At 42.7% G+C, this 134,911-nt stretch overlaps 2 protein-coding genes across 4 annotated transcripts in view; both read left to right on the top strand.

The window, feature by feature from the left end:
* COL15A1 (collagen type XV alpha 1 chain) overlaps positions 1-9,733 on the top strand; it is a 101,669-nt gene extending 91,936 nt beyond the window's left edge. For both annotated transcript variants that reach the window (XM_073876669.1, XM_073876668.1), the window contains exons 36-42: positions 594-658; positions 2,014-2,142; positions 2,292-2,351; positions 3,087-3,146; positions 6,900-7,085; positions 8,337-8,452; positions 9,434-9,733. In XM_073876669.1, coding sequence (XP_073732770.1) covers positions 594-658; positions 2,014-2,142; positions 2,292-2,351; positions 3,087-3,146; positions 6,900-7,085; positions 8,337-8,452; positions 9,434-9,647 — 830 coding nt within the window. In that variant the 3' untranslated portion in view covers positions 9,648-9,733. The remainder of the gene's footprint in view (positions 1-593; positions 659-2,013; positions 2,143-2,291; positions 2,352-3,086; positions 3,147-6,899; positions 7,086-8,336; positions 8,453-9,433) is intronic.
* Positions 9,734-40,578: 30,845 nt separating this feature from the next.
* TGFBR1 (transforming growth factor beta receptor 1) lies at positions 40,579-95,723 on the top strand. 2 transcript variants are annotated; one of them, XM_025888215.2, is made up of 9 exons: positions 40,579-40,757; positions 68,826-69,071; positions 71,674-71,904; positions 76,160-76,390; positions 80,268-80,435; positions 82,132-82,288; positions 83,945-84,069; positions 85,091-85,221; positions 91,152-95,723. In XM_025888215.2, exons 1-9 carry the CDS (start codon positions 40,673-40,675, stop codon positions 91,275-91,277), a joined length of 1,500 nt encoding a protein of 499 aa, XP_025744000.1. In that variant the 5' UTR covers positions 40,579-40,672; the 3' UTR covers positions 91,278-95,723. The 2 variants fall into 2 exon arrangements, with proteins under 2 accessions (XP_025744000.1, XP_025743999.1); XM_025888214.2 differs by having other exon boundaries at positions 71,662-71,904.
* Positions 95,724-134,911: the final 39,188 nt, after the last annotated feature.

Below are 134,911 nucleotides of genomic sequence, written 5' to 3'. Positions count from 1 at the left end.
AAGATTTTATTTATTTATTTGAGAGAGAGAATGAGAGAGAGAGAGAGAGAGAGCACATGAGAGGGGGGGAGGGTCGGAGGGAGAAGCAGACTCCCCGCCGAGCAGGGAGCCCGATGCAGGACTCAATCCCGGGACTCCAGGATCATGACCTGAGCCGAAGGCAGTCGCTCAACCAACTGAGCCACCCAGGCGCCCTCTCTTCCTCTTTCTGAGCCTGCTTCCTCTGTTCAGCAGTTCCCTGCTTGTCTCTAGGCTGAGGTAACTTGCATGAGTCAGGACATTTTTGGAAACTCCACTCAGACTGACCTGTACAAACAACAAAAACAACAGGAATTCATTCACTTACAAAACTGAAAAGTCCTAGTGTGGTTTCATCCAGGGCTACGGTCAAGAATCCCTGCTCTTTCCCAAACCTGTCACTGTGGCTGAGTCCCGGGCTGGGCCCACAGCCCCCCAGGTACACTTTGCAAGGCGCAATGCTCTGCGGCGCTCTGAATGGGGCTGTGAGTGCTCCCCTCTGTGGCCAGCCGACACTGGAGCCATTTTCCAGAGAGGGTGCCTTTTTGTAACTCCTCTTTTCTGCTTTGTCTTAGCTGTGGCCCTTCCGGGCCCACCCGGCCCTCCAGGACAGCCAGGGCTTCCCGGATCCAGAAATCTGGTCAGTGTTATTATCAGTGCGTGTTCCTCCTTCTGCTCTGGGTGGGTTTCCTTAGAACTTCAGCTATAAGTGTGTAGGGGCTGGCACACCATTTAGGTAAGAATTAGGCCTCCATGGCCATAGAATTGGAACAATTCCACACACAGGGAATATATATGATCTCTTTAGGTGACTTACCAAGTACAAAGATACGGAATACAAACTCAGTTATGACTTCGGTTCCACCCTTCTAATCCTTAATTGACTAAGCTGTCGCAAGAACCAATTCGATTACATCCGAAACCATAGGCACCAGAGTATCAACAGGATCCCAGAAGGCCCCATTGCTGGTCAGATCTCCCCTGGGTCATTCCGCCTTCTTGCTCCTTCCCCAGGGATATTTCCCGTACCTTTGTTACCCTGCACACCGTGGGTGCAGAGTGTAGCACTCTGAGATTATTACTATGCACAGGAAGAGGGACAAACACCTCACACAGATGTCAGGAGTCCTGGGAATGCTCTGGGATCTTGGCTGGATTTTAGTTGGAAAATGTGGCTGCCAAAGAAAAAAACCAGCTAGCGGCTGACAGAATGTTGCTATCTGGTACCTTTGGGGGATGTCTAAGCCATTTCAATGCACAAAGTCATTATTTTCAAGGCTAGGTGAAAATTAACTTTTTATGATCTTTCTCAGTTGAGATGAAAAATAAAAGCTCTCTTGGCCAATATTTCTCAGAGGTGTGATGCTTTTCAGCAGATTTTGGTAGCTTTTGTGGCTGCTCTTGGATTTGCCAAGATGGGTAGCTAATCTTTGTCCATTTTCTAGACGGAGAAATTACAGACCCCCTCTGCCTCTCGTATGTATTTAATATTACAACTACCCAGCTGGGCAAAAAAGATTCAAAACCTAAGCAGAATTGCTCACCGGCTTGCATTTCTTATTCCAAATTAAAACAAACTCGAAACTCTTTAAGGACAAGCAGGAGTTAAACACATTTAACAACGTCATGGCCACCGAGTGGCTCACACAGATGCAAGTGGGAAAATGTACCCATGGTTTTGCTAATACCAAGACCCAAGAAAGACAACTCTGTGTACAGTTTCTAACTGTCTTTGTGCTCCTAGAATATCATCTTCCTGTTTTCATTGATTTATTACAGTTCAGATTTGTGCTCCAAACCAATTGGTGTTTTTGTTTCCTCCTAAAGAATGTCCTTTGGCTATGAATGAAGTTACATATGTCTCTAAGGCACAAAGAGCCTTTTCAGTGGCTGTCAGGGGATGACTCCTGTTTGAATTTGCGACAGCCGGTTTTTCAAATCGTGCCACCGCTCTAACGATAATGACACTGTTGGGAATGGAAAATTTTCTGACAGGTCACGGCATTTAGCACCATGGATGACATGCTGCAGAAAGCACATTTGGTCATTGAAGGGACGTTCATCTACCTGAGAGACAGCACTGAGTTCTTCATTCGGGTCCGAGATGGTTGGAAGAAATTACAGGTTAATTCTTGAGCTTCTTTTTAACAAACTGCCTCCACATACCCTCTAAAAATAATAAACCGCCCCTGGAAATGCCATTTTTCCTGTTTTGAAAATAGGCTAACAATCTCTAGTGGATGTTTCATTTTTAATGTACTGTTTTCTTGAAGCTAGGAGAACTGATCCCCATTCCCGCTGACAGCCCACCACCCCCTGCGCTCTCCAGCAATGTGAGTAGTCATCCTGCCTTACTTCTCGCTCCTTCGCTCATCAGCATCCATGAAATCCCCCTTGGTGTCCAGAACCAAGCTCTGCAAACTCTGGCCAGCCACCTCTGCATGGTTTAGGATTTGACAGAAGGCCAGAAATTACCAAGTGCCAACAGAATGTTCTCACAGGAGAGCAGAGCAGGAACTGGACCCAGAGGCTGGAGACCTGCTATTTCTGTGTCGTAGCTGAATCCTCTTGGGCAATGGGCTTCCAACCCTTCTCGGCCTCAGTTTATTCCCCTGTGAAATCATGGTTGGCATACGCGATCTAGAAGAGCCCTTTATTTTTTGCACTCTGAGACTTCTTTGCCTGATAAGAACATTGGCAACGTCCATTGTCCATTTTTTGGCCCTACAGCAACCCTTTGAGGCAGGTCTTGCTATCCCCACCCTGCCGTTCAGGAAACTGAGGCTCTGAGTTGCTGACTGCTCTATGAAATGGATGAGTTGGCTCTAAGACACAGGTCTTCGGCTTCCTCGGTTCAGTGCTCTCTGTAAAAGATTGGAGAATATCCCCTCCCTTCCTGAGGATCATGTCTTCATGGGGGGTGGGGGGGGCATGAAACTCCCGGCAGTTAAGAGTGGCCTGAAGACAATGACAGACTATGTGAAGTATCACACTTGCACCTCGGTGCACTCTGAAGAACAGATTGGATGCTTATTCAGGACCGTTTGTTTTCCTCTTTTATGTAACAGCCACATCAGCCACCACCTCCGCTGATGCCGCTTTCAAGTGTCGGCTACGAGAGGCCTGCAGTAAGTACAGTTCATGCATTTTCCCAGCAAATGCTGCATGCGTGTCTAGTGTGTCCTTGCTGCGTGCTTAGAGCATGGGCCCTCCCCTCAGGATGCATAGAGACTAGCAAGAGGGGCAAACAGGTAGTTACAGTAGTTGGTAGTTACACTAGGTCAGTGAGGCGAGGTGCACACAGGGTGCTGGTGGTACGAGGAATGTCAAAGAATTCTGCCTTCTTTAGAGGAGGGAGCCTCTAAACTAAGACCTAAAGGAAAGTTGAGAGCAGGAGAAAGCCAGCTGGGAGGGAGAGAGTGGGCATGTTCAAGGCAGAGGGGATTTAGAACAGCGGGGGTCAAGGGGGAGTGCTGGGCATGGGCATTCGCGTAACTGTAATGGCAGGTACTTCAGTCTGGCTGAAGAGGCAGGTTTTAAGGCAGAGAAGGGAGAAGTTTAGTCTGCAGAGGACAAGGGCTTGTCATCAAGGGCCTGTAAGCCAAGCTAAGGGCTTTGACCTGTTGCAGCAGACAATGGGGAGCTACTGAAGGGTCTTAAACAAGGACAGGGTCTCTTAAGATTGGCATTTCAGAAATTACCTTGGTTACAGTGTACAAATGGATCGGCAGGGACAGGCCCAGGGGCCCAAAGACAGGTGGCTGTTGTATTCTTTGAACCAGGATCACAGCAGTGAACATGTAGAAAAATAAGACTGGAGAGAAAATAAAAAGGCAGAAGTGACAGATTTGGTCCCTGGTATGGATATGGGGCCGTGAGGATGAGGGAGGTCAGGAATGATGCCCAAGTTTCTGCTTGGATAATGGAGTGGTGCTGGTTTCCTTCCCAAGGATCATTTTGTTGCCAGAATTAAAACTCTGACTCTTTTCCTTTACTAGCTTAAGAGAAGATCTTGTTCAGATAATTGCAGGAACCTCCTGACACTTAACGGCAGGAAGTACAACTGGGCCTGTGGAACTCCTGTCCCTGCTGTTAGTCTGCTCCAGTACAGAGCAGTTTCTGCAAGGCTTTTTCTTCCTGCCTTCTCTCCTCCCCCATCCCAACGCAGAGACATAGGTCACCTCCACAAAGCTTGCATGCCACGTTGAGTTGCCGTGGCACTGATCATGGCCTCAGCTCCCGGTGATCTTACAGCTGCAGAGCCCGGTACTGCCTGACTCGGTTCAGGGTCTGGGGAGAGGTTGTCCACCTAGGTCATCTCGGCCTCATTGCCCACTCCCCACCAAATCAAACGTAGCCAAGAGAATGAGATTGAATGGCCTAAGGCCACTCTTCTGAGCGAGCGTTGAGGGGGGCATTTTCAAAGAACAAGGCCTGGGCTCGCACCAGAAATGTGTTTCCTGTGGTGTTGCCACTCATCAGGCAGGACCTCATCGGGGCACAGTGAGTCTGAGGTCCCCATCGGATATGTGAGTGGAGGCCGCCCAGAGGGAGTCGGATCAGGGGGCCTGGTCTGGAGATAAAAGACCTAGGAGGCTTCCTCCAAGCCATGGCAAGGGTGAGGGGGTGGTAGGATTCCCAAAAGAGTGTCTGCACATTGAGCAGACATTGGAGTGTGAGGAGCAAAAGCAAAAAGGAACCGATGGAAGAACCATGGGGACAAATAGAAGCCATAGCCCCCGAGAGGAAGAAAGAACGCCAAACAAGGTAGAAGCCAGCAGCGTCAGGTGCTGCCAAGAGGCCCATCAAAAGAACAAAACGGTGTCTTCCAAATTTAGAAACAGAGAAGAGCATATCTGGGGCATGGGGAGATGCCAGCAAGATTCCAGCTGCTTGAGGAATAAATGGGAGGTGAGATAAGGAAAGAGGGAAGCGTGTGGAGGTAACCCTTCCAAAAGCTCAGCCGTGAAGGGGAGAAGTTAGGGCAGCAGCTGAAGGATTTTTTTAAATAGTATTTTATAAATTATAAAATCATATGTATTGTGCTCGCTTCGGCAGCACATATACTAAAATCATATGTATTTTGTAGAAAATTTGGACAATAAATAAAAAGAATGGAGAAGGAAACAGCAAATCCCCAATAACTTTACCAAAACTACACCCGTCCCCCAGATCAACCTTTTAACACTCGATTGTTGAAACAGTATTGTCTTCATAAAAACGATAGCATATTTGTTATTAAAAATGTCCCAGCCCTTAGAGAAATACAGACATGAGGGCACAAAAGCCCCTAGTCTCGCCATTTGGAAACACCCATCATTCCAGACAGTTCTTTATGTTTCTTTGTAAAAAAGGAGAGGTGGAGATGGGTAGGATTGGAGGCATGGCAGGGAAGCTCTGCACGTACCTCTGTACCTTCCCTAGGTGTCCCCTGCTATGGGCACACCATCTTCTGCTGACCACCCTTGGGTCTAGCCAGCAGAAGCGTGCTGGTTGGAGGGTGATGAGACCATAGGGCCTCATCGCTGGGGTGCTGGTCTGCAGATCCGTGGGAGGGAGGAAGACAGAGCTTGTGTGGGGCTGGAAGTCTGGTGGCCTGAAAGCAGTCATGGTGAGTGAGCAGCATGCTGCAGCCCCCTCCCCATCCTCAGGCTGCTGCTGGGGGCGCTGCAGGGGAAGCCTTGTCTCAGGTGGGGGGCAGGGGGTGTGCTTCACCTGGACCTCTATCTAGTGTGGCGATACAGGCCGAACCAGGGATGAATAAACAGGAAGAAATTGGGAGGTGTGGCATGCGTGGAGTCTCTTCTCTTCAAAATGGGGAAGGAAAGGGGTGGCGAAACAGAGAAGAATGCCCCGAGACGTGCAGGGACCGCGTGGGGCGGTCTGAATGTTGTGGTTCATAGTGAGCTGTGCCCACCTGGCCGGACCCTTGATGAGCCAGAGAATGCCAATATGGCGGCCCTTGGTGTCGGGCCCTGTAGAAGCTTGGTGCTGGAGATGTTCAGACCGGAGAGGCAGCGCAGGAATGGGGGGAGGAGCACGGACCACCTCTTGCCTCACCCCACGGGGCTCATTTCATGTCTTTTGGTTTAAGATATTTTGAAATATTTTTCTTTTCTGGAGACTTGGGCCCAGGGTCTGCACCAGCCCTCCCCAGCTCTCTGATGGTGAGAACAAAGTCACTCCCGAGGTGACATCGAGGAGGGAGATGGCTACTCCTGGACACGTGTATTCTAGAGGGCACAGCACGAAGGCCGGGAGAGAGGGATGGGTTTAGGGAGAGGAAGTGTGGGAGAAAACACTATGGAAGGACTCTTATTTTGGCTACTGCCCAGGCTCGTGTTACGGTGTAACCCCTAGTCCCTAAAAGGGTCTACCCGGCAGTCTTAGCGAGAAGTGTCATAACCTTCTCCTTTCAGTGCCTTTCCCTCTGGTCCCTCACGATCAGCCCCAAGCCTACTCAGGAGGTTGAGGAAGGGGCAAGGCCAGATTGGTTGGCGGAGCTCTGGGATCCCGTACCAAGGCTGGCTTAAAACCCTCTTGGAAGCTGAACTAGGGCAGACCCAGAAGGCTCCAGCAAGTGGCCTGCGCACTGGATTCAGATCTCTGAAGTGCTTTATTTTGTTTTGTTTTCTCCTAAATGGAAGACACTGCCACCGTGTAGAGCAGTTCAGAGAGCTGAAGCCCGCTGCCTGGGCTCCGAGCTCTCCTGCCTCGGATTTGGTCAGGCCGGGGCTGGAACGCCACCCAGGGAAGAGGCTCAGTGAGACCACCTGTAGCGCCTTCCGTCCCAGGGAGTCCGGGGTCGCACTAGCAACCTGAGATGGGCATGCGGGTTGGAGTTTGCTTCTAACTCTTTTAACTCTCACTTACTTTTTTAGCTGCACTTGGTTGCTCTGAACACACCATTCTCCGGGGACCTTCGAGCTGATTTGCAGTGCTTCCAGCAGGCTAGGGCTGCAGGGCTGTTGTCCACCTACCGGGCCTTCTTATCCTCCCATCTGCAAGACCTCTCCACGGTTGTGAGGAAAGCAGAGAGATACAGCCTTCCAATAGTGAACCTCAAGGTAAACATAAATAATCTCCCCATTGTCTCCTGGAGGCCCTGGGCTCCACAGGGACCATAGGAGCTGCCACTGCCTGACATCATCAGAAGCCTGCTGGTTCCAGACCCCACCTGTCCCTCTTGGGCTCTGTGCCTGGGTGGGTCAGTTGAACCTCCCTGTGCCTCAGTTCCCTGACATTGACCATGGCCCTTCCTGGTTGGACGGTACAACTCTTGGAGCAGACAAGTACAAAGTACTTTATATCCGTAATCTTAATAGATGCTTCCAATAAAAGAGGGAGTTGTTTTTTCCTCACATTGTCAGTTGTGGAAACTGAGGCACAGAGGGAGAAAGGAGTTTGCCGGAGGGCACTAGAAACCAGAAGTCAGGTCCTTGACACCCAGTCTGGGGCTCCCAGTTCCACCCGAGGCCGCTCTCTGTAGGGCGTGGGCTGGACGGCACCAGAGAACTGGTGAGCACTGGTCCCAAACCAGAGCCACATTGTCCTGCCCCCTACTTTGGTCCTCTCGGCACATCTAAGTTGCCCAGACCTGGCAGATCATTCTCTGCCCCCTTTCGCTGGTAAGGCAGGGCCTTCTATGGCCCCTGTTCCACCATGGAAATAGCCGGCTCCTTTAAGGCCTCAGAGGGACAGCCGTCTTTCTGCTCACACACATCCTAGACCCTGACCTCTCACTGTATCTCACAGGTACTGTTAGACCCTTAAGTCCCTGTGACCCCCATGCGCCAGTTTGGTACCTCCGGACCCCACACCTGGCCCTTTCCGTCTCTTTCCCTGAGGTTCTGTTCTGCCACATTCGCCCACTCAGATGACCGGTATTCTAGGAATACAAATAACTGAAGGAAACTGGGCTCCTTCAGGAAAAGGAGTGAGAGAGTCATCTCTGTATCACCTACAGTGCAGATTGGATAAGCCCTGGCACAAATTTGAAGTTTGGTGTAGATATATGTAGAAAATTTTTAAAGGCAAAAATTAATAAAGACCTAAAACACAGCTTTGATGGGGAGGAGCCTTTATGCACCTATAATAAGAGAAAGTACCTCGAGAAATAAGGAATAAAACCAAAAGGGTTCAAGGATGGATTGTAAAATCAAACCACAGACATTTCCTGAGTTCCTGCTCTGTCCAGGCTCTGCGATTGGGGCTGGTGGCTTTGGCATGGGGTGGCCTCTCGGCCTTGAAGAACGAATAAAGAGTCCACTAGCAGGCCCATAGCACGGTGACTCCATGTGGCATTTCTGTCTCCACAGGGCCAAGTACTTTTCAACAATTGGGACTCAATTTTTTCTGGCCACGGAGGTCAGTTCAATACACACGTTCCAATATATTCCTTTGATGGCCGAGACGTGATGACGGATCCTTCCTGGTGAGTAGCGGGTATATGGTGTGATAGACAGTTTTAGGAGACCTTCTAGCAATGGAATGCTTTTACCGGCTGCCCCTCAGGGCTGTTGCTAGCACAGAGCCTCAGCGAGGCAGCTGAGAGCCGTGGAGAGAGCCCCTGGCCTTGCAGCCAGGAGACCTGAGGCCAGTACCTTAAGAAGGGACCTTTCAAATTTCCTCCACTCTTTGAGCCTCAGCTGCCTCCCTGTGAAATGGGCAAGATAATCATATCCGTACCACAGGACTGCTGTGAGCGTAAGACGACAAGTGTAAGAATGGCTAGCATGCTGTCGGCGCCCAGCGAGTGGTAAGGAATGCTGTTCTTGGCGGCCCTTGAACCCCGTACTGTGAACTGTGCCCTAAGTCCTTGGACACGATGTGTGCTATTGAGATTAGGACAACTCGGCAAAGCTTTCCTCAGTGTCTGCCCGATGCCCACCTGGAAGGCATAGTAATAAGCCTCATGACCCCAAACCTTTACAAGGCTCACAGTCTATAGGGGAGGACAGTCACCAGCTAGCTCCAGTTCTAGACAGAACACTGTAATTGTAAAATGGAGTAACAGATACTATGATGGACACATGGAGGAAAGATTTATCCTTATTTGGGGCTGACAGTCAAGAAAGCAGCCTGTAAGAGGGGGCATTTAATGGACTTTAAAAGACCAAAAGGAATCCCTGGTCTGAAAATGAAAGAGAAGCCACTCCAGACTAAGGGACCTTGTGAGCAAAGGTTCCGATTCACGAAAGCGGAGAGTATGGGCTGAGAACAGGGACGAGCCTGGTGGGGTTGGTGGACAGGGTGTTCAGCTAGTCGGAAAGAGTGACGGCTCCCAGTGGTGGGGTCAGACCATGAAGGGCTCAAGAGTTGGACTTGATTCATGACTTATGCCAGTTTGTTCTTCGGTGAGGTACACCACGAGGAAGTGACATCTCAAAGGTAATGTGCCGCAATTCTTTTGCAGGCCCCAGAAGGTCATTTGGCATGGCTCCAGCCCCCACGGAGTGCGTCTTGTGGATAACTACTGTGAAGCGTGGCGGACGGCTGACATGGCAGTCACGGGACTGGCCTCCCCACTGAGCGCAGGGAAGATTCTGGACCAGAAAACATATAGCTGTGCTAATAGGCTCATTGTTCTGTGTATCGAAAACAGTTTCATGACAGATGCCAGGAAGTAATGACCTTCCAATGATTCCTAAGCGTTTTCCAGTTTTCCTTATGTGAAGAGTTGACACTGAAATCTAAAAGGTTTAAATGTTGTAAATATTAGTTTTTTATTACACATTCGTCACAACAGCAACCAAAGAAAACATACCTCAATACACTCCAAACTGAAGACATAAAGGACTCAGATCACAAATAAAATCTGATCCATCTATTGGTGCTAGATTCTGCAGGAGACCCCGTGCAGTGTGAACACATCCCAACACGGTTAAGAGCAAGTTGAAAACAAAGGCCTTGGCATCCTGCCCCCTGCATCCTTCAGAAAGTAATTTCCTCCTTTAACCATCGCTGCTGAGTGTCCTTCATGTTTTCTCACAAAGTCAGTGTTTAGACATGTTCCCCTTTCTATGTGCCGACCGAACGCTTTACTCTTCATGCATCCGTAATATACAGCCGTCCTTGGCTGCTCAGACAGACAGACAGAACTGCTCGAATGACCCCATTTGGATTTTCTGATATTACCAGCCTTATTGTTTATTTTCTAAAATATTATTGCCATCGTGCTTTAGGAGTTTTATATTTTTACCCAATCATATTTTAGTATGGCACCTGTTTATATGACTCTGACTTGCTGGAAAAGTGCAAACTCCAAATGATCTGCAACTAGAAGAGAAATAGCGCATAATAACTACCTTTCCCTTGGTGGCCCTTCCCCCCGCCCCCACCCCCAATTTTATGACTTCCATGGGGCAACTCTCGGATTACAACTGCCGTTGAACCAACAGGTTCATCAGGATGAATTTTTCTGAGACGCATATATCTTCGTGCTGTATACTTTGATTTTTTTTTCCATGTAAGTGAACATAAAAACAGCTTTTCCAGGCACTTTCTTCTGTTTGACTCTTTGCCCTATAAGTTCCTTTATTCTCCACCGCTGATGTGGAAGTGGCCCCGGGGCGGGTTTGCTCACCCTGCCCCTGCTACACAGCCCTCAGGAGATGATCAGAGAACAGGAGGATTTCCCGGCATGCTCCTGCGCGCCTGCCTGTTGTGTCCCCCTTGGTGGGGGCAGCGTGGGGTGGGCAGAAGAACCCGGGCAGGGCAAACGCGGTGAATCGTGACTGCCGCAACGCATGACCTTGGGCAAGCCTGCCTTGTTCTTTCAAGGAGGTTGGGATAAAAAAAAAACCCGAATATCAGCTCCCAGCTATTAAACATCAGCCTTATTATAAGACCCACTTACCTTTCTTAATAACCCTGCAACGTAGGTATTTTTAGCTCCACTTTACAAATGAAAGAAAAAAAAAAGTTGAGGCTCAGGAAGTCACTTGTTCCAGGTCGCCTAGCTGGTGAGTGGTGGGGCTACTTTCAGACTCGGTCTGTGTCAGCTCTTTGCAAGGAGCCACTGCAGGAGGCTGCCTGTCTGACCCCTCCAGCTCCAAGTCTGTGATGCTCTGGCTCTTGGCTCGACCCCGCAGGAGAGACAGAATTACCAGGCGAGGGGCATGCCGGGATACTTCCTCCCATTCAGCTGGGCTGGCCCAGAAAGTCGGCTAACAGAATCCACCCAAATAGTCCTTGAGGTAGGAAGGAAACTGAGGACAAAAAACAAAAGAGCACACAGCCCAGAACCTCCACTTAGGGGCTTCCTAAATGGAAGAGTGATGAGAATCTCTAATGAGTCATAGAATCAAAGGCACTTACAGGTTGGAAAGTCCCAGAAGTGGATTGTGGAGGACCGGCCCACCTACCAAATTGACGGGGCTGGGAGCTGCCTGGCAATGGACAGGAACTGAGAGAGGAAGGGGGCCTGTGGCTCCTGAGGATGCCAAGTGAAGATGCCATCCATTTCAGTCAGAGCCCGCCCCATGCTGGTGCCAGGAGGGGAACCGAGGAAACCAGGAGGACGGATCACAAGAGCCCCTTTTACATGCCCTGCACCTCCGGACTTGGTACGGCAGGCACTGTGTTGTCGGAACCTGTAGAAAGTGCCAGAAGGAGACAGCATGGACTTCAGGGAACCGTCCGCTGAATGCTAGTCAGTAACGGGGACACAAGCCAAATTCACAAGCCAAAAACACAAAACAGCAAACACGCAGAAAGGAATGTATTGGCTGTGGAAACCAGGAGGAAAGATGGGGAATGCAAGAAACTCAAGTGATGTGGTCACTTAGTCTGTTCTGTGTGTGTGTGTGTGTGTGTGTGTGTGTGTGTGTGTGTGAGAGAGAGAGAGAGAGAGAGAGAGAGAGAGAGAGAGAGAGACTGTCTGTCTGCTGTCTTGCTTCTGCTTTTCTCTTTATTTGGCTTCCTTCCCTCCAGGGAGGAACAAGAGTTCTTCATGTGGCAGGGGTTGATCACAGACAGCCCCAGGCTTATGTTGCCCCACCACCGCAGAGACTGGCCTCAGAGGAAAGAGACTTCTCCCTTCTGGGACTATATTAATTCCCGGAAAGGACTTGATCCGGCCCACCTGTGTTGTGTGCCTGGAACTGGGATTGGCAGCTCCACCCAGGATGAGCTGTGCAGAAGGAACGGTTCCTCCACCCAGAATGTGAGGTTTACAATGACCAGAAAATGGGGACTCAGGAAGTCGAGAAAACAACAAACAAGCAAACAAACAAAAATCCCAGTACGCACAGGAAGTGCCAAGTGTGGGCGGTGTGGTGGTGGATGAGGACAGAGGTGAGATCTCGCTGGCCTTGCATTCTAGGATAAGGCTTTTGAACTTGATCCCGCAACTGGTGGCATATGTTGGGAAGATTTTAAGAAGATGAGATATGGGATCAGGTCTTTGCTTGAGAAAAATCAAGCAGGTCTTTTGTTTATTCATTCATCCATTCAGAAATGCTTTTTGAATGATGATTTTGTACCCAGGACTATGTTTGGATTTGGAAGTTCAAAGACAGATGAAGCTCCCCACTTTTTAAACCCACCGAACACATTCTCTGGCCACAGACTATTACAGACCTCATGTATATCTCCTTCTCTCCCAATTCCGCAGAGACCTCACCAGTTGAGGCAAGTATATGTGTGCAATCTCTGCCTAACCTAGCAGCTGGAGAAGCACTTTTCTGATTACTCCTTGAGCTCCTGGGTCACCGAGACACCACTGAGCCCCTCACAGCTCTTCCATCCCCACTGGCTGACTTTCCCCTTTGCCTTCCACCTTATACCCAACTTGCAGGGCAGCAGAGTATAGGCAGGCCTTGGTGTGGGTTTGAATTTGGGCTCTGCCCCCAAAGAACCTTGTAATCATAGGCAAGTTACAGAAGATCGTCCCCTACACTCAACCTTTCCCTGCAGCTGTTTCTTCATCTATAAAACAGAGATAGTAATGGGAAAACTACTCTCTATTGAGTTAAGTTGTTGGAAGCTCTAGAAAGGGTGTTCTCACCCTGAGTAAGCACCCATAAGTGCTCACTGTCTTTGGCCTGCCCTGATGTTTCTCAGGAAGGAGGAGCTGGGGTTCTTGACTTGCTGGGTGATGTCTTCTAATCTGCCTGGTTTCCCTGCCTGACCTCAAGCCCAGGGCTCGGGCTCTACCTGTACACGCTGGATACAACTATACCTGTCGGTGAAGATCCACTGCCCCAAGCCCCTAAGTGGATGAGAGGCCCAAGCTTCTGGCTACCCTCACCCTCTGCCCCTCCTCCCCATAATCCAACAGCTAAAGTGTTATCATCTGGCTCTGCAGGGGCTCCCTGATTCAGCTCTGGCACTGGGGCTGGATTCCTCCTGATTGACGGGAGCACGTGCTACAGTGACTATGAAATAGTCTGATGATCCCCCTGCCTGTGCCTGCCCGGCACCCTGAGTTCCAGAAAGTACCCAGAGTGCCCTGTTATCTGATATGTTTGCAGAGGAGATTGCCTGCCCCACTCCCCCTCCCAGACTTGCTCTTTTTCCCTTAGGCCTTCTCTCAGTGAATGGCCCTGCCACCCAGCCAGCCGCCAAGGACTCATTTATCTCTTCCTTCCCTCATTCATTCAACAAATACTGACTGAATGCTTCCTTAGAAGTAGTAATAACAGCAACAACAACAACAATTTAAAAAAAAGTAAGTGCTAGGAAGGTCAACAAAGTCTAGATATTTCCACGATGGCTACTTCTGTTCTTCTAAACGTCACAGTATTTTACCAATATCTTGGCGGAGCACTCTGCTCTGCTGCAGGTGTTGGTCTTTGAGACACAGTGGGGTGTTGGCTCCTCTCTTACCTTCTGTGGGACTGCTGCTCACACCTCCAGGCTGATCGCCTGGCCTCCAGCTTCCCCCTCCAGTTCATTCTCCACATCAGGAGAGAGAACTTTCTAAAGAGCCTGCCACATGCTGTCATTTGGTTTCCCCCTTAGATGAGCATTCATTTGCAAGTAGTTTATGTGGCAGGTGATCCCAGAACACACCTGACAGGGAAGTGGGGGAGTGAGACAAAGAAGGGAAGGCAGGCTATAAAGGAGACATCTAGTCACCACTGTGGATGACCAGATCATGCTCTCCTCTTAGAAACTCTGGGAGCCAATATGCAATGAATAGGCACCACAGAATTTCCCACCTAAGAGACAAGGGAGCTGTGGTAGTTATACACTATCAGTCACTGAAAGGCAGGGGTGCGTTAAATTCCAGTACTTCTGAGCGGCCATGCCCAGGCAGAGTGGGCTCAGGCTACCAGAGAAGGCTCTTAGGGTAGACTCTGGCAAGCACAAGTTGGAGGTCTCCAGGCTGGGCACTGTAAAACCTGCTAAATCAGGCTCCATCTAACGGGAAGCCAACACAGGTTTTGTTTCAAGAACAACGCCAACCAGGCAGAAATCTCGAGAACTTGTTGGGAGATAGAAACCTGGCACAAGCAGGTATCTGGCAAACACGACACAGGCAGTGTCTGCCTGTGATTCTGTCCGGCTGCTGGTGTCCGCAGGACTGTGCCAGTAGGGGTTGGAGGCAAACCTGCTCTAGGAGCAGCCAGGAAAGTGCACAGTGACCTGCACAGTCGCTCATAGCACTCGGAAGACCCATCAATCCTTTTCAATATAGATTTTCATATTTATAAATACCGGCAAATAACAAGCATCTGTTAGTCATTTGAGGAGATGAAGTGGCCTCAAAATGGAACCAGAAGATCAATCAGAGCCAATTAAGAAGAATTATTATGGAAAGCAGGAGGTAACTTTTAAAACAATTCAAGTTTGTATTTCGGTGAAAAGACAGAGGGCAGGAGAAGCACAAAATAGGATACTGGGAGAACAGGTAACAATCCTTGAAAATAAAATAATTGTCTGCGACCCCAAATAAAATAGAACTGCAGCATGTATACTATTGAAAACTGACTTAGTGAGTTATCAGATAAACTCATAAGAATTAATACGATCCCCTCAGAACACAGACAAAAAGATAAATTCATCAGATGAAAAATAAGAGAGAGGAAGATAGATAAAATGTTCCAATATTTATGTAGGAGTTTTAGAATCAGAAAGAGGAATGGATAGTTTTTTTTTTTTTTTTTTTAAGTAATCTCTACACCGAACTGTGAGGCTTGTACTCATGACCCTGAGACCAAGAGTCACACGCTCTTCTGACTGAGCCAGCCAGGCGCCCCAGAAGTGAAATATTAATTAACAAAATAATGAGAGAAAATTTCCTGAGCTGAAAGAGTTTTATCTATGGATTGAAGTGGTTCACTGAATCACAGGATTATAATGAAACAGTCTATAAACCACTGACACAGAAGCCATTTTTAAAATTAAAAGATTCTATATACAATCTACTGATAATGAATTTTAAAGCATAGATATAATGGATAATGTGCTGTGGAGATGTAAGGAGCAAAACTGATGCAAAAAGAAATAGCCTAAATATTCTAACCACAAGTAAAATTTAAAAGATTATAAAAAAAATGTGGTCGTCTATTCCAAATTCTGCATTCTTAGATAGTATGAGTAGGATAGAGAGCAATCCCTCAAAGAAAGGATGATGCTACAGAAGAAAGAAAATGCAAATTGGCAAGTAAAAATAAAAGACCCCTTGCATCCAACTTCTTGCATGTGAGGGTCTCTCTCTATCCACAATTCCCATATACACAATTCCAAGGCTGCTTTAACTCACACATAGGAAAGATGTACTCAGCCCCTCTTTCCGATGTAACAACCAAAGTGACATCCAGCTGTTACATCCTAGCTGCTGTGAGTTGAGGGTCTGTGGCTGATGTTCATGTCATTCCACCAGGTCCTGATGCTGCTCAGTCAACTGTTAGTCATTTACTGAGCACATAGGGTAGGGGTATAGGAAAAGAGTGAGTGCCCTCAAGGATCTTCTATTCCAGCAGAAGGGAGGATGGAAAATACAAAGAAATAGGGGCGCCTGTGTGGCTCAGATGGTTAAGCGTCTGCTTTCAGCTCAAGGCATGATCTCCAGGTCCTGGGATCGAGCGCCACGTCAGGCTCCCAGCTCAGCAGGGAGTCTGCTTCTCCCTCTGCCTCTCCCTCTCCCCCTGCTTGTGCTCTCTCTGGTCCTTTCTCTCTCAAATGAATAAATAAAAATGTTTAAAAAATATATTTTAAAAAATACAAAGAAATATACAAATAAGTGGATTCAGGTACTGAAAATTCCTCTAAGAAGACAAAGTAAGTTAGGTATATGGTTGGGGGAGGGGATGCTGAGATACCCTTCTGAAAACATAGCATTTGAGTTGGGATATTTGTAACTGGTGTATTAAGATGTCTTGATTAAGGTATAAATATAAAATTATTTGATTTCTTACAAATACTGTCCCCAACGATGCTGTATTTATAACACAGTCCCGTTCAGGATAGGCCCTTATAAACCTGTGGGGAACTATATGAGGAAAGGCCCATCCAGAAGACAAAAAGTTCTTCATAAGTATTTGAAACAGAGGAAATTTGCTGCAGACAATTAGTCACACAAGTGATTGAAAGGCCTAGAAACTGAACAGGGCACAGTAAGACTCTCCAGATATTATCAAGAGAGGCATAATGGAGGAGGATGTGTTACCAAAGTCCAGAGGCCAGGAGCAAACAGCAAAAGTTGGGCCATGCTAGGCTGGGACTCCTAAAGGAAGAAGACCCCACAGCCAGAAATTGCACTGGAAGCAGGGAGGATGGAAGAAGCAGCCCGAACTTGTTCTTTCCTCCTGCTTTCCAATCCCTCACCTACCAAAAGTAGCCAGAAGTCAGCTGACCCAGCGGCTTGGGCTGCGTGGCCTGCCGGGATCAGGTCCCCAACCCCCAAGTTTGAGAAAGGGTGAGAAATGTACCTTGAGGGCAAATGGACCCAGGACAGACCCAGGAAGATTTCATGACCTCCTGGGTGATTACAAGTCCATTCTACCTTTAGACTACAATCTCAAGTGGTTTAAATCTCTGCCTCTCCTGAGCTCGGATGCCGACTCGGAGTGAAGATGGGGACGGAATGCGATCAGGTTCTGGGATATCCCTCCCCCTGCTTCTGCAAGGTCCTGCTCTCCCCGTGTGTTTGTGGAGAGCAGAGGGAGAGGAAACTGGACAAAGTACCTTTACTCACCTGGCCACAGCTGTCAACCGCAGGTCTCTCAGGGACCCCTTGTCTATGGCTGATTCCCAGCGCCTCCCCAGTATTTGGCTTAGGGGGAGGGTCACCTCTCATTACAAACACTGCTCTCCCCACAAAGCAGAGGGTTCTGGCTCTAGCCCACCCTTTTCCCCCCTCTGTCCCAGTTCTCCCATGGAGATTAGAAAGGAGGCATGGAGGACAGCTGATAGGGACAGCCGGGTACCTTTCAGTAAGCCCCAGCAGGGGAAACTGGTGCTACGGGGGTGGGGGTGGGGCAGCTCTCTTGAGACGGTAGATGCTTAGAACCTCTTTGTCCCCATCTCTGGGCTTTAGCTGGAATTCCTGGACAATAAGAAAAGTCCCACTGGGTATCCTGTTACTTTTGAACAATGGAAAGGGGATGGGCTTGCAAAGGTCTGGGGGAAGAGTGTCCCAAGAAGGAAGAACTGCAAAGGTAAAGGCCTTGAGATGCAACCTCGGTTGGTATGTGTTAGGGGCAGAAAGAAGCTGGGAGAGCTGAAGCAAGAGACAGTGAGGGGGAAGACAGCGCCGGCAGAGGGAGGATGGTAGGCAGCGGCAGACCACCCACGCTCCTGCCAACTAAGGTAAGGCGTTTGGATTTTATGTCTGGTTGCTCTGAGCAGCTACCGGAGGTTTTTTTGTTTTTTTTTTTTAAGATTTTATTTATTTATTTCACAGAGAGAGAGACAGCGAGAGCAGGAACACAAGCAGGGGGAGTGGGAGAGGGAGAAGCAGGCTTCCCACCGAGCAGGGAGCCCGATGTGGGGCTCGATCCCAGGACCCTGGGATCATGACCTGAGCCGAAGGCAGACGCGTAACGACTGAGCCACCCAGGCGCCCCTACCGGAGGTTTTTATGCGGAGGGGGACATGAACTGGTTTTATTTATTTTTTGGAGGCAGCAAATTATACAATTGAATGTATCATTATGATATTTTCCACTGTCAGAGAACACAAAACCAGCATTGACTCTTCATATACACAGAGAGTCTCACAAACATACTTGCCTCCTGCTGCTAGCATTCATTTTATTATTGACATAGATAACAACTATCTAGATGTTTGCTCTCAGCAGATCCGTTAGGTTTGACAGTGTATGAACTGATTTTTTGTTTTGCAAACACCACTGTGACTTCTGTGTGCTGAATGGACTGGGGGGCAACGTGGAGGCAAATGGCCTGGTTTGAAAACTGTCACCGTGATTTAGCCGAGACGCCATGATGTCTTGGGCCATGGCTAAGCCGAGGACACGGTGAGAAGTAGGCAGATTTGGGTTGGATTTAGGAGGAGCCTCCTGAAAGGGCTCCGTGGTCAGAGAATGATTCCTGGGGTTTGGGCCTGGCCAGTTGCCTGGATGGTGTCCCTACTTCCTGGTATGGGAATGACTCCCCAAGTCATAAGTCATGGTTGGCTGGTTGTTTTCTTCACTGTTGTATCCCCAGGATCTAAAAGAGATCTGCCATTTCGTATGTGCTCAATAAATACGTGTTGAATAATTGAAAAAGCAACAGTTGGATCAGGTTATAATTGAGAAGCCGATGAGACCTACTCATTCTCTTCCCATCTATGACTAAATGATGCATGAAACCACTCCCTATGTGTTTGCAAAATTCTATTTTTAAAAAATGGAATGGAGAAGCAATTCCCGGTTGTCATCAGCCAACTACCTATATCCCTATATCCCATCCTCTGGACAGAGACGGCAAAACCTCACTTCTCTGGCAGAGGAGGAAATTCCTCTGCCCTCCTCTTGGTCCTGCCTCTTGGGGGACTTGGGGGAATTCCGCTGAGCAAACCAGACCCCATAGCGGAGGGATTTCTTCTCTTGGCCACAGGCCTGGAGGAGTGTCCATTTCCTGGGGACTCAGCTTCCTGGCCTGAGCTGGCTTGAAGCTCCAAGAGATGAGGAAGGTCCACGCAGGCCCTGGGCTGTGCTGCAGTCAATGCTGCTCCAAGATGAGATGTTTCCTCTTTACACCAGTTCTCTCCTTCCCAGCCCGAGATTACCACTTTTGCAATTCTTCAAGGAAAAAGGTCTTCCAGCTCTCTGTACCCTTGGAATCTTACTGCGGGGAGAAAGGGCTTCTCTTTTATCTGCCAATCCCTTCCACTTTCAAACAGCCCAGCTTTGATGGAAGCATCCTTTTTGATAGAGCATAGATGACCCCTTCCAACATCCTGACATCTTTTGAGGGAGACTTCTTGTAACAGCGGCTGACAGCACAAGGTCCGGAATACCAGCCTCTCTCCCCAGGAAAGAGGAATCCTGGTGGCTCTGCACCACCTTGCCTGAGCCAGTCCCACCTTTTAGGGTCTGTTACCTTATTACTTATGAATCTCCATGTGCAGGGACCAATTGCTGTAGGATTTAGGCTTCCTTGGTTGTGGGACAGAAATCCAGTTAACCCTCCTTTACCTAGAAAAGAAGAGTTACTGGTGCTTGTACAAAGGTGGGGAAGGGGGGCGGCATTGGGTTCACTGTGTCCAAGTAAACAGATTGTATTGTCAAGTTTTTCGCCCTCGACTCCCATGCCTAGCCCTGCATCACTCATCTTGACTTTTCTGTGGGCTCAGGCCCCATTTCCCCTTACTTGGGATGGCTTCATCCTGGCGAGGACAGGGCACAGGAAGCATGGCCACCAGAAACTCCTAACCTGTTCTTCAGCTCAGCGAGGCCGTGAGGCCTCGAGCAGTGAGGACGCTGCTCTCTCCTCCCCGTGCTTAACCTGACGTAAGTCCCAGCAGCTGCTCCGGTCTCTTCCCCCAGTCCCCGCCCTCAGTCTCCAGGCTGCGGGACTGGGGTCTGTGATTGGTCAGGCTTCGGTGGCGTCATCGCCGGGGAGGGGGTCCGGAATCTGCGCCTGGCAGCCCCACCAGAATGGAGCAGATTTTGAAGGAGGGGAGGTGAGACTGCCGTTTCTGTTAAGTCGGGGAAAGGAGTTAGGCAGGCAAACACAACAGGAGATCGGATTGAATGCAGTCCAGGAACCGAAGAAAGAGTGCGCGCTCGGGCTGGTTTTGTTTTCTTTGCTAACTTAAACCAGAAATGCGCGTTGTGGGCAGGAATTGTAATGAGGAAGTGAGCGCTACGGCTTCCTCCGTGGAGACACGTACGACCGTAGGACCGAGGGTTAGCGGTGAGAGAAGGTCCTGCCTTCGCACCAGCCGGCCCGAGGCTCTGGGAGGTGGGAGCCGCTTCAGGTGATGACTCAGGGCGCTGTGTCATGCCTTCCTCGGTTCTGCTCTGTCCGATTCTCCAAAGCCAAATAAATAGGAAGTGTGGCAGACTGGATCCTTTTTAGCAGCAGTACACTTGGGTTTGTTTTCATGGGCATGAGTCCACTGGAAAGCAATTATTTTCTCTTGCCTTCTTGCTGCATCAGAGAAATGGAGCAGTTTTAAAAGAGAGATTTCAAAGAAACCATTTTGTAACTTACAAAATGGAATCACAGACTGACTGCCAAGTTGGCTGTGCTGGTATGTCAGGACTGGTTCTTTTTTGAAAAAATAAAACTGTATATTTAAAGTGTACAGCATTTTGACATACATATACATAGTGAAAAGATTACTACAGTTAACCTAATTAACATATCCATCTCTCCACGTAGTTACTATTTGTATTTGTGTGTGTGTGTGTGTGTGTGTGTGTGTGTGTGTGTGTGTGTGTGGTGAGAGCACCTGAGATCTACTCCCTTAGCAAATGTCCAGTATACAATACAATATTATGTTTTAAAAAGATTTTATTTATTTATTTGTCAGAGAGAGAGAGCACAAGCAGGGGGAAGCGTCAGGCAGAGGGAGAAGCAGGTTCGCCGCTGAGCAGGGAGCCCCACACGGGGCTCTCCATCCCAGGACCCTGGGATCATGACCTGAGCTGAAGGTAGACGCTTAACCGACTGAGCCACCCAGGCGTCCCTACAATACAATATTATTAATATAGTCACCACCCTGTACATTAGATCTCTAGAACTTATTCATACTACATAATTGCAACTTTGTACCCCTTGCCCAACATCTCCCCATTTCCTCGGCCTCCCCACCTCTGGTAACCACCTTTCTACTCTCTGCCTCTATGAATTTGACTTTTTTAAAATTCTACACACAAGCGAGATCATACAGGATTTTTCTTTCTGTGTCTGGCTTATTGCACTTAACATAATGTCCTCTGGGTTCTTCCATGTTGTCATAAATGGCATTATCTCCTTTTTTAAGGCTGGATAATATTCCAGTGTGTGTCCTTAGGTTATTTCCATATCCTGGCTATTGTGAATCATGCAACAATGAACATGGGAGCACAGATAGATTCCAGGTACTGATTTCATCTCCTTTGGATATATACCAGAAGAGGGGTTGCTGGATCATATGGTAGTTCTAGTTTTAATTTTCCAAGGAACCTCCGTACTATTTTACATAATGACTGTACCAATTTGCATTCCTACCAATAGCATACAAGAGTTCCCTTTTCCCCACATCCTCTCCAATACTAGTTATCTTTTGTCATTTTGGTAATAACCATCCTAACAGGTGTGAGGTGATATCTCATTGTAGTTTTGATATGCATTTCCCCGATGATGAGTGATATCAAGCATCTTTTCATGTACCTCTTGGCCATGTGGATGTCTTCACTGGGAAAATGTCCATTCTGGTCTTTTGCCCATTTTTAAAATCAGGGTTCTCTTTTATGTGTTTGTTGCTGTTGAGCTGTATGAGTTCTTTATATATTTTGGATATTAACCCCTTATCAGATACATGGTTTGCAAATATCTCCTCCTATTCTGTAGGTTGCCCCTTCCTTGTGCTGATGGTTTCCTTTGCTGAGCAGAAGCTTTTTAGTTTAATGTAGCTCTGCTTATTTTTGCTTTTGTTGCTTGAGCTTCTGGTTTCCTATCCCCAAAAATCATTGCTAAGACCAGTGTGTCAAGCCTTGTTCTGATCTTATAGTTTCTATGAACGTCAGCATGCTAGGATCAGAAGGGATCTTACAGATCACAGCCAGTCCTGTCACATAGCAGAAAAGGGAACTGAGGCCCAGAGATGGGAAGAGAGTGATTGAAAGGACCATAGTGAGTTTGAGGCAAAGTGAAGTCTCGCACCCAGATCTTCGGCATTGTTGCACCTGAATCTTGCCTCTAAGTCACTCAGGACTGCTTCATAAAGTAAATAATGGAGCGTCTGCTACAGCGTTGCTTCTAAATGTCCTTGAAAACAGTTGATGGGAAATTTCAACCTGCTGCTGCAAGGGAAATTGCTAAATGAATTCGATTCTTGCATGCCAAAAATATCTCTGCAAAGATGTGCCTCTATCCTTGTTTAAACACAGGACACTTGAATTCAGCCATCAAGGACGTGCCCTGGCCTCCCTGGGGCCTTCTGGATTTCTGAATTCCTGTGGTCTGAAGATGGTCTCCCTGAATCGACTGCTTGACAGTGTTTTTGTCATCTCTGATACCTCCTGGGTTCCCCCATCCCAACTGTTGGGCTGTGCTGCTCAGACTGGCCCCCCTCAACCTGCCCCCCCACTTTCACAGTGAGGCCCTGGGGGTCACTTGCTCCTCCAGACCCACCTGGCTCTGTGCCCTACACAGCACTGGGTTTCCTTGTGCTTTGGCTCCCAGGTGGGTTAGGCCAACTGGCTAGAGATTGGCGGGGGGGGGGGGGTGTGGGGAGCAGCGCAAGGTCTGGGGATTTATCTGCCAGGTTTCCTGTCTTTGGGCTCTCCAAGGTCTGGCTGCGTCCGTCCATCGAAAAGCACAACTCCCATCAAGCAGCATCCTGTGCTGGCCTCTCTCTGCAGGTGCCAGGGCTCCTCCTCCCTGCACCTCCATCCCATTCAGGCCTGGGCTGATAAGAGCACCTGCAGCTACTGGTGCCCCAGGAACACTGTGGGCTTCCGCATTCTCCTCCTGGTCTCTTCATACCCTGCATCCCTTTGAAAACAGTCCTTTTATTAAACTCTCCTCAAATTACCCCATTTGCACGTGTCACCTGTTCAGTTGGGACTCAGGCTGATAAACTGCCTAACTGCAACCTGGGACTTCAGTCTCTCTTAATCCCTGGGACATACTCTATCCTAAGAGAGACAACATTCTGAGCCTAAGTTCAGGAGTCATTTTGCCTGGAGTGGCCTTGAACCTAAACTCCCAAGTCTTGATAATGAATTCTCACTTCATTCCTGAGAACAAACCTCCAAACCTTGGGGTGGAACTCCTCACGTGGAGATGGCAACAAGCCAGAAATCAGGACCCTGAGCAAGGAGCCTGCTGAGCTATACTGCTATCTGGCTTGTGCTAGGTGTCTCCGATGGCAGAAAGGCAAGAACAGGGCCCAGGACCCCTGAAAGAGAGCTTACCCTGCAAACATCAGAAGCCAGAGTGCTCCTGTGCTTTCCTAGGCTGCTAAAAGCTGGGAGAAGGGATTTGTGTCCATGTTGCAGCCTGAGCACGAAGGAGGGGCAGCACCTGCTAGGACCTGGGTGACAATGGCAGTGGGGGTCTGCTAGCTGGACTGAAAGAGCCCCTGGGGAAGGGGAGGCACAGTACTCTCCTCTCTTCACTACCCCCCCCATAGCCCACAAGTTCAAAGCCCTGGTCCCCCTAGACTAGCCCTCCCCGGGGTCTCTGAAGCTCCAAGTCCCTGTTCTGGCAATCACGAGCTATTCAGTAGTAGCCCGTGCCGCCTTTATTTCTGTGTCTCATTGTGCTAGACATAAAATATGTGCAATTGAGAATAATTTACAGTCACTTACAACCTGCTTCCTTCAGACTGCCACTTGAGCACAAAACTGTGTGGGATAGCAGTTTCACAGAAGAAATAAAGCAGTTGCAAAGATGCCCAGAGTGATAATATTATCTCACATGTTTTACAGTTTGTTAGACATTTTCTCATGCAGTACATATCAATTGAGTCTCACAATAAACCCATTCTATATGTGTGTATATCTATCCGTCCATCCATCCATCCATCCATCCATGTATGTATCAGATATATCACAAGAGCCTCAGGCTTCAAGAAATCAAATGACTTACCCAAGGTCATATAAATAGCCAGAATGAATTCCTTCTTTATATTTCTTATGATCTAATTGTGTAATATATTAGTTGTGATTATGTCTGTCTTCCACTTGAGTCTGTGAGCTCACCAAGCATAGGGTCCATGGCTTATTATATTTTTGTCATATACGCCAATAGGTGCTTGTATGTGGGTATGTATGTATGCATACATTGCATCATTAATGTTTAATGAATAATAAAACAACCAGCCATGTATCTACCACTTAGATTAGGAAATAAAATGTTTTACCATCCCTGTTGAAGGCCCTTCTTTTGTCCTTTCCCTATCTCTCTCTCTCTCTCTCTCTCAATCTACTAAACTACTATTTTGAATTATTTTATCATATCAATGTATCCTTAAAAATATATTATTTAACCTGTGTATGTCATTTAATGTTATATAAATGGGCACATGGCCCATTTATCCTTACTGCCCCCACACAGCCTCCACATCATACACAGACACATCCCGTGCACCTGGGCTAGGTGCCTGGGCTAGCCTGGCCTTTGCATGATCAAAAAGCGTCTGTCTACTCGCTATAATCCAGTCACCAAGGGATTGAAGAAGTCTAGTCAGAGGTTGGAATCGGGTTCTGGGTAACAAAAATCATGGAACAAAACATCTTGGGGCACCCAGTTGTATTACATACCCATACCACCTCCAGAGAAGTCCTTTGTGGCCACAAATCTGATCTATTCCAGGGGAAAGTCCTATAGACTGCTTACTACTTGAAGCTGGAGTCCCACTTTGGAACTCAAAACTCTGCTCTCAAGGCTTGCTTTCTGAATCCTAAGTGGCAAGCGCCACCCCCTCTATGCTTCATGACCTTGTACTCTCCATTAATTCAACTTCCACTTCCTTACACACTTCCCTGTTACATTCCTGGAAAATTTATGACACATTTTAACAACCATTTAAACAATGCAGGCGGTTCATGCAAACCTTTAGAGTAGCATTTTTCAAACTGTGGGCTGTGACCCCCTAGTGAGTTGTGAAATCAATCTAGTGCATGTAGACCAGGACTTTTAAAAACTGAGAAAAAATTGAGTGTTATCTGGTCAAGAAGCCAGGACTACAAAATATCAGCATGTATTCCCAGTAGCAAGCAAAGGGTAGATACTGGTTTGTGGAAGTTCTGTTTTCAGCTGTGTGGGGGTCTTACCATGGATCACATACAAAAAAGGGTTTGCAAGCCATTGCCCAAGAGGAACTTTGCAGAGGACACTGGCTGCTTACTTATCTGCCACCTAGTCTCTCTTTCTCCGCAGTGGGAGAGACTTGTGGTTTGGGTGAGCTCTAGGAGTATCCATTGACTGACGTAAACCAATTACCATAATCGCGATCAGTTGCCACCATGATTGGTTCATGGGTGGGCAGTAATCCTAGGCCCAGACTAAGATACGTCTTAGTCTATGGCCACAGTGAGGGGACACATGACCCAATTAATCCAGGGATCTGTCTCTTAGGAAATCCAACCAAATCCTTTGATGGGCCCAGAAACATGACAAATAAATGCTTTGGAGATGCCCAATCTGGTCTGAAACACAAAAAGGCTATTCACTGTCCACCCTACCCCCATCCCAGGCCAGAACTTGCCAGGGAGGGAGGAGAGACCAAAAAGCAAACAAGACACAGGGTGATTTCCAAGCTACATCATCAATAACCTACTTATAAAAGTCATGGTTTTGCTGTCCTAAAGAGAGTGTGGTAGGTGACCCCGGGTCCCTCTCAAGCTCCAGGTTCCCCCGGGGAGGAGTTTACATGTTGGAAGAACCTGGGCACTCAGGAGCTGAATTCCTGGGGAAACAGGGATTTGGGAGACATCCGCATGTCCGTGCCAGGGTAAGCCCAGGGAGCAAGTGACGTTGTCCAGGAAGAGGTGTGAATTGAGTCAAAGTGAGAGGACCCAGTACAGATCCTGGGGAGCAATAGTGCTTGGGGACAGACAGAAGAAAGTGGTAGGAGAGAAGACTGCCACCACCACTGCACCTGGCCCGCTATCCCGCGGGGGACACAAACAGCGGCAGTTGTCCCGCCTGCCCACTCTGGCAGCCTGTCAAGACCTGGTGTCCTCTTGCCTACCAGACGCCCAGGGCTTTTGTGATGGAGATCTGGGTAGTGGGAGAAGCAGAGGGAGAAGGCTAACTGGGTAGACGTTGGCATGCCTGTCGGGAGGGAGGGAGAGGATGGGGGGGGCATAGGGCACATTTAGTCACTTAAATGCCATCTTTCTGGCACCATTAAAAATTTCATTTTCAATAAAAATGTAAATGACATTTTGTGTGTGTGCTTTGGAAAGTCAGACTGTTGTTTCTGCAATGAAACATGATGCAGGATCTAGGCGGGGGTCTGGAGATACTGAAGGTAGGATCCTACAATAAGTTAATTGTATGCAGCCATCTCCCTCACTAAACTGTGAGCTCCTAGAAGGAAAACAAGGGCTGGGCTGGAAGGAGGTAAGGTACCTGTGTTTGAGAGAGGAAAAAACAGTTGCATGGAAAGACCTCTGCTTTAGTCCTGTCCGTCCAGGGGCCCCTGCCCTTCCCTATACAACCTGGCCCATGAGGGCTGGGAGACAGAAAACATGTATGCGGGACGCCTGACCTCTCTCCCCACCCCCACTGGCTTTTTGCTGGGATTGGGAGGAAGGAGCCCATCTCAAATAATATGAAGTCATCTATAAATGGAACTCTCGAGTCGGGTGAGGAGCAGAACCTTCCTGAAACTGAAACACATAGATTTTTATAAGCTTGATGGTCTATGGCATTTTCTTCTTTCATTTCCTTAAGCTTTACGGTCGAACTCCTTTGGAAAGTATCCAGTTGTCTCCACTGTTTTACCAGAAATGAGGAAAGAGTTTGAATTATATCCTGGGGCCTGAAGGAGGAGCCGAGACCTGTACTCTGGGGGCCAGAGTTGGTGATGCTGGCATGGTGTGCCCCTACGTGAGTAGTGCTCATCCAGTGCCCAGGCTCTTCAGAATCTCTCCTCAAAGTGTGTCCTAGCCATTGCTTTTGACTCCGGTGAGATGCTTCTCAGGGCCTGGCTCCTGCTGCGACATGCCTAGACATGGGAATGAGGCAGAAGCCTAGCTGTCTTCCCAGTGGAGGCTGCGTCCCCGGAGAGGGAGGCTGAGACTGCGTGCCACCCAGCCCTTGGAGGGCAAGGCCGGTACAAACAGAGCCGCGGGGAGCAGCCGTGGGACTGGTTCTCGGGTCGGAGAGAAGACGCCTCCAGCCTGCTGGCCCTCAGCCCTAAATCACAGGGGCCAGGAAGTGGCCTTACTTTAGTTTTATGACATGGTAAGGCGGGTGGCAAAGGCCAGAGGATGTGTCTCTGGGGAGACAGGGAAGGCAGTGGGGAGAGCTTACTGCACGTCTGTGCCTTTGCAGATCAAGCAGTCAAAATTAAGCAAAGATTAACTACCAGGATTAAACATATGCACGTATACACACACAAAAATTCACAGGCATGAAAGAGTCCACTTCTGTTTTCCAGGATCCATGGGGCGTTTATAAAATTAATCAAAAATTAACAAATAAATAAGGTCCTCAAAGCAGACAAAGTATCCAGAGGACAAATTCTTTATCCATAGTGTGTTTAAAAGGAGACATCCATAACAAAAGTCTAAATGAAAACAAAACAATACAAAACACAAAACAAAACATTTTCTTAAAGCAACCCAAGCATTTGGGGAAACCAGCTTGACAGAGGCGAGTGGCATAGACAGCCTGTGAGCATATTTTTAATGTTTGAAAAGCAGCCGAGACAATGCCAGAAGCTGAATTTCTTTTGCACTGTATTGGCAAAATAGCTTTTGTTTGAATCCCCTTTGATACCTATAAGAGTTACAAAACTGTTACGCCGCAGCAGAAAATTCGATAGTGATTTTTAAGATGTCTATGTAATAGGAGGTTAGGCAGTAGGAGTTTCATTCCTGACAATTGGTGGACTGACCCTCCCATGGAATAAACCTAAAAATGCTGGGGAAATGTATCTTCCTAAATGCATTTATCAGCTGGCCGGAAAGTAAGGAGATTCTTGGGCCAAAATACTAAGTGGAAGAAGGGACTCATCATGGTAACTGGAGCACTGCAGGTGGCTGTTGTTCTGAGGGCACCTACTGCACCAGATGAACTTGACTTTCTGATGTCTGGTCTCCCAGAGTACAGGGAATCACAGAGCACAAAGATCAGGGGCCATCCAAGGCCTCTGGACACCTCCTCTGTAAAGATGAGACCCCAAAGGTCTACACTCCCAGTGAAAAGGTGAACCAGAAATAACTATTAACCTCATCAACCACCAGGGAGTTGCAAGAACATGGGTGTTGAGCCAAAAAAAAAAAGAAAAAGAAAGAGAAAAAGAAAAAGAATGTCATCACTGAGAATCTGGAAGCATAAGCTGTCCCTCATGCAGTCTGAAGCCCCAATTCATATTACCTGTGTGTTCTAAACAATAAACACATTTTTAAAAAGCCCCCAAATTCAAGTCAATAATTTCTTAGAGTAACCTGAGACTGCTAGGGGTACAGGTTGCAAGAACAAATGTAAATCCTCCACAGAGGACCCGACATTTACCTCAGAACTTAAAGAATTTCTACAAATAAAATCCCAAAGAAAATGCACCGCTTTCAATAAAAAGGAACAATATGTATACAGATGCAGTGTAAATGAGAAACAACAGACACAGAAATAGACCCACAAGAGTTCAAATGCTGGAATTATCATATACAAACACAGTTATGAAATAACGATGATTGCAATGTTTTTTTTAACATACCAATGCTCTAAATGATTTTTTAAAAAAAGACCAAATTGAAAAACACACATTGGAAACAAGGAACAATAAGGGGATTTTTTTCCAACAGATTTGGAAAAAATCCAAATACAACCTATACAGATGAAAAAAACATTAAAATTAAAACTTAATGGAAACAAATACATGGTGGTTAACTGGCATGCTACTAAACAAGGAGTGGGTCAACCAAGAAATCAAAGAGGAAATAAAAAAATACATGGAGACAAATGAAAATTAAAACACAGTGGTCTAAAATCTTTGGGATGCAGCAAAAGCTATCTTAAGAGGGAAGTTTATAGCAATACAGGCCTACCTCAAGAAGCAAGAAAAATCTCAAATAAACAACCTAACCTCACAGCTAAAAGATCTAGAAAAAGCAAAACAAAGAAAACCTAAAACCAGTAGAAGGAAAGAAATAATAAGCATTAGAGCAAAAATAAATGAAATAGAAGCTTAAAAAACAATAAAACAGATCAATGAAACCAGGAGCTGGCTCTTTGAAAAGATCAACAAAATTGATAAACCTTTAGTCAGATTCATTGAGAGAGAGAGAGGGAACTCAAATAAACAAAATGAAAAATGAAAGAAGAAATAACAATCAATTCCAATATACAATTGTATAACCAATTACAAAATACAATTATAAGAGAATATTAGGAAAAATTATATACCAAAAAATTAGACAACCTAGAAGAAATGAACACGTTCCTAGAAACATATAACCTTCCAAAACTGAATCAGGAATAAATAGAACATTTGAACAGACCAATTGTTAGCAATGAAATTTATCAGTAATCAAAAAACTCCCAACAAACAAAAGCCCAGGACTAGAAAGCTTCACAGGTGGATTCTCCCAAACATTTAAAGAAAAGCTAATACCTATTCTTCTCAAACTATTCCAAAAAATAGAAAAGAAAGCTTCCAAATTCATTCTGAGAATAGCATTACCCTGATACAAAAATCAGATAAAGACACACATACACACACACACACACACACACACACACACACACACACACACAAGCACAGGCCAATATCTCTGATGAATATAGATGCAAAAATCATCAACAAAATATTAGCAGACTAAATCCAGCAATACATTAAAAAAATCATTCACCACAATCAAATGGAATCTATTTCTGGCATGCAAGGGTGGTTCAATATTCACAAATCAATCAACTTGATACACCATATCAACAAGAGAAAGGATAAAAATCAAACGATCATTTCAATAGATGCAGAAAAAGGACTTGACAAAATACAACATCCATTCATGATAAAACCCCTCAACAAAGTAGATTTAGAGGAAACATACCTCAACCTAATAAAAGCCATATATGAACCCAACAGGGTAACATCATATTCAATGGTGAAAAATTGAGAGATTTTCCCATAAGGTCAAGAACAGGACAAGATGTCTACTCTCTCCACTTTTATTCAACATGGTATTAGAAGTCCTAGCCACAGCAATCAGACAAGAAAAAGAAAGGCTAGGAAGAAGTAAAAATTTCACTATTGCACATGACATATTATGTATAGAAAGCCCTAAAGACTCCACCAAAAAGCTATTAGAACTGATAAATAAATTCAGTAAGGTGGCAGGGTACAAAATCAATACACAGAAATCTGTTCCATTTCTATACACTAATAATGAAGTAGCAAAAAGAGAAATTAAGAAAACAATCCCATGCAACATATGTTAAGAAAAAAGAAAAAGAAGAAGATAGCAGGAGGGGAAGAATGAAGGGGAGTAAGTTGGAGGGGGAGACGAACCATGAGAGACGATGGACTCTGAAAAACAAACTGAGGGTTCTAGAGGGGAGGGGGGTGGGGGGATGGGTTATCCTGGTGATGGGTATTAAAGAGGGCACGTTCTGCGTGGAGCACTGGGTGTTATGCACAAACAATGAATCATGGAACACTACATCAAGAACTAATGATGTAAAGTATGGTGATTAACATAACAATAAAAACATTTAAAAAAAAGAAAACAATCCCATTTATAATTGCACCAAAAATAATAAGATACCCAGGAATAAAACTTAGCCAAGGAGGTAAAAGACCTGTACTCTGAAAACTATAAAACATGGATGAAAGAGATTGAAGACGACCCAAATAAATGGAAAGACATTCCATGCTCATGGATTGGAAGAACAAATATTGTTAAAATGTCCATAATACCCAAAGCAATCTACACATTTAATGCAATCCCTATCAAAATACCTATAGCATTTTACACAGAACTAGAACAAAAAATTCCAAATTTTGTATGGAACTAGAAAAGACCCTGAACAGCCAAAGCAATCCTTAAAAAGAACAAAACTGTTAAAAAAAATAAAATAATGTAAAGAACAAAACTGGAGGTATCATAATCCCAGGTAACAAGATATACTACAAAGCTGTAATAATCAAAACAGTGTGTACTAGAGCAGAAAGAGACACAGAGATCACTAGAACAGAATAGAGAGCTTAGAAATAAACCCATGATTATATGGACAATTAATCTTCAACAAAGAAGGCAAGAATATGCAATGGGGAAAAGAGAGTCTGTTCAACAAATGGTGTTGGGAAAACTGGACAGCCACATGCAAAAGAATGAAACTGGACAACTTTCTCACGCCATACACAAAAATAAACTCAAAATGGATTAAGGACCTAACCTGAAACCATAAAAATCCAGAAGAGAGCCCAGGCAGTAATTTCTCTAACATCGGCCATTGCAACATTTTTCTAGATATGTCTCCTGAGGCAAGGGAAACAAAAGCAAAAATAAACTACTGGGACTACATCAAAATGAAGAGTTTCTGCACAACAAAGGAAACAATCAACTAAACTAGTAAACAACCTACAGAATGAGAGAAGATATTCGCAAATCGCATATCAGATAAAGGGTTAGTATCCAAAATGTTTGAGAACATATACAATTCAATACCCCGATAAATAATTCAACTAAAAATGGGCAGAAGACACGAACAGACATTTCTCCAAACAAGACAACCAGATGGCCAACAGACATAGGAAAAGATGCTCAATATCACTCATCATCAGGGAATGCAAATCAAAATCCACAATGAGATATCACCTCACACCTGTCAGAATGGCTAAATCAACAACACAAGAAAACAACAGGTGTTGTCGAGGATGTGGAGAAAAAGGAACCCTCCTGCACTGTTGGTGGGAATGCAAATTGGTGCAGTCACTGTGGAAAATAGTATAGAGGTTCCTCAAAAAGTTAAAAATAGAACTCCCCTATGACCTAGTAATCGCACTACTGGGTATTTACCCCCAAAATACAAAAACGTTAATTTAAAGGGATACATGCACCCCATGTTTATTGCAGCATTATTTACAATAGCCAAATTATGCAAGCCGCCCAACTGTCTATTGATAGATGAATGGATAAAGAAGACGGGATGTGTGTGTTGTGTGTGTGTGTGTGCGTGCGTGCGTGTGTGTGTAATGGAATATTACCCAGTCATAAAAAAGAATGAAATCTTGCCATTTGTAACAACATGGATGGAGCTAGAGAGTATAATGCTAAGTGAAATAAGTCAGTCAGAGAAAGACAAGTACCATATGGTTTCACTCCCATGTGGAATTTAAGAAACAAAACAAATGAGCAAAGGAAAAAGAGAGAGAGAGAAACATCCCAAGAAACAGGCTCTTAACCATAGAGAACAAACCAGTCACCAGAGGGGAGGAGGGTGGGGGATGGGTGAAGCAGGTGAAGGGGATTAAGAGCACACTTATCATGATGAGTAATGTAGAGAATTGTTGACTCACTATATTGCACACCTGAAACTAATATAACACTATGTTAACTACACTAGAATTAAAACTAAAAATTTTAGGAAACTTAATGGAAACAATAATTAGAAAATGAAATTTAAAATGAATTCCATTTACTGTAACACAAAAATTTAGCTAGAAATAAATTTAACAAATGTTATGAGTGACTTCCACCAATAAAAACTATAAAACATTGTTGAGAGAAATTAAAGATCTGAATAGATGGAGATACCATGTTTTAGATTAGAATAATAAATATCATAAAGATGTCAGTTCTCCCGAAATTGATTTATAGATCCAATGCAATTCCCAATAAAAATTCTGGCAGGCTTTTTTTGTGGATATCAACAAACTATGATTATAATTCACTTCTTACAGTAGGCAAAACAATGTTGAAGAACAAAATTGTGAGGCAAACTCTACATGATTTTAAAACTTACCATAAAGTATAGTAATCAAGACAGCGATACTGGGATTAAGACAGACAATTAGACCAATGTAAAAGAAAAGAGAGTCCAGAAATAAGCCTGCAAACATACAATTTTTGAAAAGATACCAGTGTAGTTTCAAAGGGAAAGAAAAGTTTTTTCAGCAAATCATACTGGATCAACCGAATGTCAGTACAGGAAAAATTAAACCTTGACTCATACCTCACATCTTATACAAGAGTTAATTCAAGGTGGCTTAAAGACTTAAATGTAAAAGCTGAAACTTTAAAGCAACTGGAAGAACATGTAGAGGAATATCTCTGTGGTTGAGGGTAGGCATTTTTTTCTAGACGGAACACAAAAAGAACTAACTGTAAAGAAAAACAATTAAACTGACTACTCTTTAAAAAATAACATTAATAAAATAATAGAACAAAAAAATTCACCATACACACATTTGGCGAGACTCATATCCAGGTTATACAGGTAACTCCCATAAATCATTAATATGAGACTGGAGCAAAAGGCTTGGACAGGCACCTCACAGAAGATGATATGCAAATAAATAACAAACACAGACGCTCAGCATTTCCTCTGAGTGGAGGAGATCAAGATCAGTGCTCAGGGAGCCTGCAGCTGCGAGAATGTGCAAGGCTGGGTTCTGGAGAGGAGGGAGTTCTGCATAGAGTTTGAGAAGTCCGCATCGGGTCCTCTGGACTCTTTGGTTGAATACTAATACATGCATGCAGAGAATGAACCCCCACAAGGCTGGCAAGAACAACTTTGGAGGAAAGAAAAAAATGCTGAGAACCTATAAAACAGATTCGCAGAGTTGAGACCAATTCAGGAATCATTTGAGTCCTCTCCAACCGGAGCAGAGAGATCTTGTGCACTATATAGAGCATTTGACAGAGATCCCAGAAAGAACATACCTTACAAGTGATGCAGAATTAGTCTTAGAATAATGGTTATTTTGGACTTGTCCCAAAGGAGTTTTATTTTTTTTTAATTTTTTTTAAAGATTTTATTTATTTATTTGACAGAGAGAGAGAGACAGCAAGAGAGGGAACACAAGCAGGGGGGAGTGGGAGAGGGAGAAGCAGGCTTCCCGCGGAGCAGGGAGCCCGATGCGGGGCTTGATCCCAGGACCGGGGGATCATGACCTGAGCCGAAGGCAGACCCTTAACGACTGAACCACCCAGGCGCCCCCTCAAAGGAGTTTTAGAATAAGCCTCAAAAGGGTGAAACTAATCTGCAAGTAACTGAACTCACTGTCAGAAAAAAGTTCAAGACTCTTCAGGAAAATAAAGCATTCCATACCCTAAAATTTACAATGTCTGGCATCCAATAAAAAGCCACTAGACATAAGAAGCAGCAGGAAAATGTGAGCCTAAAATATCAGTAAACAGAAACAGACCCAGAAATGACAGAGTAGATGGAATTATCCCATGAGTACATTAAAACAGCTATTATAAATATGCTTCATATGTTTAGGGATATAAAGAAAAATGTAGACATAATGAGAGGAGAAATGAAGATTTTTAAAAGAACCAAATGAAACTTCTAGAGATGAAAAATTCAATAAAATAAAAGCAGCCAGATATGGAGCAACAGGACTCTCATTCACTGCTAGTGGGAATGCAAAATGGTACAGCCGCTTTGGAAGATAGTTTGGCAGTTTCTTACAAAGCTAAACATACTCTTATCATATGATCCAGCAATCATGCTCCTTGGTATTTACCCAAATGAGGCGAAAACTTATGTCCACACAAAAACCTGCACGGGGATGTTTATAGCATTTCATCCCTAATTGCCCAAACTTGGAAGCAACCAAGATACCCTTCAGGGGGTGAATGGATAAATAAACTCTAGTAAATCTATATAATGGAATGTTATTCAGCGCTAAAAAGAAATGAACTATCAAGCCATGAAAAGATAGGGAGGAAACTTAAATGCATATTACTAAGTGAAAGAAGCCAATCTTAAAAGGCTACAGTATGATTTTGACTATGTGACATTCTGGAAAAGGCAAAATTATGGTGACAACAAAAATTGGTGGGTGCCAAGGGTTAGGGGGAGGGAGGGATGAGTAGGCTGAGCAGAGAGGATTTTTAGGGCAGGGAAACTACTGTGTATGATACTGGAGTGGTAGACACATGTCATTAAACGTTTGTTAAAACCCATAGAATATACAACACAAAGAGTGAAGTCTAAGGTAAGTTATGGACTTTGGGTAATAATGATGTGTCAGTGCAGGTTCGTTGATTATAACAAATGTACCACTCTGACGGGGGATATATATTTTTTTTTTAAAGATTTATTTGAGAGAGTGAGAATGAGAGAGAGAGAGTACATGAGGGGGGAGGGTCCGAGGGAGAAGCAGGCTCCTCGCTGAGCAGGGAGCCCGACGCGGGACTCGATCCCGGGACTCCGGGATCATGACCTGAGCCGAAGGCAGTCGCTTAACCGACTGAGCCACCCAGGCGCCCTCTGACGGGGGATATTAATAGTGGGGGAGGCTGTGCCTGGGTAGGGACAGGGAATATATGGGAACTCTATGTAATTTATGCTCAATTTTGCTGTGAACCTAAAAAATACATATTTTATTTATTTATAACACTTATAAATATTTTTATTTATAAAAAATAAAGTCTATTTAAAAAAAGTAGACAGAAAAGACCAATTACCTACAAAGGAGAAATGGACTAATACTTGATTTCCCATAAGCAACAATGGAAGCCAGAGACAGTGGAATGACAGCTTTAATTGTTGAGAGAAAGCAATTGCGAATCCAGAATTCTGTAGCCAGTGAAAACACTGTCCAAAAATAAGGATTAAATACAGTCATCTCAGTCAAACAAAAACTAAAATTGCTTGCTACCAAGTCATCTCTCTCTAAAGGGAATTCGAAAGGTTATATACTTCAGGTGGAATTAAAGTGATTTGAGATGAAAAGTCTAGGGATGACGAAAAATGAAGATCAGAAAAAGTGGTAAAAAGTGTTTACAAAAAATCGCCACACTTACGTCTCTCTTGGTATCTACACCCCTTTGCAATGTGATCTTGCAGTTCCTTTTATCAAGAGGTGGAATTTCCCTACCCTTTGAATTTGGGCTGGGCCTAATTCAGGCCCAAACCAATGAGAGGTAGCAGAAACGATGGGCCAGTTGTAAACTCCTGGATCCCCGAACTGTCATGTTAACAAACCTAGCCTAGCCTGCTAGAGAGTGAAAAACCACATAAAGGAGCTGAACTAGACCATTATAGACCTGTTCAGCTCCCTGTTGACCTGCCACCCGATCGCGGACTCATATGTGAGGTCAGCTGAGATCAGCTTATATTGGCCTAGACCAAGAAAAACAGCCCAGCCTACCCACAGCCTCATGAGAAATAATATGGTTATTATTCTAAGCCACTAAGTTTTGAGGTGATTTGTTTTTTAGTTAGGAGCCCAGGAGTTAGCAATAGATAATAATGGTATAAATCAATACTACCTTGTAGGTTAAAAAATTAGAAGCAAAATATACAATAGATAGCATTGACCAGAACTGAAGTGTTTTAAGGTTAAAAAAGAGGACATGTTTATTTTTCTCATTTAATATGAACGTCAGTGATAAGCATTTAGAGCTGGTACAGTTGCTCAAGGAATTTATCAAGGACCCAGACTCTCTCCATTCCTAGTTATCTACTCTATCCATTCCTAGTTTCTCTCTACTATTCCTAGTTATGGCCACCATCCTTATGCTCACAAAATGGCTGCTGTACTTCCAGGCGTTGCAGCTTTGTTCCAGATGGAAAGAAGGTGAGAATGTGACGAGTCCTTTTAGAGAAAACAGTATCTTCCCAACAAGCTCTACCTGGTAGGCTTCTTATATGTCACTGGCCAGAACTCTGTCACATGGTCATATCTAGGTGCCAGGTGCCGGAGAAAAGATTTTTAGCTAGATGAACTGCTTTCCCAAAGGAAATGAGGATTCTGTTCATAAAGTGAATGTAGGAATGAATATAGTTTAGGCAACTAACCATCTCTGGTCTCCATTTGGGAGAAAACTTTACCTGAGGGAATAATCCAAAAGGAAAAGCAAACAATGTACCTGGCATGAAGACTAAGAGGTAGCATTGTGCAGAGGACAAGGCACAGGAGTGAGAGTCTCTTAGTCCTGGCTCTGAAGCTGACTTGCTGGGGGCTGGTCCTCAGTTTCTTCCCTATTAAATCAAGACAGAGTAAACAAGCCTTTTTCAGAGCCTATAGAGACTGTGAAGGGAATTCACATTTACGATAGATTCTTTATGTGCAATAGCTCATTTAGACCTTACAACAAATATATGAGTCAGTGTCATTATCCCATTTCACACTGGGGGATATGAAATCTCAGAGAAATCAAGTAGTGTGCACAGATCCTGCATGTAGTAAATGGTAGAGCCAGCATCCCCAGCTAGGCCTCCAAAGCCAGAGGTTTCTTTCCATTGCCCTCCCTTTCTCAAAAGGGGAAATAAGTACATGCATTTTTATTTATTGAATTTCAAGGTAACACTTTCTAAACCAGTGTCTTTTAAAGTGTGGCCCAGTGACACCCGCAGCAGAATCACGTGGGATCTCTGTTACACATGCAGAGTCCTGGACCTCCTTCAGATGAACTGATGCAGACTCTCTAGGGCTGACACCCAGGAAGCTGCATTTTTAAAAGTTCTCCAGTGAATTTGGAGACATTTTAAAGTTTGAGAACCATGATTTTAAACTTATAATTTATTGTTCCATTCCAACGTAGTTTATTTGTGGATCCATGGCTCATGGAAATTTCTTCCTAATATCAGGAAAATAAAATTTAAAAATAGTCTGTTCCTCCTTCCTGTTCCTCAGTGTTCTAATGAAGACACTCAATTCCATGGAAAATGTTAAGGAACTGGAAGTGTGTCATAGAAGATAATCTAACACTGATTGACTGAGGCTCTGTAAGTCAAAGGCACAGGTTAGCAGAACATGAATGCTGATTAGAATCAAACAGAGCCTGAAGGGGCTGGGCAAAGGGAATGGCATTAACTAAATATTTACTATGTTCTAAAAAAATGTATTTACTATGTTCTAGACGCTGCTCCAGACACATTACATCATCTAAGGGGCCTAAGACATGTCATTCAGTCCCTTTTATTTATAAATGGGGTAGGAATAATATTTCATTTTAAAGGGGCGCCTGGGTGGCTCAGTAGTTAAGCATCTGCCTCCCGCTCGGGTCATGGTCTCAGGGTCCTGGGATCGAGCTCCGCATCGGGCTCCCTGCTCTGCGGGAAGCCTCCCTCTCCCTCTCCCCCTGCTTGTGTTCCCTCTCTCACCGTGTCTCTCTCTCTCTGTCAAATAAATAAATAAAATCTTTAAAATAAATATTTCATTTTAGAGATGAAGAATCTAATGAGAATCTGATGAGAGAAAGACACTTCACTGGTCTGAGGTGAATCATTCATTCATTCATTCAATATCTCCTGAGCTCTCATGGAAGACACTGATAATAGAGCAGTGAAAGAACAGTCTACAGACCTCAGGTATCATTAGGATCCTGACTTACTGTCCACATCTCCACTGAAAAAACTGGAACCAAGGGAGCAGATCAGGCCTGGAGCCAGCCAGAAGCAGTCTTTGCCTGCCTTGTGGGCCCTGCCGCAGGGAGCAAGAGGAGAGCTTGTTGCTGATGGTCTCCAGCAGCCAAGAGAGTGCAAGAGAGCAGGCTATGCCATGTTTTTGGTAGTAGCTGCATCCCTAGGTGGGCAGGTCAGTGTATACCCAGGCCCCCTTACCTGTCCAGGGAGGAGCAGATGAAGGGTCTGGAGGGAGGGCCTAGAAATAGAACTTGAAAGAGCAGGAGGGGAACCCCCAAATCTTATATCCTCTCACTGACGAAGGGAGATATTATTTCCATTTTACAGATGAAGACATGGAGACTCAGAAAGCTTAACGGACTTGCTCAAATAAGGGTCCTACACAGGAGGGGAGTAGGGCAGGTCTCAGATTCCAGCTCCAACACCCCCACCCTGCCCTTTTACAGCTCAGGAGGGAAGTCCTCGCAGGTAGGTCAAAAGCTCATGGAGGAGCAGCGCTAAAATGATCTACAAATTGATGCCAGAGGGTGATTCTGATTCCTGCTACCAAGGTTTATTTAATTCCAAGCTCAAATCACACAGAAAATAAAATTTTCTCCTTAAAAGGTTCTGCGGAAAAATGTTCTCTGTTCTATGTAACAGCCTCCTCGGCTGTGTTTGTGTCTGAAGAGAGGACTAGTCTGACAGGAAGAATTACAAATCTGGAGCTCATTTTGGTGTCCCAGAGGGAAGGTGGGTGGAGCGTCTCACAGTAAATTAGGAATTCAGAATGAAAACGTAGCCGAGTTTATTTGGGTTTCTAGTGACACCTCAGAATTATTGTGCAGGCGTGTCAGAGGCAAGTCAAAGTATTGACTGCTCCCCCTCCACCAAAGGAGAAGTGCTGCGAGCTAAGAAGGGGAGTCCCACTCCTTTGGGGGTTGGGGTGGGGACCCTCCCTTTCCCACCTGGATCAGGAAGAGGTCAGAAGGAAAGAGTGTGGAGCCCCTTTCTGGGTCCGCTCCTTGTTCCGGAGGGAGAGAGCTATTCGGGGGGCGTGCCCGAGCTCAGGATCTGAATGAAGTCCGAGGCCAGGATTTCAGGACTTTCAGGGCCTGGAATTTGGTTGGGGTTAGACACTGACAACGGGAAGAAAAAAGAAGACGTGAGTCGTATATGGAAGACACTGAGGAAAGATTTGGGGGAGATGTTGAAAGTTGAGGCGTGGATCTGGGAAGTGGAAGTTGAAGCCTGCGTGACGATGCCGCGGATCTGGGTGAACGTGTTGGGGATTGGTGGTTCAGGGCTGTGAATGGGGGTCGGGTTGGGATTGGGGTCAGCACTAGATCTTAGGTGCTTGGAGAAGGCTAAAGAAAAGAGCGTAGAGCGGCCACAGCCTTTTTCCGAAAGCGACTCACACCCAGACACACCCCTCGCGTAACCCTAGTCCTCCGGGGCCGCAGGCTAGGCAGGGTCGAGGGGCGCTAGACCCTAGCCTTACCCGGTCTCCTCCTAGCGCGGAGCGCCTCTGGCTGGGGCAGGGGTCTGGCAGCACGGCCCCCGGGGAGTCTGGGGGCGTGTACAGAGGCCGGCGCCCGCGGCTGCGGATTGGCTGTCCAGCGGGCCTGTAGGCGGGGCTCCGGGCTGGGTCCCGCTCGGCCGCTCGCCGACAGCCGGGAGGCGGGGCCGGCGGGAGCCCGGCAGCCAATGGACGCGCAGCCCTCGAGCAGTTACAAAGGGCCGGAGCGAGGCCGCCGCGGCGGCAGGAGGTGGGGCGAGGCGAGGCTTGCTGAGGCGAGGCGGCGGCCGGGCCGGACCGGGCCACAGGCGGTGGCGGCGGGACCATGGAGGCGGCGGCCGCTGCTCCGCGTCCCCGGCTGCTCCTCCTCGTGTTGGCGGCGGCGGCGACACTGGTCCCGGGGACGACGGGTGAGCGGCGGCGCTGCGGGGCTGGCGGGCGACTGCGGGGCGCGCGCGGGCCGGGCCCGGCCTCTGGCTGGCTCCCTCTCTTTCTCAAACATGGCGCGGGGCCGGGGGCGCAGGTGGCGGCGCCGGGCCGGGGCCGGGCTGGCCTGGCCTGGCGGCCGCCAAGCTAACCGCAAACGGGGAGCGCGGGCGGGGCGGGGCAGGGGCGTGTGTCCGAGAGCGGGTGGACGTGCTCTGCAGCCGGCGGCGGCCCCTGCTCCGGGTTCCCCCGGGGGAGGTGGCGTCGGGCGGAGCGAGCCGAGGACCGGGCTGCTTTCTGGGGAGCGAGGGGGCGCGGACCGAGAGCTAGGGGGTGTGCGGCTGGCCGGGCCTGGCGGAGCTGGGGCGCCGTGTGGCGTTGTCTGGGCACCCCACCCGGAGCGGGAGGGTGCCCGAGGCTCCCGGGGCTCGGGGCGGGGTTGGGGTCGCCAGAGGCTTCCCGGGCGGGTTAGGAACTCTGAGCCTGCGGGGCGGTGGGAGGGGGCGACGTGTGGCGGAGACCCCCGGGTCACCGGACCGCCCTGGCTGTGGGCGCCGGCCCGACCCCGCCGAGAGGGGCTGCTTCTCCAGCCAGGGGTGGCTTTGGAAGGGGAGCCGCGGAGCTTTGTGTGAGAAGGAGGCACGAAGATGTGCGGAATGTTTCTTCTTTGGTGCGTCTGGGAAGTGTTGAAGTGAATCCAGTAACCAGAAGGCTACAGATTGTTTTCGTAGTAGAAACTTGAACGTTTGCTCACTCTGCGGGGTTTGGAATGTTTGAATGGGAATGACTCTGTGAATTGATCAAACGCTTTTATTTCCTCGAAGGAATATCGCCAGTGTTCCTTTTCTTGAGTGACAGTAGTTTGAATCAGTAGTCTCTGTGTAGTTGGTTTTCGAGGGAGAATGTTTGCTCCGTTTTCCAAAATACTAAATCAGGATGGGGTACGTGGTCATGACCAATCTCCGTGGAAAGAACAGTGAAAAACTGTTAACATCCAGACTAAAATACTAGAAACTGAAATATAGATCCTTAGTGTTAGAAACTAAATTACAGTGAAAGTACGTTTCTGTCTCTCAAATTGAATACCAAATGTTTTAAAAAACAAAAACCTCAAGAGTGAGAGTGCCAATATCTACTGTCTGTTAAGAGCTTACTATGATGTAGATGCATAAAGTACACCAAAGTACATTATCAAATGCTCACGATGAAACCCTCAGGGTTAGTGGCTTTTGCCCCATTTATAGATGAGAAAACTGAGTTTCGAACAGGTTAAGTACTCGATTACTAAGGACAGGAGTTAAGGATTTGCACCCAGAGTTCAGTGTTTCCAAAACCTATATATTAAAGTGTGTGTGTGTATACGCACCTCTGTCGGGCAGAACCCATATTTCTGTTCAGTCCACCAATGAGCAGTTGGTCTTTATTATTCATTTTTTTGATTTTACCCTCACAATATGAAAACCAGGTTGGCTTCCTCCTGACTCCTAGTACATTCCTGGAGTCCCTTCATATTGGGCCTACAGTGGAGGAAACTGGATTTTTGACATTGGCCTAAGGCATGCGGGCAAAGTAAATATGTGGACAGGTGAGAGAATCGATAGTTATGTATCAAGCAAAGGTAACATTTCTACACCACTCCTGACTCTAATGGCATAGTTCACTGTTTTCCACGTAGCCAGTCACACTAAGTGTTCGTGTATTCAAGTAACAGTATTAGACTTAACTGATGTATGGAACATTGCTCAGTCCATGCTGGGGAGGAGTTTACAGACTACACTGGCATGCATATAATACACGGCTGATCCAGGTGCTATTATTCTTAAGTCTAGACTGCCTCAACTGGTCTGCCCACGCTTGTTTGTTATGTTGATGTTGATCTTTCATACATTCTGAAGAAGCTCACATGTACTTTTAAATTTATAATTTGGCTTCCTTTTTAAGACCTTGCAGTTGTTCCTTATTGTCTGGGTATCAGTTTTGTATTTCTCTGCCCAGCTTCTCCTCTTTCTAACATTGATTTCTCTAGGGAAATTGGTTCCCTGTCCCTAGTACACAGATTTGTACGGTACCGTACCAGTATGTCTACATATATATCCCATGTGGAGAATCCAGTTTACTTTCTGCCATCATGTAAGTTTTTTATTTGAAAACATGCCTAGAACCCAACTCTTCTTTATATCAGTGCCTCTTGAATGTCTCTTCCTTTCTTTGTATGCAGCCATTAGTTTAGTCCTGCCTGTTATCCCTTGAATCTAGTTGCTTTCCAGTTTCTCTCATCTAGACTTTTCTATAGGCTACTGCCAAGCTAATCTTCCTCAGCCACCCTCACAAAGGGTTTACAAGATTTTCCATTTCTATTCAGCACTTAGAGCAGCACTTGAGGCTTATGATTAGAGCCATCTCTAGTATTCAGCCAAAGATCTCACTGCTTGCTGCTACTGTAAACCCTCAATTCCAGCAATTTCTGTTTTTCCACTGACTCCTGATTTTTTTAGCCTTTTAACTACATACTTAATTTTGCCCCTTTTGGGAGTATAAGGAGAGAAGTTCTCAGTTCTGGCTTCATGTACTGGTTTAGTTCCTAAATTCCTTTTTTCCCCGAACTGTATAGCACTTAGGGTTACAGTTTGTGTTGTTTATTTCTACCATCTTGCACTGTCATTTATCTATATGTTTGAATGTGTTATAGGTCCCCAGAGGGCAAAGGTATGTCTTTTCTTTCCTTTATGCTGTCAGAACCCAGCACTGTGTTTTATATTCTGTTCAACTTACGTGCTTGTTGATTAAATGAATTCCATTTGAGCATTCCTTTAATATTTATACTGTTTTATATAAGTACAGTTTATGCAATATTGACAATTCTGTGTGTATAATATGGGAAAATTGTTAATGTGATGAAAAAAGCAGTTGGTTATTAGGTTTGGTTATTAGTCCCGACTTCACCTCTAGTTATGTAGAAAATCTAGATGGTACCTACTTTTCCTAATTCTTGAGATCTTGAAGACCAAATGAGAAAGTTGTATTGGAGTTTGAGGTTGCTATTTTGTATTGGTAGTAATAGGTAGGACCTATGTTCCTCCAGCAATTTCCACTGGACCACGTGTGTTTTGATTGATCAGATATCCTTTCTGATCGGTTGGTACCATTGTGGAGCCAGTTGTTAGATATTTTAATATCACCCCTACAGAGAGGCATCAGCATGCAAAGAGGGACATGATTAATGCAGGCTCATGTGATTGGGGGAGGCTTTCTGGACACTTTAGGGCTTACCCTGACTTTGAAGGGTAGCTCAAACTTAAATAGGCAGAGAGGGGGGATTTGATGAGTGGTAAGGCTGTCCTGGGGCCTACTCCAGGGCAGAACCAAAACTTTTATTGACTGGATGGCAAGTTCCTCTTTAGAGTTAAGTTCATTATTCTATACTGTGGAGTTTGGATTGGATGTATTCCCCACTATTTCTTTCCCCCAATTCTGAAAACTCTGTAATATGTGACTGGAAACAAAATAAAAAGGTAATCTAAGTGGGATGAATAAGGGAAGATAATATTATGGGCTGCCCACCAGGAGTAGGCATTCGATTGGTGAAAGTTCTAAGTCACTTCAGTTTACAAGGGAAAAAAATGACATCAGAGGTTAGGTGAATTTCTCAGGGTCAGGCAGAACTAAGACAAGAATTTAGATTATCTCATTCCAAATCTGTGCTTTAAAGAGTATGAAGGTTTTGGAGGGGGGGAGGGCAGGGTTAATGGAGTGACTTACCTAAGTGAAGTTATCTTGAATTTCACAGAACTTATGAAAAGTGACTTCTGATGGGCTGTGGACGGGGAGAGGTGGTGGTGGTGGTTAAAAGGTCCTCAAGAGAAGGTCAATATCGTTTTTATATTGTTGATAAAAAGCCCAGGTGTAGAGCTTATTGACTGAGAAGAGTAGGCTTTAGTAGTTTTAAAGATGGTGAAACTGTTTGGGGTTTAATTAAAATGGATGTAATTGAAAGGCCTTGCAGTTACATGGTCTAGGTTTAGAATTTTAGATGCTCTCCTTAGTTGTTGAAATTAAATAGGGAACTGACATGATCAAAGTAATCAAGAGGGAGATAAATCTGTTCTTCTGGGGAGGGCTGCTTATGTGGAGAAGACCTTTGCTGAAAGGTTCTTCTAGGCCTGTTGAAACAGTTAATCCAAACTCAGCACCATTCTGGTAGTACCTTTGTAGTGCATCAAATATGTTCATTTCTAATGACCCGGGCTTTGAAAATGCCATTATTTTATGGATGGCCCTTTTGAAATGTGAGAACATGTTTCTTCAAACCACAGAGCCCTCTGCACATAACAAACTGCCTGCCTTTTGCTGTTCTTTCTCGGTCGTGGCTTACATAATGCAAGTTCTCTGAACAGATGGACTGTGCTTTATTATCATGTGATTGGGTCACATCTTTGCTTCCTGCTTCTGGAATTGAGGGCAGATGCTGGCATGTTTCTCAGGGGTTTGCATGCTTTGTCCCGTAGGACTGGCTTGAGAAAACTTTCAGAATTTTCTTTAAAATTATGGTCTGTCTTGACCCAGCCTAACTCCAATACTTAGGATAATTAGTGCTTTTCTTAACTGAGTTTCCTCAATATGAAATCCAAGCATTATTCATAAACTTTAAGATTTGTTGCTACTTTGAAATAGATCCAGTTTTAGCTGTACAGTTTTGGCCCAGATAATGCTGGTAGGTTTCTTATGGTTACCTTTTTTGATATGGACTTATGATTGGTTGATTTGTAGGCTTTTTGCTTTAGAAAAACACTTTCTCAAACACTATGAAGAGTGAGAGTGAAGTAAATCTGGATTCAAGTTGTATGGGTCCAGTTTTATAGATGAGATCTGGCCGTTTGTAAAGCTACTCTCTTATTTTGGCATTCCAAGAGAATACAAATTATAAAGAATGATTTCTAACTTAAAAAAAATATGACTTGCAGGGGATACACACAAGTTGCTGTGACATTTCTTGAAGATTCAGTGGTCCATGTACCATTTTATCAATCTGAAAAAAATATAAGAATATGCCAGGGGCGCTTGGGTGGCTCAGTGGTGTAAGCCTTGACTCTTGGTTTGGGCTCAGGTCATGATGTGTCCGGGTTGTGAGATGGAACAGGAGCACTCGGTGTGGAGTCTGCTTGGGATTCTCTCTCCCTCCCCCTCTGCCACTACCCCTGCTTCGTGTTCTCAATAAATAAATAAATAAATAAATAAATAAATAAATAAACAAACAAACAAATTCATTCTTAAAAAAAAAAGAATGTGCCAGGATTCTATCTGCCTTGTGTCATTTAATTCTCATAACCGACCCTGGATGGCAGTTGTATAATAGCACAAAATCTTCTTATGTACCACTTAATTTCCAAAAGATTTTTTAAAAGATGTATTTATTTTAGGGAGAGAGAGCATGTGAGAGAGCATAAGCAGGAGGGGCAGAGAGGGAGAGAGAGAGAGAATCCCAAGCAGACTCCTCACTGAGTGTGGAGCCCATTGTGAGGGGCTCCATCTCATGACCTGGATGGAGATCACGACCTGAACTGAAACCAAGAGTCGATTCGCAACTGACTACATCACCCAGGTGCCCCATTCCAAAAGATTTTTTTAAAGTCCATTTGTTACTAGGTCCAGGTGACCAGTAGTGCTCAAAAGGTAATTGTAGGTTTGATCACATTGGTTCCAACCCAAGATTCTTTTCAGCTCTCTTAGATGTTTTCCAAAGACGTTAATATTCTTTCATCTTTTAATCATAAATATATTTATTAGAAAAGACACTGCTTCAGATAGAATAGAGGTCTGTAGACTAACAGTAGTGTAACCACCAAGGTTCAAATGATTGTACTTGGGTAGGCAGAGTTAACAGGATTTTTGCTCAGATTGGAACCTTGTTTGAATCAATGAAAGTTTGTAAAAAGAAGAGCTTCTGTGTTTCCATTTTACAGACCAGGAAATGGAGGTCATGATGTTAATAAATGGTGGAACTTGCACTTGAGCATTTCAGAGGTGTACTCTTTCCTGTACATCATGCTACTTTCATATACAGTAAATACCTTGTTTTGGTCACCATCAGGAAGGATTTTCTTCTTCTTTTTTTAACCATGAGAATTTGCTTCAGCTTGTCTTAATTATATTTTGCCTCTTCACAACTGCAAGTTACTCAGATGCTTGCAGTCTTTGGATTATATTTTTAGGTAATTTGAATCTCTCTGATGAGTCTAATGATAGTTGATCACTCACTATATCGATTTATATATTTTCATAGCAGACTCTTTGCTTTTCAAAGTAACACGAGCACAGACCTGAAAGTAGCTGAAAATTTGAATTGAGGAAAGAAAAAAGCTATCACTGTCCATCATGAACACTTTGGCTTGTTCTACCCCCCCATGCATTTTTTTAATATGATAAAACCATTTTTTAATCATTCTGTCTCAGTTTATCAAAGCTAATAAAAGTGTTTTTTTTTTAAAGATTTTATTTATTTACTTGAGAGAGAGAGCAAGTGAGAGCGAGCGAGTGAGGGCACCTGGGTGGCTTAGTTGGTTAAGCGACTGCCTTCAGCTCAGGTCATGATCCTGGAGTCCCGGGTCGAGTCCCGCATCGGGCTCCCTGATCAGCAGGGAGTCGGCTTCTCCCTCTGACCCTCTTCCCTCTCGTGCTCTCTATCTCTCATTCTCTCCCTCTCAAATAAATAAATAAAATCTTTAAAAAAAAAAAGAGCGAGTGAGTGCACAAGTGGTAGGGAGGGGCAGAGGGAGAGGGAGAGGGACAAGTAGACAAGGAGAGGCAGGGAGTCCGATGCGGGGCTTCATCCCAGGACCTCGGGATCATGAGCTGAGCTGAAGACAGACACTTAACTCACTGAGCCACCCAGGCGCACCCCGCTAATAAAAGTGTTTTTAAGGGGCGCCTGGGTGGCTAGGTTGATTAAGCATCTGCTTTCAGCTCAGGTCATGATCCTGGAGTCCTGGATCGAGCCCCACGTTGGGTTCCCTGCTCAGTGGGGAGCCTGCTTCTCCCCCTGCCCCTCACCTCACTCATGCTCTTTCTCTCTCAAATAAATAAATAAATAAAATCTTTTTTAAAAAAGTGTTTTTAAGTTGGCAAAGAGCTTCAGCTTTTTAGAAGAAATAGCTCACTTAATATTTAGTAATGACCAACACAATGGGAAGTAGAGAAAGAGGCTGATTTGCTTTCAAGAAATAGGATGCTTGGGAAATATGATAAATACAGATTCAATAATAGCATCCACAGGCACTGCTTTACAGAAGTGGTAGGAATTGATCTCCTGCCTCGTGAGATGGTTAGAGTTTAGAGTGGATGAGGGGCAGAGAGAAAGCTCTCCTAGGCAGGGGAAGATGATGCATATGGAGAAGGAGCATGCTAAGTTTCAAGAATTTTAAGGGGGAGAAATAGAAGTTCATGATGTAAAGAGTGGCTTCAAAGAATTATGGGCCTTAAAAATCAGGTGAATGGTTTTGATGTGCAAAATGAATGTCTAAGTGCACCACACAGGAAATGGAGCAGGGTGACTACCTAGGAGATTTTGGAGTTTGATGATGGCGCTGGGAATGGAGTAGAAGGGTGGCTGTATGACATTTCAAAGAAATCGGAGGAGCTGGTAGTAGGGCCTTTGCAGGGCTGTCACTTTGCCTCCATACCTGCACACCCTCCTCCCTCACCTCTTCCATATCTTTGCTCAAATGTTACCTTTTTCTCAATGAGGCTTACCCTGACCACCCTTTTTAAAAATTGCCATTATCTTACTCTGCTTTTTCTTTTTTGTAACATTTACTACCTTCTGAAATCCTTTATTTACTTACCCATATTTACTTATTTACTATGTCTGTTGTCTCCTTCTTCCTACTAGAATATAAGCTCTATGACAATGGCTATTTTTGTGTTGTTCACCAGTGTAAAGTGCATAGAAAGTACCTGGTGCATCATAGGCTCTCAGTACGTATTTGTTGAATGGCAGTAGGTCTTAGTTGTAGAAAGTTGAAGTACAAAAATTAAGGACTGCATGAAATCAAAAAAGAATGACCAGGATTTTTACACCCGGATAATGCCTTTAACTAGTAATAAATTAGCTGAAAGAAAGATTGAGGGGAAATGAAATCTGTTTGAACGTGTTGAGTTTGAGGTGTAGGTAGCATAGCCCAGTGGAGTAGGCAGCGAAGACGTCAGACCGGGACACAGTTGGAGATGGGAGAGAGTCTTAGGCAAAGAAGCAGTTGTCAACATGTGCCTTCCACCTCATTCTCATTCTCTTTTTTTAATTCTGGTGCCCTAAAAAGCCACCCTAAGTGGAGTATTTATTTTGACCCTGAACTCCTAGCTTAGATCTGGGGCCTTGCTCCATTCACTGAGATATTCTTCTCTCCTGAGTTACAGATCCATGCTTTGTTCCCCTTACCCCTCCAACACCACAGAAGTAAGTATTCAGAATTATTTGTGATCTTCTGATTGTACTGACATTAGCCTTCAGGCTCCCTTTTGACCTCTGGGAATCTGCTCTGGTTCCTGGATGAGGTAGAAGAGAGGCCAACATAACAGGTTCTCAGCCTTCCTAGCATTCATAGCTTTGAGATGAGCACGATTTTGTAACTTTCTCATATGGGAAAAATTTATTCACTGATGGGCTTGTGTAGTCTGGCTGTTTTCCAGAAAAGGATTTAGGAAACTTGAAATAAAAACATATGCAGTAAAACCAGAACTAATGATCAGAAAGATAAGAACCAATAAATGGGAAAAGAAAGAACAATTATCCATAACTTTTAGCTGAGGAAAGCTTTTGTAGTTGAACACAATAGTCAGCTCTGAGTTTTCTAGCAGTGAGAGCAATAAGGGAACCTGATAGTTTGCATCTCATTGCCTATTACTGAGCATTTATGGGACGCTGCCACCTTCCTTAATAATAAGGAGCCCCAGACGCAAAGATGCAATGCAGGGAGAATTTCTAAGTGGTAAGGGGTTGCTGGACCTCAGCCCTGATTCTCGTTCTGAGTTTTCCTCTTCAACATGTATTGAGGAGCACGCTACCATTTTTCTTCTTCATGCTAAGGCTGTGATCCAAGTATGGACACACTAGTCTTACCCTAATGCCGGTGGAACAGCTGATATAAGACTGCAGCGTTTAAATCAAGCTTTGCTAAAAGCTGGAGGATAATGAATAGAGAAAGCAACATGAAACTGTTCAAGCTGGCTTACAAAGACATTTTCCTCATGTCCTTATCTTTTGGCCTGTCTCCATTTGGCAGACATCATCTGAGTGCTGCCACCAGAAGTGAATAGAGCCAGGCATTTATCTTTCCTCAAACAGGGCCAAAACAGCAAGGTCCAGAGAGTGTCTTCGCTTGGGTTTCCTGTTTGAAGAGCTGCCTCCTTTCTGGGTGATGGATGTTGGGAACAATGACTTCCTTTTGGAGAGACCACATTTACTCAGAGAGTGTGTTCCTGCACATGTAGGTTGCATAGTAACCCCAATATTCATATCAAAGATACCCACGTATGTCACCATGAAGGATATTCTTTGATTAGAGACATGCCGATTTCATTGGAAAAACAAGTTTCTTCCTGCTCTTGAGCAGAATCAATTATAGAAGTCTTTGTAAAAGGGGCATGGGAAATCAAGTGACGAGTTTGGGTTTATCACTCACTATGACTTGAGTAGATTCACTTTCCTTTCTTATTCTGCAGTTCCAGTGTTTCCTTATTCTAATCAATAGGGCTGCCAGTGTTTCCTTGTTCTAATCAATAGGGCTGAACCTCCTTTTTTTGTTCATTTGCTTCAGGATAACCATTCCATCCAGATTTCCTAGGTGTGAACCTCACTGATTACATAATAGTGTGTATTTATAGTTCTAGGACACCTTGTGCGGGCATCCTGTTACATTTCTACAATATAAGATCTTTAAATATGCATTGAAATACAAATAGCTCCCATGGAAAAAAGCAAAAACAAGTGGCTTTTTCTTTTAGAAGTGAGAACTAAGATATATTTGAGGGTAATGAAAATGGAGGAGATAGTTAAGCCTCAAGAGGAATGTAGAGATAGAAAGTCACTAACTATGGCTTTTCATTTATACAAACACGACAATATATGTATGGTCTTTGTTTATTTTTTCCTTGATGTATTCATTCCCAAATGAAACCATAATGTGCTCTAATTGAGTCTCTTTGTTTAGCACATGGCTGTTGATTTGAGTACTTTCTCCAATTGAAAAACTGACATTTTAATTTTGTTATTCAATGTGCAACAGATTTAAATAAAAACACCAAGATTATGTATTGTAGATTTTCTTCAACAATAATTATATGTAATTATTTTACCAAAATAAACAAGTTAAAGTAGTTTTAGCTGTTTTATCTCATTTTATGTTTGGGAAAAAGAATTACAAATCAGGGACTAGAGTTTGCTCGTGTTTCTCAGTGAGCAAAGATAATTTCTGTTTGCTGGTTCTAGCCCGTTCCACCAAAGCAGTACAAAATTGATGCTAGTAAAAAGTACTGAAAATGTGAAGGGGAAGTGCAACTAGAAATAGGTCAGAGTGGCTACGTGCTACTAAAAACAATTGGTAGTTTTCATGAATGTGGTATCTGAAAAATTTTAAGGGACCTGTGAAGATTAAATGAGATTATAGCGTACTTCCTGCCACATAGAAAACACAAAGTAAATGGCAGTTATTAAGAAAATTGTTTTTCATAGAAACATAGAATTTCTAGGCTAGAAAGGATCATAACTAAGGGGATCAGGATTATCATTTTGTCTCACTTTATTTTACAGATGAGGAAACTGGGGCTCAGAAGGTATGTGGTATTTCAGGATAATCAGGATAATTTCAGGATAATAATTCAGCTAATGACTAAACAGGAGTCCAGCATCTTCCTCACTTAGAACTTCACTTAGCATCCCTTTTCCTTCCCAAGTCTCCAATAGGGAGAATGATTTTTTTTTTTAAATTTCCTAAATTTATGGAAGATCTCTTTAAATGCCATCAAATCAGACCCTCAACAGATGGATACATAGATGGATAAGTAATGATAAAAATCAATATAGCAAAATAGTAACACCTACAGAATTTAGGTCGTGGGTATATAGGTGTTCGCAGTTGTCAGTTTTTCTGAATGTTTGAAAAATTTTTTTAAAGTCTTTTCTATTTTTTTTTAAAGATTTTATTTATTTATTTCACAGAAAGACACAGCGAGAGAGGGAACACAAGCAGGGGGAGTGGGAGAGGGAGAAGCAGGCTTCCCGCCGAGCAGGGAGTCCGATGCGGGGCTCGATCCCAGGACCCCTGGATCATGACCTGAGCCGAAGGCAGACGCTTAACAGCTGAGCCACCCAGGCGCCCCTGAAAATCTTGATAATAAAAAGTTGGTGGAGGGTAATTGAAAAAAATTATATCTCCTCATCCCAGATGTGTTTCTGTCATTGATCTCTTTAAATATAGACAAACCAGCAGTACTTGCTATAGCCAAAGGAAATAAAACAACCAGGGTCCAGCACCTCTGGGGTATACATTCTAGGTCCTTTCTTTGACATTCTTTAAGGATTGAGAACCACAGATCTGTCATGACTTTTTCTTTTCTTTTTCTCTCTCTCTCTTTTTTTAATTACAAAGGATAGTTGTGCATTGCAAATTTGAAATTCCCTAATCACGCAACAAACAAGCCAATTAACACAATTATCACTGTAGATCACTTTCCTGTGAACAAATGCTCTATTTTTTTTTCTTTCACCTTTCCCGTGGTAAATTTTAACTTTTGTTCCCTTCCTTATTTATAATGCATTTATAAGCTTGGGTCTTCCTGCCCTCATGTAGTCTTTCTTCCAAGATCACAATTGTTTCTTCCACTTAATTCTTTAAAAAACAAAAAAACAGGGTTGCCTGGGTGGCTCAGTTGAATCAAAGCAACTGCCTACGGCTCAGGTCATGATCCCAGTCCCAGGGTCCTGGGATCAAGCCCTGCATCAGGCTCCCTGCTCAGCGGGAGGCCTGCTTCTCCCTCTACCACTCCCCCTGCTTGTGTTCGTGCTCTCACTGTCTCTCTCTCTCTGTCAAATAAATAAATAAAATCTTAAAAACAAATCAAAACAAAAAAACATGGCCACATATTCTTTTAGCTAGGGACGTTCCACCCTTTCTCATTGATCATTTGAGTTTTGTCAGATCTAGCCTTCCCCTGCCTTATGATGGGAAAAGGGGAAGGAGGGAGGAGTTTCAATAAATTTGAATTTAGGAGTCAGGCAAAAACCGTAGGGGGTAGTCTTCAAGGAGCAACAGACTCAGAATTAGCTGGGCATTGCAAACAGATGGTATACCCTAAGGAAATAGCTGTTCTAAGCAATTGGGTGTTTGCATCTAATTTAGCTTAGAGATCCTGGAACTGGAGAAAAGGTCTCATGGAGCAAATGGGTACAATCACCTATGAACCATTCTAAACCATAGCTAGGGCCTAGTAATTATTGACTTCTATATAGGTGTCATCAATTCTATACAAATGCTGCATAATTCTATACAGCATAATTCTATGTTGTTATCTTCAATTCTTCGAAGACTAAATAACATCAAGCCCTGGCAGACCCTTATCTTTTAATAACCAACCCCCTACTAGAGGTCTTCTTCAGTAACCAAAATGCTAGGTAGCATCAATGCCAACAGCAGTTTGAAACCCATCTTCTCAAGCCTCTGGATGTTTGTATCGTGATGTCTGAAAACTTTATTTGGTTGGTTCTTCTGAAAGGAGCTCAGACAACATTAGATATTCACATCCTCATGCCCCAAAAGAGGTCATGGATTTAATGGTTAGAAATATTATAAAATACTATAAAAACATGAATATTGTAAAATATTATGAGAGTCCCTCCATTTTGGCTGGTCTTTTCTGTCCTTGCTTGGTTTAATTTAGCCATATCCCTCTAGGAGACCGCACTCAGGATTGAACTGCTTGCTTTGATGTTTTGTTTGACAAGGAGAATGAACATTTCAGGCTAGGGAAGTCAAGAAATTAAAACTCGTGTAGCTATGTGTGGTTCATCAAGTTTCTGAAATTTCCAGCAGTGTCTCTTCCATCCCTCTGTTAGCTAAATTCAGTAAGTTTTTGTTCTGAAAAGGTATGGGAATGACATAAAGCTAAATACCAAGAGACTCAGTTAAGTATAGAAAGTGTGATTGCTTCTATGGAGCAGGAAATAGGAAGGGCTGGGTGTTGGGGAGCTGCTATCTTCTTTTGTTGGGTGGGGTACAGTCTTGTAGAACTATTTGACACCTTAAACTCTATACATACATAACTTTAATAAAAATAAAACCTAAGTTAAAAAAATAGTGGTAAATGTATGGCAGTTAGTTTTCCATGAATGCTTAATAAAAATGAAGAGTTGAATTTCCCTGTTGAAAAGTCAGATTCTTAGATTGGATTAATATGTACACAGAGGCCTTCAAACTTAGCTATTTTTTTTCGAAAGACATCTAAAATGACGTGAAAATGTTGAAAATAGTAAAATAGAAAAAGGCATATTTGACCCAAAAAAGGTAGATACAATACAGTAAGATTAATAGCCAACAAAACTTAAGCTACAAAAGCATTAAAAGGAAGAAAGAGGTGTATTTTATATTGATGAAGTACTATCTCTTAAGACATGTTATGAATCTTTATGCAACTAATAATGTCGAAATATATAAGGTCAGAACTGTTAAAAATACAAGAAGAAATTGATAAATTCACTATAGATGAAGAAAAGAATACCCGAATAACATAATAATAAAGATATAATGCATTCCAATTTTGTAATCATGAACAGTATTCTTTTAAAATACTTCTTGAGTTTTTCAGAAAATTGATGATATGAAAGTCTACAAAGAACACCCAGATTAGAAATTTACAACAACTAAAAGAAAAAGCCAAAATAAATAATATATCCACTTGGAAATATAAAATTATTCTTCTAACTAATCCCTGGGGTAAAGAAGAAGTTAGAGTTGTAATTACAAAACATTTAGAAATGAACATATCCAAACTAGTGGGAGTTTTGCTAAAGCAGTACCCAAAGGGAAATTTGGAAACAAGATTTCAAGCTGGAGCAGGAACTAAATCCAAATCAACCTGAAGAAGGAACAACTAAGTGTGTATAAAGGAAATAAGGATTTAGAAAAAACTTCAGAAAAATAGATTTGATCTATAAAACACCAAACTGGTTCTTTTTAAGCACATTACTAAAATAGACAAATACTTGATAAATCTAAAAAAGAAAAAGACATGAATAGAAAAATGGTAAAGGAGAATGGTGTCTTTTTGACAAACAATGTATTTTAATGTAGTCCCACCTCTCTTATTTTCTCTTAAAGGTTAGGGCTTTTTGAATCCTATTTGATTAATCTTTCTCGACCTAATGTCTTGAAAATGTTTCCTATGTTTTCATGTAAAAGGCTTCTTGCTGTAACTTTAACGCTGAGATGTAAAGCCCATCTGCAGATGATTTTTCATTGTGGGATGAAATCTATGTATTTTTTATTCTTTAAGTTTTAATTTTAATTCCAATTAGTTAACATATAGTGTAATATTTTTTCTCTCAAGTTTTACTTAAATTCCAGTTAGTTAACATACAGTGTAATAATAGTTTCAGATTTAGAATTTAGTTACTCAACGCTTAAATGCAGCACCTGGTGCTCATCACATCGAGTGCAGTCCTTAAACCCCCATCCCCCATCTAGCCCATCTCCTACCCCCACCTCCCCTCTGGTAACCATAGTTGGTTCTCTGTAGTTAGGAGTCTGTTTCTTGGTTTGCCTCACTCTCTTTTTTTTTAAATTCCACATGTGAGTGAAATCATACGGTATTTGTGTTTCTCTGACTTATTTCACTTAGCATAATACTCTCTAGCTCCATATACATTGTTGCAAATGGCAAGATTTCATTCTTTTTTGTGGCTGAGTAATATTCGTGTGTGTGTGTGTGTGTATTTTATTATTTTTAAAATCTGTATGCCCAGTTGATCTAGCACTATTTGTTGGTAATACCTTCCTTTTCCCAGTGCACTGCAGTGTCACTGTTACAAATCAAGTAGTTGTATATGTGAGAATCTGTTTCTGGAATCTCTGTTCTTTTCCTTTGGTCTGTTTATTCTTTTGCCAATACCACACTGTCTTAATTATTATGATGTTATGATGGGTCTTGATATCCTATCCTATAGTGTGAATCTTCAAAAGCATTGTTTTCCAGTATTGCTTTGGTTGTTCCTTGGGATGTTTTTCCGTATAGATTTTAGAATCAGCTTGTGAATTCACAGACACACACACACACACACACACACACACACACACAGTAGGATTTTGATTTGATTTTTTTAAATCTACAGATCTCTTCGCAGAATATTGATATCTTATAGTATTGAATCTTCCAGTAAGGAGGCTGGCATGTTCCTACATTTATAAATAAATAAATTGTATTTTATATCCATCGTAATTTATGTCAAATAAGTAATGCTTTGAAGCTTCCCCTTTAGAGGTCAGGTCCTACATATTAGATTTATTTCCAGGTATTGGATTTTGGATGCTTTTGTAAATGATATATTTTTGAATTTTTGTTTTCTTTTTTTTTTAAGATTTTTATTTATTTATTTGTCAGAGAGAGAGAGAGCCTGCACAAGCAGGGGGAGTGGCAGGCAGAGGGAGAAGGAGGCTCCCTGCTGAGCAAGGAGCCCAATGTGGGACTTGATCCCAGACTCTGGGATCATGACCTGAGCCAAAGGCAGATGCTTAACTGAGTGAGCCACCCGTGCGCCCCGAATTTTTGTTTTCTATTTATTGCTGGTTTAAGAAAAGCTGACTTTTTTATGTAGTGACTTTTGTGTTTTATCATGAATAGGTGCTGAATTTTGTTAATTTTTTTTTGGTTTTGTTTATGTCATGATTATATGATCTATTTACATTTTCCTAAACTACTTAAGTCTCTTATTCCTGAAACTATGTACAGTATCTTTGTACAGCATCTCCCTGGGAAGACTTTCTTTCTTCTTTAGTCTTCTAAGCCTCAGGGGAGGCGCCGTCTTTGAGAGAAGGCTCCCTTCTCTCTGCCCTCTCAGCACTTTGTGTGCGTTACCCTCTATCCGTAACATGGTGGCTCTCCACATTACATTGTGAGCTTCTCAAGAGCAGGAATCTCATCCGAGGTATCTCTCCTCCTAAAGGTGTATTCTTTGTTCTTACACAGGTTGCATACACCGTTCTTTTCTGGTAAAAGATGTTTAGGCCTTACTCTGTGCTTCAAAAATTATGAACTGTGTAGTGCTACCAGCTAGTTTTTTCAGCTATGGCTCCAGGAGGCCTTTTGCTATTTGCAGGCCCAGGTGTGACTCTCCTCTTCCTTTAATTCAAAGGCAGCTGGTGGGTGGTTACCACTTCCTTCTCTTACCACAGTTCTGTTTGGACTTCATTCTAGCCCAGGATGATTTGCCACTTTCATTTAGGTTCAGCATTGTACCTCAGTACCTGTGCAACCAAGTCACGTCACCTATAGCCACTCTTGCTCTCCAGAGGGAAAGGCTTGAGTCCTTCATCTTGTCCTACTTGGGGGAAATCACCATAGATTTTCTAACAATCTTTTTTTCCCTGTGCTTTTAGAATATATCTAGATTATGTTGACGTAACTCTTTGGGCACTTCTGTTTCCTCATCTGTAAAATACGAGGTTAAGATCAGGTAATTATCAGGTTCCTCTTAGCATGAACATTTTATGAGTTGTTTTTTTTTTTTTTTCCAAAGTAGGCTCCACTCTCAGCATGAAGCCCAACACAGAGCTTGAACTCACAATGCTGAGATCAAGAGTCAGACACTTAACCGACCAAGCCACCCAGTTATGATTCTTTATTAGGGATATGTGCACACTGGGTGTGTTCCAACACTTTGTTAATTTGGGTTGGAACTGAAAATAAACTTTCTTGTAGGTACATCTCATCCTGCTACAGTCAAGTTCTTGGGCATAACCCTGTTCAAAAAGTCATTGCTGAAAAACTCTGTATGGGTATCTGCGAGTGGAGGGAGATAGAGAAATAGCTACTGGGAATGTTCACTGCTTTATGTGCACACTGTTTACATTATATACTGTGTGTCAGTGTTGTCTTCTAAGGTTGTGTAAAGGTTTGCTCTGATTCTCTGTCCAGCATATATAACAGGGACTGACACGTGGTAGGTGCTATAAAATACCTGTTGAATGAGTGCATAAATTAATTGTTGAGCATTTTATGTGCCAGGTACTGTGCTAAGTATTCTTATATATGTATATTTTATATATGTATTCTTATATATGTATATATGTATACGTATGTACATATCTGAGATTGCTATTGTTACAAATTTAGAAAACAGGCTCAAAAAAGTTAAGCAGTTTTCCCCAAGATTACTTAGAAGCTGTCTGGCAGAAATAGGATTTGAGCTGAAATCTTTCTGTCTCTGAATTCCATTATATTAACCATACTCTTGTAATACCCACTAGTCAACATAAAATATAATGAGAAACTATAAAAATATGTTCAGATTGGGGAAAAATAAGATATTCAGTTATTGTTTTAGTATTAACCATCAGAAATAAAAATGTCTCCATTCTTTTTAGGGGCTAGGGTGAGTTACAGTGCATACATATGTTATGTATACCAGCGTACCCCCTCAACTCGTTGACGTGGGAAAAAACAAGATGATCACCCCATAGCGATGAAATTGTAATCACATTGTATATAGTATTAATAGTATGACCATTTCCCTGTCCTTAGAAATGCTTCTAAAGTATCAACTTTAATGCCTATATAGTATACCATTTATGATTGTATCATAATTTCATTTCTCACTGCCCTTGTCATTCATATAGGCTGTTTTCAGCCACAGAGTACTATAACAGACATCTGTGTACTTGTATCTTTGCGCTTATCTCCTGTTATTCCTTTGGGCTAAATCCTAAGAAGTAGAATTACAGGATTAGGAAGAACTAGGCTTTGGGACGCCTGGGTGCCTCAGTCGTTAAGCATCTGCCTTCGGCTCAGGTCATGGTCCCAGGGTCCTGGGTTTGAGCCCCCACATCGGGCTCCCTGCTCAGCGGGAAGCCTGCTTCTCCCTCTCCCACTCCCCCTGCTTGTGCTCCCTCTCTTGCTGTGTCTCTCTCGTCAAATAAATAAAATCTTAAAAAAAAAAAAAAAAAAAAGAACTAGGCTTTAAAGCTTGGCAAATTGTTTTCCAGAAAGGACTTTAAAGTTTTGAAATCAGCACGAAGTGTCTATATTCCATAGAGTAAATATCCTGAGTTGGAGTTTTGAAGATAGTATAGGGAAAGGGATGGAGCATGGAAAGGCATTTTTAATTTTTTTTGTAACTTTGAATAGATCTAATACACTCATATTTTTCTAAATTCAAAAGGTATAAATAAGTGCATAGTGAAAAGTCTCCTCCCACCCCTTTCTTCTGGGTACCCAGTTCCCTTCCTTGGAAGCCAGTGTTACTTATTTCTTTGTTTTTCCAGAGAGATACTTTGTAATATCTGTGTGTGTGCATTTTCCTTCCTTTCTTTGCTTTTTAGTGCAGATGTCACCATATCAAATACAGTGTTCTGCACTCTGCAGATTTTCACTTAATACATCTTGGGGGTCAGTCTACATTAATACATAGAAAACATCAATTTTTTTTGATATTATGGTCTTCCATTTTATAGTGGTACCATCATGTTATTTTACTGGTTCTATTGATAGATGCATAGGCAAGATTAGAAACAATCCAGTATAAACTCTTAGGAAATTAATAGCCACATATGTAAGGCACTTTATGCATGTAAAGTATATCTATAGGCTACATTCCTTCTGGGTCAGAGGGTATGTTCATTTGTCATTTTGAAAGCATCAGATTGCCTTCCATTTATATGGAGGAAGAGGTTATTCTGGATAATGGGATATCGTACATCAGATGGGCTCAAGGGAGGTACCTAAGTGAGAATTTTGGACAATTGAAAGGAGAGCATTGAGAGATGGGAAAAGGCCTTCAAAAATGAAGGCAGTACAGGATAAAAGAGAAAATTTGCTTGCTCGGCCATTTGATTGAGGACCTTGGTGGTAGCGACCACCCACATACTAAAGAGACACTGCTGAGATGTTTATGCAAGAAACATACTGGATCCTTTCCTGTGTGCCAGGATCTGGGAATGCAGAGATGCATAATGTACTCATAAAATACTAACCTAGGTCCTGACCCCAGGAAGTTCGCAGTTTAATGGAGGAAATAGATGAAGAAACAATTATAAAATGAGATGCACTGCCATAATCGCTGTACCTTGAAGATGTCAACTTAAGTTCAGTTAGTCAAAAAATGAAAACATGAATGTTTAATATTTGATGTAACTTATAAAATAATAGAATCTTACTTTTTAAAGAATTGTAGAGGCACCTTTGGGTGGCTCAGTCAGTTAAGTGTTCGACTCTTGATCTCCACTCAGGTCTTGATTGCAGGGACGTGAGTTCAGGCCCCATGTTGGGCTCCATGCTGGGCCTCACACTGGGCTTGGAGCCTACTTAAAAAAAAAAAAAAAGTATTGTAGAATTTAGATTAACCTTTTACTTAGTGCAGGAGATCCCTACTTTACAAATTCTGACTATTGGTTATTAAGCGCCTGCTAAGTATCTGTAATGACAGAGGAGTCATAATTTTCTGTGAGGCAGTTAATTCATTGTAGGGAAGAGCTGCAGTTAAGAAATGATTTTTATGAAACAAAACTTACCACATCTTGACATCATGATTCGATTTAATATTGGAGTAAGGTAAACCGACACTACATCTATAAAATGAGGTGGTTGTCTCCACAGCTAAGATACCTTTCAGATCGAACTTTGTTGATCTCATTCTTTGATTTTCTGACTCCTATTTACATGGCAGATTGATGTTCAAGTAACACTTACTGATTACTTATTATTTGGACATTTGTGGAATTTTGTGCCCAGTTCTCCCTCTGTCTCCCCCATCACCATGGCTACAGTTAACACTCAATGCTGTTGACTCTTAAATCTGTTGTTAAACAGATTCCCCAAATCTGCTAAGCAGATCTTTATCCTGTAGTTGTGCAGTTTATTTTATTTTGAGCCTAAATGAAAGCCTTTGTATTAATTGCCCCTATTAAATCTCATCTTGCCATTTAGGCAGCCTATTCTTAGTGTGCGTTTCTCTGATACCATTTAACATTATATCAACTAATTCCATGGAGCTCAGAAGACTAGAAAATGGAAAAACAAGTGTTTGAGAATTTAGGTATGCCCCTGGTCTTCCAAGTTGGAGTTGTATGAATCAGAATGATGCTTCTTAAGTGCTTGGACTTTCTGGAGAAAGGTCTGGATAAATCATATTTTTGTTTTGAAGCCCTAAATTTGAGAGTGCAGTGTTATCTAGACTGGACTAGAGAATTCACTTTCACATTGTATGGTCCTCGGTATTTTGACAAGCTGACTTTGACATTACTGCTGCCAGGTAACCTAAAGGGGTGCAGGTGAGAGCTTTGAAGAACAAAACTCAGTTGGTGGTCAGGGTTTTAGCCTTGTTTACAGAGATTTGCAGCATATTTAAAAAAGAGGAAGAGAACATACATATGCTTTCCCCAGAGCGGGAACAGGGAGAAGAGGACAAGTCTCCTTGAGAGAGGGTGCGGCATTGGGAGAAGCGGCAAGAGGGCAAGGCAGAGCTGGAGTAGAGACATAGACTACATTGTAATGGGGTTGCGGGTAGTACCTGAAAGATTTGTTACAACTTCTAACTTTTGCCTTCATCTTTGCCAACAGTGGTATGAGCTTCTGTTTTTAACAGTAGCTAAGCAGACTGAATAAAAGGCATTGTGCATGTCCTTCACCTGCCTGTTGGTGGTTGGTGCTTGGTGCATGTTTATAATATTTGGAAATACTCTCACTATGTAGTAAAGTGTAATTGTGCTCTAATGAGAAGGGGAAGGAAAAGAAGGGTCATGACCAGCGAAGTCAGAGTAGTGAAAAGATTGGAATTCAGTCTCTGGTGAGAGAAATCTTCATCCCTCTGTTCCTTTTTAACTGCTGAGCTGTCTCAGCAAGAAAGAACCTAGGAGTTCTTGCAGGGGCCTTTTAATCACATATACCACTATTAGAGGAATAATGTTGTATTTGGTTTTAAACGTGTTGACTTTTCACTAAAAGCCAAGCAGAGCATTTCTTGGAAGGCAGTTAAAATATGAGTCTGGAGCACAAGTGTAAAGTCAAGAAGTGCAGAGATGTGGATCTGAGATGTGGCAAAGGGCTGACTGTGGACGTAAGTTAGGGAAGTGTGATGTCATGTAAACTAATAAAGAAAGATGTGTCAGTGTGTCTCATATCCTAAAGAATTTTAGAAAAGAACATTGTGAATTCACTAGTGAATTTTATCAGATGTTTCAGTCAAGTTCTTGATAGAGGGGAAGAAGGATCGAGACACCAAATAAGAAGCATTGAAAAAGAGTATTGAAGTATATACATAAGAAGGGGGATAAGTTTTATAGACACTATCACTCTTGGCCAGGCAAAACAAGGTTTCTGGTACTAGTTTTTATTTAATCAACGGAAGTTATAGATGTCTTTTCTGTATACTCTTCACAGGCTGTCTACTTTTCCATTTGTGTAGCCAGATATATAGGCTTGTGAATCAACCCTTGGTGGCCTAGCATTAAGTAGAATAGGGTTTTGATGTGTGACCTCCAGACACACTGAAATGAGGCAATGATGGAAATTTCCTTTATAGTTGGGAAGAAGAGCCAGAATCTCAACTTGGGATATATCACCATCACTGAAGATGATAACCTCAGGGATCCTGCTGTCTCTCAGTTAGTGTTGTCACTTTCTTTGATCACAGCTAGATGTTTGGTTTCTGACAGTCTTTCACATCACACCAACATCTTCAAATTTTTGAAAATTCTGATTTATTCTGCAATCTTTGGAAATTTCTGTTGCTAGTAATTATATTTCCTGGCACAGGATTGACAGTTTTCTGTGAATACAGCCGCTTTTCATTGTAGTGCTGAGCCATGGTGAAATCTTCATGAAGACTTTAATAGGGATTAAGGTTAAGTTAAATTTTAGTTTCAGGAGAGCTACCAATGCAGATGAGTAAAGTGGTGATTAAATGAATAATCCCTTCCTTACATGCCCAAGTTTGCACATGCAGAGGTTGCAACAACTGTATCATGTCTTAACTTTCTGTCCCAAAACAGTTTTCTTTTTACCTTGATTGTAATGCAGATGCAGATTTCAGAAGTTATAAAGTGTGGGAAAATGTGCATTTTAGAATGGAAGAAGCTGTGGCTGCTGGTAGATATTAGGGCACGGAAGCAAAAGGTGGCCAAGGTAGAAGAAAGGTCCTGAACAGGGAGTTTGATTCTTATCTTTACTGTCGGGCAGGAGAGTCAAACTCAAAAGAGGTCCAAACAGGAAGCCGTACTATTGAACCACTGGGGAGTCTTGAAAGGTTTGAGTTACTTCACATATGGATACCACCACAGAAACATACAGATGCCAAAACCATCATGTTTGTGATGATAATGTAGTGGGAATTCACATTGACCTGTAATATGGGTAGAATATTGTTTATAAATTATTTTGATACTCTTAAGTTTTGTTTTTTATTAATAAAATGATAGGTTTTTTTCATTAATAAAATGATAGAACTGAATTAAAATGAGATAATCTTTGAGGTTTCCTGTGGCCCTGTCTGTCTAGGATTGTGGAGTGGAATTTTACACATTGCTTTTGGGAAGATGTGTTCCTCTAGTGGCCTACAAATAATATCTGTGTTTGGAACAATGCCATTGATTATATTTGATAATTCTGTATTGTCACATGTGATTTATATTAGTAGTTTCAAAATGTGCTAATGTACAGTATCTCATTTGACAATCTCATTGAGATGAAGAAATAGGTCCGGAAGGTATTATGTTCATTTTGTTGATAAAATGAAACCATTATGATTAGTATCTTGAATAGTTACTTAAATTTGATGGTTTCATTAACACTTGGGATAATAGCCACCAAAGATGAAATCCTGCCACTGAGAAAAGAAAACCCTGTCAGGACAACTTTCTCACCTTCAACTATTGATCAGATTTACATATTCTCCAAGTTCTGACTTGGATGTCCTGTGAAGCTTTTCTTGCCTTCCCTTCTACCTTGGCAGAGTTGAGGCACTTTGATCATTCTCTTCCAGACTCTGGGTTTTAATGATCTGTTTAATGCCTTATTCTTCCACCCTGGTCAACTCCTTCAGTCCAGCTTGTCTTACTCATCCCTCCACGCCACAGCCTGTGCAGCATCTGCATATGGGTGTGCTTAATGAAAAATGGCATAATTAAATGAAAGAGTCAAGTTGACGAGGCTGATGTTAAAGGATGCTGTAGGGTGGGGTGTGAAACTTGGGCTGTGGGGTGGGAAGAAGACATCATTGTATACCTTGGTTAGGGAGAAATTTTGCCCTGTACATGCATTTAAAAATCAACAGAAACAACAACCTAATTAAGAAAGGGAGATAACTAGGGGTCAGATCTATCTATTAATAAAATAAATTTGAATTTAAAAAAATGGGAATTAAAGTTCATGAATGCATGGGAATTTTTAAATTGTCTTATTTTTTCCCTAAACTATATTACTGCATCTCATACATTTAACAGCAATCTTGTATTCAGTTTCAACTCTGATTTAAAGTGGTAAAACAGAATTTTAAAATTCCCTCAAGAAATAAACCCTTACCTGGTTAAGCTTTATGTTAAGTAATGTTTATATTTGTCCAGTGACCTGTTCTTACTGAAAGACTCTTGTTAAGAGAAGCCCTTTAGCCCTGACTTTCTCAAACTTGCCTTAAGCAATGACTCCTTTGAAAGGAAACATAGGGAATGTATTTTTCATGTTACTTAAATTGTGTAGTTATGAAACTAGATATACAATTTTTGTTTTTGGCTCATTTACAACTATAAACCAAGCCTGCAAATTAAATACAAAGACAACTACAAAACTAACAAATTTCAAATTAATACAGTTATTCAGTGGGACGGATGATGTTTAGGTTTCACAGTAGGAAAAAAATAGCCTTACGTCTCATTCCATTTTATATCTGTTTCTGTATTTTAACTTCAGTGATACTAAAAGCTCTAAGTACCCATCTCCATAAGTAATGTTGTACAAGGTGCTATTAATGACTTCAAGCTTTGTTTGCATGTTCGGGATAGTCAGACCTCGTATCTAACCAAAACACTTGCCAGCAAGCATTCCTCAGATACCAATTTCCGAAGGCAGATGCCTAACGACTGAGCCACCCAGGCGCCCCCCTCAAATACCGATTTTAATGAGATGTCAGCTGTGGTGTTCATTTGAAGATGAGGTTAACGTTCTGTCATTACTGAAGTCTTTATTAAATGGTTCTCTACGCTACCTCATGCTGGAAGTGAGAATGGAAAAATGTCTTTGGATACTTCCAACCACATTTACTTCTAATGAACTTTTGCAATTGTACTACAAAGACAGGATCCATGTAATACTTGTATCATTTATATGGTATTAACTGTTAGACTATTGGCTTTGGATATACCATGCCTGTCTTGTCATATGCTCTGATGATTCTAGTTTCCTGTATTTTTCACTGTTGGTTACAGTTACTGTGAGAGCTTTGCTTGTACAGTGTGCCCTCAGGACATTTGGCCTGAAGGAGATTTTAACACAACTGAAGAAGCATCAGTGAAAGCCTTCTGACAGTACTTGTTTAGATTGTGGGTACTTATGGTTGAGCATTTTTATCATTAATTTTAGATTATCTTTTAAATGAAAACATTAACAAAATTTTGTACACAATTCTTAGATTCCTCTTCTCCAAACATACTTCTAACCTCCTGTTTGGGAAACACTGTTTTAGCATATATTTTTATGATCACTAAGAGTCCAGGATTCAATGGTGGGAAAATAAATTTTAAAAAAACTTGCCCCTTCTTAGTGTAATGAGAGACATTTTAACAGCAAACTATATATAGATTTGTTCTATCTTAAAGGTATACAGAGAGGACTATGGGAACATATTATAAGGACATGCCAACTTATCTTAAGAGTAGGGGAGAGTTTAGAGCCTATCATGGAAAAGATCTTGTTTGAATAGGGTCTTAAAGGATGAGAGGTGGTTTAAACTAGGCAGAGAGAATATGTGTAAAGACCGTGGTCATGAAAGACATGATTGTTATAATGGTGAGGAGCATGTGGGCCCTAGATTGAATTTGTAATGTGAGTGGTAAGTTGAACCCCAAACGTAAAAGTCTTGTTAGACCAAGTGTTTAGGTCTCATTTCATATATAGGTCTCATTCCATATATGTTCAGGGAGAAGATGAAGATCTTAGAACTGAGAGAGTATTCGTGGCAGTATTTTTTTAAATATAGCAATTACCACATTGGATTATGGTGTTCTCTTTCTGTAGGCCTTGGAGCTCTTCAGGGCTGTGACCATGAATTATCAATCTTTGTACACTAAGCTTTTGGTACAGTAACTGATAAAGCTAATGGTTAGAAAATATTGGTTGAGTGACTGACCATGAGTAAAGGGGATTCAGGAGAGAATGATGATAATCTCCTATGGTGGTGGTTTTAATTTGTGGGTGGTAGACCCCTTTGTGATTCTCTTGAAAGCTATGAACCTCCAAAATGGAAATACATACAACATTTGACAGTTTCATGGCATTCATGTATCCCTGAAACCAGTCCATGGGTTTCTTATTCAGAATTCCTCCTTAGGAAATTGAACCTATAATCACCCCCATACCTCACCATGAATAACCACCATCTCTTTTATTAATCTTTAAATGTTAATATGATTTCACTCATGTGGAATTTAACAAACAAAACAGATGAACATAGGGGAAGGGAAGGAAAAATAAAATAAGATGAAAACAGGGAGGCAAACCACAAGAGACTCTTAACTCTGAAAAAAAAGCTGAGGGTTGCTAGAGGGAAGGTGGGTAGGGGGGGACTGGGTAATTGAGTGATGGGCATTAAGGAGGACACTTGATATAATGAGCACTGGGTGTTATTGCAACTGATGAATCACTAAATTGTACCTCTGAAACTAATACACTATATGTTAACTAAATTGAATTTAAATAACAAATTTTTAAAAATAAAAAAATAATTTTTAAATGTTAGACTATGATTGTGTCTCTTTAAATACTCTTTGAGTTCTTATGTTTGGGAGGAGTTAATTCAAATAGTTGAACCATCTCAGAAGAAAGAATTTTTATAATGATTAAGGTAAAACTTTGCTGGTCTGTAAAGGTAATAAACAAGTATATTAATTAAGCCAGCAACCAAAAAGCACTTGCTTGAGGGGATCCTGACATTCCAGGTTTGGGTTTAGCAAGTGAGTCGACGCCCCAAGACCATCCTCGGGCTGTGAGTGATTTGCTAGAAGGACTCATAGGACTCAGAAAAGCTGTTGTACTCATGGTTATTGCTTACTGCAGTGGGAAAGATACGTATTAAATCATCAAAAGGAAAAGGCACATGGGACAAATCCCAGGAGAAACCAGATGCCAGCTTCCAGGTGTCCTTGGCTAGTGCAGTAGTACAGGTGCATGCCATATAGCTCAGCAATGGTATGACAGCACGTGCACAGTGTTGCCAGCCTAGGAAGTTCAGCAGAGCCTTGGTGTCCGGGGTTTTTACTGGGGCTCAGTCACACAGGCTTGTAGCATTCTTATCAGGGAGAATATTTTAAGGGCTCAGAGCTCATTTCCTAGGGATTGGCCAGGGGCCAGGCCTGAAGACAGGCCTTTCTTGGGAATGTGCAGGGTTTGAGCAACTCAAGTTGGCCAGCAAGTTAGCTGTGCAGAGTTAGCTTTCTTCTGGCCTGCCTGCCTAGCTATTCTTTTTCTAGATATACAGTTTCTGTGGACCTCCTTGGCCTTATCATAAGTAGCCATTCTACATACTGCATACCTGGACTGTAACTTTTTCCTCTCCAACAAGTAATTGGCAAGTTTTTTGGACTTAAGGACATATCTGTGTTTTGCAGTTTCATGAGTTTGTAGTGAAATATAACTATCCATTCTGTCATTCACTTAACAAAAATCATTTTTGAATGCTGGTATTGTACTAGGCCTAGTGTTAAATATGGATTTAAGAAATGATTACTATGGATCTCTGCCCTCAATGAGCTTATAGTTTCGTAGGGAAGAGGAAAAATTAGCAATCTGGTAAGCAGTGTGTGCTTTGGGCAGCATTTAACCTCATTGGAGAGCATGGTAGAGGGTGTGTGTGTCTGTGTATATGGGAAGGTATTGGTAATTAGGGGAAGACTTCCCTAAAGGAGTCACCTCTCGAGTTGAGCCAGAAAGACCAAAAGATAGAAGTGGGCATGGAGCTAGTGTTTCTCCAGTCTATGGTTGGGTGTGTGATTGGAGCATTTATGTATTACTGGTGCAGTCTCCTTGGCTTACTGAGCAAGTACACTAATCCTAGCTAGAAGATATATGTCTTTCTTAGGGTTTGCATAAGAGGAAAGAGTGTCTGGCTTAATACAAATCTATTTCCATTTTATTCCATTGCCATAAATCCACCCAAATGACATTTCCAATCTACCATGAGTAGGTAGAAGTATTTTCACACATTGCTTCCCAATGGGGGACTATGTGAATATATAGCTTTGAGCTGTTAAGAATAACAATTAAAAATTTAAATCTACTGTGTTTCAAATGGGAGGGCAAATGCTTGCCTTAACTTAATGAAATTACTTGTAAGAATTTGTCTATACTTGGAAGCAAAAAAGTTTTCGAAAAAAACGTGGGTCCAGATTTTATCATATTTGGCTCCTACGTATGTGTGGTTCTCAACAGATTTTGGAACTTCTGAGAGTAGTTAGAGTTTTGTTTTTTGAACAGTGTGAAGAAATTGTATGATTATAATAGGATCAGGAATGTATTATTTTAGTGAATATGGGATAATTTCAAATTGTTAACCTGGAGAATTTTTCTAATAGAATCTTGTTCTCTTTTTCCAGCATTACAGTGTTTCTGCCACCTTTGTACAAAAGACAATTTTACTTGTGTGACAGATGGGCTCTGCTTTGTCTCTGTCACAGAGACCACAGACAAAGTTATACACAATAGCATGTGTATAGCTGAAATTGACCTAATTCCTCGAGACAGACCATTTGTATGTGCACCGTCTTCAAAAACTGGGTCTGTTACTACAACCTATTGCTGCAACCAGGACCACTGCAATAAAATAGAACTCCCAACTGTTGGTAAGTTATTGTATAAGATTTTGTTTTTTAATACTACAGGAAAAGCTGATTCTGAATATGGTTTTAGAACGGGAAGGGATCTTAGAACTTCGTCTACCCTAGCTCATTCAGTTCCCAGGCAAGAAGGAACCTGTCCATAGTTGTAGAGTTACAGGAGTAGCCAAGATCCTGACTTCTGGGTATGTGTTGTTTGACAACGTGGTTCCAATAATAGACTTTCTCTGAGGTCTGCTAGGCCTAAAGTCTAGCCTCTTTAAAGGGGAATTCTGACAAAGCTGCCATAACAGTATGTCCTCAGGGGGTCCCTACTTTGTCCTCCGAGTGGATTTCTTTTCCTTATATAATGCTCCAGCCTTTTAAAGCAATTGATAATGGGCAGGAATTGAGAGCAGCACTAAACAGTCCAGATGCCTTCATTTTGTAATGTAACCTTGCTTTATGATCTTTATGTATAAATCATTATATGTGATTTCTAGGTTTTGGTCCGTCGCCATAGTTTACATTTTACAATGTCCTGGCAGAGCCAGGAATTTGAAGGCTTTATACACTCTTAGGATTAGTTTAATTTTCAGGTTCTGGTTTAAGATGTTAGTCTGAGCACATGTATTTAACTCCTCCATCACCTTCCTCAAATCCCAAATTTCTGCTGTCATAATCAAAGGAATATAAAAATGTGGGAAATCTGTATTCATGCCAGCCAAATTGATGGAAGAACACCAACCTCATGCCTGCGCTTGTGAGAAACTTCTGTAATTTGTAGTGCAGATAACTTCAGACTAGGGAAGTTTGACTACCCATATGAAAAGAAGTAAGTGAAAGGACCTCTTACAAAATCCTACCAAACCTTAACCTGAGGGATTTGGGGTGAGAAGGTTACAGGAACAAACGCTCATTCTCCTTTAGGAAGAAGCACCTGGTTTCATTGCTCAGGGAGGCAGACCAGAGTGCTCACTCCCCACTCACAGTTCATCCAGGCATCATGCTAACTGAAGTAGGAAGCACTGCCGTGGTTGAGCAGAAAAGGGCCAGTCCTGCAGGCTACAGAGGGAGGCAGTCCTCCTCTTCATTCAAGTGATAACAGCAAAGTAAAACCAGATCTTCAGCATTATAGGGAAGCTTCCCCATGGCAAGTTTCAAATGACTAATTTTTCTGACTTCTATTTAGGGTATCTGCAATTCTAATATGACAAGGAAAATTATAATTCCGGAATTCCCCATTTCCATTGTTTGGGCTTGAAATATCTAAATGAAGGCTTATAAAGCCTTGTGAAGCACTTACTTCATTTCTAATGCTAAACATACATAAATCCCTCATTCCCAGGTCTCTGTTAAGCAAACAGCCAAAAAATTACCAAATGAAAAGATTCAGTCGTTCAAAAGAAGTGAACTGAACTGGGTAAATCAGAGTAGGTGTCATCCTATGAAAAAGACTTAACCTCATGATAAGGAAGAACTTTCAGACAGTCCAAAGTCCATTTTCAGTTAAAGATCACTTTTAGATGAAAAGCTCAGTTGGGCGCCTGGGTGGCTCAGTCGTTGAGCATCTGCCTTCGGCTCAGGTCATGATCCCAGGGTCCTGGGATCGAGTCCCAGATCAGGCTCCCTGCTCAGCGGGAAGCCTGCTTCTCCCTCTCCCACTCCCCCTGCTTGTGTTTCTGCTCTCGCGCGCGCTCTCTCTCTCTGTCAAAATTAGTAAATAAAATCTTAAAAAAAAAAAAAGAAAAGCTCAATTGATGAATTATTTTTAAAAATGTAATATTGAAAGTGAGTAGTAGACTGGAGACTAATATTTTAGAGCCTAGTGTGAGACAAGCTTAAGGCAAGACAAGCTTGAGAAATTGTGTTACAATTCAGGGAGAAAAAGACAGTGAGCAAATTAAGAGATGTAGAGGATAAATCTAGGTGATCCAGTATGCTTACTACAGAAATTCCAGAAAATGACATACAAGCAGACAGAAAAGAATGTGCTACCAAAATTAATGAAATTAATGAAAAAATACTTAACCAAATACATATAATAAAAAAGTGTCAGTTTCAAGAATAAAGAAAAAAATTGTTTATGCATTCAGCCCAAGGTAACACTGCTTACCTCTAAAAGAGAAAAAGTTCAGATTTTCTTCTTTTTTTAAATACCAAAAGGCTGTGGAACATCGCATATTAATTGTTACCCCAAATTCTTTAGATCAGCCAAGATTTTCCATATATAAAAGCATTAGCCATCTTTAGATAATTTACATATTCAGTGTATAAGGACCCATGTACTCTTCTTAAAAGAAATTACTAGAATTAGGATTCTATCATAAGAAATCCAAATAAAGATCTCAAGAATGGGAAAGTTACTTCCTTAGATGAAGGCTGAAGAGCAGAGGAAGAGTAAGTGGATGTTGACTGAGCTGGTGATCATGAAAGGGGGGCCAGTGGGCGAAGACTGGATGATTCACTTGTTCTGGATTTGAGCCTTTATGAGCTTCTGGAATGAGGTTCTCTGACTAATGGGAGTAGTGGCCAAGTATAGGAAATGTGGAGGATTAGGAAATTATGGTTGCCACCTTCAGTGTATTTGCTATTGTTGATGTTTATTTCATTTGAGGCCCTTTTTCAGGAAAGCCATCATCTGGCCTTGGTCCCGTCGAACTGGCAGCTGTCATTGCTGGACCAGTCTGCTTTGTCTGCATCTCACTCATGTTGATGGTTTATATCTGCCATAACCGTACTGTCATTCACCATCGCGTGCCAAATGAAGAGGATCCTTCCTTAGATCGCCCTTTTATTTCAGAGGGCACTACATTAAAAGATTTAATTTATGATATGACGACATCAGGTTCTGGATCAGGTAATGGAATTATTTTTCCTTTTTCCTAAGAAATCTTTTAAAAGTTAACTGGATTATTTATTTTATTAGTTGGCTAAGCCAGTTTGGCTTAGTGTGTTTTAAAACTTGGGGTAGTGTGAGTACAGATTCCAACTTTAAGCCCAATAAAGATCTGACTGTGACTAGTTTAGCATAGACAAATTAGAATGTATTTTACTGTTGAAATAAGTAAGTCAGCTTCATGTTTGTATAAATTTCAAAGCTTTCTCACCTTCTTACGACTCCATGAGATAGAGAGAATAAGGATAATTATTTTCTTATGGGTGAGGCTGAAGTTCATGGACACTCAAATGATCTGCGGCTACCCATTCTATTCAGGACTGTTTAGCAGCTTTAGTTTTATATTTGAAAGCAAGCATGACAGAAAATGTGTTTGGAATTGTGAAGGTTATTTGCTTTTTTAACATACGAAATTGCTGTCTTTAGTTCAGACCTAGTTTTTTATTAAACTAATGATGATTTTCTCACTTTAGAAAAATGTCTAACCACCTTATTATTTAATCTAGCTTTATGGATTCATGGCCTCTGTGATGTTTGCTTTTCTCAGTTCCATTTGCTGATTCTTGTGGTTTCAGAAATAGACTGGTTAATTGCCAGAATCATACCTTGAAGTGGATTTTGGTATAGCAGTGCTTCATGTTTAAACTGAAAGGGATTTATTTTTTCACTTTCATGTGCTTTGAAAGGACACTAAGAAAGAAAGACCCCTGTCCTCTACAATATTGTAATTTGACACTGGGCCAGGAATCAAGAGATCTAGATTCCAGTGCAAATTTTGTGATTGGTTGGCTCTGACCTTGGTTAAACTGTTTTTCTTCTTTTGGGCTTCTGTTTCCTCATCACAAATATGGAACAGATCCTGAGATATACTGTCTTTTGGAAAATATAAATCAACTTCAAAGAAAGCCTAGGTTTATGGATAAAATGAAGATTTGAAAATATACATAATGGTGGCGCCTGGGTGGCTTCGTTGTTAAGCGTCTGCCTTCGGCTCAGGTCATGATCCCGGGGTCCTGGGATCAAGCCCCGCATCGGGCACCCTGCTCCTCGGGAAGCCTGCTTCTCCCTCTCCCACTCCCCCTGCTTGTGTTCCCTCTCTTGCTGTGTCTCTGTCAAATAAATAAAATCTTAAAAAAAAAGAAAAAATATACCCAATGAAAATTTCACTAATTTTATAATCAAGTTACTAAATGAACATTAAAGCAGAAGTTGTGACCGGAGGAAGAATATGACTGAAGCATGAAATCACATCTGATACTACAGAAAGTTCACACAATGACAAATGTCTGTTTATTTTAAGGAAATGAATATATATTGATTTATATGCATATCTGTTGAGTCATATAAGTATGAAGAAACTGACTTCTTGGCCTGAAGTCGTCTGTTGACTTTGGCCATGTATATTCAGTAAGTGACTTCGATCCATGACACTAGGACACATATAGGCTTGCACTGGAACCCAGGTCTTTCAAGGCAGCCTTTAAGGATCCCTGAGACCATTGTGAGCAGGGAGGCAGCTAGAGGTTGGATTGAGATGGAACAGCCTTGGCACTGAAGTTGTGACGGTCTTTGGGCTGGAGTGGTAGAGGAGTGGAGAGAGCTTATTTTAGGGCTTCCCCAGGGTTTCCAGTTGATTCTGAGTTAGTCCAAAGGGTTCCCAAAGGAGATCGGGCTCATTCTAGAAGTCATCCTAGATCAAAAAAACTGTGATAAGCAAAGACCAAAGTCACAGAAAATCAGGGTGGCTACAGATCATTTGGAATTAAACCCTTGTTGCCAAACTTTACACCCAGGGAAATCACAGCTGCTCATGCCACTTGGCACAGTAGCACTCTATCATGCCTCCAGGGGAATAAACCTACCTAAAGGATTAGAAGAAATTGCTGTCTGGAAGGCGGCAGAGTTCTGAATAAGAATACATTTATTTACTTTTTAAGATACAGACATGAAGTCCAGAATGAAATCACTCTTTTTCCATTTTATCTGTATTTTTAGATACATCAGGAACCACAGCTCTGTTGTCTGAAAGCTTCTCTCTCTCTTTTTATGCCTTACCCTGCAAAAACTTGTCTACGTTGTTTGCTAGCTCTGTGGCTTCGGGCAGTTAGCTGATGTCTCATGCCCAAGTTATTTTATCTTTAAAACGAAAGTAAAGAACCCTGCCCTGTGCACGTCATTGGATTGTTGTGAGGTTCAAATGAGACAAGATGTTTTGATAAATTGTAGTTCTGTCCAAATGACAGGTGTTACTCTTATTGGAAAGATATTTGGAAGAAAAATCTGACATATGGTATCAATTTGCTGCATTGTACCAAAAAAACTTCGTTGAAGATCGCGATCTTCCTGTCATAGTTCATTATGTGCTGAATGGCCTCCAAATTGATTGAGACAGAAGCTATCTTATGTTGAATGATAGAAAATGCCACCTGTTTCCCTTCTAGTCATTATAAAGCCTTAATGCTGTCTCATGCATGGGACTCATGACTGTAAGTAAAATGTCTTTATGTAATACCCTTTTGTTCTTTCGCTTATTGAGAAAAGGTAAAACTAAACATTTCATGTTATGAACTCATATATTTATTATTTAGTATCATGACCATAGTGGAGGAAAGGCCTGGTCTCTATTTCTGAAAGACTGTATCTTTAACTTGGACACTGTGGGCAGCTCTATGCCTGAAGCTAACCTAATCCCTGTTGCATTAATTTGAATCACAGGTTGTGAGTGTGCCCTTATTTAAGCTGTCATTAGATTGTAAAGTGTGTGTGTACATGTGCACATGTGCCAGTTTTTGAAAGAGTGTGAATCTCTTAGGCCACTGTCCATTATGTCTTGTTCATGCTTATAATCTCTTACAATGTACGCAGGTTGTTCAGGTCTTATTTCTATTGTTCACTGCATGCGAAACTGCTCAGACCCTGTTTCCCTATTGAAGTTTTTCTCTCAAGCAGTTCTAAGGATACAGAAGAGGAAAGCAGAGAACATAGAGATTTGAATTAGCCCTATTTATTTTTCTCTTTAGAAGAAAATTACTACTTTTTAAAAATGCTCATGTATTCATGTGTATGGTAACTAAATATAGATAATATGATGAATCTAGATTTGGCTTTGAATTTTAGTTTGGGATCTAGAATCCAGTGATAATGGGGAGACAAAAATTTTCTTTGTCCTGGTAGCCTTTCTTGACGATATCATTTACATGGGACCTGAATGTGTTAGACATTTTCAGACTTCCCATTTGTAATTCCCCTTTCTTCTGTACTCCTTGCCTTTCTAACTTCCAGAGTAGCCTCCTGAAGTTAACTCTTAAGTGTACTTTAAATCTTGAAGTATATCATATGACCCCATTCAAAGGCTGAAAGAAAATTTTATAAATTAGTATCCATACTAAACAACACAATTAAGGTTCCTAGTGCATAAATTGCTTGTCTTGAAATGGTTTCTGTGATAATTTTTACTGATTTATTAAAATCAGTATGGATTGTACACACTGATTTTATGTTTCTTGTGTTCACAGTTTTCTCCTCATTCATGAACCTTTTCAGAAATTTTTAATAGTTCCTGTTTCATCCACAGCTCTCATTGGTCATTTTTTTTTTTTTTAAGGATTTTATTTATTTGACAGAGTGAGAGAGCACAAGCTGGGGGAGTGGCAGGCAGAGGGAGAGGGAGAAGCAGGCTTCCCACTGAGCAAGGAGCCCGATGCAGGACTAGATCCCAGGACCCTGGGATCATGACCTGAGCTGAAGGCAGACACTTAACCAACTGAGCCACCCAGGCGCCCCTCTCATTGGTCATCTTGAGCTCAGCATTCAGTACTCTTCATACTCTGATGACAGCTTCCCTTCTCTTCCACTGCTTTACCACACACATTGCCTTCTGTTTAACTGAGCTGGTTCCGTAAACAATCATTCATTTCCCTCTTCTACCTTTGCTTTAATATTCCTCCTGCCTGAAAATCTTATTTCCTCTTCTCCTGTGGTGCTATCCCTTCTGTAAAGGACAGTCAGATTCAATTTACTTTATAAAGCCTACCTGGACTCTCTAGGCAGGAGTTTCTAGATTCTTTTATTATATTTTTTATCCTATTTTCATTTTATTATGAATTACTATTTTTGCAAATGTAGTCTGCTGCTCCTTAGTGAGATTGTTAAGTTCCTTAAAGACAGAGCTTTTGGAGTTCTTCTGTCACTCTTTAATGCTTATTTTTATCTTTAGGTTTACCACTGCTCGTTCAGAGAACAATTGCAAGAACTATTGTGTTACAAGAAAGTATTGGCAAAGGTCGATTTGGAGAAGTTTGGCGAGGAAAGTGGAGAGGAGAAGAAGTTGCTGTTAAAATATTCTCCTCTAGAGAAGAGCGCTCATGGTTCCGTGAGGCAGAGATTTATCAGACCGTAATGCTACGTCATGAAAACATCTTGGGATTTATAGCAGCAGACAATAAAGGTCAGTAACATCTGCTTCTCCTTTGAGTATAATGAAACCTACTTGAGCCTTTCTACAAATACGGCTACTAAACATTGTCAGATTTGATGAGAGTTAAATGTTTGTCGTACAGATTAGACCCATTAAGTCAAAAAGAATATATTAGAAACCTTTACAAACAGGCACTTCTTCTTTTTTTTTTTTTTTTTTTTTAAGAGATTTTTTATTTATTTGGCAGTGAGAGAGAGCACAAGCAGGGGCAGTGGCAGGCAGAGGGAGAGGGTGAGGGAGAAGCAGGCTCCCCACTGAGCAGGGAGCCCGTTGCGAGGCTCAGTCCCAGGACCCTGGGATCGTGACCCGAGCCGAAGGCAGTCGCTCAACCAACTGAGCCACCCAGGCGCCCTCCCTTCCCATTTTCTTCAACGATATTTATTTCTTCAGAATATTGTTTAATGATTTTCTCTTTTGCTTTTCTGTATTTTCAGATTTATTCTCAGTATGCATTTATTGGGGGTTTTTTTTTTAGTTTATTTCTAGAAAATTTCCAATATATAGAAAAGTGGAGCGAGTAGAGTATAAAGAAACCTGTCACCCAGCTTCAACAGTGATTATTAGCTCATTGCCAATCGTATTTGATCTGATTCTGCCTACTCTGCCTCTGTCTGAATTATTTGAAGCCAAAGATATGATAATATATCTTTTTATCCATAAACCCCTTTCTTTTGTATCTTTAGATTAAGGAATCTTAATGCAGCGTGACCAAACTCTTGTTTTCAATTTTTATTTTATTTTTTTTAAAGATTTTGTTTGTTTTTTCATGAAAGACAGAGAGAGAGAGAGAGAGAGAGAGGCAGAGGGAGAAACAGGCTCCCAAGGAGCAGGGAGCCCGACGCGGGACTCGATCCCAGGACTCTGGGATCATGACCCGAGCCGAAGGCAGACGCTTAACCATCTGAGCCACCCAGGCGCCCACCTGTTGTCAATTTTTAAAATGTCATCAGTATCCAGTCAGTTTCACATTTCTGCAGTTGTGTCTTCTTTTTTTTTTTTAAACAATTGGTTACTCACTTTAGGATATGAAGTCCACACATGGCATTTGGTTGATATTTATCATAAATCCCTTAAAATTGCTTTGTTTCTCTTGTTTTTCTTCTTGCAGTTTCTTGAAGAAACTGAATTATTTGTCCTGTAGGGCTTATCACATTCTGGATTGTGTTGATTGAATTTCCGTAGTATCTCTGAACTTTGTCCTTGTATTTAAAAACTGGTAGTTAGGATGAGAGACTAAGTCTGAGTAATTGGATTGGTTTCCTGAAAATATTGTATGCTTTCCTATATATTGTATACTTTGTATTATATACTTGTATACAACATGCTGTGTATTGTATATTATATATTGATATATATATCACATTAAGAGCCATCTAATATTTGATTAGCTCTTTCTTTAAAGATTTTATTTGTTTATTTTAGAGAGAGAGAAAGCGCACAAGCGGGGGGAGGAGCAGATGGTGAGGGAGAGAGAGGGGGAAAGGGAAAGAATCTCAAGCAGACTCCCCGCTGAACTCAGAGCCCCACCTGGGCTTGATCTCAGAACCCTGAGATCATGACCTGAGCCAAAAAGGAAGGGTTGGATGCTTAACCGACTGAACCACCCAGGCGCCCCTTGATTATCTCTTTTTTGTGACTTAGGGCAGTGATGGATGTCATGGCTGTAGGCAGTGATTTATCAGTGGCTACTACCAATTCAGTATTACTTAATGTAAAAAGAAGACAAAAGCAGTGATCATAGTTTGACCAAGTCCTTAGTTTTCATTTTCTTCTGCCTTTGGCACCATTTAGCGTCCCCTCTTAACTCTTAAAACAACCTTACAAACAATGTTCTGTGACTCTAGATTTTCTGTTTATTTCTTATTTCTTAGTAGTTGTGTTTGTTTTCTAAAACTCTTTTTACTGATTTGTATGAAGGCTCTAAGTCTACAAACAGTAATTGCTCCCTTGAAGGACTTAGCCACATGCATAGTTTCAAACTCAGCTGTGGTGGTTGCTTTTAAATCTGTCATTTGGGGCTCAAACCTGACCCAGGCCCAACATGTTTTAGACATACTCCAAGTTGCAAACACCCTGGCGCAAAATGCCCTTGCCTTTGTGCCCTGAACTTTCTTTTCCCATTTGCTCAGCCAGCAGCCAAGCTAAGCTGGTGCTGTCATCTGGTGGTCACCATGGGAACTGGCTCACCCTCTTGGATCTTCCTTACTCTCTCTGTCAGAGGTTAATGGACTTTTGCCCAGAATCTAGCCCATCCACTCTATTTCCCTTCTCCTTTATCTTTATCTTCCTGATATAGTTAATTCCACCTCAGACAACCCTTTATATTACACAGCCTCTTACATATCCTTCTTCTGCTTCTCTTGTTAATTACCTCAGAAAATCTCCCTTTCTTCCATCTGCCTGTGTTCCTCTTAATTTGTCAGCCTTTCAGAATTCAGTCATGATTAATAAGCATGCAGATAAAAATAGTGATGCATTTCTATCAGGGAAAAGAAAAGGTACAAGTTTGAATAGAAACAATTTATAAAGTTTATGAAGAGTAAGCTTTGTTTATATATAAAGTTTGTAAAGAACTAGTGTCGTGAGTATCTAAATTGTTTTGAAAGTACCCAGAAATCCCCTCCCGAATCTTCTGAAAATACCTTTCTTAATCTCATCTAATCAGAGTTGCTTTCCTTCAAGTACAACTTTCAAAATTATAGAATCTATTTTATGTCAGTTGGGGTGGGGTTTTGTTTGTTTGTTTGTTTGTTACAACCAATAGGGAAGGAGACAGCCCATTTTAAATTCTTATGACCCATGCATTCCATGAAATGCTTAATCAGTTCTATTTTTTAACTCTTCTTAACAGTTTTGCAAAAGTAAGGTATTCTTGCTGTGTAAAAGAAGAAACAGAGCCTCATTGGTTAAGAAACTTATCTGAGGTCACATAGTCAATAATAACTAGGCCCTGGATTTCCCCCCAGGTCAGAATGACTCCAAATGTGTATCTTTTACTAAATTGTGCTGCTTCCTAGTGTATGGTTTTCTTGCTACTCCTAGGTTAAATAGGCTTTTGTGGACCAGACTAACCTAGAAGCCTAGCCAGAGTTTTTACCATGATTCCCATGGGAAAACACATTTCAAATCCATGTATTTTTGGAATACATATTCCTAGTTGTCGAAGTTCAGAATCACCTTGTGTAAAACTGGGTTCAGCCCCAGCTTTTTTTCCTCCTGACATTTTAGTTTCTGTTCCAGCTTTACCATTTGTCAATAATACCACTATTTTTATATTTTTTCTAAGCTGGAAACCTTGGAATAATAATCCTCTTATCTGGCTTCTTTGTGAACTGAATATATAGTCTGTGATTAAAGCTTGCATTTCTTCATTTAAGCTCACTTTCAGTTTTATCCTATACTATTCCATTCCTTCTGTGGCTACACTAGGCTCCAGATACTTCTCATCTTCCACCCATTCCCCTTTCCCTTCCTCCTTCCAGAAACAACTACTGAGCACCCCACCTGAACCAGACATTTTTCTAGCCACTCAGGAGTCCCAGCTCTGCTACCATCTTCTGTGTAGATTCGAAATCACCATCTTTGAACTATGATTCCTTATCTCTTAAATGGGATTAGTTATCCTTGCCTTATCTCAAGAATAGGGGGCTTACTCAGGGGATCTAAAAGATATGTATGTAAAAGTATAAGACAAAGTGAAAATATGAAGGAAATAATATTCAAACCTAAGGTACTGTCGTCATGTTGCAGTTGTGGAATTCAGGATTGAGAGTAAAAAGTGGTAACTTCTGAATAGATAAATTGATGTTCTACAAACCATCTGAAACATTGTTACTCTACTCTACAGATAATGGCACATGGACTCAGCTCTGGTTGGTCTCAGATTATCATGAGCATGGATCCCTTTTTGATTATTTGAACAGATACACAGTTACTGTGGAAGGAATGATAAAACTTGCTTTGTCCACAGCAAGTGGACTTGCCCATCTCCACATGGAGATTGTTGGTACCCAAGGTAACTCAAAGTACTTATGTTATTCAAGCTTTAAATTCCCATGAATCTAATGTCTGTTAGAAAATTTTTTAAGAAGACAGCCTAAATAAAGATGTTTAAAATGCAGTTTTTAATGAAATTATTTTATCTTTCTGTTGAAAATCTCAGGTGGAGTTAGGAATATGGGAATTTGTTTAGAGATTCTCTAGTCGTTGTAACAACACTGATAGGTATGTGAGTTCTTAAAAGTAGCATCTAGTCTTGTGATTTTTGAGGATCTCGACTTCAGAATTCAAGTTTGAAAGAATGTGTGTTTTTATGTGTAGTATCAAATGTAATGTGAAAAATGCTTTTTTAAAAATCAACATGCCACCTAATGTTATCTGGCCATCTAATAATTATATTTGACTCTGAGATAAGGAGACTGCATGAGACCATTTTGTAGTTGAAAAATTATATACTAAATTTTAGTTACGAAATTGTTATGGTATGATTTTTGTGCCATGTAGGATTGTCAAATGCCAATATATCTCTGTCCTCTAGTGATTATCCTCTTGCCACCAGGTGGCTCCCTCACTCCCCACTTTACCACACACATGCTCTTTCACATCTTAGTCTCTCCCTCATCTTTGTAATTGTTACTGTTGTTGATAATAACAGTTGTATTGCGTTATGATTCACATATACAATTCATTTTAAGTTACAATTCAGTGGCTTTTAGTGTATTCACAGAGTCGTGCATCACCACGTCCATTTTAGAATGTTTTCATCACTCCAAGAAGAAACACTGTGCCCATAGCAGTCACTCCCCATATCCTCCCAAATTCCTTAGTCCTGGGCAACCACTAATCTACTTTCTGCCTCTATAGATTTGCTCATTCTGGACATTTCCTTTAAATGGAATTGTATCATATGTGATCTTTTGTAGCTGGCTTCTTTTCTCTTGGCATGCTCTCAGGGTTCATCCATGTTATAGCATGTATCAGTACTTCATTCCTTTTTATGGCTGAGTAATATTCCATTGTTTGGATATACCACATTTGTCCATCAGTTGATGGACACTTGGGTTGTTTCCACTTTGGGCTTTTGTGAATAATGCTTCTATGAACATTGGTGTGCACTGTGTGTGTGTGTGTGTGTGTGTGTGTTTTCAGTTCTCTTATACAGTGGAATTACTAGATTATACAGCAACTAACGGTTTTGAGGCATTACCAGACTGTGATTCTTTTTTCCAAAGTGGCTGCACCATTTTACATTCCTACCAGCAGTGTGGGAGGGCTCCAGGGTTTCCACTGTTAGTATTTAAAGGTTGTAAATTTAATACTGACTGCATTATAGTTGGTAGGTAAAGGAAATGGTGTAGATGCTTGGTCCTTGGACTGAAAGATCAGTCTGTGACAAGAGTTCCATAAATAATTCATAAGATGTCAACAAACAAACATCTTTAACCCCCAGTCTTTGAGTTGTTAGACTTACAATTTTTGGGCACCATTTTTTGGAGCATCTTATTTTCTCTGTTTTCTTTGAAGAAATGTAATTTTAGCAACTTTTGGTATAATGATTCACTTGAGGTTGTTTAGTAATTGTCCAGGTATTGTGGGTGATGTGAGCTGAAATGCTTTGACATTGGGATAGGAGTAGAGGCTTTGAACCTAAAGGGGAGAATTGTGATTGGTATCACCTTTTAAGCAATCGCGTTTACTTTTGGTTTCTTTAGGGAAACCAGCCATTGCTCATAGAGATTTGAAATCCAAGAATATCTTGATAAAGAAGAATGGAACTTGCTGTATTGCAGACTTAGGACTGGCAGTGAGACACGACTCAGCCACAGATACGATTGATATTGCTCCAAACCACAGAGTGGGGACAAAAAGGTATGCTTGTGAAGAGTGTTTATTAGCTTCTGAAATCAGCTTCTTTTTCATTTCCTTCTCATTTTTATGTACACACCTTCTGAAACTCAAACCTGTACTTTATCAGATTGCCCACAGGTAGAAGATCTCATGGTCTTGCCTGCTCTGAAGCCAAGGTTACCTGACTTTTAAAGATGCCTGCTGATGAAAGGTGGCCCTTCCAGAAAATATTATCATTTGTTATATTAATTATAATAACAATAGTAGCTGATGTTTACAGGGTGCCCAGTATGTGCCAATCATTTTAGTGTGTCATATATATATATAATCTCAGTTAATGCTCTCTTCAAATGCTATACTGTAGCTAGCCCAACTATTTTCTGATTTTTAGTTCCTGGAAATACACCTTTCTTTCTCCCTTAGAATTTCTGCATATACTGTATCCTAGAGCAGACTTTGCCCTGCTGTTTCCCTGACTTGTACTCACCCTTCCTTTCTCAGAGGTAGCCCTTTCTGGACTGAGGTACCCTTACCAAGGGCTCTCATAGCAGGCTGAACCTGGACCATTAGGGCACTTAGCACATTATAACTCTCCATTTATTTGTCTGTATGTTCCATTGGTTTGCAAGCTGCTTGAGAGCAGCCTTGTGTTTGTTGGATCCACAAGTTTTCTAAAGAACATGACTAGGTGGGTGACATTGTCCTCATTTCACAGATGAGGAAACAGCCCCGTGGAAGGCAAGTCACAGGGTCAGCCTCATGCACATGGTAACCTGAAGAGCGGAGATTCGAACCTCGGCCTTTCTGACCCAAAAGGCCTTACTCTGTATATTATCACAGCATGTTGCCACAGCATATCTCCACATCACTGCCTCGGCCTCGGATAGAGCCAGGCTTCATTCTATCTCAGTGGTGTTTATGATTTCTGGATTCAGCAAGGACTCTCGGAACTCTTGACTTAGGCGCCCAGGACAGTGGTCGCTGCAGGTCTTCATGAATCCTGATGTATAACTTTAGTAGGGTTTTTAAAACTTCAGAACCCTACAACGTGGCATCAGTAGGAGGACTGGCATTCATTTTTTATCTATTATTTTGTTCCCTGGATTATGTCCTCATCCTTTCATCCTGTTTTAGTGAGAAGACTTATAGATTAAAATATGTGGCCCCCACATAGTACTTGACAAAGTAGGCGGTGTGTGTTAAGACATTCTTAATAGCCATGATTGTTACATATGTGTCTTTCATTGGAAGCTAAGATCATAAGGCAGATAGCATGAAATTGCTGTTTCAGCTTTTCACGGCATTTAGTTGACATCATTAGTTTTCAAATCAGTTTGGATATTTAATATTTTTCTTGAGTTTAATATGATCTCAGTTATATAATATTGAATATATATGTCTATATATGTATGGTGATATCTGAAAGAATGTTGATCAAAGTGTTAACAAGGGGTGGTAGTAATGGAATGAGTTTTCACTTTGTACTTTATGAACTTTGGGAAAATTTTTATAAGTATGAGTCATTTTAAAAAGTAGCAGAACCATGCTGAAAGGGGAGAAAAGTCTTAAAGTTAATACCGATTTTTAAAAAAATTCTCAGGAAAAAAAAATATATGAAACAGTTCAAAAGTAAAGTGACCACCATTCCATAAAGTAAATTGCTGACTTCTTTTTTAGGTACATGGCCCCCGAAGTTCTAGATGATTCCATAAATATGAAACACTTTGAATCCTTCAAACGTGCCGACATCTATGCAATGGGCTTAGTATTCTGGGAAATAGCTCGACGATGTTCCATTGGTGGTAAATTTCTCCCCCTCCCCCAACAGTTTATTATGAACAGAAGCTGTTCCTGGATAGCCTTTTTTTTTATTGAATGAAATTATACACATCAGCGGTCTAAAATTATGTTCACCAGGTGATCACTGAGAGTGCCAAAGAAAATAAAGGAGATAAAACCTGCAGTAAGGGGAAATGACATGACATGCTTATTTTAGTGTATTCTTTTTCTATTTCCATTTGAATCTTGGGAAGCATCAGAAACCAAGCCCTTGTTATCTTGGAATATAGTTATTTAGAATGGATGACTACTTGAGAGGCCACCCAGGAAGCTGTTTCTAGCATGTACCTGGGTCAAACTACCCCCCTTCCCGCCAAGAGTGTGGTTCTTTTGTCTAACTTCTTAGCTGGAAGTTATATATACAGAATACAATTACATTGCCATTATACTACTTTTTAAACTAAGTTTATTTTAAGTTAATTTTAGATTGAGCACTTTGGATATTTACTTGAGCAATAGTTTCTCATCCTTGGTGGCCCAGGCTTGGTTGAGCTAGGGTCTCAGGTTTATGTGGCAGTAACAGGGAGAGTGTGTCTCTGTATTGTAGCAAAGAGGACAGATCCAAGTAGAGGTAAAGGATTTGCACCTCAGATTTGCCTGTAGGATTTACATCTCCATGGTAGAGTGTATATCCCTATACCAAGGCTGAGCACTCACAGAATAAAAACTCTCATTTCTTGCACATGAGGGTTCTTCGGGAAAATATCAATCAGGTCATTACAGCTCATAGTTAACCATCATTAAAATAGGTTTTGCTGATCCCATAGTGATATTTAGTTTCAAGGTGTGGGCCCAGTACCAACTCAGAGAGATGGGTTGTTGATGCAGATGTAGATGAGATAGAGCAAGCTAGAAGCCCTGTTCCACTTCGCTAATTAATTAATGGAACCCTGAAATAGGACTCTTGGGTCTTCCTGGACAAAGAATGGTCTGGCATTATCTGAGTAAATTCTTCAAAAAATATATATTTTTTAACCAATATAGGAATTCATGAAGATTACCAGCTGCCTTATTATGATCTTGTACCTTCTGATCCATCAGTTGAAGAAATGAGAAAAGTTGTTTGTGAACAGAAGTTAAGGCCAAATATTCCAAACAGATGGCAGAGTTGTGAAGTGAGTATTTATTTTGGATACTACACAATTTTCTAAACTGTTTCTGCTTGGTATGTGGAAATTTGCTACTTTTCTTTAAGGAAAATAGACACAGGAATTTTCTTTTCTTTTCTTTTCTTTTCTTTTCTTTTCTTTTTTCTTCTTTCTCTTTTTCTTTTTTTTACCCCATGGCAGTTAAACCAGTGAAAGAAAAACAGAGTAATTTGGTTTTCATGTTTAATCTCAAGGACATCAAAAGGGCCATGGAGCATTTTTAGTGGCCATCAATGTCTCAGAATAGTATTTAAATCTACCAGTGAACCAAGGCACCTGCATTTTCATTTTATCTGTCTTTTACATGGAATGTTCATTCCATTTACATTTAATGCACTTATCAGTATGGATAGGTTTAAGTTCACCATCTTTTTTTTTTTTTTTTTTAATAAGTGCACTCTCCAATCCCCATCACCTATTTAACCCATCCCCCCCATGCATCTCCCCTTTGGTGATCATCAGTTTGTTCTCTGTAGTTATGAGTCTGTTTCTTGGTTTGTGTGTGTCTCTCTCTCGCTCTTAACTTTTTTTCTTTGCTCCTTTGTTTCTTAAATTCCACATATGAGTGAGATCATATGGTATTTGTCTTTCTCTGACTGACTGGCTTCACTTAGCATTTTACTCTCTAGCTCCATGCATGTTGTTGCCAATGGCAAGATTTCATTTTTTTTTTTTATGGCCAGTATTCCATTGTATATATACCACATTTTCTTTATCTTTTCATCTATCAGTGGACACGGTTGCTTCCATAGTTTGGCTATTGTAAAATAATGCTGCAACAAACACAGGGGTGCATGTAACCCTTTCAGTGTTTTTGTATTTGGGGGGTAAATCCCCAGTAGTGTGATTCCTGGTTCATAGAGTAGTTCTCTTAATTTTTTGAGGAACCTCCATACTATTTTCCACAATGGCTGCACCAGTTTGCATTCCCACCAAGAATGCAAGAGGGTTCTTTTTTCTTCACATCCTTGCCAACACTTGTTGTTTCTTGTGTTTTTGATTTTAGCCATTCTCACAGGTGTGAGGTGATATCTCATTGTAGTTTTGATTTGCATTTCCCTGATGATGCACGATGTTGAGCATCTTTTCATGTGTCTGTAGGCCATCTGGATGTCTTCTTTGAAGAAATATCTGTTCATGTCTTCTGCCCATTTTTTAATTGGATTCTTTGTTTTTTGGGTATTGAGTTATATCAGTTCTTTATATATTTTGGATACTAACCCTTTATCAGAGATGTCATTTAAAAATATCTTCTCTGGGTGCCTGGGTGGTGCATTTCAGTTAAGCATCCGGCTCTTGGTTTCAGCTCAGTCATGATCTCAGGGTGGTGAGATTGAGCCCCCTGTCGAGCTCTGCACTCAGCGTGGAGTCCACTGAAGACTCTCTGCTTCCTCTGCCCCTTCCCCCACTCTCTTCTCTCTTTCTCTCTCACTCTAAAATAAATAAATTAATTAAAAAAAAAATCTCCCATTCAGTAGGTTGTTTTAGTTTTGTTGATTGTTTACTTTGCTGTGCAGAAGCTTTTTATTTTGATGTAGTCCCAATAGTTCATTTTTGCTTTTATTTCCCTTGCCTCGGGAGACATATCTAGAAAAATGTTGCTACAGCCAATGTCAGAGAAATTATTGCCTGTGCTCTCTTCAAGGATTTTTATGGTTTCAGGTCTCACATTTAGGTTTTTAATCCATTATGAGTTTATTTTTGTGTGTGGTGTAAGAAAGTGTTCCGGTTTTGCTCTTTTGCATGTAGCTGTCCAGGTTTCCCAATACCATTTGTTGAAGAGACTTTTTCCCTTAGTATATGCATTCCCCCATTGTCAAAGATTAATTGACCATATAATCGTGGGTTCATTTCTGGGTTTTCTGTCCAATTCCATTGATTTCTGTGTCTATTTTTATGCCAGTATTATACTGTTTTAATTACTACAGCTTTGTAATATAACAGTCTGGAGTTGTGAGACCTCCAGTTTTGTTGTTTTGTTTTTCTAAGATTGCTTTGGTTCTTTTTGTGTTTCCATACAAATTTTAGGATTGTTGAAGTTCTATGAAAAATGCTGCTGGTATTTTGATAGGGATTGCTTTAAATGTGTAGATTGCTTTGGGTAGTATAACAATATTTGTTCTTCTAACCCATGAGCATAGAATGTCTTTCCATTTCTTTCATCGTCTTGAACTTCTTTCATCAGTGTTTTATAGTTTCCAGAGTACAGGTCTTTTACCTCTTTGGTTAAGTTTATTCCTAGGTACTTTGTTGTTTTGGGTACAATTGTAAATGGGATTGTTTTCTTAATTTCACTTTTGCTGTTTCATTATTACTGTGTAGGAATGCAACAGATTTCTGTATGTTGATTTTGTATCCTGCGACTTTACTGAATTCATTTATCAGTTCCAGTAGTTTTTTTGGTGGTCTTTAGGGTTTTCTATATATAGTATCATGTCCTCTGCAAATAGAGGTCACCTACATTTTATTATTTTTTTTTAAGATTTTATGTATTTATTTGACAGAGAGACACAGTGAGAGAGGGAACACAAGCAGGGGGAGTGGGAGAGGATGAAGCAGGCTTCCCGCTGAGCAGAGAGCCCGATGTGGGGTTCTATGTGGGGCTTGATCCCAGGACCCTGGGATCATGACCTGAGCTGAAGGTAGACGCCTAATGACTGAGCCACCCAGGCGCCCCCACCTGCATTTTAAATGAATGTGTCCTTTTGATCAGGGCAGCCCAGAACAATAGGATGGATCTGGATGGAAATTAGGAAGCCTGGATTCTAGACAGCCTGGGCACCATTTCAGAGTTTGACTTTGGGCATATCATTTCAGTTTTCCAGACCCTAACATGCCTTTTATTTATTTTTTTAATTTTTTATTGTTACGTTAATCACCATACATTACATCATTAGTTTTTGATGTAGTGTTCCATGATTCATTGTTTGCATATAACACCCAATGCTCCATTCAGTACGTGCCCTCTTTAATACCCATCACTAGGCTAACCCATCCCCCCACCCTCTAATGTGCCTTTTAAAAGGAGGAAGTTGGATGAGGTGATTGGGAGGATGGTTCTGATGATTTGACATCTTACTCATCTGATTGCCTGTGTGACCATTCACCAGGAATGTAGGGAAAATGCTTTCCAGCAGTGTCTGAGATTCTCAACCCCAGCTCTTACAAAAACTTTAGAAATATTTTTGTACTTGTAAATTTAAAGAATTCCTAAGACAAATTTTATTTAATCTATATGTAATTGCTAGCTGTCACTGTTACAATATTGGCAAGGCAGAGCATTTTCCTCCAGGTGTGAAGTTTTATAGCTGAAGAGGAATAAAAAGCTAGTGACTTAAGTAGTTGATTTTACATATCAAAATAATGTAGGACTCGGGGCGCCTGGATGGCTCAGTCCTTAAGCGTCTGCTTTCCACTCAGGTCATGATCCCAGGGTCCTGAGATCAAGCCCCGCATCGGGCTCCCTGCTCTGCGGAAAGCCTGCTTCTCCCTCTCCCACTCTCCCTGCTTGTGTTCCCTCTCTCACTGTGTCTCTCTCTGTCAAATAAATAAAATCTTTAAAAAATAATAATAATGTAGGACTCAATGGTCGAGACATTGAGAGAGCTCCTTAGCTACCTCCCAACAAAATCAAGTGTCCAGGCCCAGATAAAAATACGTCTTAGCATTCTCAGAGAATTTGCATGTTTAACAAATGAAATTGGGCTAGATTTTGTCTTTTACAAATTTGATCTTGATATTGCAAAGTGCAAACTGGAAGTATTCATGTATTCATTAAAATAAGTAGAGCGCATTATTAAACAGATGGCTTTTTAAGCATGAGGAAAAGTTAACAGAAAACATTAAGAGTACACATGCAATTTGCAGTTACTGTCACATCGTGCTGAATTAATGCCATTGCTGTCATTTTTGTTTTTTCTCCATTTGGTTAGTTTTCTGTTTCACTTTACACTAATTCAGTCTTTTGCTTTTCTGGGGTTTATAAATCTCCTCTCAATAGTTGAAACACATTAAGAACATGAAACTGATAGAATAACTAAGAAGTATCTTCCAGAACCTTCTGAGCTTTTCCAGGCTGGACTTGTAGCTACCTAGGCCAACTGAGCAGCTTTCATCTCGGGAGATCCCTCACCTTTTGTCCTGGGATTCTCTTTGCCTCTGTTACAGTGACTCTTCCTTCCTGGACCCCATGACTTCCTGTTTCTTGGTTTATTCAACTCCCGCCATCTTTTAAGTCTCTGCTCAGATGTTTCCTTATTAGTAGACATGATACCCCTTTAAAATATCACCTTCTTTCCCTGGCATATTGTATCTCCTTCCCTAAATGATGTTTCTCCTTAGCACTTACCACTGACAGTCCATGTATTTCACTTGTTTATTAACGATATGCTTTGGCTCCCTAGAACGTGAGCTTTATGAAGATAGGGATTTTGTCTGTTCTCTTTTGTATCCCCAGTACCTAGGATGGATTCTGGTAAATGGTAGGCTCTCCATAAATTTATAATTTTGTAGAATTGAGTATATGTATGAGTTGGGCATTTGGTCATTTTTATATGGAAACCAGTGTTCATTTCTAGGAAATGTCCCTGAAGTATTTCTTTGATTTGTTCCTTTCTGTTTTCCTCTGTTCTCTTTTTTCCACTCTAGTTTTGAATGTTAGACCCCTTAAGAGGCCTTCTCATTTTCTTATCTTTTCCCTCTTATCCATCCTTGATTTTTTTTCTAAACTTTCTGCAAGGTTTATCAACTTGTATCTTTTTTTAATCAGGTTTATTTTCCAGTTCTTTTGTCACGTTTTTGCAAAGTCAAACAAGAAGCAGGAAACTGTCAGTGATGAATATGAGTATTTTCTTTATCTCTTTGAGGATATTAATAAGTTATTGATATTTTCTTCTCTGTACAACTGTTTTGTCCAAGTTACTTTGGTCTGTTTGTATCAGCTTCTGCCTTCATACTGCTTTCTCTGATGTCTGATCAAACTCCTATTCTCTCTCTCTTTTTTTTAATTAACATATAATGTATTATTTGTTTAAAGGGTACAGGTCTGTGATTCATCAGTCTTACACAATTCACAGCTCTCACCGTAGCACATAAACTCCTATTCTCTTCATGTTTAAAGGCAGGACACTGGAAGCTGATGGAAGCTTTATGCATATGAACAGCACTTACCCACTGTGACCTTTAGGGTGACCTAACTGGGTTGCTTACATCAGTTGTTGGGAGCCACTGATATGTCGATATCTTCAGGTCTTTCCTCTTGGGCTCACATTTCCCCGAGAAGACTCTTCCAGTCTCTTGCCTGGAGGAATATCTACAAGTTGCTGCCTGTGTTTTAGGGAGAAAACCTGTGGTCTTCTCATTTGTGAGTTGTCAGTATGGAACTTTGCCCCCATGTTCCCCAAGTCAGAAATCTCTGTTTTACCCTCCCAGATACAACCTCTAATCTTTTGCTGGGGTGAGAGTGGGGCAGTCACCCAACCGTGTGAAGCTCGGGGAGGGGCAGGTATCTGGGGTTCCAGCTCTTTTGGCCAATCCTCATGTTTTTAGCTTGAACTTCACATCAGAGGAACTCAATGCAGTTAATTCCTTGGTTCTAGGGAGTTTCTATGTGAGTCAGGTTCCTTTTTTGCCTTGACAGCTCTGGTTTAGGATTCAGCTTTTTCTGGTCTGCTAAGTAAGTTGGCCCTCATCCATCTGCTTTCCAGCTGCTGACACCAATACCCCACTGATGGGAATTGAAGTCATTTCTATCTATTTGCTCTTACAAATAATGAGGAAATAAAACAATTGAACATAAGTCACTTGGAAAGAAGATGTACAGAATAAAGATCTTATTCAGATGAATGGAAAGCACTCATTGGCACTCATTAATTATTTTTCTTCTATTATTTTTGCAGGCCTTGAGAGTAATGGCTAAAATTATGAGAGAATGTTGGTATGCCAACGGAGCAGCGAGGCTTACAGCTTTGCGTATTAAGAAAACATTGTCACAACTCAGTCAACAGGAAGGCATCAAAATGTAGTTCTGCAGCTTTGCCTGAACTCTGCTTCTCCTTCAGATCTGCTCCTGGGTTTTAATTTGGGAGGTCAATTGTTCTACCTCACTGAGAGGGAGTAGAAGGATATTGCTTCCCTTTGCAACAGTGTAATAAGGTCATCGAGAAACTCCCCAGGATTTCTTTGGACCCAGGAAACGGCCGTGTGGGTCCTTTCTGTGCACTATGAACACTTCTTTCCCAGGACAGTTACAAAATGTTGTGTAGTCTACCTTTATTTTTTATTAACACAAAACTTGTTTTTTTGTTTTTTGGTTTTTTTTAAAGATGATTGCTGGTCTTAACTTTGGGTTAACTCTGCTGTGCTGAAGATCATCTTTAAGGGTAAAGGAGCTGGATTGTTGAGTTATATAAAACATTTCTTATTTTTAAAGAAAGTGATTTATTCCTGGTTAGTACATTCTCAGAGGATTCTGAACCACTAAAGAGTTTCCTTGATTCAGACTTTGAATGTACTGTTCTATAATTTTCAGGATCTTAAAACTAACACTTATAAAACTCTTATCTTGAGTCTAAAAATGACCTCATATAGTTGTGAGGAACATAATTTATGCAATTGTATTTTGTATACTATTACTGTTCTTTCACATATTCAGAACATTACATGCCTTCAAAATGGGATTGTACTATACCAGTAAGTGCCGCTTCTGTGTCTTTCTAACGCTTACAGTCTGTGTGTCTTAAAAGCTGTAGTATTTTAATTCAAAAAATTTATTTATCTGGGTAACCCAGACTTTTCTGTTTTGTTTATTGGAAGGTTTTTTGTAGTATGTCATTTGGTATTCCATTTTGAAAATGCCTTTCTCCTACCAAAATGTGCTTAAACCACTGAAGAAATGAAGTGGCATTAATTGATAAATGTTATCATGGTCATTTTTTAATATTCTTACATCAAGCTTTTGCATCTAAATTGTGTTGTCTAAGTATACCTTAAAAAAATCAAGTGGCACTGTAGATGCTTATAGTACTCTAATAATTTAAAACTTGTAGCATACAGACTAATTTTTCTAAAAGGGAAAATTTGTCTAGCTGCTTGTGAAAAGTTGTATGGCATTCTGTAAGCCATTTTTTTCTTTATCTGATCAAAGACAGTGTTATTTTTTTAAGAAATGAATTACATTTAAAATTAGGGTGTGTTAATGTTAAATAATAGGCCTTTTTCTAGGAAGGTAAAGGTAGTTAATCATTTGAGTAGGTAACAGGTGTGCAGGAGAGTTACAGTTGTTATGTAGGAGTCAGTGTTCGGTGGACTTTCTGTCTTTGTAACTAAGGTTAGAGTTAGCGTGGTTCTGAGGTCTCACTACACTTTGAAGAAGGCAGCTTCTAATTCAGTCTTTTCTTCTGTGTGCAGATACTGCAACTGCTTAATTTACATGGTTAGGTAATAAGTTTAGTATACCCTTGATATTTGGGAGAGTGGTAGCTAAAGAACATTCTGAAATTTGGTTCTCCGTTTACAGATGTTTTCAGGCAAATTCTGTGTTTAAAGCAAACTTGTCATGATCTTCACACTAAGTTGAAACTGGCTTATAGTAACTGATTTTTACTTCCAGTGCTAAAAGTCTTTTAGGGCTTTTACGGTTTTCAGAGTTCTCTTTATCACTGTGATCGTATTCTGATGGGAGAAAAACTATCATAGCAATGAGGCAAGACATTGACTTTATAGTGCTATCAATTTCCAAATGAAAGGGTCAGAATAACCTTTATAGTATTTGGTCAGTAAGAGATAGTGGCCATTTACGCTGACTGAGCTGCATTCTGATCATCTCTTTTCTCTTACACATAGAATAAATTTGAAAGACTATTTGGTCTTAAAGCCAAAGTAATTTTAGAATGAATGACATATGCATAGGAATTTAGTGTCAGTTTCATGTGTTTAAAAACATCATGGGGAAAAATGTGCTTAGAGGTTAATATTTTGACTCCAAATTTGAGTTTTTTTCTGTAGTTACCATGATTTTGTCAAAGCAAATGAATGGCAGACGTTGAGGGCTTTGTTTTTATAATTATGTTATATTTCCTGTTTAGTAATCTCTAGCTCTCTGATTAGGTACTTTTTTTTTTTCTTGGCCATTTCTACGCCTACCAGATCTGCTTTATGAAATCCAGGGGACCAATGCTAAAACTATTTTTATATAATTTTAAGAACATACCAAAAGTTCTTGTCTGATTTAAAATTGAGATACATGATTTCTCACTTTCATATAAGGTAATCAACTTTTACTGAAGATACTCTTTATTAAATCAAAGATTGAGTTGCAATTATACTCTTGCCTAAGTGGATAAAATGTACTTTTGGTGAGTCAGGGAATTTTTTTAAAAGTTGGAGTTTAGTTCTAAATTCGGTTTACATATTACTGCAGCAAATTCCTTTTCTGGCTAATGACAGTTTGATAAACTCCGATTAGTTAATATTGAAAATGAAAGTCACTTAAAAATGAAATAGATCATGATTACTGTGGCCATAACTGCAGATAACGTTTGACTAGAGTATTGATTTTCTCATTTAGATACACAAGCCTTTGTTTATACTGCCTGTCTTCAGATGCTCACCTTCCAAAATTAAACTTGGTTTAAAATATACCTTCAGACCAATTACTTGTCCACATCCATTTCGTCAGTACCCCGGAGGAGTGGGGATGCGGGAGGTATGACCCAGTGGGGCGCAGGTATCTCTGGCCCGCCCTTCCTAACTTCAGTTTCTCTCAACCTGCCTTCTTGCTGGTCCCTGACTTAGAGATGAATTGCCTTGCCACCACCCTTCCTCGCCCACCTCCCTTCAGCAGCCTTTTGACTGAATAGCTGCTTTGGAAATCTAGAGTAAAATGGTTGACGGAAATGTGGGACATGCTTCCATTTCCTTGAGTCACTGAATGTTGCTGGGAGGGTTCTCCAGGTTTGGAGATGGGGTGGATGATGGCCCTGCTGGCTGCCTTGTTGTGACTTCAGCTGTGGCCAAGGAGTGGGAAGGCAGTGAGGTAGCAGTCATGGCAGCAGGAGCTGTGCCAGAAGCAGCGGCACATCGGGTCCTCTAGGGGACAGGGCGAGGTCCGAAGCCCGGAGTCTAAGTCTGCTGTAGTGATAGTGCTCAAGAAGTGCCTTGAGTCCGTGCACAGTGACATGGTTAGTAACATCAAGAATTCCACATTTCAGTTCTTGTTACAAAATTTCAGTGGTCACTTGGCCATTCTGCAGCTCATGCATGAGCTACCTTCAGTTCCCCCTCTACATCTGAGAGCTGTCCCGTATAGAATATTTTATAAAACAAGATGGCATAGTGCTAATTAAAATGCAGAACAAAATCAGTATCCCCTTAGACATGTCCTATCAAGAGTTTATTTTTATCCTTGCACTGAAAGAGTGATTGTTAAGTCAGCTGTTTCTTTTTGTTTCTTGACTGTGGCAGTGTTCTGGCTCCAAATGATGGAGATTCCAAATAATGGTTCTGTTATAGCATGGCAGGAAATGCCAGTTCAGATATTTTTGAGATCCTAAAGAATAGGTCTGCACATGTAATCTGTAGCTCCTTGTGTCTGTTTTGGAATGCTGGACTACCCATGGGCCCTCTCTCTAGGAATGCTGGAATTCTAAGACATTCTGAGGATTGTCAGTACACTTAAACTTTTCAACACCATTATGCAATCTTATTTGTAATTGTAGACTTTAAAGAATGTGTTTAATAACATTCAACCTGTTTCTTAAAGCTTAAAAAAGAACTTAAGTGAATTTGTTTTTATTTTTTAACGAGATTTGTGAATTGAATATCATGAACCGTGTTTTGATATCCCTTTTTCACATTGTGCCAATGGAATGGGGTGTTTGATATTTCTTTATATGTCAAGGAGATGCTTCAAAATGTCAATTGCTTTAAACTTAAATTACCTCTCAAGAGACCAAGGTACATTTACCTCATTGTATATATAATGTTTAATATTTGTCAGAGCATTCTCCAGGTTTGCAGTTTTATTTCTATGAAGTATGAGTGTTATGTTGCTAAATTACTGAAATGGTACTGTATTGTTTATATTTGTACCCCAAATAACATCTTCTATGGTTTTTGTTTTCTGTATTTTATTGTATTTGTGCAAAATTCTTTTGGCTTTATCAGTGTGATCTCTGCCCTTTCAGATGTGTACAGAAAATGTCCATATAAATTTTCATTTAAGTTGAATGATTTTGAGAAAACTGTAAAGAGGAAAGAAAAACAAAAACTGCAGTTCCCCATAAGTTTTTAAAAGTTGTATATTGTATTTGTAGTAATATTCTGAATGAGTTGTAAATAGGAAGTAGAAGAGCGATGCTTATGTCAAGTCCTAACACTACAGTAGAAAAATGGAAGCAATGCAAATAAATGACTTTTTTTCCCAAGTGCTAGTGGCATAATTTAAAATAAACTGTGTATATTGGACTGAGCCATGCTGTTATGAAATGTAGTTGCTGTGGATATTAGAATTTTTGGATTATTCCCCAGTACAAGTTACATCGTAACGTGGTTGAGAAGTGCCCACCTGCCCCAAGGTGCCTCCATGGGTGTGGTGGCTTCTTCCCACATGTGCAGGAGTTGCTGATCTGACAATGGACAGGATAGGACCTTCCTCCCTGTGAACTATGTTGCCTCTTGCTCAGCAGATTTGCTAAGGTTGTGTTAAAGTGATGTCATTATTTTGATTCTCAAAGTTTTGCAGTTATTTTCAAAGGAAATTTAGAGTGTTTTCATCTTTCCTAATTGAAGGATTTGTGAGAATTGACATAATTTGTAGAAATAGGCTTGGCTTTTTTTTTTTTTTTTTTTTTTTTTTTTTAAGTAGATTTGAACAGTTAGTATGCTGGGAGTGGAAATTTGGCTCATGAGAAAACAGCAGATAGTGGATGAGGAGATGTGGGCCCCAGAACAGTTGGGAGTGGTTTTGTGGAATGGCTTGCTCTTAAATTACAGATTGTCACTTCAATTCAAAGACTGGATTTAGGGATTTTTTTTTTCTTTCTCCATAATAAGACACATCACTAGGATGTAAAGCTTTTGTTGAAAGATGGAAAAAAGAATTATTTTTAAAACATAGATTCAGAAAAACAGCAGAACCAGGTTTATATTGGTCTCTTCTAACTTAGAAAAAATGTTTTTACATATGTGGTCTCATGGACATATCTTGCAACTCTGCACTTTTTTTTGTTTGTTTTACAGTTGAAGATTTACAAAACAATGGGGCTATTCTGAAAGATGAGTAGAAAAACTTGATGTTATAAAATCTAAGGCTCAGTCATGCATGGTTCAGCCATGCATAATTTTTAAGAATTGGGAAAGAAATAATACTAAATCATTACGAAAATAAAGGAGTTTTTATGAGAGCTAAAGAGAAATGGAAAAGGTAAGAAACTTAACTATTTTCTGTTAGAAAGAATAGAATTATAAAGGGGGATTGGCCACTTAAGTATTTCAAAGGGGAAAGAATCCATTGAGAGAGGTAAGAAAAATCGGAAGTAAAGGGGAGTATTGGTGTAGACCAGTAATAAAATGTGCACATACTGTGGTAGGCAGCACGAAAACACTTGGGATCTTAATATTGTAGTAGATGGTGTACAGGGAGGTCTGGTTCTTTGTTTGAAGGGAGATGTGATTAAGAAACTATTTGGTAGTGTTAGTCATTTTTATTTTTTTAAGAGATTTATTTTAGAGAGTATGTGCACGAGTGGGGGAGGAGCAGAAGGAGAGAATCTTTAAGCAGCCCCCCTGCTGAGCCTGAGTGGGGTGCCTGTCTTGGGGGCTCCATCCACTCACCTATGAGATCGCGACATGAGCCAAAACCAATAGTCGGATGCTCAACCGACTGAGCCACCCAGGCACCCCAATGTTAGACTTTTTTTTTTTTTTTTTTAGATTTTATTTATTTTTTAACAGAGAGAGACAGCGAGAGAGGGAACACAAGCAGGGGGAGTGTGAGAGGGAGAAGCACGCTTCCCGCCAAGCAGGGAACCCGATGCGGGACTTGATCCCAGGACCCCGGGACCACGACCCGAACTGAAGGCAGATGCCTAACGACTGAGCCACCCAGGCGTCCCCGCAATGTTAGACATTTTAAAAGGAAAAACTACGTAGGAAAGGTTATGGACATCAACCATAAAATCACACTAGAACTGTTGCTTGGCACCCCTGATACCCACAAGAGGAGTCAGGCAGTCATGGGATTCATAAGCTGAAATAGATGTGGGCACTCAGTGAGGGATGGATTAAATGCACGTTTGAGACTTAATTCCAGATGTGGAGAGATGATTGCACACTTGTCATTACCTAGTGTTTGAGTTTTTCCAAGTGCTTTCATATGTATGATCTCACCTGATTTTTGGAACTAGGACAGATGGTGGCCAACTGAGTGTCCTCAGGAGGGGACAGAGGACCGAGAGAAGCCTTTAGGGAATGGGTGAAGGTGAACTGGGTGTGGATTTTTAGGGGTGAGGCCAGAGAGGGCAGATGAGAGGCTCGGGGGTACCCATCTCTTCTTCACTGGCCTTCCACTTTGTGAGCTTCTTCACTCCTGGCTTGTTCCGTGGGAGTCTGATGGGGGAGTTCAAAGCCTTGTAGCTTGGGAGGCCCCGTGGCAGCTGGGCAAGCCCCAGAGCTCAGTCTCAAGGACAGAGAGGCCTCAAAAATCTCTCATAAAAACAACAACAAACCCCCCCAAAACTTAGAAAGCTGAACATTCTAGATGTTCTCAGTATGTAGCAGACCTACCTAGATCTGAACAGGCTACAGCAGTTAAGAACAGTACAGGCAGAATATGCTATGGATGACCTACAGGCACACTTCTCTCTGGTTCCTGAGTAGGGGAGGCTCAGGGAGGGCACTGGGTACAACAGAGCAGACTTTTGTACACCAAGTTCAGATCTTTCCTTCTTTTTACCAACTATTGGATTCACAAGAGTGTAGGGGAGGTGACTCCTGCTGCCCCAAGCCCCTCTAGCCAGCTCGGAAGGGCTGGAAATCCACCCTGTGGTTTTGACTCAGATTTAGGGCCTGCAGATTCCGATTAAGTTGCCACTCTCCCCAGTAGGCCCCAGAGTGTCTGGTATTTCTACATCTAATCTTAGAGCCTGCTTAGGATAACAGTCCTCTTGGGAATCTCTTGACTCAAGACCAACGGAGGGACTGTGGGTTCATGGGTGATGCTTGTACTTTCAGGAAGCTCCAGGGATTTTTGGTTGGATTTGGATACAACTAGCTTTGAAAAATGAAGGCATAAAATAAGGTGGCAAACTAAAGAGATAAAAAGACTCTGTTTGTTCCCTGTCGATCTGCTTTCAAAGAAACCCTTCAGAATGAAAATAAATAACACCAGATGGTCACTCAAATCCACAGGATGGAAGGAAGACTACTGGAAGTGGTAAATATAGGAGTAAATATAAAGGATTGTGTACATGTATTACTGACGTAACAAATTACCACAAATGTACTCACTTACAGCAATACCCATTTATGATCGCATGCTTCTGTAGTTTGAAAGTCCAAGTATAATGTGGCTGAGTTGGTTCTCTGCTCCATGTCTTAGAAGGTCAAAATCAAGGTGTTGGCTGTACTGCATTCCTTCTAGAGGCCTAGGATAAATTCACTTCCAAGCTCATTCAGGTTGTTGGTAAAATTTGGCTCCATGAGGCTGTAAGACTGAGGTCCCCATTTCCTTGCTGTCAGAGGAGTTGTTCTCAACTTCTAGAAGCCACTCACAATTCTTGGCTATTGGTTTCTTTCCTCCATCCTCAAAGCCAGCAACAGGAATGTGGGTCCTTCTCATACTTCATCTCTCTGATCTCTTCGGCCTCACCTCGTTTCTCTCTTCCACTGCATTTCTCTCTGATGGACTCTTCTACCTCCCTCTTCTATTGCTCATAGGTTACATGTCATTACAGTGTGATTACATTGGGCCCATCTGGATAATCTAGGATCATTTACCCATTTAGTAACCTTAATTTTATTTGTAAAGTCCTTTCGTGGCAGTACCTTGATTGAATAGCCAGAGGATGGGAATCTTGGGGAGACATTTGCCTACGCAATAAATATACTTTTTTAAATGGCACATTATTGTATAAAGCAATAATGATAACACTCTAACATAGATGCAATGTATATTACAAGCACAAAATGTATATAATAGCACAAAGGAGGGAGTAGGAAATGGAGCTATATTGAAACAAACTTCTGTGTTTTATTGAAATTATGTTAGTATTAATCTGAAGAAGACTGTGATAAATTGAAATGCGTATTATTGTAGTCCCTAGAGCAAGCACTAACACAATACTCAAAAAAATAGAGTTAAAAAATCAACAGAAATTAAAATAATAAAAGAAGGTGGCAAGAGAGGGACAGAGAAGAAAAAAGATGACACATTTGAAAAACAAATAACAAAATGGTAGCCATAACTCTAACCATACCAATAATTTCATTAAATGTGACTGGACTAAATACTCAAAAGGTAGAAATTGTTGGAATGGATAAAAAAAAAGCAAAACTCAACTATATGGTGTTTACAAGAGACATAGTTTAGATACAAAGACAAATAGTTTGAAAGTAAAGGTGTGGAAAAATATATACCGTGCAAATGGTAACCATAAGAAAGAACGGCTATATTACTATCAGGCAAAGTGGGCTTTGAGACAAGAAATATTACTAGAAATAGAAGACATTTCAAATGATTTTAAAAAGGGTCACTATATCAGGGAGCTATAACAACATAATGTATATGCATATAACAACAGAGCCCCAAAATACATGAAGAAAAAGTGACAGATTTGGAAGAAGTAGACAATTCAACAATAATATTTGGAGATTTCAATATCCTACTCTCAATAATTGATAGAAGAACTTGACAAAAAAGCATATAAGAGAACGCTGTTAGTCAACTTGTCCTGACATTTGTAGACCACCACCCACCACTAGCAGAACACACATTTGAAAGTCCACATGGAACATTCTCCAGGGAAGACCATATGTTCTGCCATAAAACAAGTCTCAACAACAAAATTGAAATCATAGGAAGTATCATCTCCAACCATGTTGAAATTAAATTAGAAGTCACCAACAGAAAGAAATCCCCAAATATATGGAAATTAACACATTTTCTAAATAACTCATATTGAGGAAATTACAAGGGAAATTAGAAAATGATTTTAACTAAATGAAAATGAAAACATCCAAATTCATGGTATGTAGCTAAAACAGTGCTGAAAGGGAAATTTATCCTTTTAAATACCTATATTTAAATCCCACAAAGATAGATACAAAATCCTTAACACAATATTAGCAAACTGAATCCAGCAACAAATAAAAAGGTTTATACACCAGGACCAAATGGGGTATATCCAAGTGCTGCAAGCTTGTTTTACCATACCAAAAATCAATCTTTTACACCATATTAATAAAAGAAATGATAAAACCCATATGATCAACTAAATAGACAACAGGAAAAGCATTGGACAGAATTCAGCACCCATTTATAATAAATACTCAGCAAAGTAGGAGTAGAAGGCAACTTATTCAACCTAATGAAGGATTTTTCAATCTATGAAAAACCACATCTAACATACTTAATAGGAGGAGAGTGTTTTTCTCCTGAAATCAGGAACAAGTCAAGAATATCAATTCTCAGTATTTCTATTCCACCTTGTGGTGGAGGTTCTATCCAGCTCCCACTCTCCTCCCCAAAAAGATTAGTCATTTAAAGTGGGGGGGGGGGAGTAAAACTATATTCACAAATGACATGATCCTATAAGATTTTAAGGAATCCACAAAACTACTACAACTAGTAAATATAGCAAGAACTAGTAAATTTAGCAAGGCTATAGAATACAAGTCCAATACACACACAAAAGATCTATTGAAATCTACTATATTAGCAAAGAACAATCCCCCCAAATTAAAAAAAAAAAATCCACTCACAATAGCACAAAGAGAACACAGAAACAGATTAATTTCACTGAAATTTACAAAATTCCTGAGAAAGAAGGATCTAAATAAATGAAGAAACATTCCATGTTTGTGGATTAGAGGATTCAGTACTACTATAATGGCAGTTCTCCTCAAATTATTCCATAGGTTCAACTCAAACCCTATCAGTATTCCACCAGGATTCTTTCTTTGTTTAGGAGTTGACAAACTGATCCTAAAACTTACATGGAAATGCAAAGTATCTAAAATAGAATCATTTTTGAAAAGAACAGAAAAAATATTAGAAGACAACCTTACCCAATTTGAAAACTTACTATAAAGCTGCAATAATCAAGACAGTGTTTTATTGACATGAAGATAGGCAATATGGACCACTGGAACAGTATTGAGAATCCCGAAATAAACCCTTGCGTATATGACCAAGGGACGTTTGACATATGTGCCAAGACAATTCAATAGGAAAAAGGACAGTCTTTTCAATAAATGGTACTGGAACAATTGGACACCCATATTAAAAACGAGAGGAAAGAAGGGAGAAAGCAAGTTACTTGGCCCTCCCTTCATTGTAGACCTAAAGGTAAAAGCAAACAGATAAAGGTAAAAGGCTATATAACTTCTAGAAAAAAACAGGAGAAGCTCTTCTTGACCTTGGGTTAGGCAAAGATTTCAACTAACAGAAGCAAAAACCACTAAAAAAGCAAATTGGTAAGTTGGACATCATCAAAATTAAAATCTTTGGGGCTTAAAAATGAAAAGTCAATGAAAAGTCAAGCCAAAAGATGGAGAGAAAGAATTTACAAATTATCTATCTGATAAAGGACTTGTATTCAGAATACATAAACAAATCTTACAGCTCAAGAAGACAAATGACCCTATTGAAAAATGGTCAAAAGATCTGATAGACATTTTCCCAAGAATATCTGTGAATGGCTAATAAACACAATTTCTTGAAGACTGTTGATGAGATTAGAACCATAATGAAAACCACTCCATACCCGCTGGAATGGCTATAATCAAACAGACAATACCAAGTGTTGGTGAGGATGAAAAAAACTAGAATCTTCATACATCGCTGGAATGTAAAGTGGTATAGTCCCCTTTGGAAACCAGATGGACACTTTCTTAAGACAGTCGAATATGAACCTGCTATATGACAATTCCATTTTTTATGTATCTACACTGAATGGGATTGGCAGATAAAATACAGGATTCCCAGTTAAATTTGGATTTCAGGTAAACAACAAATAATTTTTTTAAATTTAAGTATGTCTCAAATATTGCATGAGACATACTAAAAAACTCACCTGAACTGGGTGTCCTATATTTTAACTTGCTAAATCTGGCAACCCTAATCCAAGAAAAATGAAAACATCCACACAAAGAATTGTGGGTGAACGTTCATAGCAGCATCATAGCCCAAAATTGAAGCAATCGAAATGTCCACCCACTGGTGGATTGATTTTTTTTTTTTTTAAGGTGTTCTGTTTATGGAGTGGTTTACTATTCGGAAATAAAAAGGAATGGACTACTGGTACATACTGCAACATGTTGGTAGATCACAGATCCCCCTGCAACATTTCCCAGTCAGTTGGCACAACCTCTAATTGTGCTTCATTCCCATTTTAACCCACATAGGATTTTCAGGACTTTTCTCTCCCTCTTCACCTTGAAGGAAGCACACCTTTCCCTTTCCTACCACCTGAGCACTAACAAAACCGGCTTGGTGATTATTTGGAGGCTAACTCTACTGGGCCCTTCGCTTCTGAGGGGCATAGCATGATTGGGGTGTCCTGTCCGAAGCCCAGTTCTACTTGTTAGGGTTGTCTTCTCTGCAGAGCTCCCCGCCACGCTCTCTTTATGAAGCCATGTCCCAGTGTACGCGCCTTCCCTCAAAGGCCTTGTCCTTGGATGGCTCCAAGGCTGGCCTCTGCAGCTAGAAATGAACCTCCCTGCAACAAGGACCAGGTGGTTCACTGTGACCCTCTTGCCCAGCACAGGGTTTGGCTCACAGCAGGCCCCAAGAAGAGCTTGTCAAATGAATGAACACCCAGTTTCAGGAATCCTGGATGGATATGAGCTGATCTGATAGAATACAGCTATGGAGCCGGGTATTTACTTTCCAGAAGCAAAGTCTTCCACCCTGGGGCTCCCCAAATGGAGGGCCTGCGAGCTCTTTATACAGGCATTCCAGCCTCTAGCTTCCCATCCTTCATCCTTCCTCGTGGCCCCACCAATCCCTGGCTTCCTCCTTGCTATTCTGTTTACTCCTTCTATCAGCTACGCCCATGTCCTTTTCTTCGTATTCTTCTCCCACTTGATTTTTTTTTTCTAAGACAGTGGGCTGGTTCTTAGAACCCAGCACCTTTTAGTAAGATGAAGTTTGAATTTTTGCTTTAAATTATTTAAAGTAAAAGAATATTTTTTATACTTAAATACTTACCGAACATTGACAATGTAACAAATTCTATACATATCATTCACGTCTTCCTATTATTCTTGTACTGTCCTTCCAGATTAAAAACACTCAGAATGCTTACTTACAGCATCCCAGAACTCAGCCCAGCTTATAAATGTAGTGAACCAGATGATTTGGGAAGTGTTTCCAGTTCTAATATTTTGTGATCCTAATACAGTTTTTCCTTATATTTCTTTTTTAAACTAATCAGTGAATGACGTCTGCTTTAATCTTATTTGGATGTCGATATTTTCAAACTTCACTTTAAAAAGGAACAAGAGTTTGGTTCATTAAATTGTAGGGCCTAGGTTTTTTTGTTTTTAATATTCATTTGAGAGAAAGAGAGTGCGCAGGGGGAGAGAGGCAGAGGGACAGGGAGAAGCAGACTCCCTCCTGAGCAGGAAGCCTGATGCAGATCCTCAACCCCAGGACCCTGAGATCATGACCTGAGCTGAAGGCAGATGCTTAACCAACTGAGCCACCCAGGTGCCCCTAGGGCCTAGGTTTTTAAGGAATGTGTCCTAAATGTGGATGAGTGTGATATGGAAATCCAGGGCTCGCTAAACTCGGGTTGGGTTTGGCAGATGGCTCACCAGATCTAGTTTGACTCCTTCTGGACTCTTTGGTGCCTTGGCTTTGTTGGGGTCATTCCAAAAACCAGTCTGTGGATCTGTGTCTCTGGGTGTAAGGGGACTGGCACAGTACTTGACATACAGTAGGCACCCAATAGGGATTTATCGAATGCCTGCATGCCAGGGCCATGTAATCTAACTTCTCAGAAATGCAGACATTCTTTCTGTAACCTCAGGATGGAGGGTTACCCCACCTCTCTACCCATTTTTAGTGACCAGGGATGCATTCACTGTTTCACAGGACAGTGTAAATTATTTTGAGAGAGGAATACTTATGAAAAGGTCCTTTCCAGTATGCTATCCCTCCTTGTCATTGGTCCCACACACCAAGCCTTTGCCCCAGGGTAGCCATGTCAGAAATTGGAGACCATGTTGTCCCTTGGGCCAGCTCTTTGCTAGGCTGAACAAAACTCCGTTTCTGAAACCATTGCCCATGGCTTCCCAAGCATCTCTCTGTATGATCCTGATTTCTTACTCATATTGCTAGTAGTCCATTGCTCCCAGTAGAAGATAAACTAGATTTTAGGTCTGTGCCGGTCTCAGGAGGTAATAAATATTATTTATAAAACAAAACAGAAAGCCTTCCCAACTCAGCCTATTCTCCAAGAAGTCTTCAGCAGATGGCAGTGTTGATCTTTCACTGGTTTTTGGACTGCAGAGAGTTTTGTTTTGTTTCATTTTTACAAATTTAGAACAGCCAACATTTCTGCCTCGCTTTAGATTGTGGGTTCCACAACATGTAGTTCTTTTTACTCAGGGTTTTTTGTTTGGGCCTTACCGAAAACCCCAAGTCCCTCCGGCAGGCTAATAAGTAAATCTTCAAACTAATATTTCTATTTAAAATTTTTTAATTACAAAAGCTATGCCTGCTTGTAAAAATTCAAAAAGATACAGAAGTGTAGAAAGTAAACGTGAATGATGGTTTTCCAGGTGTTTTACTAGGCATGTAAAATACATCTATAACAATATGTATATATATCAATGGGGTCATATTATTCCTATTACTCTGCAACTTACATTTGCTTCCTCACAGAGAGTGCATTCTTCCACATCAATACATACCATCGTCATTCTTCCTACTTTCATGGTTTATAACATTTACATTCTGTTCCAGAACCACAGTCAAGTCTTCCAGGCTTGAACTTCTGAATACTTAAACCCAATAAAAATAGCATTCACCGTACTGTGGTTATGTAAATATTAATCACAGCAGAACAAAATGAAATCAGATCTACAGTGAAATAAAGAAAATCCCACGTACTTGACAACCATGAAATTGTCAAGGTTCAAAGCTGTCTCTTTTTTTTTAATGGAATTTCCCACTTTATTTTTAAAGTTAATTAAATTGAATTATAGTTGACATACAATATCCTATGAGTTGCAGGTGTACAACATAGTAATTCGATATCCATATACATGATGACTTGATCACCGTAGTAGGTCTAGTGGCCAACTGTCACCATACAGAGTTGTTACCGTATTATTGATTATAGTCCCTATGTCAAAGCTGCCTTTTAATTTCGTTTTTACGAAATTAAATTTTATGAAATTTCCTCACTGTTACTCAGCTATCACTCTCCTTTATTAGTTTGTTTTAATCTCATGTTCCTTGCACTCTTGCATTCCTTGTGCTTTGCTGCAGTACCCCCTTGAGTGATTTGTGAATTTGAGTGTCACCATCATAAGATTTCCCGGCACAGCTGACTGCTGGTTTGGCTGAAAGTATAATTTAGGCTCAAGTTCATAGTTGATTGGAATTTTAAAGGTATGGTTTAAAAGTATTTCTGATGTGAAGTCTGATATTAGTCAAATTTGCACTCCTTGGTAGCTGACCTATTTTTTTTCTTTCTGGAAGACTTTGAGATTTTATCATTGTTCTTGGGGTTCTGAAATTTCAGTAAGTATCTAAGTCTGAATCTTGTTTTTATTTATCCTGCTTGGTACTTGGTGGGGGCTCTTTCAATCTGAAGATTTGTGTTTTCCCCTAGCTAAGAAAAATTTTCTGTTACGTCTTTGATCTCCCCCCCGCTTCCTTTTTCTTTTTTCTTTTTCTTTTTTTTTTTAATCTTTGTTGTTGTTCTTTCTTATACTCCTATTGAATGAATGGATGTGAACCTCCTGGATCTTTCCTCCGTCTATGGACTTTTCTTTCATTTTTCACTGCTTTGTGTTTTTTCCTCTGTTGTAGATTTCATTGACTTCCTGATAACTGGTTTGGTTTTAAGTCTTGGCCATACTGTTCCTTCTGTTTGCTGGATTTTTAAATTTTGACTGTCCTTTCAAATGTACAGAAATGATTTCTTGTTCTCCTGATGGCTCCCTTTTTAATGTCAGCTAGCTCTTGTTTTAGAGATTTAACATACTCTCAAATCTGTCCAAAGATACTTAGAGTTTTCTTCTTGAACATTCCCTACTGTGTCTTGTTTTATCCAGGGTGGCTTCTTTAATTTTTCTTTGTTTAGCTTTCCTGCTATTGCTTTTCCTCAAACATTTGGTGACCCGTGGCTGTCCATCCCCTTCCATAAATGAAGGACTAGATTAATCTGCCTAAGTAGCTGGTAAGGCCTATTTCCCAGGCGGCCTCTTCTCTGAAGGGGAGGGCTGGCTATAGGCTGCTGTGAGTGGTTGGGCTGTGTTGTCAGCAGGGTTACCTCTAGATTGCAAGCTATGGATGCCCATACTTGCCACTGTAAGAAGAGTTTTCAGGTAACAGACTGGAGCACTTCACTATGTTCTCCTTTTGGACTGAGCAATACCCTACTCCCCTGACATAAATGTCCCTTGTGAATGTCTACAGAGTCTTTAAGCTCTATTCCACTTCTCTGTTGAGTTTTGACACCCATGTTAGGATCCCTTCCTGGATAGATCACCCACAGTTTTTGGAGAATAAGTTTTGAGTCATAGGGACCCAAGAAACACAGTTTCTCCTCATGGTTTGGGGGTAGGGGCAAGGGAGAAAGGTGGGGGCCCCTACCAAGTGCAGTCCTTTGCTCAGTTATTCTGATGATGCCCTGTATTTCTGTTTTTGAGTTCTTGGGTCTGAGTTGGGAGCTTCTCTGGAACTCCCTTGAGAAGGAAGTTCTTGGTCCTGGAGTTTGGGCCTATGGTTTACCTTTGCTGTTTCTCAGTTAATCCATTTCCATCTACTTCCAGCTTCCTGCATTTTCTCAGACTTTTGATCCGCTGCCACCCTCTCTTGTTTTCTAGCACTGATATGATTTAATTCTTTTAAAAATACCTTATATTTTATTCTGATGAGTCCATGGAATAGTGGAGAGGTGGATGCATGTGCTCAATTTGTGACCTCCAGTGTAATATATATATATTGTTCCAGCTTAAAATTTTTCTTAATGTACATGGTTTGAAAGGTGTAAGATGGATATATAAAGTGAAAATGTCCTCTTCATCCTAGTGCAAATAAAGACCACTAGTTGTCCCCTTCTGTCTGTTCTTTCTTTCTTCTTTTAGAAATAAAGCCCCCAGCATCAAAAACTAATGATGTAATATACGGTGATTAACATAACAATAAAAAAATTTAAAAAAAAGAAATAAAGCCCCCAGTTTTAGCCGGGCTCATGACTGCTCAGGTGAGGACACTTCCTCGGTGTGGCCAAGTGATTGAGTTCTGCCCAGTGGTAGGTGAGTGGAGCAGCGTGCTCAACATTGCTGGGCTCCTCTGAAGGACATGGATGTGCCTGCTGATTCCTTGACTCCCCCTTTCCTGTTGGCCAGAATGCAGATGTGGTGGGGAACCGTCCTTGTCTATGCAGAGCTGGGCAACACCGCAGGGATGGTGGAACAACAAAACGGAAGGAGCGTGGGAGTCCCTGACCCTTCATTGCCATTATACCAGCCCTGGTGGGTGAGAGAGAAATGAAATGCCATCCTGTTTAAACCTTATATCCTGGGGTTACTTCTTACAGCAGCCTATCCTATCTCCTAACTGAGACAATCTCTGGGCTACTCAGTTCCCCTTGGAGGCACCCAGTGTGAACACACTGCTGGATCCTTCCAGGGATATTTCATGCATGGACTAACATGTGTACATACATGCGTGCATATATACACATACATATCTATAGCCCCCTGTCCATTTTTACATAAATGATATTGTACCAAACAGCTGCCTTTTAAAAAAAAAGATTTATTTATTTGAGAGAGAGCAAGAGAGAGAGAGAGAAAATCTCTAGCAGACTCCCTGCTGAGCATGGAGCCCACTGCGGGCCTCGATCCCAGGATCGTGAGATCATGATCTGAGCCAAAACCAAGAGTCAGACACTCAACCAAATGAGCCATGCAAGTGTCCCCCAAGCCACTACTTTTTGAAGAGGCTGTGCCCCGTTTGAGAAGGAGGATTGTAGGTGATGGCCGCCAGCCCAGCTTCTCTTCTGAGCTGGCAAAGTGAGCTCTGCCTGCAAACATGCACACGGCCCCCCTGGTAAAACCCAAACCCAGCCCACTCTACTCTGAGACAGTTTCTTACCCAAGCATGTCACTCAGATGACTCATTCCTCCTTCCCCTCTAAAAAAAGAGATTTATTGAAATCTTGTAACCACACAGAATAATCTTTGTGAGAAGTTCCAGTAAAGTCATCTCCCCCATCTTGCCTCTTTCTGGAGTCTACGTGGTAGGAGATGGTGTTCCCGTGGCCGCCCAGCGGGCCCGCCTGTGAGCCCAGCCCTGGTGCCACCTCCAGCAGCTCTGAGTATAGATGATTCCGTGGAAGAATGAGCTGACTCTTGAAGGCCTCCTCAAAAGGTCTTTTCCCTCCGTCCGTCTTCGCCTCCCCCCTGCTACTCCTGTGCTAGGTTCCAGTGCTCTGAATTGATCTTGGGAGAGAAAGCACTGGAAATGGGACAGCATCTACTCTGAACTTTCTGTTTCTCCCCTTTCTGAAAAGAGGCCAGGAATCCACCTAGGTTGGTGGGGAGGAGAAAAGGTTTGTGTGTTGGGGGGTGAGGTGGATGGGATCAGTCTCAGAACAGAGAGATGATCTATAGGGGCTGCTTCCTTGCAACCTTGGCCACCACAGAACTGGCACATTTGTGTCTTCCTGATTTTCCTCACTCTCTCTGCCTGTCTGAACTCTGACCAGCTCACAACTACACCCTCCACTCACAAGGGTGCTTAGGAGTGTAGGCGCTTCTTGCCGAATGGATATCCTTTGTAAAATTTTATTTTTCAAATAGGTAATCCATTGGAAGAATCCACAAATGGTACAGCCACTATGGAAAACAGCAGGGGGTTTCCTCAAAAAATTAAAACTAGAACAGCCATATGATCCAGGAATCCCACTTCTGGGTATATATCAGAAAGAAATGGGGGCGCCTGGGTGGCTCAGTAGGTTAAGCATCTGCCTTCAGCTCAGGTCATGATCCCAGGGTCCTGGGATGGAGCCCCACATCAGGCTCCCTGCTCAGCGGGAGCCTGCCTCTCCCTCTCCCCCTGTTCGTGCTCTCTCGCTCTCTTAAATAAATAAATAAATAAATAAATAAATAAATAAATAAAATCTTAAAAATAAAAAAGAAGGAAATGAAAACAGTATCTCAAGGGGATATCTGCACTCCCACATTCATTGCAGCATTATTCACAATAAGCAAGATGTGGACACGACCTGAATGTCCTTCAACAGATGAATGGATAAAGAAGATGTGAGACATACATATGATACATGTATATAAGATAAATGAGCTATATTATTCAGCCATGAGAAATGAGGAAGTCCTGCCATTCTCAACAACTTGGATGAAACTTGAGAGGGCATTATGCTAAGTGACTTAAGCCAGACAAAGACAAATGCTACATGATATGTATTTCATGTGTAAATCATGTATATGTGGAATTTAAAAAAGCCAAATTCACAGAAGCCAAGAATGGTAGTTGGGGGCAGGGAGGGAGGATGGGAAGATACTGGTCAAAGGAAGATGCTGGTCTTACAACTTCCGGTTATAAGATTAACAAGTTTGGAGGCTCTAATGGACAGCATGGTGATTATAGCTAGTAATGCCCTATTGCATACTTGTAAGTTGCTACGAGAGTAAGTTTTAACCTTTCTCATAGCAAAAAAGAAATGGTAATTACGTGAGGGGCTAGAGGTGGGTGTTAGCTGATGCTATGGTGGCCTGAAGCATTTTTGCCACCATTCTCTTGATGGATACCTAACTCTCAGGACAAACCCGGGAAAGGGGTCCAACCTGCCCGTCTCACAGGCCAGGGGCGCACCGTGAGCACACACCCTTGCTCAAAAACCCAGGAGGACCCACTGGGGTTTTTCTCCGCCCTCGTGTGGTCACCAAGGGGTTAAGCCTCAGCTGACCCTCCAGGGTTTCAGCCTGGACTCCAAAACCCCTAATCACGGGGGGCTAGGGCTGCAGGCGCCACACTTAGCAGCAATTAACCTGCCTTAGAGGCTGCATTGTTGCCGTCCTGGCTTCCTCCGTCCTCCAAATTAACATTTACCAAGCAAAGTGCCGGTTAATTGTAAGGGCAGTAGGAAGAAAGGCCACACACCTCCCAGCCTAACTTAATAACCTCGAAAGAAGCCATTAATGAACAGGACACGCCGCACCTTCAGCTCGGGTGGCGGTGTGGGCGCTGGTGTTTGGGGCCCGGCTCCGCGCGCTCCCCTCGCCCGCCCCGCTCGCAGGCTGTGACCCGCGCTCCGGCGAAACTTGCCGCGGCAGAACGTCCGCCCTGAGCCAGGGCCTAAGGGATTCCTGGAAACGCTCTGCTTATTGTCTGGGTGGGGAAACGGGGGCCGAGAAGAAGGCAGGGAGCTGCCCGGGGCCACGGGGTCGGCAGCGGGCCGCTCCCCCGCCTGCCCTGCCGCTCGCTCCACCCACCAGGTGCATCTGAGGGCTGAAGTGCCGAGCCGCGCCCTCTGGGCGCCTGGGGACCAGGCTGCGTCACCGTTCGGGCCCATGCGGAGCGAGAAGCTTCTGTGGACCGCGGTGGCACAGTCCCCACGCAGCCTGTTCTCGCCGCCTCTCCCCGCGTGCGCACCCCGCGTGGGGTGGTGCCCGCCTCCCCCGCCCGGCAATCTGGGGCGGGGGTCCTCGCAGACCCTCCTCCCCGCAGCCCCCACCATCAGGTCCCAGTTCCCGCCTGTCTGAATCGTCCACCTCGCTCCATCCCAGCTCTTCAGGCTCACATTGGAGGATTCCATCGCAGGGGGCCTCCACGGGCCTGGCAGGCCTTTCCTGCGCCCCACTTCGTCCTGCCTCTGCCTTGCCTTCATTCCCTACCCCATCTCTCCATGTCCTTATCAGAGGGCCTCACCTCCGGCCCAAGAGGATAGACACAGGGAAGGGGTGCGGGTTCTGCTTAGCGTTCCTTCCTCCCTGCTGGGGCTCCCTGTTCACTGAAGGCTGCCCGGTAGTTGTAGAGGGGCCCTGGGTCTGCGTGCCCTCGGGGATCTCATTCCTTTCTCCTCTGTCTCGACCCCCTCTCTCTGTGTCCTGGATTCTTCCCCCACATTGCAGTCCTCGCCGGGACCCCGTCCTAGTCTCAGCTCTGCGGCAGTGCCCTGCAGGGCCAGCCCCCTCCTCCTCTCCCTGGCTGTGGGGCTGCTGCCTACCCTCGGTGCCACCCACTCTCACTTGCCCCACAGAAACGCTTTCCCAAGTTCAAAATAACCTCCTTGTTCCTAAATTCAGAAGGCCCGTTTTAGGGTTTTTAAAAAAATAGGATCTTTCTATGTAGTTTTCTACTCTTGATCACTGCCTCCCTCCTTCCTGAAACTCACTCTCCCTTGGCTTCCACGAAACCTCTCTTCCATATACAGGCATCTCCTTCTGCCTGTCCCCCCAGGCCCCTTCTCTCCTCATCAGGCATCCTCCTGGGAGCCCTGTGCACTCTGGTGGCCTCCTTTACCAACCAAGTGATGGTGATGATGACGTCGAGGACTTCAGAATCCTGTGGAGGCCAGATCTGGCTCCTGAGCAGTAGGCTTATGTGCAACCACCTGGGACACAATCTTACTTGGGAGTCTTACAGGCATCTCACGCTCACAGTGTTCCAGATAAGCTCATTGTCTTCCCCTTGTCTGCTTCTTCCTGGGGCTCCCCATCTCACTGAAAGGGTCACCATGCACATGGGAGTCATCCATCCCCCCGTCTCTCACATCCAATCAGCCAGTCAATTAATCATCAAGGCCTATAGCTTCGAACTCCAAGGGGCCTCTGTATTCCTACTGCCGTTACTTTAGCTGTGACAAATTCCGGCCTTGTCCCCCTACTGCCAGAATGATCTTGCTAAACCCATAGTTTATCAAGTCACACCCCTCAGTGGCTCAGCATTGCCCTCAGGTCAAAGGTCAAATTCTTCAGAACATCCTACAGGCCAGACTCCTCAAGACCGCCAAACGGCGTTTCACGTTACAAGAATTCAGGGGCTAAGACAAGAGTTCTCATTGTGGGTCCACTTCTCACATTTTTAAGATCACACTTCCCTTCAACAATGTTAGTTCTTCGAATTTTGATATCTACTTCCTGATTTAGGCCTTGAAACACCTCCATGAGGTAGGTGTTACTGTTCCCACTTTATGGATGAGAATAATCAACTCTCACGGAGCCTGAGGTCACAAAAAATTTCAAGGCAGGATTTGAACACCAGTCTGCGATTTCCTGTGCTTTTTCCATGACCCCAGAGGAGGGGGCTTCCAGGGACTCAGAGACCACTCTGACCATGCCCTAGATCTCAGAGACCTTCTCACATTGCAAACCTCTTTTCCCGTGTGCCACTGGACCTGGGGCCTGAGCCCCCACCCTGAGCTCTGGGTCAGTGAGGACCTGCTACCACGCCTAGTCTCACATGCGGTAGGGATGACAGACGAGCAGAGGATCAATAGCCATCTGTCCAGGCTCCACTGACAAGCTAATCTTTTCAGTAAACATTTCATTAGCTCCTGCCAGGCTGCTCGCACCTGCTGACAGGAGAGACAAGATGGGGTGGGGGGTGGGGGCCCTCTGCTTTATAATAGGTGCAGATGTCAGCAGGGGTCTCCTGGCCCCTGAGATCCTGCTAAACTCAGCTAGAATACCAGTGCCACGCACTGGCGGAATTCACATCATCCCCCAGAGTTTTGTAAATTCCCGGAGACTCCTGTTCTGTTTCCTTGGGCTTTCATGACCCGCCATCTACAGGAGACCTCCTCCCACCCTGCTCTGGGATGAGGCTCTTAGGACAACTTCTGTTTGCCCTTCATAATACTCTCAGGCTGCTGACACTGTCAGTGGTATTAATGCTAGAGGTAGCCAAAGCATCTAGTAAGCACCTGCCATGTGCTGGACACTGCGCTGACTTACCTTTAAGTAAGTCCCCATTGCCTTTGCTAGACCCCACAACAATCCTACGAGGTAGGTGCTGTTTTACTTCTCCCCGTTGGGCAGGTAAGCAGTCAGTCTCTGAGAGGTTTCGTGGTGTAGTAGGGGCTAGATTCTGGGTTTGTCTACCTCCAAAGCCCAGGCTCCTACCCTCTCATATTGCTTTGGAATTTGTGGAATTATGTGACTGACTTCTGGCTCCCCCACCAGATTGGGAGCTCTGCAGGGGCAGGAAGCATGTCTGACTGCTTCACCACTATGTCCCCGGTACAATGATGTTTTAAAAAAATAATGCAAGGGTATGGTACATGAGTTTGTTTAGCCTTTATTGCTCCCCAGCCAATGGAGGTAAAGAAGCTGGTTTTTATTCGGGTTTTTCTTTTGTTTGGGGGGAGAGGTGTTTGTTTTTGCTATGCAAATTCAATCTCCTCAGCTGCTTCAGAGGGAAACTCCTTCCTGCAAATTCACTAGTTTGGGTGACTTCTCATTTAGCTCACCTGCTCCATTTCTTCAAACCCAACCATGTCCAGAAAATGACCTTTTGCTAGCCGGTGACCCCTACTTTCCCACTGCTATAAATAAGCCACTCCAGTTTTGCATGTGGGGGTGTCTCTTGTTTTCAGAATTCCATTTGGTGGCTTTCTCTCTACTTCCTCATATGTTCTTCCTGTTCAGTCTCCTGCCTTATTTCCCTTCTTTGGGCAGCCCTTACAAATAATTTTGCTTCTGGAATTTTAAATGTCTCCAGGTTTAGTAAAAATTGTTGCTTTGGGTGGTTTCCAGGAAGAGAAAAGGGAAATATCACCATGCCCTGAGGTGACTTTATGGGGGTGGGGGGGTGAACCCATCTCTGGGGAATGCAGACTCACCAGTACCAGATCCGTCAGGTCTTCCCATGGCTTGGAGAGGACCCAGCCAGGACCGTCAGCGTCTCACTCCCCAGTCCTCGGTCTCAAATGCTGCATTGCAAAGCCCCCTTGGCCGTGCTGCTGGAAGAAAAATAGAAAACACTGATGGGCTAAAAGAAACAGTTGAAATCACCTATCACGTTTCCACCTAGAGAAAACCACTGTCGAGCGTGACATGGTGGTTTCAAGCATTTAGAGGGTTTTCTGTACCTATATGTACAAAAAGCAGTATCCTACCAGGCATATGATTTTGAAATCAGATATTCTCATTTAGCACTATATGATGAATGTATTTCCATGTTAACAAACAGATTTATTTAATTTTTAGTGGCTTTCCGGTATTCTAGTGTATGCGCCAAGTACGATTTATTGAGCGAGTGCCCATTGACGTGCACTGTTTTTAACCTTTTAACTTTTTATACAACACCGCCTCTAATAGCCTTGGATATATACCTGAGTTTCTCCCCTAAAGCAGCGTTTCTGAACAGTGACGCTGTTGACATTCGGACCAATAATTCTTATTGTTGGGGCTGAGCTGTGCATTGCAGGGTGGTTGGCAGCATCCTTGGCCTCTACTCGCTAGATGCACTAGCCCCCCCCCCCACCAATATCCTGATAAGCAATATCCACAGATTGCCAAGTGTCCCCTGGGTGACAAAACAGCCACTGCTTGAAAACCACTGCCCCCAGGATAAAGTTGCTAAGTGACAAGATTAAAGGACATGCATATTTTAAGGCTTCTGTTATCTGTTGACAAATTGCCTTCTGAAAGTTGCACTATTTATTGTCACCAGCAGGGGAGGGGGATGCCTGATTTGCCCCCCTCGTGAATATGTGCATTAACATCAGAAACAACTTTTCCCATCTCAAAAGACAAGACGTTCTCTCAGTGTATGATTTTTTTTTTCATGGTTTTATTTCTAGAGGCTGAACATTGAAAAGACCACGTGATGTTATGGACTGGCGGCTATTTCTGTGGCAATCTTTCCTTACAATGGACTATTTTTTTTCTTTTGGAAGAAAAGAATATTTCTTCCAAATTCATTTTTTTCCCTGATTTTCCATGTCATCTGTTAACATATTAAGCAAAATGTACAAATTCATCCTAGTTTGCTGTCTGTCTTTATGTGTTGTTATTTTTGGTCGTCTTTGCTCTGAGATCCCGATGGATCCGGCCGCAGATTTCCGGGAGGGCGTCCTCACGCATTCGCCTGGCCGGGGCTCTAACTGCGTCCCTGCCGGTGAGTGAGCCTACGACCTGCCCCGGCTTTGCCTGCTGGAGGATCCCATCTGGGTCGTGCTCTTTCATATCAAGATCAACGGAATGTTCCTTTTGTGTGTGAGTGAAAAGTTCTCGCCCTGCAAACCGGCTTGTCTGGAGGCAGCCCTGCTCCTCCTAGACGACTGACTAGGGGCTTGACCATAATTAGTTCAGGTTAATTAATGCCAATGTGTAGATTCGCCACACAGGGGCCTCTTTTCCCCTAAGCCAGGGCCACTGGAGGTGTCTTTTATGAGCTCTGAACCCCGAGGGAAGACTTCAAGTAATGAATCTTCCTGTAATCAGATTTGAGGGTTTGTTCCCTGAGCCATCCAGTCAATTGGAGAATTGAGCCCTGACTGGTTTATTTGGCCAAAGGAGGCCGAAGACAAGCACAGGGCACCTGATATGCAATCCAGGGAGCGGGTTGAAAAACATGACGTGGGAGATGCCTACCTCTTGAATTTCACGGAATTTTTAGGGGGAATAATTTTATTCATAAGGAGAGGCTACCCATCTGGGGGGCTGTGCAGAAAGAGTGGGGTCCGCTTTGGTGTTGAGTATCAGGGATAAGAGTCTGGTTATCCTTGAGTAAAACCTTGTGAGATTTGCCTTCAACTTCTTCCTGATGGCAGTAACACAGTTGGTACAAGTTTATAAGTATTTAATGTGTTCGGTGTTTATTCAGCCTTCATTCATGTGTCTGTGCACTTCCTCAATCACCAGGAGGCACTGGGAATGTGGAATGCATGACACCAGGCCCCTGCCTGTCTTCAGGGGCAAGCAGGTGGCCTGTATTATTGGGAGAAAATAGACTTTCTGTGCGGGTTTGGAATGCGCCTCGGAGTCACAGTGCGAACAGCAAAGAGGCCTTGCAGCAAAGTTAGTGAAGCTGGTTCAGGGCATCAGGAAGAGGAGGAGAACAAGGCAGGAGTGCAGGAATTGGGTGACGTGTGCACCTGTCGGCCACCAGGCACTCACCGGACACGAGTCCCTCCTCGCAGGAGTCTCCCATGTGAGTCTCTCGGAAAGTGCAACAGCCTCACTAGGTCTGATCCTGGAAGAAAGCTCCTGGCAAATGGACTTTCCAGTCAAAGAACAAGACAGGAAAAGTTCAAAGACCTTTCTGTTGCATTTGAGGCCACATGGCCAGAGGCAAAGGGGAACTCCAAAGGATCTCCCTTTCGCTTTAGGCAGGTGCCTACATGGCCAAACGCAGCCTGCTCCAGGTGGTGGTGGGGGGGGGTGCAGGGGTAAGAGGGGTGCTAACAGAGCCGAGCAGCCCAGCCCAGAAGCTCCACTGGCCTCTGGCTCTAGGAGGCAGCCAGGGGGGAGAGAGGACATAGTATGCTCAGTTCTCATTTTTCCTTGCAATTGCATGACTTTCCTTGCCTTTTTAGCAAGTCCTGTCTGTGATACAAGGGAATGCTCGAGATGGAGTTTCCTTGCAGCCCCCCTGGTCTCAGGAGCCGCTCACTGGTTTCACACAGGAATGCTGCTTACAGAACCTTAGAAGAAAGTGTTCCAGGGACAGAGGTTCCAAAAGGGAAGTTCGGTCCAGAAGGATGTGAAGCTCTCAAAAATGTCGTTCTGAGTTGTTTCCATTCTGTGCTTAATTCCAATAGAGGAGAAAAGGGAGAGGCCGCCAAAGACACAGGTGTGGCTGCCCAGGAGACTGTGGGGCCAAGCAACATAACCGCCTCACGCCAAAGACAGGATAAGAACACATGCACGCGCACACACACACACGCACGCACACACACAAACATGCACAGGTACAGCAAGGACCCGCAGAGACATGGTCAGGATGGCAGCCCAGCGTGGCTAAGGTTTGTGGAAAATGACACAAAGGCTTTGATGGTTCTGCTTTCTGTGGATTCAAAATTGCATTTAACCGCTGGTAGCAAGAGACCTGAAAACTAATGGCTTAAACCAAAGAAGGGTGCATCTTTTTCTCTTAGGCAGGACAGGGTTGCTCTGTTGGCTTCACAGTGCCATCAGAATCTGCTTTCTGCTCCACCATCCTCACTTAGTGAGTGGCTTCCATCTGTGGGTTCACCTCATGGCACAAGATGGCTGCCAGTGCTCCTCCCACTCTATCTGTGTCCCAGGGAGGAAGAAGAAGTGAGGAAGAGGCAAAAGGGTGCCTTCCAAATGTGTAAGTTCCTTTTAAAGTAATTCCCCAGAAATCTCCCCAGTGACTTCTGCATGCATCTAACTGACCACCTCATTTGCAAAGGAGGCTGAGAAACGTGGTTTTATAGTGAGACACATGGCCCTCTTCAGCACTACGGGGATTCTGTGACTAAGACAGCAAAGAGAATAGGCATGGGGAGGCAACTAGCAGTTTTTGACACAAGCTCAAGGAAAACAATGAGCAAAGAAGGAAAGGCTCCCTCCCTCCCTTTCTTAATCTGGGATACCCGGTGCACTGTTAACAGGCAATAGAAGCCTCTAGCAAGTTTTTGTTCACCTTCTCCTTAAATGTTAGAAGACCCAGGGAGGTCTGACAGAGCAGCATTCAAAATGATTACAAGGTCCAGACCCCTGGATACATTTAGCACAGGGCAGTGAAAAGGACTGAGACATCCCAGAGAATTTGATGAGGGAGGGTCTTGAATGGGAATCCCATTTTCTGAAGTGTGTTCCACAGGCTGTTGCTCCATGTCACATGAAGAAATGGCTCCCTGGTCACAAGCTTGGGAGACTCTGGATTAAACCAAGTTAAGCTGTTTATTTAATTGCAGAAAAATTTGGAGTCAGAAACACGCTCACTTACTTTGTGATTTTTTGTTTTTCTTTCTAAAAGGGAGCATTTCCAAGCTGATTTGTTCATGGAAGTCACTTCTTGCAGAGCACCGTGGGACAAGTGTTACAGGGTCGACATTTGGGAACCAGCGGTGCGGTCAGAGGCTGCCTGCTTGCCTGCCAGGCTCTGGCCACCTGGGGACAGCCAGCACCAGAATCATCTTTGCCCCACTCCAGGCCTCCTGAGCCATAATCTTGGGCCCATGGCCTGGACATCTGCATTTTTCCAAGCTCTCCCGGTAAGTAAGTCTTAAAACTCACTGATATTTAAGGTCCACTAGATGACAGAGCGGAGCCTCTCCACTGTACAAATACTATGACTTGATGAATTTACCTCCAGGTAGCTCCTCCCGGCCCCCTCAAAACTCATTTCTCTCGTCGCCCTTTGGTACCCGGATAATTTCCTCGGCTCTGTGCGCAGCAGCTCACATTTGTCTTTATTCCTGTTCTCTTTATTGATTTAGGCCCATCTCTGCAATTCGTCAAGCTTGGATCGTATTTTAATCTTGTCCTCCAAAGTAGCTAAGATCCCTTCCAGCTTTGTATCGTGCGGACATCCGATTAGGTGGGTCTCGATTCCATCCTTCAAGTCATTAATGAAAATATTAAATGGTCCTGGGTTAACACGACGGTCTTCAGGGTTCTCGGGAGATGGATGGCTCCTCTATCAGCCACTGGTCTCTGCTCGGCGCCGGCAGAGTGTGGCCATCGCGGCCCGTGTCTCGGTTATAGGTTATTGCTGCCTTACAGATCCACGCAGGGCAGTGCGAATCTATGTAGAGGAAAATAGAACCTCTTAATTCATTAAATAATTCAGTACACGTTGAGCCACAAATGTCTTTCAGGCATACGATGTTTTTCTCTCGCACCAATGGCATGCTGGCCACAGGGTGAAGAAGCTTATCCCAAGCGCATGCTTTAGAAATATCAATTTTTACGTAAAAGGCAGCTCAGTTCCATCTTTGAGATACACCATTCCGGGCTGAGCCAGGCTCCTGACGAGCACTTGTACATAGTAATGTGGGAAGAGCTCACTTTTCTGAACCATTCCTCAGTGGTAGCCCCTGCTCTCGCCCCTTTATAGGTGTTCATTCATCGGATGCTCCAAACAACCCTGTGATGGGAGTGCTGGTGTCATCGCCCTTTTCTGGATGGGCTGTCGGAGGCACAGAGAAATTGGATAACACCCTAAGGTGCCAGAGCTGGTGAGTGTCAGAGCAAGGACTCAGACTCAGGCAGCCTGGTTCCCACGCCCAGACTCGGGCCCACCACCCTGTGTAGGTGCAGCCGGGACCGAGTGAGCGAGCAGCTGGGACGGGCCTACCCCGGGCCCGGGACCCGGTGGTTATTGGCAAGACTGACCACGGTGTTAATGGATTTTCATCCATTGTCTCACTTAACATTTGGTAACGGTCAACCGGTATGGGTTGCTCCTATGGTATAGAAGACAAGACAGAGGCATAGAGCTAATCCCCCAGAATCCATCCCAGGTCCTGCTGACCCACTCCCCCGGGCCTGGCCCGGAGGACACCTGCCAAACAGGTGTGGCCCTGAGGGCTCCTTGGAGAAGTGGGGAGACATGCACGGTGGGTGGCTTGTTCAGTCCTCCCCAGAAATTCTTTCTCTGGCCTCATCCTCAAACCCATAGCAAAGCGGGGCTGGGCTCATTCAGCAAACGTGCTCACTCACCCCAGGCTGGGCCTGGCTTCATTCTGGGAGCCAAACAAGACCGGCCCCTGCCTTCAGAAATTTAAAGTTGAGCAGACACCAGCCACAGTCCCCACTCACCCTGACCCGTGGCAGAGGCGAAGCGGAGGTGTCACCAGCTGTCACCTGCTGGGGCAGAGTTCGGTGGGGTTGAGGGGGGAGGGGTACAACAAACTGGGCTTCCAGCAGGGGGCGAGAGCCGGGCCTTGAGGTCGGGTTTCAGTGGCAGCTGAGGGGCAGGCAGGGTGGGTTCTGAGGGGGACCCACACCTGGCGAGCCCCAGAGCTCCCCCAGACGGGCGCCTGCCAAAGCAACAGGCAAGCCGTGTCTTCACCTCAGTCCCCAGACTCAGTCCCAGACTCAGCCCGGCCTCGGCAGTGGTCTCCTGAGCTGATGTCCATCTCCTCCGTCATTGGAGCCATGGCACCAAAGGCCAGGGCCCCCAGGATAAGAACCTGTCCCCCCAACTCTCCCATGGCCAGTGGAGGAGGCCTGGAGACGGAGTCTTTGTTCTCCCAGTGGGTAATGAAGCACTTTGTCCTTCAGCCACCAGAGGGCGACAGTCGCCCACACATCGGATATTCCCGCGGGGACCTGGGCACCCACCGGCTACCACCTCTGGGAGGCTGATCTGGGAGTCTGTGGAAGATGACTTTGTTAAGGAAAGTTGGTGGGGACTCCCCCCGACCCCCCCGCCCAACTCCCCGAGCTTTAAACACCTTCAGAGCGGCGTATTCCAATCCCAGGGAGCAGTCTAGTTTAGGGACAGCACTTTAGGAAGCCGGGAGCTTGATCAGGGAGGTCCAGAGGACTGGTTCACACGCTCTGACACTCCCCAGCCTCAGTGGTCTGGTCTGTGAAATGGGATGGCTTACACGACAGGAGGGAAGTGAAGGGGCTCTAAAGGCCATGATGCGTGAGGACAAGAGGTTTTCATCACAGCTGCTCCTGCCGGTGCCCTGCCAGGATCCTGCCTGTGGTGGAGTGGGGGGGTGAGGACCCCGCCGTGTGCTCGGGGTGTCAGGGTAGGTGGCTGCTTTGTGGTCAGGGACACAGAGCCATGTCCCTACATCTGAGAGCTCAAGGGCAGCTGGGAGAGGGTAGGTGGTAGATCACAGGGTGGGAACTCTGGCCCCGGTTCTGACACGACCTTGTGGTGTGACCTCAGGTGCATCTCGCCATCTGTCCAGTGGTCAGGAGATGGGATCTCTTGGGGCGTCTCCCAGCCTGCGGTCTTCTGAGCGGTTCTGAGAGGGAAAGATCACAGCTGTGGGCGTTGGAGGGAGGAGGTGAAGAAGAGTTTCTGATGCACCTGGAACCTGGGGACACTCCTCTCTTTCTTTGGGCCTTGATTTTCTCATCTGTGGAATGGGCAGGTTGGACTAGGTGATCTCTAACCATTGTCTCCTCCTCCTCACCCTCTCTCAATAAATACACACAGAGTCCACATCGGTGCTAAAACTTCCTGACTCTGATTCCATTAAACAAACAGACATGCCCTGTGCCCAACCTGGCCAAGTCTCTAGGGACAGACACCCCGTGGCCACATACAATGTGTCCTGGACCCTGATGATCCCCCCACAACCCCAGCCCCTTCTCCTTGCCAAAACTTTCTCCCCTCTCAGTCACCAGCACGCTGTTCACAACTGGTCATTGTATCTCTGGCAGCTTCTTCCCTTCTCTCTCCGTCCACAGGTCAGGAAACTGTCCGCAGCTTTGTGCTCGTCCCTGTCCCCAGTGCCTGACCCACCCACAGCCCACACGGGGGAGCATAGGAGCTAGTCCATAAAAAGGAGCTGGATGAATATTTAAAGGGAAGTAGTGAGTAGTATATTAACAACTTACATGGATGTTGTAATGATCCACGGTGAAATATTCCCTCACCTCGTTGTGAAATTATCATTCCAAACCACGGAATACATTAGGTTTTATGATCTACTTGCTTCTTTGGGGAAATATAAATCTTGAAGCATCATCTTCATATGACAAGGCAAAGAGTCCCCTGGGACACAAGATGTTTAAGAATGTTAACTGAGAATCAGAAATAGTTTGCGATTAATATCGGGGTTTTGTTTATGGGCACAAATAAATCCCTGGTGTAGGGCTGACCTGTAAAAATCTGTCCGAGATGAAAACTCTGATTGCAAATGATGGAATGGGAAAACAATTTGAATTTAAAGAGGTGATTTGGGGTGCAGGGTTGCAGTGTTTAGGAGCTAATATTTTCTGACCGTAAATTTGTGTGCTGTTCAAACATTCCTAGTCACCAACTAAAATAAATATTATAGAGACTAGGAATTTATATCAGTGGTCTACAGCCATCCAAGTTTTATAAGAAGATCATGTGAAACAGGGCAGTCCCTGTTCCTAGGATCATCGGAAGACCCTCCTCAGCTGTCTTTCACCACTAGGGTTAGGTCCTGGTGGTGCTGCTTAATGTGGGGGTGGGGGAGCAGAGGAAGCCACACCAGCATTTGGGGCTTTGGGTGACTGGAAGTAGGAAGTAGGGGGTCCTCCTGGGAAGAGTGCTGCTTTAGGTTCACCCACATGAACCTCCCCTCCTTGTTTGCCCTTGTGCGAGGCTGGTCAGGCCTCTTCTTTGTTTAAAACCCATCATATGTCTTCTGCCCATTTCTTGATTGGATTATTTGTTCTTTGGGTGTTGAGTTTGATAAGCATAATAAAATAAAATAAAAAAAAAAAACAGCCCATCACAGACTCCTCATGGCTTCTAGAACAAAGTCCAACCCTCAGAATCCCTAGCCTGGCTCATAAAAATCCTCTGTGATTTGACTCTGCACCTCTCTCCAGGCTCCCTTCCCATGACACCAGGCTTTTGGGACTTGATATGTGCTCTCCATGTCTTGGTCCCTTAACCTGAAACTCTTACCCAGAATATTCCTCCTCTGTGAGCCATTTGATAAAAAATCTGCTATTTTTTAAGAACAGCATGAAGGTCGTCTTGTCTCTGAAGCCTTCTTAAAGGCTCCTGGGAAGAGGTAGTTTCTCCTTTCGTCCAGTTTCTCCTAAACCCTGAACATTGCTCTCTCCCCGTCTTGTGACCTTGCCAAAGACAGAATGACAGAACGGATTTCCCTGCCTCACTGGTGTTGGACTTGGCCCAGGGGGCTTGATTAAACCAGTGGGATGTGAACAGCTGCCCTCAGCCGGGAGCAGAGCTGCCCCAGCCAAAGCACAGACGGGTGAGTGAAAAAAATCGATGCCCATCGTTGGATGCCACTGAGTTTTGAAGTGGTTCGTTACACAGCAAGAGCGTGGCAGCAGCTGACTAATACACCGTTCCACCGTGGGGCTGAGCCTCAGAGAGGCAGTGCATGTGGAGGAAACCACCTGCTAAGTTTGGGGGGAATTAGAACAAATCCGGGCTGGTGCTCTAAGCCTCTTTGAGCAGTCCACCTTTGGTGTGGTGCCATGTCTGATGGGGCACCAGGGTGGCGAAGCAGTGCCACCCAGAGGAGGGCAGAGATGGTGCCCCAGGCTTCCTACCAGGTTCTAGGATAGAGACCCAGGAGTTCCCACACATCTGGTGGAGGGTGAGGAATGTCTGGGAGAGCTATTTGGTTTCTATAAATTAGAGATTAGCACAGGGGTGCTCACATCAGGGGCAGGCCCTTGGGATCTCAGGCTCCAGAAGGTCTTTTGTTATCTGCCTGACATGCCCAGACCAGACGGGACCAGCCACCCTGGGGAAGACCCCAGCACAGGGTGCCCTACGGTATGAGGACATAACAGTGCAGGATAAATATATGTGTTTTAAGCTACTGCATGTGGGGTAATTGGTTACAGCAGCAAGAGGTAACGAACACAAGGGGCACCTGGGGGCCTCAGTCGGTTGAGCACCTGACTCTTGATTTTGGCTCAGGTCATGATCTCAGGGCCGTGAGATCCAGCCCTGCATCGGGCTCCACACTCAGTGAGGAGTCTGCTTGTCCCTCTCCCTCTGCTCTTCCCCTTAATGTCTCTCTCTAAAATAAGTAAGTAAAATCTTGAAGAAAAACAAACAAACAAACAAACAAAAAACAAACACAAGCTGGAAGCAATGTAATGATCCAACAGTAGAAGATTGTCTGATAGAATCTTGTTTTTGTAAAGAAATGACAGAGATTTATGGGACAGAGTGTATAGCTGTGACCTCTGGAGGTGAGCAGATCTGCAGGTCCAACCCTGGTCGCACACTTCCCAGCTGTGTGATCCTGGGCAAGGGACTTACCCTCTCTCAGCCTCAATTTTTCAATCTGTAAATCTCATATTCTTGTGGTGGGGACTGAAATATTCCCACTACATAGTAAGCACCCACTAAGTGGTAATATCTATTATTATTATTATTATTATTATCATTATCATTATTATTATTACACAAAAGGACCTACAGCAATGTGACAGTCATCTTGGGGTGAGGATGACTTTATTTTTCTTGTCCTTGATTCCGATGTTTCTATCATGGACAAAATTTCCTTTGGAATGAATAACTAAGAGAAAAAGCAATGGAAGGTGAACTGAAACAATGAAAGAGTCTGAAAACGTTTAGAGTTTTCTTTAAATGTCTGATTCATTCTCAAACAAAGAACTAGAGTTTCATTGCCTCTTGAGTAACATTTCCATTACTTTAATTTTTGCAAGCTGGTTGCAAATAAATGTCTCCCAATGCCAGTTTGTTTAAATCATTTTTTAAAAAATGTACCACACATGCGCTATTTTCCATTGAACTGCTTTTGCCCACATGGTTTGCTCCCAAAACCTTGCTGTGGAAGGGACCCTAGTGGGGGCACACAGCACTGGGAGAAGTGTGTGGGGTGCTGGAAGCCGGGTCTCTCGAGAATGCAGGGTCCAGCGGGAGCATCTTGGGACAGAGGACAAGTGGGCTCTTGCTTGACACTAGACTCTGGGTGGAAAAATCAATGTTCAACTGTGATTTTAAGGAGATTATGTTTACTTATGAAAGTCATTAGTTGTGGGTATTTCTTTACAAATGGCTTGAAACCGTGTCTTTGCTTAGCTATGCAAATGTTAGCAGGTAAAGCAAATTTTATTTTTAATATGAATTCACCAAACCTATCGAGTGCCTACCATGTGCCCAGTAAACTGGAGAAAGGATTTGGGCAGGGAGTGATGAGTGGATGGTAAGTGGATGAAGAAACATGGATCAATCAAGGTCACCAATTTCTATGAGCTCATTATCTACTTTAACATTTTCCCATATTTGCTCTATCTCTCTTTCTATTTCTTTTAAAATTGTTTTGCAAAACTGTTTGAAAGTAATTTCCAGACATGGTGACTCCTTATCCCTATATACTTCAGCATAAATCTCCTAAGGATAAGAACACAGTCCTGTATCACCATATACTGTCATTTCTAAGGAAATCAATAAAAATCCTATAATGTCTAATATTAAGTCTATATTCAAATGTCTCTCTCTCTCTTTTTTAAAAGCTGTTTTGTTGTAATCTGCACTGATGCTGTGTTTTTAATCGCTTGTAGTGGAAATGACCTTTGCTCAATGTAGCCAATGGCACTGTGCTCTTCCCATGGCATTTGCTGGCATTGCAGGGTCCTGTTTGAAAGGAAGTGACAAGTTTCACAGGGCTTGCCTTTATGTGACAACAAATACCATGTTTTGTAAGAAAAGCTGGCCCCTTTGGACTCCCCTTTCCAGTGGTACCAGGAAGAGCTTCGGCTCTCATCCCAGAGCGAAGGCTCAGAGATGTCCCTTGCCCAGTGTCACCACCTGGAAAGTGGCAGAGCAGAGACTCTGGATCTGAATTGTCTAACCACAAAGCTAGAACTCTGCCCCCTGCCCTTGCCCCTTCTGCTGTGCGCAGGGACCCCTGGAGTGAACAACTCTGACACCTAAGCAGGAAGTGGACCCTGCTCAGTGGAGGCGATTTCTGTACTATGGGAATTCTCCTCACAGCATTCCACAGAAACCATGACAAGAGATTCAAGAAAACAGCTTTAGGATAACTCCCCCTGAAAACCCGTTGCCTTAGCTCAGGCTGTCATAACAAAATACCAAAGATGGGAGCTCAAACAATAGCCATCTGTTCTCCCAAAGTTCTGGTGGCTGGAAGTCCATGGTCAAGGTGCTGCCGTCAGGGATGGTTTCTGGTGAGACTTTTTTTTTTGGCTTATAGACATCTGCCTTCTCATTGTGTCCTCACATGGCCTTTCCTCTATGCGCAGAGAGAGAGAGAGAGAGAGCTGTTGTGTCTTTCTTCTGATAAGGACACGGTCCTTATTGGATTAGGGGCTGACTGTTATACCCTCAGTTAACCTCAGTTACCTCCTTAAAGGTCCTGTCTCCAAATATAAGTGTAGTTTAGGGCTTCAGCGTGTGGATTTTGGGGTAATGCAATGCAGTCCATAATACCTCTTCAGTGATTTGACTAGAAACAAATATTTTGCTCCCATCTAAGTTGAGTTTAGCACAGTGTAGTTGGCCATCTGGATCACCCATATCCTTGATACTTACTTCTCCTCACTAGTGACCATTTCCCCATCTTAACTGAATTCCCTTAGCCTGGCCCATAGACCCAGTGAAAGGAAAGGAAAAACCACACTGTGGAGAAAAACCCAGCTCAGCCCTCAGTTTCTTCCTGAAGTCTTCTCCTCACAGCCTCCCACTGCAGAAACTGAAAAATGCCAAATACTCACTTCTGCATCTCCTTTGCAGCAAGCAGGGCTTGGCTAAATCAGACTCACACCCCTGATTTGAACTGTGAACTGCTGAAGCAGAGGAGGGATCCTGCAGAAGTCCTTCTGGCAAAAGGTATTGGCAGCAACAGCAGCTGAACAGTTTCCCTGAGGTGGCAGATCTAGGGGCTGCACCTGAATGTTGTCGCATCTGAGGGCCGACAGCGTAAACTACGCAGCATAAACTCCTGGAGAGGGGTGTGGTCCATGGCAGCAGTGGTGGGGTCTCCACTGGGCCAGTTCTGAACATGGTTTCCAACCCTGTCCCAGCTGCCTGGCCTCGGAGGCCCTCTCATATACTCTGTGTGCTCCTCAGTGTCCTACAGCAAAGTCCTTGTCTGCGACAATGACTCAGAGTAGATTTCTGTCACTTGTACCTAAGACCCCAGGCTGCTTCCTGCACGACCTCTGGAAGGCCATGCAAACACAGTCTATTACTAAAAGGAATAGTCTTGCTATTAGCTTATGACTAAGCACAAACGATGTTGCAAACTTCCTTTTCTTTCCAAATATACTTTTTCTCTTAGGTTAATTTTAGACACACAGAAAAATTGCAAAGATGATACAGAGTGTCCTTGTACATTTCAGAGCCAGTTATCTCTGCTATTAACTTCTTATATTAGTGTGGTACCATTGTCACAGTTAATAAACCATTGCTGATATGTTATAATTAAAGTCCAAACATTATTCAGATTTCTTTGTTTTTACCCATTTTACTCCATGTCCATTTTCTGTCCCAGGACCCCGCCCACAATACATTACATTTAGTCGTCACGTCTCCTTAGGCTACTCTTGGCTGTGACAGTTCCTCACACTTGCCCTGTTTTTGATGACTAGTTTTGAGGAGTACTCAGAGGTTTTGTAGAACGTCTTTCTATTGGAACTTTCCGATATTTTTCTCATGATTAAACTGGGGTTCTGTGCTTGGGGGAGGAAGACCACAGAAGTAAACTGCCCTTCTCAACATAGCATATCAAGGCTACCTCCCGTCAACATGACTGATCACTGTTGCTGTTGACCATGATCGGCTGGCCCAAGTTGTGTTCGTCAGATTTCTTCACTATCAAGTTACTCTTGTTCCCTCTTTCCATAGTGTAGCCTTTGGAAGGAAGTAACCATGCATAGCCCCCAAATTAACAAATAGGGAGTTGTGATGCACCTCCTTGAAGGGGGGATATCTTCTGTATGAAAAATTTGTTTCCCGCCCCCCGTTTATTTGTGTGTTTGTCATTTATTCAGATCATTATGGACTCATGGATATTTATTTTATATTTTGGATTATAATCCAGTACTATTTTATTTATTTTGTTGCGCCTTTGTCCCAGTGACATAGCCCCCATCAATGTGGGTTTTAAATTTTTTTTTTTTTTAGCACTTTCTTCATTTTTGGCATTACAAGATGCTCTAGGCTCAGCTTGCGTATTTTCTGTGCCATCCTGGGATCGGCCATTTCTCTAAGGAGCTTTGGTTCCTTTTATTGGAGGATGGTATTAGACTTCATGGTTCCGGGGCTAGGTGTGCTTGTTGCTACCAAAGTGTTCTGTCCATTCTTGAGGCCTCTCCGCTGAGAGGACAAGGAAATGCATGCGTGTACACTAACCTGTGTGTATACGCACATCTCTACGTATTTCTTTATTTTTAAAAAATTTTTTTAAAGATTTTATTTATTTGAGAGAGAGCGAGAGCCGGGGGAGGGGCAGAGGGAGAGAATCTCAAGCCAACTCCATGCTGGGCACGGAGCCCGAGCTGGGGCTCTATCCCACGACCCTGAGCTCATGACCCCAGCAGAAATCAGGAGTCTGATGCTCCTCCGACTGAGCCACCCAGGTGCCCCTATACATATTTCTCTGTGTGACCATCTGTGTCTATATTAAGTGAAACAGGAGTGTTTATACTGTTATCTCCAACTCCGATCCCTTGCCACCCTCATCAGACTCACCCGTGAACCCCCACGCCAACAATGAGAAACCTGCTCCCACTACCTGCCATCCGTTTACTTAACTGTCCAATCCCAGTGCACACACAGAGGAGCTTCAGAATTGACCTTCACCCCCATGGGAAACCACTTTGTCAGCTAGAGTGAAAGGCTTCCGTGTCATTCCTTTTGCCTTTAGTTTTACAGACACCACGAATTTCCAAAGTGGCTTCAGGCAGCGCCTCCTTCTCCACCCCTTCCGTGAGGTTGTTTCATAGATTTGTGCAAAATCCCTTTTTTTCTCCCATGAGGCAGATTTCAGCCCATATGGAATCAGCCGGAGATAGTCCCCGGGACCCCTTCTTTCTCCTGACCTCGCCTCCTCTTTTTTACCCTCTGCCTGCTTCCCAAAACCTGCTTTCTTCCTGCTAGCCCTTTCCCTGGGGTAGACCAGGGAATGTGTGCTTGGTGTCTCTCCTGAAGGAGCAAAGGGGAGTTCTTAACAGCCAAGGGGTGATGTGCCATAGACCTCCCAGGGAGGAGGTTCAGGGTCCCAGGTCCCCCAGAGGATAGAAACTATGAAACAAGAAAAATGTTCTCTTCCTAGCATTCATGGCCTCTCAGAGTATTGCTTCAGTATGTTATTTTTTGAACTTCACCGCCATCCATAGATGTGAGAATAGAAAGGAAGAGGGGGTGAACAGGGACAGAGAACAGCATCCTGCCACATAGAAGACTGTGGAATATGTTGTAGGCTTGGGTGGGAATCAGTCATGCCACAGTTCTACAGGATAAAGATTTTCCAAAATCAAATCATTCATGGAAACAAGATTTCACTTGCTTTTAAAAGTTATGTTCTTCAAATTTCTCTATCATGTTTATTTTCAAAAAAATCATCAGAGTATTGAAATACTTTGAAACCTCACCCACTCCTCCCTGAAAGGTGATCTAAATAGCATTCTTGTAGTTGTAATAATCCCTGTGGCTCTGGCCTGGGGGTCCCAAGTTTGAAGTGGTGTCCCTCATTCTGTCCCTGGGAGATGAGGAGCGAGCCTGACAGCTGATCGCTTCTCGACTTTGATCAGCACCTTCCTTATTCTAATTACACCTTTCCCTAAAGTAACTTTTACAGCTTCACCCCTTACCCCACCCCTTATGTCCCCGTTTAAAAGGAGCCTATTCAGACCGCTTGCAAACAATGATGCTCTGGGATGGTTTAATCAGGGAAAGGAAACCTGTAGAGGGTCTTATCTGGGGTGAGTGTCTCAAGCGTCCAAGATTATCTCCCTGTCACCTCATGACCCATCTTCTTCATGCCACCTTTTAATTTTGGTAGCAATTACAGTGTATCTGGATAATGCCCATTAGCATATTCATGGTCATCTCTTCACATTTATTGTCCACACAACTCATTAATCTTCATCTACTTTGTGTGCTTGACAGCTCAATCTATTTTGCAATCTCTGGGAAGGAGCCATAGCCCCCCAAAGCCTTTGTTTTCCTGTAAATAAACTGTGTTGGGGACCAGAGGACAATGGTGCATCCCGTGGTGATTGACACCAGCCATGGCTACTAATCAGGATGGGACTTCATTGCCAGCTGAGTCGAGTGCATTAGGGGGCCATTGTTCTAACGCTGCCAGGGCGAAACACACACAGCCAGTCACCTTCGCAAGATGGGTTGATTGTTCTTCAAGATTAGACCGAGTTGCCTTATTATCCATCCCAGACAACAAGGCATCTCACCCAAACAGACGCATTTGCAGGAATGGCCGGTGCGCCGGCCAGATTTGAATTGCTAATGTATAATCTGCCTGGCACAGATGTGCAGTGAATATTTGGATGTTGTTCTGGCCGTCAGTCGAGGAGGCTGAATTGATGAGGTGATGAGTATTCAGTGATGGGTCCTGGACAGTGGCCAACGGCAGAGTTTGAGCACTTGTGCTGATGATAATCAGATTACCCTCCAAAGTACCTTTGCGGTAATGTAGCAGCAAATTCTGTTAGAGACTGGTTGGTGGAAAGTTCCTTTTTCTTTTGGGGGCAGTGAGATGTTTTCTTATGTGTTTCAGACTGGACAAGGTAGAGAAGTTGCCTTTCTTGTGCCCTTACCTGCCGACTCTTAAGGCTGTAATGTAGAGCTGACTGGTTGGGTTTGAATTCACCATGTTGTAGCTTATTTGTTTAAGCTCATTTGGCCTCAGTTTTCTCATCTGTTAAAATTCTCTCAACCACGTAGAGCTGCTCTGAGAATCCAATGAGCTGATATACATAGACTAAGTCCTAGAACAGTGCCTGGCTCATAATATGCACTCAACAAATGTTAACTATTCCCATATTATTGGTCATTTGCTTTCTCTCAATATTACTGTGGTCAAATAGCTGGGATACACTGAAAATAAAGTAAACCATCTTCATTACCTCAGGATGTCTCTGGCCTTTACTATGCTGCTTTGTCTGGCATAATTCCCCGTGTATGGAACATTTCCCATACTTACATGATCATGGAATATTTTCCCCTGAAGCATCTTTTGCAGCTTACTTTCCCCAGAACATACTATAAGGAAAAGCTGCCTAGAATATAATACAACATTTGCAAAGCTTTGAAAGAAAAACATGGGATTCAAGAGTTTTATATACAATCAAGCTATTTATATGTGCAGGCCATGGGAATTAATTACGCAAATGCATATATATTCTCCCTGAAAAATAAGTCATTCAAAGATGTGTTCCATATGGAGGAAATGCAAGGATGGCAGATAAGAACTTGTAGGAGGCAGTGAGACCAGCTGATTGCATTGAAATAAGTCTGAGCAATCGTAGCAAATATCTTGTCAAACTGACATCAGAAGATTAAGATATTTGAAAGAAATTATTTCTATTAAAATAATGGGATAACAGCAGATAACAATGCAGATCAAAAGAATGAGGAAGACGAAAGAGAAAGAAAGTGATTTTTTTTAAGAAAAAAAGGTAGGTGGAAAAAGATATCTATCTATATCTATATAAGGGTACAGTGAGAGCACTCCAGTAATCTTTCCGAACGCATTAAAAGCCAATACTCCTAGATGCGAGGGGGGAAAAACCCCCATAACCAAGGTTTCTCTGCTTATTTTTAAAAAATATTTTATTTATTTTTGAGAGAGAGAGAGCACGAGCAGGTGGAGAGAGGCAGAGGCAGAGGGAGAAGCAGACTCCCCGCGGAGCAGGGATCCTGACGCGGGGCTCGATCTCAGGATGCTGAGCTCATGAGCTGAGTCGAAGGCAGACGCCCAACTGACTGAGCCACCCAGGTGCCCGGGTTTCTCTGCTTATTAAACAAACAAACAAAAAAGTGTTCCAAGTTAAAATATGGGTAAAATATGGTTACTCAAACATGAACACAAAGAAAGCTGGATCTGGGAATATTAATATCGAACAATGCAGAATTCTACAGGTTAGAGAGTATTAAAACATTAACAATTTCATTTCTTTATTCCAATCCCTTGCTCAAGATAGGTCCTAAATAGACATTAGCAAGGTTTATCATAGAGGTGGACACAATTAGCAAAAGGGACATGGGAAGGGATGGCTTGTTTGCCAGGCCCCCTTGCATGGAATAATTTAAGGGATCCCTGTTTTGAGTACTGGAGAGGACACTTACTTTGTCTGCCCGACTCACTGACCTCCACCTCCTTCCTTGGTCCGCCCTGGGCTCCCTTCTCTCGGCTCCATGAGTCTTGCTGCTGTGGGATCCTGGATCCTGGCCACAGTCGATGGGAGCCAACCTGGGTCTGGCCAACTGTAGACCCTTGCCACCGACTTGCTGCGTTAATTTAAGAGAAGGGTCTATCTCAGTCCCTCACTGGTGTCTCTCCAAAGTCTGAAAAGCAGGACCTGATCCTCTTCGGTGACACAGACAGTAAGATGGAGGTTTCAGCCCCTGCTGGTGACCCTGTTTCCTGCCATGGGGAAGAAACTAGTCTACAGTGAATGACAATGCAGTCTCCTATAAAGAAATGGTGTTGTGGTGGCATTTGAATTTCTGGTTCTGTTGAACCTCAAGTCTAGCTACCTCCCTGCACTTCTCCTCCTTCAGGTGTGCAACTTTTCTTGGAATGACATGATATTTTCCTGTAGCTTCCTAAAAATTCCCTTTTCTGCCTACGCTAGCATTGGGAAAGAGTCACTTGCAAGGGAAAGAGTCCTAGCTAATTGTTAAGAATGTTAAATAGTGGTACATACATGCTGACACAGGGTATTGAATTGCTCTGTTGAATTGAAGTGTTAAGTTAGGTTTCTAGGTTTCACAAGTCAACAGAGGCATAAAATTTGGCTGAAAGCAAGCTGGTCAACCTGGTGATCGGGTTTGAAAATAAACATCACCAGTCAGTGATTTTTTTCTGAGAATTACTAATTTTTTTTCTTTTGGTGTATTGCTAGGCAGTTTGGCAATCTCCTCATATGTCTATTTTTTGGATGCTTTTGCTTTCTAAATTTCCTCTTTAAAAGTTTAAATATTTGCTTTGAGAAATTCAAGTCAGTCTTCCTCTAGGCTGCTCGTAGTAGCAAAACGTTGGAGCCATCTTAATACATCATAATAAGGGATGAGTTAGAACAAACTATCCATCCCCAAGAGGGCCACAGTCGGAAACACAAATGTCTAAAAATATGTTGTGAAAACATAACTGACCATTAAGATAATTTTATACTTTTATGTTCAATTTTCTTGTCTTTTCTTATGAGAAAGTCAACTTATGGAATATCAGAAAATAAAAGCAAACAGAAGAAAAATTTAATGCCTTTTGATAGTCACACTCACCTGGGGACAACCAAAGTTATCACCTTGGTGTATATTTATTAGAAACTTTTATAATTACATATGCACATATATTCTCACATTTCTTCACTTATAACATCTTTTATTTCCTATAAAAATGAAACTAGAGCACACGTGCTTTAAAAAAACTTTAGGGGGTATGATTTACATACAATAACATACATTCGATTTAAGTGTGTATTTTATTAAGTTTTGACCATATCAAAACTTAATATGGTTATGTACATCCCCATAACCATAAAAAATATGGTTCCTTCATCCCATCATCCCAAAGTTCCTTTGGGCCTTTACCTGGTTGGTCCCTGCCTTGCCCTGGGCTGCGCGCAAACCATGACCTGCGTTCTGTCACTGTAGATAGGATTTTTTTCTCTGAAGTTTCACATTGATGGACTCATACAGTATGAATTCTTTTGTGTCTGACTTCGTTCACTCAGCAGGCCTTGAGATTCATCCATGTCATTGTGTTTATCAGTAGTTCATTCCTTTTTATTGCTGAGAAGTATTCCGTCGTATAAAACTACATTTTGTTTATTCCTCACCTGTTGATGGACACTTGGATTGTTTTCAGCTTTTGACTATTTTTTTTTTTTTGAGGATTTTATTCATTCATTTTGAGAAAGAGAGAGAGTAGAGGGGAGAGGCAGAGGGAGAGGGAGAAGCAGGCTTCCCACAGAGCAGGGAGCCCGATGCGGGGCTGGGTCCCCGGACCCCGGGGTCATGACTGGGGCCCAAGTCAGATGATTAACAGGCTGAGCCCCCCAGGTGCCCCTTAGCAGTCTGTTCTAATGGTGCCTGCCAACTTCTTGGGTGAGCGGCAGGTCACAAAGGCAAGTCACATCTGTGCTGTACCCGGGTCCCTTCCCCTCCCCCAGAGACTCTTCTATATTTGTCTGAAATGACATCGGGGGCTGGCCTAGTGATAGGGCTTCCTACAAGACATTTCAGCCTTTGCTTGTGTTCACATCTCTGGGTCACAAGGAAAGTTGGCCTCATCGTGAGCCCCACGCAAGCCTCCGATCCTCCTGATGGGGACGGGGACGGGATGGGGACGGGGACGGGGACAGGACGGGGACGGGACGGGGACGGGGACAGGACGGGACGGGGACGGGATGGGGACGGGACGGGGACGGG

Source organism: Callorhinus ursinus, unplaced genomic scaffold (genome assembly GCF_003265705.2).
Source record: "Callorhinus ursinus isolate GAN/ISIS: 27379988/994484 unplaced genomic scaffold, GSC_fseal_2.0 scaffold24, whole genome shotgun sequence".
In the NCBI taxonomy this organism is placed as follows: Eukaryota; Metazoa; Chordata; class Mammalia; order Carnivora; family Otariidae; genus Callorhinus; species Callorhinus ursinus.
The sequence above is the reverse complement of the archived record's forward strand: the minus strand, read 5'-3'. Positions and strand labels throughout refer to the sequence as shown.

Bases quoted from the DNA above. Each gene is read 5' to 3' on its own strand.
- TGFBR1 (XM_025888214.2), top strand. From the start codon at position 40,673: ATGGAGGCGGCGGCCGCTGCTCCGCGTCCCCGGCTGCTCCTCCTCGTG. The intron at 76,391-80,267 runs GTCAGTAACATC...TCTACTCTACAG, and splicing joins TATAGCAGCAGACAATAAAG to ATAATGGCACATGGACTCAG. The intron at 80,436-82,131 runs GTAACTCAAAGT...TGGTTTCTTTAG, and splicing joins GGAGATTGTTGGTACCCAAG to GGAAACCAGCCATTGCTCAT.